This window comes from Dasypus novemcinctus, chromosome 4 (genome assembly GCF_030445035.2).
Source record: "Dasypus novemcinctus isolate mDasNov1 chromosome 4, mDasNov1.1.hap2, whole genome shotgun sequence".
NCBI lineage: Eukaryota > Metazoa > Chordata > Mammalia > Cingulata > Dasypodidae > Dasypus > Dasypus novemcinctus.
In genome coordinates this window covers 147988807-148124265 of record NC_080676.1, presented here as the reverse complement: position 1 = coordinate 148124265, position 135459 = coordinate 147988807, and the positions used below count along the sequence as shown (strand labels likewise).

Genomic DNA, 135459 nt, shown 5'->3' with positions numbered 1-135459 from the left:
TACAGTGCTACAATGACTAGCCTTGCTCACTTTAGAGTTAAATGTATAGATTTACAATGTGAATTTTTCCTTCCCAAAACCTATTTTTCCTTTCCATTTTTAAAACAAGTTTTCTTGGTACACTCAATAATGTCAAGAGGATATTTTATCTTTTTTCCTTTATGTTTAACTCACATGAAAATGTGCACTAGTAAAAACTGAATATCATTTCAATATTTTCATAAGAAGTGCATGACAGGGGAATTTGTTTCTATTCCTGATATTACATTTGCTAGCAGCCTGGTTATTTTTTAAATATATGTCTTTATTAGAGAAGTTGTGAGCTTACAAAATATTCATGCATAATGTGCAGAATTCCCCTACATCACCCCTCCACCAACACCTTGCATTGTTTTGGTGCATTTGTTACAGATTGTGAAAGAACATCATCAGACTATTACCACTAATTATGGTCCATAGCATACATTTGGTATAATTTTTCCATACACCCCCTGTTATTAACATCATGTACTACTATTTGTACATATAGTTCATGAGAGCATACTGTCACATTTGCACTGTTAACTACAGTCCATCTTCTACCACATGGTTCACTGTGTTATACAGTCCCATGCCTTGTACAATCTATCCAAAGTGCACACTCAGTGGCTTGCACTTGCATCACAGAGTTGTGTAATCGTCGCCCAATAAACCTTTGAACATTTTCTTTATTCCAAAAGAAAAAATTCCATACACTTTATTATTGACCCTTTGTGTTGATATAGTACCCTCGTTGTCATTGATGCAAGAATATTACAATAGTGCTGTTAACTATAGTCCACAAGTTACATTAATTGTATTTTTCCCATGCAAGGATATTTTATCTTGATCTTCTTTCCAGTAATTAATTCCTGAATATAATTCATAAAATCAGCAATTCATTGATTGTAAAGACATTTACTGATCACCTACTATGTGCTATCATTTTGCTAGCTGCTGGAGAAAATGCTGTGAACAAGCCAGACGTGATTCCTTCCCCCATGAAGTTTATCATCTAGTGGAGGAGAAAGAAAAAACAATTACAATTGTGGTGAGTTATGACTGATATAAGATCAAACTATTCTTCTTATGCATTTTTTTCATATTGTTACTGAACTATCTCGTATGTTCAGTTGACTCTTTTAGGTTATCCAGTTGACAAATACTTAGACAGTTCTATGGCTACCTAAATAAGTAAGAGATTTGCTTAAAAAAAAAAATAGGACTTCATGTCAGTTGGAGGTAATGTATCACCAACCTTGGTAAAAATGAATTTTTATCTGTTTCTTATGAAAGTCACTTGATTTTACTATATATACATATATTTTTATCTTAGCAAATTATATCTAAAAGTAGAACAATGGGGAAAGTCTGTGATTTAATTCGGTAATCAAATACCATCTTCTCCAGTAGCCATATTTCTATCTCATTGTGGATTAAGTTTTCTTATCTTTGCCTCCTTAGAAACTTGTGAATTATCACAGAATGAGTGAGATAGAGCAAGTGGAGGCCCAGCTCTCTGAGTTAGACCTGCTGGTCACTATGTTTCCCGGTGAGAACGAGTTCATTGTGAATGACCATCTGGCTTTAGAAGAACTGAAGGATTGTATTGAAAAGAGTACGATGGAGTTGCAATCTTCAAAAGTTTACTTTACTGTGAATATAAGCCTGCAGATATCAAATGAAGCTATGGTACTCTGTTTTCAGTTTTAAAAATAAACAAAGATATTTTGGATAGAAAGAAAAATCTTAAAGGTACTCTGCTTTAATTTCAGGTGATATTTTCTCTGGCTTGTATCTTCCCTTTTAAATATCTTGAAGTTCTACCTGAAATCACTGTCAGGTATGTTACAGAAATTCCGTGCTCAATCTTACATCTCTTTTTTTGTGTTTAAAATGGCTTGCCTGTGATTTTTATGGACCTAATGAAGTAATATTTTCTCATCAGGTCAGAGGTCTTAAAACGATCCCAGCAGACTCTGCTGAATGCAGACTTGATCGCGTACTTGCAGAGCAATTGTTGTGGAGAAGTCTGTATACTGAATGCTACAGAGTGGGTTAGAGAACATGCCTCAGAATATGTCAGCAAGGATCCCCCAACTTCTACCTCCAAAGAAAGTCCAGCACAACCCATGGATTTCATCCTCACTTGCCTGTGGATCTATAGCCATCATTTAGTCAACAGACATAAAAGACTTTTAGGGATATTGTTGAGTTAGCCAAGGAGCTTTCCCTGTCTGGGTTTAGCATGCCTGGGAAGCCTGGTGTCATTTGTGTGGAAGGCCCACAGAGCACATGTGAACAATTCTGAATAAGGTTTTTTTTTTTAAGATTTATTTTTTTATTTCTTTCTTTCCCCTTCCCCTGCTCCAGTTATCTGCTAGTCTGTGTCCATTCGCTGTGTGTTCTTCTGTGTCCGCTTGTATTCTTGTCAGCTGCACCAGGAATCTGTGTCTCTTTCTGTTGCGTCATCTTGTTGCGTCAGCTCTCTGTGTGTGTGGCGCCACTCCTGGGCAGGCTGCACTTTTTGTGCGCGGGGCAGCTCTCCTTATGGGGTGCACTCCTTGCGCATGGGGCTCCCCTACGTGGGGGACACCCCTGCGTGGTATGGCACTCCTTGTGCGCATCAGCACTGCACATGGGCCAACTCACCACACAGGTCAGGAGGTCCTGGGTTTGAACCCTGAACCTCCTATGTGGTAGGCAGACGCTCTGTCAGTTGAGCCAAATCTGCTTCCCAAGGTTTGTTTTTCTTTCCTTTTCTGAGTCTGTGCTATTCTGGTCCATTTAGTACTAACCGAGGTTGGAGCTAATTGGGGAGTCAAGGATTATTCACTCAGTCCTGTAAGCCAAAACTGTACTTTTCTATGATAAAGAGGAGAACAATGGAGTAAGCGCCAATGCCTTCTGGGTCTAGGACTGTTGTAGAGCTTTGGCCAGTTGCTTGGTCATTTCCAAAAGTCTTTACAGGCCAGGAGTGTGATAAACATTTGATAAATATGTTACCTTTATTTATAGAGCTACTGAACTAGATAATTTCCAAGACATAGTTTGATTCCAAAATAAGACTCCTTATCCTAGCTTGTAATGTTTTAAGTTTTGTACCTAAGAAAAGGGTGCATTTATAGGAGTCTTGTGGTTGACTCAGAGACATGGCCAGAGGGATAAACTGGTCTTTATAAAGTTGCAGTCCCATATTTTCCTGAAACTGACCACTCCTCTTAACTTCTGGGAAGGGAAAGTGAGAACAAGACTAGGTGTGCTCTGGAATGGGATTATGAATTAGGTAATATTGGGTAATAAAAATGCAATTGTATGACATATGAATACATTTCTATTGGTACTGGTGGATAAATGCTGAGCTATTTTTAATACTTCTGAATGCACCTTAATTTTAAGATACCTACTCTGAAAATGTATTTTCAGACTTAGAATAACCTGGAAGAAAATTTTAATTCACCATCAAGGAGACATTCCTTTTGGTGGCACTCATGATGAGACGGAAGAACAAAGAAAATATTCAGATTTCGAGGAAAAAAGATTTGATGTGAATGGACTCAGAGGAAGTCATGTGAATTTTGGTCAGCTCTATCACTTTCTAAATGCCATAGGATGTGGTGATGTTTTTCAAATGTACTTTGGTGTAGAAGGTCAGTAACTAAATAAAGTGGTATGTGGAAATATATTTGTAAGTACTTTATGTCAGATTTTCCCACTCAGAAGTTAGTTTGAATGAGTAAGTTTATTCTAACATGAGATTTTTTCTGTCAGGCATGTCCAATGTTTTCTTAGGGAGAAAAAGCTATAATTCTGATGTATACCTGTTAATTTGTGAAAATAAGAGATTATAACAATTATGAGTCAGGATGACAGAGTTTCAAATTCTGACCTTAAGTGTATTACCTGAAATTTTTTTACCTAAAAAATTTACAGTTTAGCAAAAATTTAAAATTATTTTTAGCATTTCTGTCTATAAACCTTCGCTGCCTTTCTATTACCTACTGTATTGATATAAATAACTCTTTTCTGATTTCTGAAATCTTGTATACATTTAGTAAAGCAAAGTTTTTAGATCCACTTTGGTAGGCACTGTTTAGATTATAATGGTTTAAGACAGTCTCACCATCAAAGGATATGCAATCTTGATGAAAAAGACGAGCACAAGGAACTGTTAAATAACCTAGACTATCTATATTCAAGTGCCCAAACCATTTTTCTGGGAAAATTGGAGATCTGTGTGGCCTGGTGTGGTTGAGTGACTAAATCAAGAGAAGAAACATGGACCCAAGTCTTGAAATGTGGGCATGCCATAGGAAATAAGGAATGGTATCATGAGATATTTCAAAGTGAGAATGGGCAGTGTTTAGGAAACAATTTGTAAACAGGGGCACAGATAATCACCCCTGCTCTTTTCCTTCTAGTTGCTTTTCCCAGATATATGTTGTCCTTCCATAGGCGATGCTAATCTTTAACACACTGCCTCTTTCCCTCTCTAGAACTTGTTTGGAGTATTCTCCCCTACATTCCACTTTTCCTAATTTTGCCCAAGTTTCGTGCTGAAGTTGTCATCCATGAAGCTGTTCTGACTACTTTGGCACATGTTGATCTCCCTTTCCTGTAGCATTTTTGATATGTGACACCCAGTTATCAGTGAATTGCATGATATCTAGTATTGTTTCCTAATTGTTTCCCTTGTGTGGAACTGTTTTCTGACTATATCATCTAACTTTTGAGAATGAGGGCACTATGATTTACGTAACTGATGGTGTAAAATATTTTATACAGACTCCAGTAAATATTCATTTTATTTTTAATTAGACAATTGATATGTGAATATATTCTCCTTGTAAAAAATAAAGTCTTACAGACGAGGCTTAATTTCCTTTGACCACCACTCTTAAGCCTACTCTCTTTCCTTGCTACCCCCTTCCCCAAAATGTAACTGTAATGATCAGATTGGTATGTAACCTTGCAGACTTTTTTCCTGTGTGTTTACATAATATATATGAACTCATATAAAACATATAATGTTGTTCTGTGGATTTTTAAAAAACACAAATGGTGTCATACTGTACATATTATCCTATTTGCTTTTTTAGCAAATTAATTGTATTGATATATAATAAAGCATAAATTCATAGAAAATATACAATAATTGGTATTTGGTGTAATCACATATTTGTACATTCATCACTTCAGTCATTCTTAGAGCACTTTCATCATTCCAATAACAATAATAAAAAACAAAAACAAAACAAACAACTCTTCACTTCTCAATCTCTCTGTGCTCCCCTGCTGCACATAGCTGCTATACTGTTTCCTTCTCACTAATATAAGTATTTATACTTAGTAAAAACAGTCTTTTATATGCAATATCACCCATATTCATGTTTTACATGAGGTTTTACTGTCTTTTACAGTTCCATGTTACAGTTTTTAGCTTTCCTTCTAGTAATAGTGGACCTTTCACTTTCCCTTTCAACCTCTGTCATACCCATATTAGCTCTGCTAGTTACAAATACCATGATATGTAGTCACCATTCCTATTCATTTCTAAAGATTTACAAACAGCCTTTCTACCAATTCTGCACAGATTAACCCACAGTTTTTCATTCTCTACCTTCATTCTATTTTCTGGTTACCTATATTCTAAATATTAACTCCATGAGTTTATACAATATATTTAGTTCATAATAGCACAATCATACAGTATTTGTCCTTTTGTGTCTGGCTTGATTCACTTAACATAATGTTCTCCACTTTCATCCATGTTGTCACATGTTTTACAACTTCATTTTTTCTTACCGCTGCATTATATTCCATAATGTGTATATGCCACAATTTGCTCATCCATTCATCAGGTGATGGACACCTGAGTTGTTTCCAACTTTGGACAGTCTTGAATAATGCCTATGAGGATTGGTGTGCAGATGTCTGCTCATGTCTCTGCTCTCACTTCTTCTGGAATATACCTAGTAATGGTGTTTCTGGGTCACACGGCAAGTCTATATTCAACTTCCTTAGGAACTGCCAAGCAGTCCTCCACAGTGGCTGTACCATTTAACATCTCCACCAACAGTGAACAAGTGTCCTTCTCTGTCCATATCCTCTCCAACATTTATAGTTTTCTGACTTTTTAATAGCAGCCAGTCTAATCTATTTGCTTTTCATTTAAGAACATATCTTAGAATTCTTTCCATGTATCTTTTTAAAAAAGATTTATTTATTTATTTTATTTATTTTTCTACCCTTCCCCACCTTCCCCCCCACCAGTTGTCTGCTCTCTGTGTCCATTCACTGTGTGTTCTTCTGTGTTTGCTTATATTCTTGTCAGCGGCATTGGGAAACTTTTTGTCACGTCATCCTGCTGCATCAGCTGTGTGTGTAGTGCCGCTCCTGGGCAGGCTGCACTTTTTTCGTACGGGGCAGCTCTCCTTACAGGGTGCACTACTTGGGCGTAGGGCTCCCCTACATGGGGGATACCCTGCGTGGCATTGCACTCCTTGCGTGCATCAGCACTGTGTGTGGGCCAGCTCATCACACAGGTCAGGAGGGCCTGGGTTTGAACCATGGACCTCCCATGTGGTAGGTGGACACTCTATCCATTGAGCCAAATCCACTTTCCTTTCCCATGTATCTTAACATAAACCTTATCCTTTCAGCTGCTGCTGTGGTTGTTTGAAGCTGTATGTACCCCAGAAAAAAACACGTTCTTAAATGTAATCCTTTCCTGTGCATGTGAACTCATTGTAAGTAGAACCTTTTGATGAGGTTATTTCCATTAAGGTGTTGCTCATGTCAATCAGAATGGGGCTTAATTCTATTACTGGAGTTCTTTTATAAGCAGAATGAAATTGAGACAGAGAGGAAAAACACAGGAAGCAGTCAGAAGCTGAAACTCAAGGAAACCTGGAAGAGAACAGAGGCCAGGGGAGGCTGCCGTGGGCGTTGCCATCTCACAGATGAGTGAAGGACCAAAGACCACCAGATGCTATCCCCAGAATGCCAGTCTTCAGGAAGAAAGCATTTCTTCAATGACAATTGATTTAGACTTTCTTTTAGCCTCAAACCATGAGTTAATAAATCCCCGTTGTTTACACCAACCCATTGCATGGTATTTGCTTCAGCAGCCAAGGAAACGAAGACAGCTGCTTAATAGAATAAGCTATAATTTATTTAGCCATTCTCCAATAGATGGATATGAGGTTGTTCCTTTATCTTGCTATTACAATGTTTTAGTGAATATTCTACAATATGTCTCAAACTTCCACATGGACAAAAGAGTCTTTAAATGAAAAAAAGTTATACGAGAGGCAAAAGGCCATTATATATTAATAAAAGGGACAATCCACCAGGAGGAAGTAGCAGTCATAAATATCTATGCATCTAACCAGAGTGCACCAAAATAATGAGGTGAACTCTGGCAAAATTGAAAGGAGAAATAGATATCTCTACAATTATAGTTGGAGACTTCAATACACTACTCGCACCATTAGACAGAACAACTAGACAGAATATCAACAAGGAAACAAAGAATCTGAACAAAATGATAAATGAGCTAGACCTAACAGATATACCGAATGTTGCATCCCAAAACAGTGGATTATATATTCTTTTCAAGTGCTCATGGATCTTTCTCCAGGATAGACAACATGTTGGGTCTCAAAGCAGGTCTCAATAAATATTAAAAAAATGAAATTATGCAAAGCACCTTCTCAGATCATAATGGAATGAAGGTAGAAATCAATAGTAAACAGGAAAGGGAGAAAATTCACAACTGTTTCGAGGCTAAATAACATACTCTTAATCCAGTGGGTCAAAGAAGAAATTGTAAGAGAAATTAGTAAATATCTTAATATGAATGAAAATGAGAACACAACTTATCAAAACTTATGGCATACAGAAAATATAGTGCTGAGAGGGAAATTTATAGTCCTAAATGTACATATTAAAAAAGAAAAAAGCTCTAAAAACAAAGACCTAACTGAACACCTAGAAGTAATAAAAAAGAACAGTAAACCATTCCCAAAGAAGGAAGAAATAATAAAGATTAGAGCTGAAATAAATGAAATTGAGAACAACAACAACAAAAAACAATTGAGAAAATCAATAAAACCAAAAGCTGGTTATTTGAGAAGATCAATAAATTGACAAACCCTTAGCTAGACTAACAAAGAAATAAAGATTGAAGATGCGATTAAATAAAACCAGAGAAGGAAAAGGGGATGTTATGACTGACCCCAGAGATAAAAAGGATCATAGAGAATATTAAGAGAAATGTATGCCAACAAATTAGACAACCTAGATGAAATGGACAAATTCCTAGAAATGCACAAACAACCTAATTGACTCTACAAGAACTACAAGAAGTCAACAAACAAAAAAATATTTAAAGAGTTTGAATCAGTCTCTTTGAATGTTGGAAATGAGAAATCTCCCAACAACGAAAAGCCCAGGACCAGATGACTTTGCAGGTGAATTCTACCAAACATTTCAAAAAGAATTAACACCATTCCTGTTCCAATTCTTCCAAAACATTTAAGAGGAGAGAAAATTACCCAACACATTTTATGAAGCCATCACCTTAATTCCAAAGCCAGATAAAGATTCTATAAGAAAAGAAAATTACAGCCCAATCTCTAAGGAACATAGATGCAAAAATTCTCAACAAAATACTTGCAAATAGATTCCAACATCATTTCAAAATTATACACCACAACCAAGTGTGTTATTCCTGGTATGCAAGGGTGGATCAACATAAGAATATAAGAAAATCTATTGATTTGTTAACATCACATTAACAAGTTGAAGGGGAAAAAAACCCATGTGATCATCTTGATTGATGCAGAAAAGGCATTTGACAAAATCAGCATCCTTTCTTGACAAAAACACTTCAAGATATACAAATAGAAGGAAAGTTCCTCAATATGATAAAGGGCATATAAGAAAAGCCCACAGTCAACATCGTACTCAATGAGGAAAGGCTGAAAGCTTTCCCTCTAAGATTGGGAACAAGGCATGGATGCCCACTGTCACCACCATTACTCAACATTGTACTAGAGTTCTAGCTAGAGCAATTACACAAGGGAAAAAAGGCATCCAAATAGGAAAAGGGGAAGTAAAACTCTCAGTATTCTCAGATAACGTGATACTATATTTAGAAAATTCTGAAATGTTTACAACAAAGTTACTTGAGCTAGTAAATGAGTTCAGCAAAGTGGCAGGGTACACGGTCAACACACATGGGAAACGGACTTTGGCCCAGTGGTTAGGGCGTCCGTCTACCACATGGGAGGTCCGCGGTTCAAACCCCGGGCCTCCTTGACCCGTGTGGAGCTGGCCATGCGCAGTGCTGATGCGCGCAAGGAGTGCCGTGCCACGCAAGGGTGTCCCCCGCGTAGGGGAGTCCCACGCGAAAGGAGTGCGCCCGTGAGGAAAGCCGCCCAGCATGAAAAGAAAGAGCAGCCTGCCCAGGAATGGCGCCGCCCACACTTCCCGTGCCGCTGACGACAACAGAAGCGGACAAAGAAACAAGACGCAGCAAATAGACACCAAGAACAGACAACCAAGGGAGGGGGGGAATTAAATAAATAAATAAATCTTTAAAAAAAAAACAAAAAAAAAAACAAGGTCAACAAACAAAAATTAGTAATGTTTTTGTACACTAGTACTGAACAATCTGAGGAGGAAATCAGGGAAAAAATTTCATTTACAATAGCAACAAAAATACTCAAATTCCTAGGAATCAATTTATCCAATGATGGACAGGAACTCTATTCAGAAAACTACAAAACACCGCTTGAAGAAACCAAAGAAAACCTAAACAAACAGATAGAAATTCTGTGTTCATGGGTTGGAATACTAAATTTCGCTTAGATGTCAATCCTACCCAAACTGATCTGTTGATTCAATTCAATACAGTTCTAACAGCCTACTTTACAGAAATAAAAAAGGCAATTACCTAATTTATTTGGAAGGGAAAGTGCACCCAAATAGCCAGAGACATCTTTAGCAGTTTGAGATGGTTATGAATTCCAAAAATAGATATTGGATTATGTTTGTAATCTGATCTGTACCTGGGCCTGATTGAGCTATGATTGGGGCTTTAATTGGGCCACTTCATTAGGACATTGAGTCCCCGCCTCTTGGTGGGTGGGGATTCACAGATAAAAGGCATAGCAAAGGACAGAGTTGTGGGTTTCTGATGTTGGAGTTTTGATGTTGGAGTTTGATGCTGATGTCTTAAGCTGGAGCCCCAGGGAAAGAGACAGAGCCATTTGCCTGATAGTCTACAGCTGACCTGGTGGAGCCAGGCAAAGCCTAGAGAGCCTCATAGTCTACAGCTGACCTTGTGGAGGAACCAAAGGAGCTGAGCCCAGAGGAACGCAGGAAGCCTGAACCCTCACAGACGTCAGCAGCCATCTTGCTCCAACATATGGAAATAGACTTTGGTGAGGGAAGTAACTTATGCTTTATGGCCTGGTAACTAAAAGCTCCTACCCCAAAAAGATAACCTTTATAATGCCCAGCAGATTTCTGGTGTTTTGCATCAGCACCCCTTTGGCTGACTAATACAACATCCTAAAAAAGAAGAGCAATGTGGGAGGTCTTTCACTGCCCGAACGTGAAATATATTACAAAGCTTCAGTGGTTAAAACAGCATGATATTGGCATAAAGATAGACACAAGATCAATGGAATGAAATTGAGAGTCCAGAAATAGGCCCTCACTTTTATGGCCAGCTGGTTTTTGTCAAATCTATGGAGTCCATGTTACTGGGACATAACAGTCTGTTCAACAATTGGTGCTGGGAGAACTGAATATCCATACCCAAAAGAATGAAAGAGGACCCCTATTTCATTCCCTATACAAGAATCAACTCAAAATGGATCAAAGACCTAAATATAACAGCCAGGACCATTAAACTACTAGAAATAAATGTAGGGAAACGGCTTCAAGATCTTGTGGTAGGCGGTAGTTTCTTGGACCTTATATCCAAAGCATGAGCAACAAAAGGTAAAATAGATAAATCGGAACTCCTCAAAATTAAACACTTTTGCAACCTCAAAGGATTTTATCAAAATGGTGAAAGTATTTGGAAGTCACAAATCTGAAAAGGGTTTAATATCCATGTTATAAAAAGAGATGCTACAATTGAACAATAAAAGGACGAATGACCTGACTGAAAAATGGGCAAAAGACTTGAATAGACATTTGTCCAAAGAAGAAATACAAATTGAGAAAAAACACATGAAAAAATGTTTAACATCACTAGCAATTAGGGAAACACAAATCAAAGCTACAATGAGGTATCATTTCACACCTATTAGAATGGCCTCTATTAAAAAGAAAGAAAACTACATGTGTAGGAGAGGATGTGGAGAGATAGAACACTTACTCACTGTTGGTTGGAATGTAGAATGGTACAGTCACTGGGGAAGACTGTTTTGCAATTTCTAAGCAAGTTGAATATAGATTTGCCATGTGACCCGGCAAAACCACTAATAGGTATATACCCAGAAGAACTGGGAACAGTGACACAAACAGACATCTGCACACCGATGTTCATAGCAGTGTTATTCACAATTGCAGAATGATGGAAACAATCCAATTAACTGACGAATGGATAAACAAACTTTGGTGTATACATTTGATGGAATATTTTGCAGCTGTAAGAAGAAATGAAGTTGTGAAGCATATGACAACACTGATGACCCTGGAGGTATTAAGTTGAATGAAACAAGCCAGATACAAAAGGATGAATACTGTCTGATTGCACTACTATGAGCTAAATATATTGTGTAAACTCATGGAGTTTATAACTAGAATATAGGTCACCAGAAAATAGAATGAGTTTAGAGAAGGAAAGCCGGGGGTTAATTTGTGCAGATTTGGTAAAACGGTTGATCGTAAATCTTTGGAAATGAATAGAAATGGTGAAAGCACAACGTAGTGTTTGTAACAAACAGTGCTAACATATGTGTATAACAGTGGTTGAGGAGAGTCTAAGGCAGGGGTTCTTAAACTTTTTTGTTCCATGGACCCCTTTGCCAGTCAGATGAAAACCACAGACCCTTTACTAAGTCCACACTATTCTCTATATTATTTAATAAATATTTCACATCTGCACCAACACGTCCCCACTAGAATGTTATTTTAAATTTAAATTCAAGCTCATGGACCCCTTGTTAAGAACCCCTGGTCTAAGGCATGCACTTACTAGAAGGAAAGTTCGAGAATGTAACATGTGACTGTATAGCATAGCAAAACCTCATGTGAGATATAAATACGGGTAATAATGCATATCTAAGACTGTTTTTATTTAAAACTGAGTAAATGTATGTTAATGCTATAAGATGTTAGTATCAGGCAAAAATATAGCCAAAACAAAATATAGACAGTAGTATGTAATAATATGGTAATAATTTTCCATTAAGGGTAATAGAAAACGAAATACTTTAAGTGAAAGAAACTAGACAAAAGGTACTATGTATTGCTTGATTCCATTTATACAAAATACAAACACAAATAAATTAGAAAGTCAGAACCAGAATAGCAGCTATGTACGGGAGGGAAAGCATAGAGATATTGAGGTTATTATTAGGGGTAGAGCTTTTTTTGTTTGTCTGTTTTTTGCTTATTCTTATTATTGGAATAATAAAAATACTGTAATAATGACTGAAGTGATGAATGCACAACTATTTGATTATACCAGATAGCATTGATTGCATGCTTTGGACGGATTGTATGCTTTCTTTATATGTATCAATAAAATTGATTTAAAAAAAGAGCATCATTTTCTGGGGTTCACAAAAGACTCAAACCAGCACAGTGAAGTTCCCAAATTTGTACCATGACCATTATTGCAATTAAAAAGGATTCTTATGGCTTTCTGGTGTCTAAAAAAAGGCATAACTCATTACTCCTTTTAAACTCCTGATGAAACAATAGTGGCACCACATTGCCCAGAAATTGAAATCATGCATCCAAAAATTGACCCCAAACCAGCCTACAGTAGTTAATAAAGACCCATATAAAAATGTTTGACTCCATGCACATGTTAGAAATCATTACAGCAAAATTAATTGGGCTGTGAAATTTGCGGCCATGCTTACTAGACCTATTTCCAACCCTAATAGATTCTTTCTATGAAATTTGTTTCATTCTTCAAACAAGCAACAATTAGAGGATTTGAGTACTTTAAACAGTCTTAAAATGCTATATTTTTATAAAAATGGAACACATCATTTAAGGTCCAACTGAAATAACATTATTATCCTAAATGGGAAATTTTTGATCAAATAACACTTTAAAAGAAATCCCAATGCTCTCATTTTGACATACAAAAATGGCAATTTCATATCATAAAATCCAGTATTGACCATGCAAAACCTAACATTTATCAGCTAAAATTCCCAAAAGTTTGCCAATAATTGTCTATAAAACAGTTCTGAATGGAGGAACCTAATAAAAAATTATTTACTTTTTAAATTCCTCAATCCATTGAATCCCCAATATATATGAAATCAACTTTCTTGATTTTTATCCAATCCTCCCTTTCCCACAATTGTATTGCTGGTTTCTCAATCTATTACTTGACTAGATGAGATCATTTCTTACTCAGAAAATGGTCTTTGATTCCATAAATAGGTGAGATTAATGGACCAACGGTTATCATGGTGATCTAGATCTCAGGCTATTATTGTATTTGCAAAACCTTTACCTCCTATCTATCGTCCTCAATTCCTATATGCATTCAGTAGGCGGGGAAGAGGGGGAGGATTTTTAGAGATGAACTTTCATGTTTTCTTATTTAGACAATGAGCAGCAACCCCCAAATTTTCCTCTAAATTGTCAGGAAGCTCATAGTTAAATCCAGCATCTAACTGCATTTAACAACTGTTTTCTAGCACCGAAATCTAGTTTTCTAATGTAGAATTTGAGAGAGGTTCAATTATTTGTGTATAGAGAGGCCAGGACTCAGGAATGATTTTGAGAAGGAAAAATGGTTTATTGATGGCCAACCGGACTCGGGAGCTTTCTGTTTGAATCCCTAGCCCCGAACAAGATTTTCAAATTTCTTTTATACAGAGAGGAAAGGCCAAATGGTCCCTTTGCTTCAGTTCTCAATAGGCTTGAATTAGCATATATATCTTCCACATCTTAGGTAAGCTTTTAGCATGGACTCCAGACATTCTAGATAAGCCTTTAGCATATTTTGTTTGCATTTCCCCTAAATACTTAAAAGTTTATAGACCTTGCATTGTTAAACTGTTTCCTGGGACTGGAGTCCCAGCCATTGTCACTAAGGGCAGGACTGTAGCCTCTTACCGTTCCACACCCACAAGTCAAACAGCTTAGGTTATCTCTGAAGAGACAAAGAGCCTCCCACCCATAGCCCACATCACTAATATTGCTTTTACTTAATTCCATTTGTATTTTAACTTTTTGTCTGCGTGGCTTAATTCAATAAGTTGTCACAAATTAGGACAAATACTCAAATATTGAGTATTTTTGCAGTCATGACAACCTCTAAAAGGGTTAGGCTCTCAGTTTCTAATAAATGTTTACTGATTGATGACCCAGCTCAGTTGCAGAAGTAACTAGGTATCATCTTAATGTCGGATAATCAGCAATTAAGGGTGTTCAACTCTTTACAGCTCTTACCTTTTGAACAGGTGTCATGGGAGCATTTATTCAATGACTCCCTCTTTGTCCACTAGTGATACTTCTGCCGCTCTGCCTCATTTTCCACCCAAAGGCCATTTGCCTACTTACTCCTCATCTGTTCCTGAGGCTCCCCACATTTAGCATGGACTACATGGCCTTTCGGGAGTTTTCTTTCCAGCCTTCCTAAACTACTCATTTCATAAATCGGCCACTCTACCAGGCTTTGAGTCAGCTCAGCGCTGGCCTGGGTCCCTTCTTCTCTGCTCTACTAGTCCTTCCGCGATTCAGCGATTCTCTTCCTAATATATTCCTCTGTCTGCATCTCTAGACTGGACTACCAGCACGCAGAGCCCACGTGTGTCATTCAAGGCTGGATACACGAAGCCTGGAACAGTGCCCAGCACATAGTGGGTACTTCATTCAGTTATCCCTCCAACATGTAGTGCTTGAGCCCACTTTGCAGTTTCCTTTCGAGGTGCTGAGATGCAGCGGTGAACGAAATGAAGCCCCAGACTTTTTTTTTTTCCTTCCATATGGCCAAGTTTATGAAAAGGTTCTCAGCTTCATATTAGCCATTAGGAAAACGCAAAACGAACCCACTGTGCAACAGAATCCCACTCCCGCCATAATGACTAACATGGCACAGAAGTCCCACGCCAAGTGTGGGTGCTAATGTGGAGTGACTTCACATGCTACTGGTGGAAGAGTAACAGGCACGATAATTTTGGGGAAATGTTTGGTCCCAGCCTTCTTAATAAGGGAGATATACAAGAGAAGGAAAAAATACCCAAATTAATTTTAAGTGGAAGTCAGTGCTGTGCAGAAAAACTGGGTAAATTAAGGTTTAAAGAACACAGAATAGGTAAGGAATTACTCTGGACACAGCTAACCGTCCCGAATCTCGAACATCCTGCACTACACTTCGCAAGACAGTTAGGAAGGAAACAAATCCCGTTTCCGGAAAGCGCGGAAGTCAGGATTTGGCGCCACGGGTCCGAGGTTTGGCTTTCTATTGGATAACATAAACGTCACTCAGGAGGGCGTGGCTTTCCCTGTGACGATTCTTGCGGTAGTTAAGGACGCCGCGGGAGGCGGGCACAGGAAGTGGGGTGTGGGTGGGCGGGGGTGGGTGGTGGAAGGGGCGCGTCCGGGGAAGTTGTTCCAGGGGACGGTCTTCCGGCTCAAGCTAAGGGCCGGAAGTTGTGGTGCGGCAGCGTCAACCTGGGACTGCGGGGTGTGAGTGCGGCTGCAACTGCAACCATGGGCGGGAAGAACAAGCAGCGGACCAAGGGGAACTTAAGGGTGAGTGCGGGGTGTGGCTCTGCCCCACGCTCCGAGAAAGGATGTGTGGAGCGCGGCTGCGGGGAAGCGTGTGCTTGCGTTTCGAGTGTGACCTCTTGAGTTGTGCGTCCTCGCGGGCGGAGTGGGTTATCTCTGAACAGATTGGAGAGTTGTGAGGGAAGAGGTGTCTGTGCCAGAGCTGTCCCCACCCGAGTACACAGTTTTCATCAAGAAAAGGTTTCGTGTCAGCTTACCTGGCCGGGAGAGCGAGGGGTGGCGCTAGGAACCGAGAGTCGGGTGGGAGTGAGTTAAAAAATGAGCTGAGTGTGCAAACTAAATAGGGTCTTGTCACTCCATTCCTCAGAAACCTGCAGTGGCTCCCCCATACCTCGGCATAAAGGCCAAAGCCCTTACCGATGATATGCAAGGTGTGTGGTCTGTCTCTTGCTCCTCTCCGTCTCCGGCCAGCTAATTCCATCCAGCTACACTGCCTATGCCTAGACTGCCCGACATGCTCCGCAGAGCTTTTCTCAGGTGGCATAAAGTTTTACTCTAGACACCCCATTGGGTCCCTGTGATCGCCCTATTTTATTTAAATTGTAACCCTTTCCCACTCCGTCTTCCTGCTTTGATTTTTCTCCGTTGCTCTTATGACCTGCAGTTTACGATCTTTACTAGGATTTAAGTCCAATGAAGGCAGATATTTTTATCTGCTGCTGTGTACTCGGAGTCTAGAAGACGGACCGGCATATAGTAGAAGCTTAGTAAATACTTGTTTAAAGAGAAACCTAAAGGGTATTAAAACTACATGGTTAGGGATGTTATAAAGGCATTTGTGAGTGTGTGTGTGTGTGTGTGTGTGGGTGGTGGTACCAGATTTGTCCAATTTTATAAGAATTCTTTTTTCCTGATTCAGATTGAATTAATCCTAGTAATTTTAGTACTGCTTTTCTTAGCTCTGTTTTGGAGATAATATCAACTATAATAGTCATGTTCTATGCTAAATGCTTTACTTGCATTCACATTTAATCTTTTATTTTAAGATTTTTATCATTTATTTTAAAATTAAATTTATTAAAGATTATCATCCATACATGAACATACATAAACTGTAAGTGTATAGTAAAAGTTGTGAACTTAACAAAACAAGCATGCATGTCATCATCCAGGGCTTCCATACATCATCCCACCACCAAAACCTTGCATTGTTCTGAAACATTTGTTACAAATATGAAAGAGCATCATCAAAGTATTTCTGATATAGCCTGTAGCTTACATTTGGTGTTTTTTTCCCCCAACCCAATTACTGACATCTTTATTAATATTATACATTTATTATAGTTCATAAGAGAATGTTCCCATATTTGTCCTGTTAACCACAGTCCATCTTCCACCACTGTTATACAGCCCCATGTTATTGTTTATTTTTGAAAAATTCCAAATAGGAAAAGTTGCAAGAATATTAGAGTGACAATCCATATATTCTTTACCTAGACTCACCGATTGTTAGTATTTGGCTACATTTATTTTATCTTTCTAAAAATTTGGTTTTTGCTGAACCATATGAAAGTAAAGTACAGACATTATGACAGTTATTAAATACTTCAGCATTTGCCTTCTGTAAACAGTACCATTTTCTTATATAGCCATGAGCAGTTAAAACACCCAGAAAATTTAACTTTGGTATAATATTATCTAATACACTGCCTTGTATTCCGACTTCTACAGTCATCTCAATTATGTTTTCTATAACTTTTTAAAAAACATATTGCTTAAAACAATGAAACAGACTTCTGAGATCCAATCAAGTATCACTCATTCCATTTGGTTCTTATTTAGACCCCTTTGATGTAGACAGTTCTCTCCCCTTTCCCACTGCGTTCCCCCTGTTCCCCCTTTTTGGGTCTTTTATGGTATGGGCTATTTTGAAAGAAGAGTCTATCCCACTTGTTTTACTTAATTTAGATTTGCCTATTTCCTTATGACTAAATTCAGATTAAACAGTTTTTTGACAGAAATTCTGCATAAATGATGGGTCTTTTGCAGCACATCATACCAGGGAGGTCTTGATATTCATTTATCCATTATTGGTGATATTTATTTAATCATTTGGGTAAGGTGGTATCTCTTGTAAAGGTTTATTTTTCTATTGGCTATTAACACCTACTGTGTGGAATAGTAGTTTAACACTGTAAATATCCTTTTTTTGGATAAACTTACACTCAATGGTCTTAGCACCCTTTGATGATTCTTGCTTGTATGAGTTATTACTATGATGATTTAACAACTCTATTTTAATAACGACATCAACTGTAGAAGTAAGTTATGTTACTGTTATCTCATTTAAAAAATGATGGAACCTAGGCTAAGAGAAATTAACTTGTCTAAGCTCTTGGAGCAAGGTGGTTGCAAGGTTAGGATTTGAACTTGAGAGTGGCAGTCATTCATTCAACAGAAGACTCTGAATACTGGACACCACATATTCAAAGGTGATAGACAAATGCTTACTGTTTTCCATGAACTGTTAGTTTGATGATAAAGACAAGTAAGCACACAATTATAGGGCATTGAAGAATTATGATAAAGGTATGGGCAGCAAGAATGTGGGAGAACAGAAAAGAGTGGGATTGACCTGAGATGGGCAAATTTCGTAAATCTGAGTGTATTTTGAAGGATCAGTAGGAGTTCCTCAGGCAGTGAAGGAAAGAAGGGTTTTCAGGCAGAGAGAAAAGATTATACAAAGGCCAAATTGTGAAAGGACATAACATAACATATTCAAGGGACCTTGAATTCAATTCGGGACTGAATATGAATGGCGGCAGCAAAATTGGGAGATGGGAGGGGAATATTGGGCAAAGGAAGGAAAGAGTAGTAGCTGGTAAGACTGAGGAAATTGAGGCCAGATTGTGAAAGATCTTTTCAGGTCTTCCAGAGTTTGCTCTATAGACTGGTGTTTGCCACTTCATATACCTCTAGAAGTCAGGCACAAAAGATTGAAGTAGGTGGAGTATAAGAAAAAAATAGCTTCCAGAAATTGTACACGTTTCTTAATTTTTATTGAACTGTGGGGTTAAATGTCTAAGTACCAAGATTATAATAGTAACTTTTAAATCAAAGTAGACATTAAGTAAAAGATACAATGAGTACATTATTCATAACTTGTTACTTTTAAAATTTGAAACTTGAAATCTGATACCTTTCCTTCTGCACCTAGTTACCACTTTCAATTGTGGTACTTCAGGTCAGTTCAGAATTCAGCCTTGACTTGTTTAGCTTTTAGCAATAATTTTTTATTCTGTTTCATAATAAAACTTGCTACAATGAGATTATTGGTAAAATTCTGGTATCCTAATGTTAAATTTAGTTTTCAAAATTGTAATTTGCTAGCTTCTTTGTAGCTCTCTACTAATATTGAGGAAGGCAAACTTCATGATGTTAGTTCATTTTAATAAGTTTTAAAAATAGAGAACCTTTTTCTGGAATTTGTCTTAAATGCTACAATTTGAAAAAATAAAATCCAGGCCATCTTCATTTTGGTCACTCATTTCAGTTTAGAAAATAGGCCAAATGATTCCTTTCCAAATGGGTTTCCTAAACACATTTTTGCCAGGTATGAGCACACACATTTGGAGAACCCCTTGTGGGTATCTTTGTAGAGAACTAAGAAATAGATGCATTTAGATAGGTTGTAGTGTCATCTTGTTGGTCAAGCTGAGGCATGCCCTCCCTCTTTAGGTGACAATGAATAAGATAGTTTCTTTTAAAAATTCAAATATTTTCTTTCTTCATCACAATTAACTCCCTAACTTTAAGTAGTAGGAGATTACTAGGTTGTGCATCAGTCAAGCAAACCACTGTCCGTGATTCAAAACAAAAGAATGTATCTTATATCTTGACGACTGTATTGATATTTATGTCTATAGTAATGTAATTTGTAACCTTTTTAGTCCAAAAAGATTGGGCTAGGCTTTGGGAATGTGGAAATGATAAGATAGGTGGCTGCCCTCAAGGAATGCCTAATGTAGAATCAGCTGTCCTTGGATCTGCTGCACAGTGGTTGCTTAATTAATATTTACTGAATGAATGAATGAAAAGATATGATCATTATAAGTTAATTTTACATCATTATACAGTGCATATGTGTATATACATGCTAATTATATGAAAGATGGAAATGAAAATTTCATAAAATAGTACTTAGCACGTGTGATATTTTCTGATTTTTAAAAAATTTATTTCCTTAAAATACTGGTCATGGCCTATTAAATTGCTATCCTAAGCCACCAACAGGTTGTAACTGCAGTTTTAAAAAGCATTATTCTTGACACCAAAAGAATGAGCAACAAAATTAAAAAAATAGGTAAATGAGACTTCATCAAAATAAAAAACTTTTGTGCATTAAAGGTATTATCAAGAAAGTAAAAAAGCAACCTACGGAAGGGAGAAAATATTTGAAAATCATATATTTGATAGGGGTTCATATGCAGAATATGTAAAGAACGCCTAGAGCTCAACCACAAAAGACAACTCAATTAAAAAAAGGGCAAAGTACTTGAATACACATTTCTCAAAAAGAAGATACAAAGTTAGCCAATAATCACATGAAAAGAAGCTAGACATCACTAGCCATTAGGGAAATGCAAATCAAAGCCACAGTGAGCTACTACTTATTATATTAAATGGATATTATCAAAATAATGGGAAATAACAAAGTGTTGGTAAAAGGATGCAGAGAAACCGGAATCCTAATGCATTGTGGGTGGGAATCTAAAATAGTACAGCTGCTGTGGAAAACAGTCTGGCAGTGTCTTAGAAAGTTATATGTAGGATTACCATATATCCTGGCAATCCCACTTTGAGGTATTTGTCCAAAAAAACTAAAAGCAGGAATTCAAACAGATACTTGTACAGCAAAGTTCAAAGCAGAATTAGTCACAATAGGCTAAAGGTGGAAGTCGTCCAAGTGTCTATCAACAGATGAATGGATGAACAAAATGTGGTATATGCCAAGAGTGGAATATTACTCAGTCATAAATGGAATGAGGTTCTGATACATGCGACAATGTGGATGAACCTGGAAGACTTCATGTTGAGTGAAAATGACAAAGTATTGTGTGATCTCACATATATGAAATCAATAGAATATATAAATTCATAGAGTTAGAAATAAGAATATAGGTTATCAGGAACCAGAGTAGTGATGGGAAATGAGGAGTTAATGCTTAATTGATAGAGTTTCTGGTACATAGGATAGAAAAGTTTTGGTAATGAACAATGCTGATGGTAGCACAGCCCTGAATAATACAACTGAATTGTATGCTTGAATGTAGTTAAAATGGTAAATTTTATATTGTTATTGCTATACAAATAAAAATTAAGTATGGAAATAGCTTCTAAGACCATTATTAATAGATTTTTGGTGACAATGACTTAATCTTTGGGAGGATGGGGCATAGCATTAGATGAAATCTTAGGCTAGAAAAATAAAAGTTTGTTCTGACCATGCTAACAGGCAAGGAATTGCTCTAAAGAAAAAAGCTAAATTTTGAAATCTCCCTGAACTCTTCTTGTCCTTTTTCTCCCTCCCCATTTTATCAGCCTTCAAACAGTGGTCGAGCTGCAGAACTCCTTGCCAAGGAACAGGGAACGGTGCCTGGATTTATTGGTTTTGGAACAACTCAAAGTGACCTAGGTTATGTTCCTGCTATTCAAGGAGCTGAAGAAATAGACAATCTTGTAGATTCTGATTTCCGAATGGTGCTGCGGAAACTTTCCAAGAAAGATGTCACAACAAAATTAAAAGCAAGTTTTTAATTATGATCAAGAAAATCCCATTGTTAAAATGTCATTTCCCTTCTTTTGTGTATTATGCGAAGGAAAATTAGTAATGATTTTTCACTAAGTTCTTTTACAATTGTACTTTTTTGATATGTAGATTTAAGCATTGTTGACACTTAGCTCTTAGGTTATAAATTTGTTGCTCTACTTTTTTTTTTTTTAAGATTTATTTATTTATTTCTCTTCCCTTCCCCCTCCCCACCCCTGTTGTCTGTTCTCCGTGTCTGTTTGCTGCGTCTTCTTTGTCTGCTTCTGTTGTCAGCAGCACAGGAATCTGTGTTTCTTTTTGCTGCGTCATCTTGTGTCATTTCTCCGTGTGGGTGGCGCCATTCCTGGGCAGGCTACACTTTCTTTGGCGCTGGGTGGCTCTCCTTATGGGGTGCACTCCTTGAGCGTGGGACTCCCCTACGCGGGGACACCCCTGCATGGGGGGGCACTCCTTGCACGCATCACCACTGCGCATGGGCCAGGTCCATATGGGTCAAGGAGGCCGGGGGTCTGAACCGCGGACGCCCTAACCACTGGGCCAAGTCCGCCGCCTGCTCTGTACTTTTTGAAACACTTTGGCATTTTGGTTGAACAGTTACTTTTCTATTAGGAAAATGTAAATTTTGTCCCTATAATTTTAAACAGGGTGTTTTTTTTTCCTTTATACTTTTAATTTTTTAAAAATTCAACTGAAAAGTTTCTACTATAATAGCCTGTGAAAGAGCACTTCCAATTGGTCCCACATGGCACAAACAGAAATAATCTATTTTCCTGTTATGTAAAGTAGACTAAGCTTCCAGAGCAGAATTAAATAATTAGTAGCAAATATTATGGCTGTTAATCCCTAACAATGTTAATAATTTACTTTTAGGCAATGCAGGAGTTTGGAACCATGTGTACAGAGAGAGAGACAGAAATTGTAAAAGGAGTTCTTCCATATTGGCCAAGAATTTTCTGCAAAATTTCACTTGTATGTATTAAGGCGTTATAGTTTATTTTTATTGTATATTTTTTTTGGTTACCATGATACTATCAAATTTATGTGATTTATTTTTGGTGAGGAATAGGCATATTGGATTATTTTGGGTTGCATAGCATGTTTAGGGAGTCTTTGTTTTTAGATGTTAAGTCATTACTGAAAAATTACCCTGACGCTTTCCAGCCATAAAACTTTTTTCCCATTTCTTTTCTTTTTTCTTCTTGCATATTTGTTATAGAAGAATGAGAGTGAATTACTTAATTATTCGATTACAAGTCTTTAATCCAATATAATATTTTTGTCTCAGTGTTTGTGGGGTGTGTGTGAAATTAATTATTTGACATTTTTTAATTTAAAAAACTAAACTCTTGATATTTTAAAAAATTGATATTAATTGAGCTCTATCCATAAGTGAATTCACAGCAATGAGTCAATTATAGCATATCCAGAATTGCTTGTATTCGTTTTTATGGACTAGAGTTATATTAAATCAGATTTATATTTTCAATAGGATCATGATCGCCGGGTTCGTGAAGCTACACAGCAAGCTTTTGAGAAACTTATCCTTAAAGTAAAGAAACACTTGGCTCCCTATTTAAAAAGTTTAATGGGGTATTGGCTAATGGCTCAGTGTGATACTTACACGCCAGCTGCATCTGCAGCAAAAGATGCATTTGAAGCTGCTTTTCCTCCAAGCAAGCAACCTGAAGCCATAGCCTTTTGTAAGGATGAAATTATAAGTGTAAGTTCTTTGAAGCATTCTGTATCTGTTTTTATTTTTAAATAGTTAAGGGATATAAGGTATATCACAATGATAATTCTTTTATCTCACATTGTTGAAGAAAGAGTAAGTGAACTATTTCCAAATAATGGAACGTTGCCTTTTTAAAATGGTGTTTAACCAAAATTAACCATTTTTTGATTTTTAACAAATTATTATTTTGGATGGACTATTTTTAAAATATTTAAAATTTTCCATCTTTAGCATATGTTATCTAAAATTATTGGATACATGCTTTATAATATATATTCTAAAAAATTAATAAATCTAAAAAATATTTATTTCCCCCCTTTATTATGTATCAGTACATGCATAGAAATCTACCTCATTATTATTGTTGGCTCTCTGGTATTCCTTTGTGTGAATGTACAATAGTTTATTCATCTCCTTTTACATATATACTATACACACACAGGATTTTTCCAATTTTTACTTTAATCTTACTTTAATGCACAGTCTTTAATAGAAATCTTTATACCCTTGCGGGAATGATAGTTACTGGAAGTTACTGGATGTTGGTATAGTTAAAGGATAAGAACACAACATTTTTATAGATACTGATAAATTACCCTTCAATAGGTCATAAGAATTTATACTGTACCCTGTACATAATCCTACCCAAACATATTCCTTCCGGCTTTCCTGCCTCCTTTGAGTTCATCAACTCTCCTGTGGCTTCCCATTGTACTTGTGAGTCCAGATTCCTTATCTTGACCTATAGGACTCTAAATGATTTGCCCTTGTCTACCTATCTCATCTCCTCACCCTACATTTTCCTCCACCCCTCTACCCCAACCCCATGCATTCTCCTTAGTTCCCTAGATTCTTGGTTCTTCCATTATTTATTCTTCAAGTATGCCACAGTTGTTTTTCTAGGGAGAGGGTTTGTAGCTTTAATCTTAATCTCAAAGAGAATTCTCTACTTAATCTGCAAATTTGGAATCATTGGTTTATTTAAAAACATCAAGTGATAATTGTAATTAAAGTGTCCTTGATTTGGTCACTAAGAGATTTAGAAAATGGACTTTGAGATAACTAATTTGACTGGTTAGAGGTTGTATTTTTTGTTGTTGTTTTTCTCTTGTTTATTTTTGGCTTTGTTATGGGTGGATAACCGATAGTTGGGCACAGCGATTATTTCATCTATTTAATTTCTCTTTAGCTGGCTCTGTTGCAGATTTGTAATAACTTTTGAGTTTGAGTTTTCCCACGTTCAAAACCAAATGATCAGATAGGAGTCAGCTAGGTGAAGATCAAAATATCAACTTTATAGACCGTATATTATTACTGAGTATAAGAACATGGGCTTTGGGTCATACGTTTGACTCTAAACCCTCTCTACCATTAATGAGGTTTGTAATCTTGAGCAAGTTCCTTAAACTTTCTGTCTCCATTTTTTCATCCATGAAGTGGCAATTAATTGTACTTCATAGAGTTGTTGTAAGGATTAATTTAGTTAATCCAATTAAGTGTGCTCAAAGCAATGCCTGGCACATGGAAAAGCTCAAATATTGCTATTATTATTGCTGATAATGTTGGTATTGGAACAATGAACTCTATTATTACACCCCAGAAGTAGGTTGACTTATCCAACATTTGAAAACCTTAGGCTTTGCTTAATGATGGTGCAAGCACAATGTATATTCTCCATAGGCAAGAGGCTTTCTAAAAGAGGAGAGAGAAAAGCAGAGTCTAATTTCTGTCCAATTATCACTAATTGGAAATTCCGCTTCACCTCTGTGCAAGAGGCCAGAAGTGTTTAGAAGAAAATTCTTCTTGATGGAAACTGGAAGTGTGGAGAAGTACTTCTGTCCTTCTTACCCTAATAGCAAATACTGGGGACTGATAGGGGAACAAAAACAGGTAAAATTCAAACTTTAGTAGTAATTCTGGAATTATTTTATGGGTAAGGGGGTAAAAACTATTAGGTAAGATGAAGTTGATGAGGATTTTAAAGATGGATTTTACTTATCTGTTCTGTTTACCATTGACAGTTCAATAAAATCTCAAGGCTTTGGAATTTCCCCCTATCTCTCCTGTAGGTGCTGCAGGATCATCTCATAAAAGAAACACCTAATACCCTCAGTGACCCACAGTAAGTTGTATTGTTACTATGTAACTGATGCTAAGGATTTGTTTCACTCATAGGTAATCAATGATAAATTTCAGTGTGACTTTTTTTTTTTAAGTAGGGATTCGAAACATCAAGATGAAAATAACTAATTTAATGCTATGTATGAGGTGCTGTTTTAAGTACCTTTACATGCAAGTTTTCATGTGATTTAACTTGAATTATGTGGAAGCAACATACTTGGTTCTTTTAGAAAGAGACTTTTAGTGTTTCCCCACATGTACTTTTTCACAGTCATAGCAGGTAGCATTTTAAGGTCTGGTTGAAAAGAGTAGAAGAACCATGACTATTTCATGTTTCTTTTGGAAGGACAGTAAAATGTTCTGTTTACTTTTACTCTTATGTTCTAATTAAGCTTTTAGGAGTTGATAAGGGAAAGTAATCTTAGGTATCCATTCCCTAGAATCACCTTGTTACCTGCTAATGAGAGCAGAATGCTTACATATTTATTTTAATCCATGGCTTTCTGTCTACTTCCACTTTGTGTTAGAAGTAAAATATATGATTAAAATACTGTGTGTTTGTGTTTTGAGGGAGGTTAGCATGGAGAATAGAAGATAGAAATAAAGCAGCGTGTTAATATTAAAAATTGTCTTGTGATATTAAAGGAACTTGGTAGGTATTTAATAATAAAACTTTAAAAATAGGAATACAAAATATGTAGTTTGGTTTATTCTCAATCCTTATATATGTTTGTTTTCTTTTTACATCAAGAACTGTTCCAGAGGAAGAAAGAGAAGCTAAATTCTATCGAGTTGTAACTTGTTCCTTATTGGCATTAAAGAAATTGCTTTGTCTCTTGCCTGATAATGAAATTGATTCTCTGGAGGAGAAGTTTAAGTCTCTCTTATCACAGAATAAATTTTGGAAGTATGGAAAACATAGTATACCTCAGGTAACTTAATTTTTTTTTGTTTTAAGATATTTCTCTGATCCCCCTCTCCCTCCCCCCCCCCCCCCGCCCAATATTGTTAGTCTAACATTATGTTTAAAACTCTGCAAGCACATCTTTGTGATGGATTCTTCAGGAGTGAATTAGTTAATTATTATTGGTTGTGCTTTGGGTATAAAGTCTAAGAAAACATTGCCTAACACAAGGTTCTGAAGATGCTTCCCTTTGTTTTATTCAAGGAGTTTGGTAGTTGTGGCTCTTATATTTAGGTCTTTGATCCATTTTCTGTTGATTTTTATATAAGGTGTGATGTAGGAATCCTTTATTCTGTATATGGAAGTTCCAGTTTACCCAGCACCAGTTGTTGAAGGGACTATCCTTTCCTAATTTAGTGATCTTTGCCACCTTGTCAAAAATCAGTTGGTCATATATATGAGACTTGATATCTGAGGTTTTAGTTCAATTCCATTGGTCTGTCCTTGTGCCAGTACAATACTATTTTAATTACTCAGACTTTGTAATCAGTTTTAAGATTGGAAAGTCTGAGTCCTCTGACTTCATTCTTTTTCAAGTTGGCTTGGCTATTCATGGCTCCTTACCCTTCCACATAAATTTGAAAATGATTTGCTTTTCTTTTTGTGCAAAGAAGGTTGTTGGAATTTTCACTGGGATTAAGTTGAATCTATGAATGGTTTTGAATAATGACATCTTCACAATATTTCGTCTTTTAATCCATGAACACAGAATGCTCTTCTATTTATTTAGGTCTTCTTTTATTAGTTTTAGCTATGTTTCGTTGTTTTCTGTGTACAAGTCTTTTACATCCTTGGCTAGATTTATTTCTAGATACTTGGTTCTTTAGTTGCTATTGTAAATGGAATTTTTTTCTCGATTCCTTCATTTGATTGTGCATTTCTTATGTATAGAAACACTACTGATTTTTAGGTATTGACATTGTAACTCACTATTTTGCTGAATTTATTTATTAGCTCTGGGAGCTTTATTGTGGGTTCTACCAGATCTTAATTTACTTTTTTAAAAATTTATTTCTCCCCACCCACTCGTTATTTGCATTTCTCTGTCTGTCTTCCTTGTTTCCTTAGGAGGAAATGGGAAGGGACGTGCTTAATCACTTGAGCCACCTCCACTCCCTGCTTTGTTGTATCTTTCATTATGTTTTTCTTGTGTCTCTTGTTGCATCATCTTGTTGTGGCCTGTCCCACCAGCTCTCTGTCTTCTTTAGGAGGCACCAGGATCCAAACCAGGGACTTCTAATGTGGTAGGCAAGAGCCCAATAGTAGGCAAGAGCCCAATAGCTTGAGTCACATCTGCTTCCCTTAATTTACTTTAGTTTTCTATTTCTTCTTTTAGATCCGCTCAGCTTATTTTGAGTTAGTTTCTGCCTTGTGCCAGCATATTCCACAGTTAATGAATGAAGAAGCATCCAGAGTGAGCCCATCTGTTCTACTTAGCATTGATGACAGTGATCCTATTGTGTGTCCAGCTCTCTGGGAAGCTGTACTTTATACACTTACAACTATTGAGGTATGTAAGAGAGGTACAGTTGAGAATTCTGTTTTCTTAAGTTACGTTTTTAGAATCCTTAGATATCATGTGAGGGTCTATGAGATTAAAATATCTAATACTTACTGGAAAAGTTATTTCTTGGAAATAAAAATAGTTTAATCTAGAAATTGGTATAAACCTTAAATTGATTATAAAATGACATGAAATTTTTCTTTTTCTGTTTAGGCAGTAATTAGTCCTTAATCATATGTGGCCCGATTCAGTCACCATATCTGAATCTTATATTTAAGGTTAAATATTGCTGACCCATTTAAAACGCGCTTTCCTGTAAATGTTTTAAGTCAAATTATTTCTAATCGATAGTGTCCCACAAGCATATGGAATATATGATTACTATATGTGTTACATTTCTTAAAATTCCAGATTTTTAGTTTTTAATGGTGGTTAGAAACTGTAGGCTTTTAAAGTAAAATAATTTATTTTTAATTTTGAGAGCCCGTAAGTCTTTTTTCTTAATTGGGAAAAGTATCTTTTACAATTTCTAAGTATTGTTATACTCTTTTCTTTGGCTAGGACTGTTGGCTTCATGTAAATGCAAAAAAAAGTGTGTTTCCCAAGCTGTCTGCTGTGGTTCGTGAAGGTGGTCGGGGTCTGGCTTCTGTTATATATCCTTATCTCCTGCCATTTATCAGCAAACTCCCACAGTCCATTACAGTTCCAAAGTTGGATTTCTTCAAAAATTTCCTCAATTCTCTAGTTGCAGGGTAAGGGATTTAAATTCTTGTTTTTTAAAGCAAAAGGATTTTCTTGTTGCCATAAATGGGTAGGATGGCATCCTAATTATTATCTTATTTAAATTTCCCCAAGTTCTTTGGCTATTCATTTTAAAACTTTCTAAGTTTTCAGAGAAGTACAATTGGAGTTTATTTTTCTTGTCTACCTTCAAAGCTTCAGTGGTGTAGTACACAACAGAAAGTTAGATAAATGTAGTAAGGCCCTTAGGTGGAAATAGGCCATTTTTCTAATGACCCCTTTGTTTTTGTATGTCAGTGAATACTAATGCCCAAATGCAGAAAATGAGCTAATGAAGTTTTTAAAATTTTCACAAAGTTAAATAATATAGCTGTTTGACATTTTGTTGGAATTAATATATACTTAATTTTATTAATGATTTACAAATTTTTTTTTCATATTACTATTTTTATTTGATTAAGTTTTGTTTTACAGATGGATTGGTTCATGAATAGAAAATATCTCTTTTATTTTGCTTTGTGGAAACATTTTTGAAAATGTGCTTCCTTTCACAGTTTCATATTCCATTCAAGCTGTATATAAATTATTTGCTTTTATGTTAGAAAATATGTAAAAACTATATGTCTTATTTTAGTATAATGTCTTTTTAATGACTTTATTTCAGTGACTCTGGGTTGCTTATTTTCTTAATTGAAGAATAAACCACAGTTATTAATTATTTCTTAGACTCTCAACAGAAAGGATCAAAACCAGCTTTTCAGAATGCTCAGCAGTAATAGCTGCCTTTTTTGAATGTTTACGTTTTATAATGCAGCAAAACTTAGGTGAAGAAGAGATTGAAGAAATGCTTGTCAATGATCAGGTATTTATAATGTAAAATTCAGCAGTGCCTTATTGTGTCTTATTGCTGTTTTTATTTAGTATTCTTTGCAAAGATTTCATTTTTATAATTTGCAAATTCAGTAACGAGTATTTCTGAACAGATAAATAAAAATTCTGTACAGTCATTTGCTAATGTAATATAGTGCCTGAGGACTAATCAGTATCTGGATATAATAACCCTGGATCTTCTATAGAGAGATGCAATTAAAGTAGAATTTGGATGATCTTATTTGGGTTTGTCTGTATTAAGTTGAAGTTATACAATAAACGTATTACTTCTAAAATACTCAAGTGCAATAATCCTTTTGTGGATAATCAAACTTGACTTTCAGAACCAATGATAAGAGCAGATTCTGAAATATGATTCCTTACAGTGGGAGATTGAGATTATAGAAGCCCATACCCTGGTTGATGCCACAGATGGTTAACTTTTCTTAACTTTGTAATTTAAGAAAAAGGGCACTGAATTCTGTGGTTTGTAGGTGTCTTTCATATTGGCTTATATATCTTAGATTTTCCTCTAATTAAAGCAAAAAGGCAAAAAAACCCAAAAACCCAAAAACCTGAATAAATTCAGAAGATGTGAAGAAACTGGATAATTTGTTAATGACCAGAAACCTTGGTCCTTTATTTCATTAAAAAAAAAAAAAGCAATTCAAGTGGAACGCAATTAAATCATTAAGTTTTTTGTATGATAATAAAAATGATTTTCAAGTTAACTATTTTTTAGTTCAGGGGAAAATATTCATGTTTTCCAGTTATTAAATAGTAAGAAATGGTTTAGATTTTTTTTTTTAACAAATACCTTTATTTATTCTAATAAATGAACTTTTGTATTTCTTACCTTCTCTTTCAGTTGATCCCTTTTATTGATGCAGTTCTCAAAGACCCAAGATTGCAAGATGGGCAGCTATTTAATCATTTAGCAGAAACTTTAAGTTCCTGGGAAACCAAGGCAGACATGGAGAGAGATGATAAAACAGCTCATAACTTGGAGAAAGTGCTACTAAATTTCTGGGAAGGACTGTCAGAGATCTGTGTTGAGAAAATTAATGAATCAGAAGCTGATGTTAAGTCTGTTTTGAGTGTATCTAGCCTATTACAGGTCCTTCAGAAGCCAAAAAGCTCATTAAAGTCAAATAAAAAAAAAGATTGTAAGGTTAGATTTGCTGATGAGATATCTGAAAGTAATAAAGAAAATGAAAGCTGTTTGTCCTCAGAAGGAGAGAGCAGTGAAGGCTCTGAATTAACGACTGATCCTTATCTCACTCATAATCCTTCAGGCCTTTTATCTCCTTTAAGGAAAAAACCTTTGGAAGACTTAGTCTGTAAACTAGCAAAGATGAGTATTAATTATGTCAATGAACAAAAGTCAGAGCAACATCTAAGGTTTCTTTCTACTCTGCTTAACTCCTTCTCTTCAGGCCAGGTATTTAAAATGCTACTAGGTGATGAAAAAGAGAGTATTGTCAAAGCTAAACCTCTTGAAATAACTAAACTTGCACAAAAAAATCCTGCAGTGCAGTTTTTATACCAGAAGCTACTAGGTTGGCTAAATGATGATCAAAGAAAGGATGCTGGTTTCCTGGTGGACATTTTGTACAGTGCGCTTCATTGCTGTGATGATAATGTGGAAAGAAAAGATGTCTTGGATCATTTAACTGAGGTATGGTATATCTTTTAAAACTAGAATGGTTTGTACTGACACAGCTATTTTAATAATAGATGAGTAGGCTGAGACCTTCATGGGGGTAATTTTTGGGTGTTCTTGACTAAGATGTCAATTTAAAGGTAAGTAGTATATTCTTGCTTGTGATTTGGGAAGTGTTTGAGAGTGCTGGGTAGATAGTCAATAAGTATATTAAGATGACAGAAGCTTGGTAATGAAAGAGTTCTTTTATCCATACTTTTTAAGTGTAGTACCTAGCTAAAAAAATAGTTTTCTTTTGGTTACATGGTGACTTCAGTTACTTTTTAGAAGTCTTGCTCTTCCTTCTAGCAGATTATATCTCTTTTTCCTCTTTCAGGTGGATCTGAAATGGAATTCTCTTCTTCAGATTATTGAAAAGGTATCTTAGGAATTTAATTTTATTTTTTTCTTTATTTATAGATATAGATAATTTAAAATTCCAGTCATAATCACACAATAACCTACTTGTCAGTTGTCTACATTAGACAACTTTCTTATTGTAACTTCTGATAATTTGCAAAGACATTTGGCATTTGCCAAATACTGGGTGTTCTGTTCCTTCCCTAGCAGATAACATATAGAAAGTTAAACATTTTAAACTGAGGTCACAGGTTTCTACTCTTATCCTACCTTTGGCTAGAGTACTTTATTAAGTTTGCTCTACTCTGCAATACTTTGCAGGCAGATTAGAATCTTCTGGCCTTTGTATAATTACCAATTGACCAAATAAGAAGATTAGTGATAAGAATAATGAAAAATCAAGACAATTTAGATATTTTAAAAATGGTTTTAGAGTTCTTAATGAAGATTTAAATGATATCACTAACACCTTTTTAACTGTAGAAATATTATGACTAGCTACCTAAATTTCTTCCTTTTAGCATTTTTAATTATTTTTATGTTTTACATAGTAAGATAACTTTTTAATTTACAAATTTATTTTTACAAAATAAATACATAATACTAATTTGTTAATTTTTAATGAGCAATATAACTATCAGGCATACCATTTGTATTAGTTTATCTAGTGCCTTCTCCCCCTGTTGGCAAGCCACATGAAAAGTCATATTATCAGAAGGCTGCTTGGTAAGCCTGGAATCAGATCAAGGGTAATTAATAATTCGAGAAGAGTAGACTGATGTTTCCATCTCCAACTTCTGAATATACTTGTCAGGTGGTCCAGATATTCTCATCTACTTGAAAAGAATATCTTCTTCCTGGGTGGTGTTTGGCATTTCGCAGCTAGTGTTTTTATCCTTCCATGACAAATTATTCTCCCCGTCCTTTTACAGCTAAACATTCTTTCTTTAGGTATGTTAATACATTGCGAAGTTGAACTTCATGTTATGCTAACATGAGAAATACTGTTTTCAGTTTATTTTCTCTACCAGGGTTCTATGGAATAGGTTGGTTTGCATTTGCTCAGCCATATTAGAGAATAAGCCAGTATTATAACCATCTAAACTGTAAAGTAGTTTTTCTGTTGTTTTTTTTTTTTTAATGCAAGCTAATAGTTTATGAGCAGAGTCTTAAAGTCAGCTTTTTAAAAACAAAGCTTAATTTTTGAACCAGAAAAAGACCTTAGACATTTTCTTGGCTAAGTTTTTCATTTTTCAAGTTAGAAAATAGGCCCAGGTTGGTTAAGATACCTGACCAAGGTCACAGCCTAGATTAGTGGTAAAGCTTGGCTTTAAATATAAGCTCTGGTTACCTACAATTTTTAAAAATAAAGTTGAGTAATTTTTCAGGCACTAGCCAATCCTTGCTTGGATTTTTTTTTTTCCAGATTGCTTTGAAATGAACCAAGTTGCAAATTCCTTTCTTCTCATCCCTTAAAACAAAAGAAGCTCTGGAATATGGATCAGCATGCTTTTGAGGGCGGATTTACAGTTTTTTTTTTCCCCTTGCTTTCTCACCTCATGAAAATAAACCAGTTGCAGTCAGATATCTGGCCCCATTAACTTTATTTCAGAGAATTTAAGGAAATAATAATGTCCATTGTTCATGTTGAAGTAACTTATCATTATTATACCTTAATTTTTCTTTAGTTTTACCAAAGTTAATGAACAAAAATGCTCTATAGAGTATTTATAAATCTCTCTTCAAAGTTCATCCATTCATTATTTATTGAGCATACCTGCAGTGTCGATAGCAGGTATCAAAAAAGTTTAAGATAATCTCTGCCCTCAAGGAACTTACAGTCTCACTGGAAAGGCAAGACATACACAGATGAAACATTTAAATAATAACATAATCCAGTAAGTGCTTTAGAAATTTAGAAGAAAGCAGCAGTTAGTGTGGGCTAGAGTGGATGGGGAGACTTCATGAAAAAGGTGGGATTTATACTGATTTTCGAAGAATGGATGGGATTTTGATAAGTAAAGAGGAGGGGAAGTATTTGTGGTAGCAAAGATAGCATGAGCAAAGCATGGAATTGGATATAAGCAAGGCTTCCAGGGGACAGGAATAATACCAGTCCTATAATTTGAGGAGGAGGAAGAGTGGAGGATAGTGTTTGGGGGGCCATGGTGGTGATGTGAGATAATATGGCACAAATAAAATAATAATATTTAAGTAAAATAATAAACGTTTGGTCTTGTCCCTGATGTTTGCTTTAATTTTATGGTTTTAGGCATGTTATAGTCCGGAAAAACATGCTTTAGTGACTCTTTGGCTAAAAGGAGATATCCTTGGAGAGAAATTGGTATCCTTGGCAGATCACCTATGTAATAAGGTCTTGGAATCCACAGTATCTTCAGAATCTTATTACTCAGAAAAATGGACACTTCTAAGTTTGGTATTATCCCAACACATTAACAATGGTAGGCAAAAATATGGCTTTTGTTTTCTAGTAGGGGATAATCCTGTTTACCTTTGGGGGGATACTATAATAAGACTTAGTCAATTTAGATATCTTAATTTTGTAAGCACCATAAATGTTTATTAATTTTTGTAGCATGACTTGGAAGACATTTAATATTTTAAATTCTGTATTCTAGCAAAGTTGCTCACTCTCATTTTATAGAGCTTTGTTGTTTTTTACTTAATTTAAAACCGGAGACTTTTATGTGTGAGAGAACAGACTCATTTGTTGATATGATTTTCTTTTGTCTGTTACATTAACACCTTTTTTTCTATTTTCTTTTATTTTTAGTACATGGAAAACCCAAATACTTAACCCTATTAGTTAGGTATTCAAAAATACACTATTAGTATTTTTTTACTTTTTGTCTGTTTGAACTTTTTTTCTCTAGGTTACTTGATTAGAGAAGTATATGTTGAAAGAATCATTGTTAAACTTCATGAAACTTTATCCAAAACAAAGAAATTGTCAGAAGCGGAAAATAATGAGTCATCAGTGTCTTTTATCTGTGATGTGGCCTATAACTATTTCAGCTCAGCAAAAGGATGCTTGCTAATGCCATCATCTGAAGATTTGTTATTAACTCTCTTTCAGTTGTGTGCTCAGAGCAAAGAAAAAACACATTTGCCAGGTAATAGTCTACTGCTCAAATATTTTCTTGGGAAACTCCAGCTTTGACCTTCATAGTGTAAGTGCCCAGGCTTTATCTGTTGAATCATAATTTGTTTGAAAGTTTAAAGCATTTTAGAAAGGACTACAAATCCTATACACTTTCTGCGTTAGAAATCAATTTAAAGATGTATGTAGACATTATGTCTAAAATTTTTAGTTGATGTCAAGGTCATAATTTTGGAAGGTGCCAAGATAGTAGAGTTGGAATCTTAGCCCCTCCACTTAGAGCTGTGGCAAATTGTTGAATTTGATGCTTCAGTTTCTTCATTCATAGAAAAGGCATAATATATATGTTTTTCTCTTGACTTGTTAAAAACATTAAATCTTGGTAAATCTCAGTGAAATTGAGATTGCCTTTTTAAGGACTATGTTCAATTAATTCATAATTATTTATGAAATAATAGGAAAAAAGTATTAATAGTGAATTGTCCCCCCTCACCCCTTTAATGCTAACTCCATTTGGAAAAGATAATTTTTCACATCTCCAAAAGGACAGCTCTTTTGTAAATAAGCTCAGAGCAGAAAGAAACTACCTTTTAAAATCTTGTGGTATAAGCCAGCTTATCTTGTTGCATATTATGACACAGTTACTTTGTTTGGGCAATTGAAATATTAACTTTTTGTTTTCTTTTTTAAATGGTATCTTACAAATCTCAGAACTACAATGACTTCTTTCAGACATTTTGTACTGAATAGATTTAATTTGTTGGAATTACAAATTCCTGTTAACATCTTGATTTTAGACTTTCTTATCTGTAAAATGAAAAACACTTGGCTCTCTGGTGTAAATTTATTGGTCCATCAAATTGACAATGCATATAAACAGAGTACCTTCCTACGTTTGTCTGCTCTGTGGCTCAAGAACCAAGTTCGGTCTTCATCTTTGGATATCAAAAGGTAACCTTTTCTTGTACTCAGTTGTGTAATGTCTCTTTTATACTTGATCATTGTCCTTAAGTAATATTTCATGATTTGTATGAGTGCTTATGAAAAGTGATTGTTATGTAAGAAATTTAGGATTCCAAGAGAAGATCAAAATAGCCATATTTTTCCAAAAGGATTTTATTTTAATGATCATCCATTTAAACTATCCCTTAATTGAAGAATGATTTGTGGTAACACACCCTGCTGGACTGCTAATTTGTGGTCAGTGATGTGATGATGATGCTATCCTCTGTCATAAGCTCGTATGGATTGCAGCCATGAGCTCTCTGGCCACCACACATAGTGCTTGTTCTTGGTAATTTTATTTTTGGGGATCAGGTATTCACTTTTTAAGACATTGAATAGCAATGTATTTCACATCTCATATCTAAATCGCTATAAAAAAAGGTAAAATTGAGAATGCATTAGAAGCCATTGGTGTTAGATCAAATCTTTTGATCATCATGCTCTTTTCTTGGAGTGAGGTAACTATATCCAGAAATATCTGATCTGAAATAATTCAGTTCCTCTTCATTCTGAGAGAGAAGCAACTTTGGGTTTCAAATCATAAATGTTGGCTTAAGCTCTAGTTTTACTATGTTTGTGGGGGAAGTGGAGTCACTTACTTCCATTTTTACCTGTCTTTTTGTTTAGGTGGGCTGTTATCTGCCATAAGGTATTTAGTGTGTGCTAGGGTTCTCATTAGTCATAGTAAAACTACAGCAGTAAGTTCTTTGCATTATTTTCAGTCTTCAAGTCCTCTTGTCTACTGTTGATGATTTACTGAATACATTTATAGAGCGTGAAGATACTTATCTTCTGGAAGTTTATGTTGAAAGTGTAATGCCAAACAACAGTGAATGGGAAGAGATGAGACACTCTCTTCCTATGGAGGTATGTTTGAGATTGGAGAGTACATAGCTCATTCTAAAGTTTGTGCTCATGCAAGTATGAATATTTTTTATTTTATTCTGGGGAAGAAAAAAGTAAATGAAATGAGAGTAGAGTCTAACTTTGCCTTTACATTCCTGGTCATTCATATATTGGTTTTGCTATTTGCAGAACACTATTAGACATTGGCAAGATCCATGGTAAAAAAGGATCCGTGGTACAAAGATGAATAAGACATAGATCTGTCCTTAAGAAATCTTAAAGAAATACACATTTTGATAATTACCTGTAGTGAAAAACCAAACTGCTAGGTTTCTGTGGTTTTACTAATAAACTAGATACTTTAATAGAATAACTTTATTTTTGTTCCCAGCATGAGTAGTGTATATAGTAAATAATTTAGACTGTCTAATGATGTGTAATATGTAATGTCTTCTTTTTTAGTGGTTGCATAGACCTCTTTTAGAAGGAAGATTGAGTTTGAATTATGAGTGCTTTAAAGGAGATTTAAAGGAACAAGATACAAAGAAACTTCCCAGCCATTTGTGTACTTCAGCATTGTTGAGCAAAATGATGTTAGTTGCACTGAAAAAGGAAATAGTTTTAGAAAATAATGAGCTAGAGAAAATAAGTAAGTATATATGAACATTCATATATAATATATAATATGTAAGTAAGCATAATTTTGAAGTAATTTTTGTCACACTACAGTTTTTAAATCTTCAAATAATTCAGGAATCTTCAGCTTTCCTGTAATTACCTGAGAGATGGGAAATTTGAGGTCACTTAAGTGATGAATGTTAAATTGCAGATGGAAACATTGAAATCTTAAAATTCTGGTTAGCTGTAGAGCATAATTTGGCCTAAGATCAGTTAATTAAGGTGGAACCATGTCAGTATAAGCAGGTTGTATGGCACATACACTAAAGAAAATTGATCGAGTGAGGCTCCAGAGTTTGATCAAGGTTTCTGAATTATCAATTGATTTTTAACCACTATACCTTTATATAGTGGTGGGTATAAGGCTGCAATTTTTTTCCTGGTAAATATAGAGATTATAATGTTGAAATCAAAAGAGGATTTAGGCTTTCAGAAAATTTCCCCTGTTCTAGGAAAGGCTTAGAGTTGTAGGTAGTGGTGTAACTTTTACAAGGTGTTATTAAAAGTAGACAAGTTGCATAAATCCTGTGTCACTGTTGTTTTTAAGTCATCAGCTCTAACAGGGTCATTGGTAGGGAAGAATATATGTCCTGTGGAAGAAAGTAAGGCTAAAACACTGAAACTCCTCTTTTGGTCAGCCAGTTTCACATTCAGTAAAGAGCAGGAGACAAGCTCGCAGAGTGAATCTCTCCAGACACAAAAATGGAAATTAAAGTTTCTGTAATTAATTCATTACTGTTAATTGCATTACTAATTACAAACTGACAACATTATTTATTTACTCTTCTTATCCATCCTACAAATCAGATATATTATTGTCTTTGTTATCTTTTTTTTTTAAAGATTTATTTACTTATTTCTCTCCCCTTCCCCCCCTTCCCCCGCCCCAGTTGTCTGTTCTCTTTGTCTAATCACTTCGTGTTCTTCTTTGTCCGCTTCTGTTGTTGTCAGTGGCACGGGAATGTGTGTTTCTTTTTGTTGCGTCATTTTGTTGTGTCAGCTCTCCGTGTGTGCCGCGCCATTTCTGGGCAGGCTGCACTTTCTCTTGCACTGGGCGGCTCTCCTTACGGGGCGTACTCCTTGTGCGTGGGGCTCCCCTACGCGGGGACACCCCTGCTTGGCAGGGCACTACTTGCAGGCATCAGCACTGCGCGTGGGCCAGCTGCACCACGGGTCAAGGAGGCCTGGGGTTTGAACCGTGGACCTCCCATGTGGTAGACAGACGCCCTAACCACTGGGCCAAGTCCACTTCCCTGTTACCTTAACTTGGTCAAAGTTGCTTGGTTTGTAAGAGATAGGATTAGATTTTGAACCAAATGCAATAAATGTGCCAGAATGATGAAAGAGGTTGTTGATGTGGGAGGAGTGAGGGTGGGATGGGGTGTGGGGTATATGGGAATCTCTTATATTTTTTAATGTAACATTTTTTGTGATCTATGTATCTTTAAAAAAAAAGAATGAAAAAACTGGAAAAAAAACAACCCATACTTAACTTTATAAAAGGGTATTGTGACTACTTCTGTCTTAAAAACTTGTATATTCCAGTTTTGTGATAGAAACTTAGTCATTTAATTTTCACAACAGTCCTATAAGTAGGTTATAGCATCTTAGTTGATACCTGTGTGTCTGGCAACAATAGAATGCAGATTTGAATCGACCCCATTTCACCAAGGCCCATGCTGTTTTTACTGTATCATGTTGTTTCCCATTTCCTGCCACATTTAGATGAGTTGCTTATTTCAGATCTTGAGTCCTTTAGTTGTTTATCTTATACAAACCTACACCAGTTGTGGCAGAAATAATAGGAAGATTCTCCTAGTATCGTCAGTAACTTAGGTACCTGTCACATTCTTCACTAGTCAGTAAAAGGATCAGGTAAGATTGGGAGAAGGTAGTATTTTGTATGAGACAAATATTCTCAGTTTTCATTACCATTGAACAACTCAAGGCTGGTTTGAAAATCAGTTCATAGATTTTTTGAGATGAGTGGGGGATAGCAGTGTTAGAAATTGGGGAAATGATTAAAGGGTTTGTTCACAAATACACCTGATAATCTGGTGCTATTCATTCTATTAGTTGCAGAATTGCTTTATTCACTGCAGTGGTGTGAAGAATTAGACAATACTCCTATTTTTCTAACTGGATTTAGTGAAATGCTACAGAAAATGAGTATTACATATGATAATTTATGTGTACTTAGTGATACTTCTGTCTTCTTGCAGCTGTTATTTAATAGGTAAGAATCCCTTTCAATTTTTTTTTTTTGAGTATTTTACTTGTTTATGGCCTTGTCTCCTGTAAAATATAAGCACAGTCCTATGCTAAACTTTCACTCAAAAAGTCAATCTAAATTCATTTTTATTTTTTAGTGATAGACACTTGATTTACTCTTCAGGGGAGATTTTGGGCTTTGCTTATCTTATTGAATCCAGAAATATATTCAAGGGACAAATGAAGATGAAAGAAACAGAAACCTGTAGAAGTTGTTTTAATTTGTTACCTGTAACCTATCCTCATACTACTTTCAAATTGCACCTTTTACCTTACATGTTGTTACTGATGCGTCTTAATATAAAAAATGACAAAACCTACTCCCCTGGATGAAAAAGTATAGGTTTATAATCAGAGTCCTTATGAAGAGTTTAGCAGTTAGCTTGTTGAAATTACTGTGTTGAACTGCTTACTTTTTAAGAGTTTGTCACTTGCCTGTACAATTTTGACCATGCTTTGTAGTATCAGAGGACCTAGGCTAAACATGTCCTACCCCCACATACCTGAACTCTCAAAATTTCAGTGGATATTAGTGCCTTCTTGATTCTTCAACTTCACTTAGCCTAGATGTCTTTTTTCTCAACCTCAGCTAGCATAAGTGTCTTCTGAGAGATTTTCTTTTTCCCATTTGTAGCTACTAGTCCTCAAGCCCAGTCCATATGATCATCTCTCTTATTAGGAATTGCCTTGGAATGAGAGGTCAGCACCATTTGTGAAGGACTGTCTAAAACCTAAACTCCTAATCTTTGGGTAATGGCAGGTGCTTTGTTGGAAAAGTCTAGGGTGAATTATGCCCTGACAAGGTGATATTTTTAATTTTGTAAAAGGGTGACCAGTGTTCAGAAATTTTGTTAAGTTCACTTTTAAAAGGGAATATATTATTTTGTTTTGTTTTGTTTTCCTTTTCAGATCGAGGGAAAATGGTGCACTTTGGTCTCTTATTATCGCTAAGTTGATCCTTTCTCGAAGCATTTCATCTGATGAAGTCAAACGACATTATAAGAGACAAGAAGGGTATTTCTATTTAAAATGTTTTTACTTTGTAGATTTTTAAAATTGTGCACTCTGGCAACCCCTGACTGAAGAACAATCACTAATGAATCAAGAAAACAAGGTTTAGGAAATGAGAAAGTTAAATTGAAGGAAATGAGGACAAAATTAGAAAATGAGAAAGACTTGAAAGCGATTTATTTTAAGTTAGAGATAACTTTTTAAAAATAAGTATTTTTAACATTTGTTGTAGAATTTTGTAAACAGCATTTCATGAGCGTATTTTCTTTTCCCTGAAAACTTTTCTGGTAGAAGTTTCTCTTTCCCCCTTCCTAATACCCCACCTTCATTGCTTCATTTGCTGTATGGAAGTGGTAAGGAAAGTTACTTTTTCTTCTTTTCTCTTCAATAAGGATCATCTTATCTATTGAATTCTATGAATATTCATAAACGAAGTAGTAGATTGTGAGAATGGACATGCTAGTGAAGTCAAGCAATCAAATTAAATAGTTAACTGCATTTTACAAAGAGGCATTTTGAATTTACTTATTTATCCAGAAAAACTGAATGTTATGTATATTTTCTGGTAGAGTAGCATCTAAGCTATATTTAAAAATTTTTATTTTAATTGTTTATCATTCATATATGAACATATATAAACAAGTGTATAGTTAAAGTTCTGAACTTACAGAATAAACATGCATAATATCATACAGGGGTCCCATACATCACCCTACCACCAACACCTTACATTGTTGTGAAACATTTGTTACAAACTGTGCAAGAGTACTATCAAAATATTACTAACTATAGTCCATATCCTTCATTCTAAACTAAATTTTGGTTTTTTAAATTTGTTTTTAGTTTGTACCTTCTTCTTTTGAAGTAATTGTAGATTCATATGCAGTGGTAAGAAATAATACAGAAAGACCTGTATATCTTTCCTTCATTTTACCCCAGTGGTACCATTTTACTTAACTGTAATATGGTATCACAACCAGGAAGTTGACATTAGTATATCCCTTGACCTTATTCAAATCTCATCAGTTTTACGTGTGCTCATTTGTGTGTGTGTATATCTAGTATATTTAGTTATATGCAGTTTCATCTCATGTGTTGATCTGTATGACAACCAGCACAGTCAAGATAGAGTCAAGGACAGGTTCACCACAAGGATCCTTTGTGCTACCCTTTATAGCCATAGCCATCTCACTTCTTCCCACTCTACCTAATCCCTGGCAACCAATAATCTGTTCTCCATCTCTATAATTGTTATTTTAAGGATCTTATATAAATGGAGTATTATGTACAGAAATGGTTATATATATAAAACATAACCTTTTGGTATTGACTTTCACTCAGTGTAATTTTTTTACACTTTTTAAATTAAAGTTAATAGATCACAAAGAACATTACATTAAAAAACATAAAAAAAATAAAAAATATGAGGTTCCCATATACCCCACTCCCCACCCCCGCACCCCATCATTTTTATAAATTGTATTTTTTTGAAGATACATACATCACAAAAAATAATGTTCCATTAAAAAATTTAAGAGGTTCCCATATATCCCCCACCCCCCCACCCCAATCCTCCCACACCTCCTCCCAACAACCTCCTCCATCATTGTGGCACACTCATTGCACTCAGTGAACACTTTTTGGAGCAGTGCTGCACTACATAGATAATAATTTACCCAGTAGTTCACACTCTCCCCCAGTACATTCAGTGGGTTATGGCAGGATCTATAAAGTCCAGCATCTGACCCTGCAATATCATTTAAGACAACTCAGAGTCCCAAAATGCCCCCACATCACATCTCTTCTTCCCTCTGTTAATTTTTCTGATTATAAAAGTAATGTGGTCTTTCTAGAAAACTTAATGGAATTAACTAAAGAACTATTAGAACTAATTACTAATGAGATCAATATACACTTGACATACAGATGTCAAAATAAATCAGTAGTAATCAATTAAAAATGGTATGGGAAAAAAGAGTTTCCGTTCACAGTGATAACTATTAAGTACCTAGAAATAAATTCGACAAAATTAGAAGCTAATAAAAGGTAACAAAAGAAGATAAGATAAAATGTAAGGATGATTATGTCAGTCTTTTAAGTTCAGTGCAGTGGTAGTCAGAATTTTAGCTACTGTTTAGAAAATCTTCTTTAACTGATTCTAAAAAGTATGCATTTGAAGAGAAATAGCTAGGAAATATTTGCTAAGGAAAATGAAAGAGACTTGCCCTATCAAATATAAAATTTACTATTAAGTTACTATAAACACTATGAAGTTGGTGTGTAGACAAATTAGTGGTTCAAAATATAGGGTATTGAAACTAGTCCACACTTATATATGTGAATTTAGTTTTTGATACAGGTGGAGTTACAAATCATTGAGGTCAGTCAGTAATAAATGATGATGTGAAAATTGGATGTATTTGAAAAAAAATATTCTTCTGTTACATTATACATAAACAGTAAAGTACAATTAAGAGCCAAATGTGAAGCACAGATCTATGAAAACATTAAAGGAAAATAAGGGACTGTATAATCATGAGTGTCTCTTACTAAAGCAAGATACGAACCCCAGAAAACGCAAAGAGATAGATATTTGATTTTGTAAAAGTGAAAACTTCTGTATGACAAAAACAATAAAAAAGGCGAGAATCAAATGACAAAATGGAAGAAATATCCAAATAGAAAAATGTGTCAAGAATATAAACAGGCAATTCATAGATGAAATGGTCAGAGGATATGAAAGGGTATTTCTGTTATGAAATGTGAAATATGAATGGGTTTTCCAAAACTAATAATAACAGAAGTACAAATTAAAACAAGCACTATTTTTCCACTATGTTGCCAGGAATTAAAAAGATTCATAAAGTGTACAGTGAAACTGGCATAATTGTTCAGTTTTGGTGAAAGTGTAAATTGATTACACTTTTTCGGAAAGACTTTGAAATCACCAAAATATAATAGTTTCAAATCCTTTGATTTAGCAATTCCACTTCTAGAAATTCAGCCTGAAAAGGTATTTGTACATATGCAGAATGATCTCTTTAAGGACATTAATTGCAGCATTATTAAGAGCAAACTTGTTGAAAAAACCTAAGTGTCCACTAATTAGGTTAATTTAGCTAATTAGGGAATTATATATCTGTACTATGAATTGTTATGTAGGGTTTTTTTTTTTTTGGTAGCTTTAAAATGGAATGATACATATATGCATCTATATGTTTTGACTTGGAAAGATCTACAAAGTATTTTATTAGGTGGGAAAAAATACAGCAATATGGATTAGTGTGATGCCATCCATCTATGTAAATATAACCCAAGTATACATATGTACCTATGCAAACATCAATGCATGGAAAGCACAACAGTACTGTTTAAACTGAATCATTTGACTCTTAAAGATAGCATGATAGGATATTATGTGATTTAAAAAAGCATACATGGAGGCAAAGTATATTGCTCATTTTAGAAATTAGAAACATACGGAAAAAAGAAAGAAGCAGGGGGAAAGTTACCTGCAATTTCATCATCCAGAAACAGTGATTGTTAATCTATTGTTATGATTCCTTTTATTTTTTTTCTATGTAGGTATTTACATAGTGGAATTTATGTCTTTTGAGCAGTCTGAGTAAGAGGAGTTTTAAAAAATAACTGCATATTTAGAATAAATATATTTCATATTTTTTCTTTAAACAGTTTTTTCCCACTAACAGAAGGTAATTTGCATACCATTCAAAGTCTCTGTCCATTTTTGTCAAAAGAAGAAAAGAAAGACTTAATTGCTCAGTGTGTACCTGCACTTTTGACCTGGACTAAGAAAGATCTTCGCAGTATTGATGGTTGGTTGCTTTATAATAAGTAACTTAATTAATTTAATTACTCATTTGGATGAAAGAAATATTTCTTAATATCTAAAGTCAACTCTAGTGGAGAAGGGTTGAATTATAGCTGATTTGTTCCTAGTTACACTTTTGTTACATAACAAGTTGACAGTCGTGAAGGTGAGTATCATTGGAGAGTGTTTGCAATATAGAAATGATATAACTTTAGGGGAAAATTTACACCTACAAATATCCTCTAATCATTTCTTTCCCATGCAGAGCTTTTTTAGCTAAGCCTATTTCTGTCTAGTAAACCAACGATGGAGCAACTAAAGAGGGACTATAGCTTTTGTGATATTTGAAACCTCTTTAACAGTCTGTACTTTCTACTAGTTCATTTATTAATTTAGTAACCACTTTTTTTTTCTGTTTACAAGTTTATTTCTGAGTTGCAAAGTTTATTTCCCATTCCCCATACTTTAAGAATTTCCTATATTCTCCCGTTCAGTCTTGGCTGCCACAACCAGACAGAAAGTGCAAGGACCTTCTTTTTCTTGCGTCTGTAGTAGAAACCATAGCAGCAGACATTAATTGCTCCAAGTTTGTCAGAGATGCATTTAGTAACCACTTTTTGAGCACCTGCCAGGTGGCACTTCCTGTACAAATCTGCTATAGAAGATACAATAAAATTATGTCGTGTGTTGACTCACGTATGTACTATGTATGGAATTAGCATAAAGGAAGGAGTTTTCACTCTGCTTTGGAGTGTGAAGGAGGTTTCATAAAGAATAATTCTTTAACTGGGTCTCGAAGGGTAAATAGGTTTCCATGTGGATAGAGTTGCATTTGGGCACACAGAAACATACAAGGTGCAAATAGTTTGTTTGGCTGGCATTTAAGGTAGAAGGTTGGGGACAGAAGCTGTTGGGGTGTACCAGTGGTGGATTTTGAGGCATGTAGGGAACATCATGAAGACCTCATTTTGCAGGTTGAGTGTGAACTTTAAGCTGTAGGCAGTAAGGAGCCATTTTCTCAAATGAAGGAGGAAGGTAGTAGGATAATCACATTTATATTTAGAAGGATTATTTCAAAGGCCATGTGAAGGGTATATATTAGAAAGGACAAATTGGGGGTAGGGAGATCAGATAAAGAGCTGTTGGAACAGTCTATGTGAGATAAAGAGAGTTAAATTAAGGCATAGATCGAAGAGAGGGAATGGGAATTAAAGAGATTAAGGAAATAGAATTGACAGGGCTTTATGATTCTATTTCTGGATTGGGTAATGGTAGTACCCGTGTACTGTATAATGGAGATTATACAGAGGGTTACTGTAACAGATATTAGATTAAGATGGTAAATATAAGTAAATATTCTTATGGAAATTTGCAATAAGCTATAGGCTGTACTAATTGTGTAGAGATAATGTTTTCAAAGTCTACAGTATCTTTGTTGTAGAGCTTGTCCAGGAAGAGTGAAAATTACAGCAAGGGAAAAGCAGCATTCAGATTTAAGAGCTATGTGGAAGGAAGGAAACTTGAGAAGAAGGGGTTAAAGAAATAGGAGGAAAGAGAGAGAGAGAAAAAGTTATATTTAACACATCTATCACCTGTGTTACGTGCCACAGAAGGTCAAATAACAACATAAGGGACTGAAAATTATCCATTGGGTTTGGCATTGTTGGAATAAATAGTGGTGGCAAGGGGAGGCAGCTAGTTTGTGCTTCTAAATGTTTGGCTGAAAGGGATGTAGAAAAGATGAAACTTGGAGAGAACTACAAGGTCAAATTAGAGTCTTTGTATGTTGAGAAGAAGCAGCAGCCAGGGAGGGACTGAGGATAGTAGAGACAGGCAGTAAAGATGAAGAAAGTTCCCACTGAGAAGGTGAGAGGGAGGGCAAAGAAGATGGGATTTAGAGCACCTTTAGAAAAAAATTACCTTAAATAGGAGGAGGGAGTTTCCTCTGAAACAGCTTTAAAGATGGATACATACATATATGTGGAGGAGATTGGGGAGTTTAGGTGTTCCCAGATAATGAGCTTCATTTCCACTTTGAAAGAGGCTAGGTCATTTAATAGTGGAATCTGGACTGTGGGTTTTAAGAAGGTAAAAGTCTGAAACAGTGGAAAAAGAATTGATAAATGACACGGAAGGCCTAGCCACTGTTAGAGATGATAACGTTTTGTGGCATTATGCTTCACTGTTAAGTTTGCCTACAGAGATAGACTGCAGGATTAAGTTGCAGTTTAGGGTTCCAGAGTGGGGATTGATCTGAACTGACTATGCATGGAGGAGAGGAGAGCCTAATGAGCATGTAGTTGATTTCTCTAGTGTAGGTTTTAACCAAAAGATGGCAGAGAAGGAGAAAGGGGCAAGAGACGGGGCTGTGGCATCACACAACTCCACAAGGTGATGTTCACACAGACTAGGATGTACACAGCTGCTAGAAGGCCAATAGGAGGAAGCCCCAAAGGGGGACAAAATGTTTTTAAAATTTGACAACCAACTTTGACCTTACAGCCAAAGAAGTGAAACAGTTAGCTAAACAAATACTGTTTAGTTGTTAGAAAATCAATGGTTTCTATTACACCTGAGTCCCTCTTCTATTTTGCAATGAGGATTATTTTTCTTTTAAAAAATTCTTTTACTTCTTTTTTGGTTCCCTTTTGCATACAGGATAAAATCCAAAGTCCTTAGTTTGGTGTTTAAGACATTTTTACAATCCTATCATAACTGATTTCTCCAGTTTTATCTTCTGTCTCTTCCACCCTGTACCCTGGCCATACTAAGTTCTTAGGATTTTTGAACATACCTTTTTACAGTTTTGTGCCTTGGCACTTCCCAGAGTGTCCTTTGCTAGTCTTGCAGTCTCTTGCTTATCTTACCATAAATCCCAGTTCAAATGCAAACTTCGGGAAATCTTTCCTGACTCACCTAGATGGAGATAGTTGCTTCCTGTTCTGGACTTCTGGACTTCAGTCTATATCCATGTTGTATTCTAATTTATTTTCACGTCTGCCAATACTGAAAGACAGGTGCCTTCAGGTCAGACTGGATTTTATTCATCTTTCTCTCCCCAGAGTCTAACTGGGGTACTTGATATTCATTCATTTGTTCATATTCTTCATTTGGTCAGTCAGTATTCTATCTCTATATCTCAGGCCTTGTGCTAGGAGAATACTCTGATGAATATAACATCCCTACCCTCATGGAGCTTACTTTCTAGTTGAGATAATTAATAAACAAATAAAAGTGATTTTACATTGTAATTAGTGCCTTAAAAGCAATAAACAAGTGGCATAAAATTCAAAACTTAAATTCAGTAAACAAGTGGGGAAGGCCATGTTATGAGAGGAGATAATATATAAGCTGAGAGTTGAAGGATGTAAAGGAACCATACATTTTTAAGAGTGGAGGCCCCAATAAGAGCTTACCAGACATAGCTTATTCCAGAAGTTTATTTGCAAGGTGGGTCTGCTGAGTAAGTTGAATACTTAAGAAACAAAGACAAAAAACATAGGTTAGTATAAACACAATATCATTCATTTTTCAAAAAAAAAAAAAAAAGTTCCCTATTCTGTGCTAGGTGCTAGGTATGCATGCAGGGTTTCTACGCTGTGGAATTTACAGGCTTGTTTATTGACTTTCATATCAGCCCCTTTTAGGGTTCCTTTTGGGGTACTTCTAAGAAAGTTTTTGATCTCTAAGTTAAAAGTACTATTCTTTTTTAAAGTAGCAATATAGTTAAAGAAAAATTGAGTTCATAATTTATGCTTTGAATTTTACTTTAGGAGGTTTTGGATATCTTGCTATTTTCAATTCTTGTCTGCAAACCAGAAGCATTGATGATGGAGAGCTATTGCATGGTATATTAAAAATGATAATATCCTGGAAGAAAGAGCATGAAGATATTTTTCTTTTCAGTTGGTAGGTGAGACTTTATACTTTTTTTTTTTTTTTTGCTGTTAAAAAAACTTTCTTGCTTTTGTTTTCCCTATATACAAAGCGACCCAATTTGTGTATCCTGCATTCACAGTTTTATAGAATAATGTCATGGTAGATATCTAAGTCAGTCATTTATAAGTTTTAAAGTAGAATCTTTTAAATTGAATATCAATGTAATTTTTTCATGCTTTCTGCTCCTTTTTTTGTTATTTTGCTTTTGTTTTTATCATAGTAATCTGTCAGAAGCAAGTTCAGAGATACTGGGTATAAATATAGAAATAATCCGCTTCCTGTCACTATTTCTGAAATATGGCTCAGCTCCTTTGGCAGAGAGTGAATGGGACTTCATCATGTGTTCCATGTTGGCATGGCTGGAGGTAAATTAACCTCTTGGGTCTTTGTACATACCTGTGCATCAGAACTATTTAGTAATCCTATTCTGTTCTTAAGTGATAGTTATATGTACCTGGATCCTTTGAAAACACATAAAACCATGTTCTCCTCATCAGATAATATTTGACCAAGCAGTGGAATGATAGGTTTAATGACTGTCAGCATCATTCCTCCTAACTGCTATTAAAATGTTTTCTCCGTTAGCTTGTTTTAGTATACTTCGAGCACAATCCTTTGAGGTTTTAGCTTATCGTTGGGTGACAAATTTAAAAAAAGATTCTTTCTTGGTTCTAATTAAATTATTCCTAAAACTGACTGCAGTATTGCCAGAATAATATGTTAATGATAAACAGATTCAGAAATTTTCTTTTTGTAATCCAAAGCAACTAGATGTGTAATACATTTGGGCTCTAAGGCAGTATGTTAGTCAGGATTTGAATTGGTTTGAATGTCTGCCTTGCCTTCTATAAGCTTTGAGACTTAGGGTTTTAAATTTAACCTATTTGAGCCTCAGTTTCCTTATTTTAAAATGAACTTAATGCCCAACTGAGAGTATTAGAAATGTGTTCTAAAATGTATCGACTTGTATTTTATTCCATAGTTTTAGAAATAAAAAATGACTTTTCAGAATAAATTGTTCATTAATGATTCTAATTCTTAGAATTTAATTTTGAAAAAAAAAATGTTATTTTGATTTAAAATACAGAATTTCCCCTGGGATTTTATACCTCAACTGCTCTTTATTTTAAGATTTAGAGAAACGAAAGAGGAACCCTTTCTATTACCTTGGTTTGTGAGGTTCTTTTTCTGGTAGAAGTCTGCTTAGCTAATACTTGATTTGTCTTGTTTCTTCAGACAACAAGTGAGAATCATGAATTGTATTCAGTTCCACTTATACAGCTGTTCGCCTATGTCAGCTGTGATTTGGCCTGTGATCTCAGTGCTTTTTTTGATTCTGCATCTCTGGATACTATTGGCAATCTTCCTGTAAATCTAATCAGTGAATGGAAAGAATTTTTTTCCCAAGGGATCCACAGTTTGCTTTTACCTCTTTTGGTGACTGTTACAGGCAAGTAAAAAAGGGAAAAATAAGTGAAATTCTTGGAAAATAACTTGTTGAAAAATTCAAAACTAAAACATTGGATGCTTAATTAAACAATATTGGATCTTAAAAGAACCAGAGAGAAAGCTTGGCCTTTCAAAAGCATTGTATTAATATTATGCTTCAGCTTTATAAACAAGAATTGAAAAATGTCAAGATATCTAAACACCTTTGCAAATAAAAGTAATACTGAATTACTTTAAACATGAATAAATTATTCATAATTTGAACCTTTGTATTGAACTTTTGCTTTCTTTTTAAGGGTGAGATAGAAGTCATTAAACAGTTAAGATTAACTGAAATTTGTATTTCATGTCTTTAGTTATTACTGTTCTAATGTTTATGTTTAGTTTTTATTTCCTTTTTTTAAGTGACATTTGATTGTGAATCAGTCAAGCTGAATTACTCACTTTCCTTTGGAATGTACATGTTTCTTTTTGTCGTCAGGAGAAAGCAAAGATACATCTGAAACATCCTTTCGGAATGCAATGCTGAAGCCTATGTGTGAAACATTAACATATATCCCAAAGGATCAACTCTTGAGTCACAAACTCCCTGCAAGATTTGTTGCTGGTCAAAAAACAAACTTTCCAGACCATCTCCAGACTTTGTTGAATACATTGGCCCCATTACTTCTCTTCAAAGCTAGACCTGTGCAAATTGCTGTTTATCACATGCTATATAAGTAAGAATTCTTCCAAATGAATCAGTGTTACGGTGGTCTAAAAAAAAAGGACATTTTTTTAGCTTTTTAACTTTTAGTCATTAAAAGTCAAACTATGAAAAAAATACATACATACTGTATGCTTCAATAACAGCAATGTCAAGTTATTTGATCTTCAGGTCACTGTTTGTCCATATCTAGTTTACATTTAAATAGCGCATAGGTGGTTGTTTCAGAAAAAAACTTTTAAAAATATACTCATTACAAATAAATACTGGCCTTTCTGCTCTTAAACATGATTTAGCAGTGGACAGTTTAATATAAAATATCTTTAAATGTTTTAATTTTCAGATTGATGCCTGAATTACCACAATATGATCAGGATAATCTAAAGTCATATGGAGATGAAGAAGAAGAACCAGCTCTGTAAGTTTTAAAATAATAATTTGTTTTATTAAATTCTTATAATCCTTCTCACTTGAATTTAGAAGACTCAGGCAACACACAAGTGCTAAAATTGTAATTGTATATTCGTTCAACAGATAGATACTTTTAAAGTTACTTGTATAATATAAATGAAATTCAAAGTTCATCCAAAAGATTGTTTCTTTTTCTTCTTAATTATTCCTTAATTACATTTTCAGTTTGCTACTATTTAGTAAAACTTTCTTTGGCCCTATGGTAAGCCATAGAAAGATTGTATTGATTTAGATATTGAACACCCACTTTTTGAAGGTATTAAATAAAGGCTGAAGGGGGGGAATATAGTGTTTAGTAAGGTAAGTCCTTGTTCTTAAGGAGCTTATAATCTAATAGAGACAGTGTTACCCTTTAATAGCATATGAAGTGCTAAGAAAAAGTATATATAGCATGCATGTTATAAGGGCACAATTAAATATGCACCAGGGAAGGGAGAGATATATGGGAACTCTATACTTTGTGAATGATTTTCTGTAAACGTAAAAGTGTTCCAGTCCTTAAAAAAATTGTTTAATGCTAAAAAAAAAAAAAAAACAAAGCTGAATGTAAGTTGTCAAGATCTTAAATTTATAGATAAAAATGACAAGAGCTGTAAAACAGGAAAATCCATAAGCATTTTAGTTGTAATTAAGTCTTCAGTTTAGCTCTATTAATTCAGTACACACAAGTCTGAAAATGTCCTTTATAGCTTCAGATGGATGGCTAACCTTGCTTGTTATCAAAACAAAACAATTGATCTTGAAACATATTACAAAGCTGCAGTGGTCAAAACAGCATGGTACTGGCATAAAGATAGACACCTCAATCAGTGGAATAGAATTGAGAACCCAGAAATAAACCCTCCCTCACACAGTCAACTGGTTTTTGACAAACCCGACCAAGTTAATGTTAATGGGACAAAACAGTTTCTTCAACAAATGGTACTGGGATGTCTGGAAATCTATAACCAAAAGAATGAAAGAGGACCTTTACCTCACTCCCTATACAAGAAGCAACTCAACATGGATCAAAGACCTAAATATAAAAGCCAGGACCATAAAACTACAGAAGAAAATAGAGGGAAACATCTTTAAGACCTTGTAGTAGGTGGTGGCCACTTGGACCTTCTACTCAAAGCACTTGCAACAAAAGAAAAAATAGATAAATGGGACCTTCTCAAAATTAAACACTTTTGCACCTCACAGGACTTTGTGAAAAAGGTGAAAAGGCAATCAACTCAATGGGAGAAAATATTTGGAAATCACATATCCAATAAGGGTTTAATATCCAGGTTATATAAAAAAAGTTATAACTCAACAATAAAAAGACAATGCAATTAAAAAATGGGCAAAAGACTTGAATAGACATTTGTCCAAAGAAGAAATACAACTGGCTAAAAATGAAGACATGCTCAACATCTCTCTTAATTAGGGAAATGCAAATCAAAACTACAATGAGGTATTACTTTATATCTATCAGAAAGGCCACTATTAAAAAGACAGAGAACTACAAGTGTTGGAGAGTATGTGGAGAGAGAGGAATACTTATTTATTGTTGGTGGAAATGCGGAATGGTATAGCCACTGTGGAGAACTGTTGGTAGTTCTTAAAGGAGTTGAGTAGATTTGCCACATGACCCTGCAATACCACTATGGGGTATATACCCAGAAGAACTGAGAGCAGTGACATGAACAGACTTCTGCACGTTGATGTTCACAGCAGCATTATTCATGATCACCAAAAGTTGAAAACAACCTAGGAGTCCATCAACAGATGAATGGATAAACAAACCGTGGTATATTCACACAATGGAATATTATGCAGCTCTAAGAAGAAATGAAGTCGTAAAGCATATGACAACATGGATGAACCTGGAGGACATTATGTTTAGTGAAGCAAGTCAGACACAAAAGGACAAGTACTATATGATTGCATTACTATGAAGCAAATATATTGTGTAACATTTTGTACGATTAAAAAAAAAATTGTAGGTATCCAGTACATTTAATTGAATGGAAAAAAAGACGACGCAATGAGGAGACAGAACAAGAGATACAACAAGCAGGGAGTGGAGGTGGTTCAAGTGATTGGCGCCTCCCTCCCACATGGGAGGTCCTGGGTTTGGTTCCCAGTGTCTCCTAAAAAGAAGACAAACAGAGAGCAGTGAATGCAAACAACGGGGGGTGGAGTAGGGAAATAAATAAAAAGAAATCTTTAAAAACAAAAAACAAAAAAATTATGCTCCTGGGAGGGAAGACTTTTTCTTGAGAAAGAGACATTTAGGCTGGACCTGTAAGGGTAGGTAGCATTTTAGCAGGACAGGGAATACAGTGTAAGTTAAATAGCATATGCAAGGAATGTTCAGGATGTGCTCTGGAAATGTTGAGTAGATGGCATTTAATTTGTTTGCTTATTGTAAGTATCTTCTTCCACTAGATAAAAGCACTTTGAAGGCATGAATTTTTGTCTTTTGTACCTGAGTGTATCCATATACACTATATGGTGCCTGGCATATAGCTTACTCATGAGTCGTGTTCATTTGTTGAGTGAAAGAACAAGTGAACATGTATGTGTGAAATAGGCAGGGTATAGTGGAAGATGAAAGTGGAAGGGTTGGAAAGCGGACGTGGCTCAACTGGTAGAGAGTCCATCTACCATATGGAGGGTCCAGGGTTTGATCCCCAGGGCCTCCTGACCCGCATGGTAAACTGGCTCACGTGCAGTGCTGCCGCACGCAAGGAGTGCCATGCCACGCAGGGGTGTCCCCATGTAGGGGTGACCCACTCACAAGGAGTATGCCCTGCAAGGAGATCTGCCCTGTGTGAAAAAAGTGCAACCTGCCCAGGAGTGGCACCACACACACACAGCTGACGCAGCAAGATGACACAACAAAAAAGACGTGGTTTCCCAGTGCCGCCAGAAAATGCAAGTGGGTGCAGAAGAACACACAGCGAATGGACACAGAGAGCAGACAATGGCGGGGGGTGGGGAGGAAGGAAATTAAAAAATCTTAAAAAAAACACCAAAACATGGAAGGATTAAGGGCTGAATAATAAAGGACCTTAAAATGGTTTTTTTTTTTTTTAGAAGTTAGGACATTATTTGGTAGGGGATAGGGCACTCTCAGCTGATGCTGGCAATAATGTGAAGCATGAATTGTGCAAAGCCAGCAGAGGTGCTATTCCAGAGGTTATTATCAGTGCTTGGTGGACAGTGTGGAAAGAAGAGATTTTAGAACTGGTATTTGTAGGATTTAGTGACCATTTGGTATGGAATAGAGAAGGGTTGGTACATGAGATGGAATTGTTGACGGTAAAGACTTCACAGCAGAAGTTTGGAGGATGCCAGTTGTCTTAGTTTCCAGGTAATTAAGAAAAGTGTCATACAGTGGGTTAGCTTATGTGGGAATTGATTGTGTCTTGGGTTTTGGAGGCTGAAAGTCTTGCTTCTTCTCAGGGCCACTGGCATTCTGGCTGGCTGGCAGTCCTTGGATTCCTTGACTTTCATGTCACATAGGAATGTCCTCTTCCTTTTTCTTCCAGATTGTTGACTTCAGCTTTTTCTCCTTCACCTGGCTTTCTCTTTATAAGGTCTTTAATAATAGGAGTAAGACCTATCCTGATTCAGTTGGTTACACTTTAACTAAAATGGGTGTAACATGGGGGCATTGGAATTGTCTAGCATGACATTGCAATGACGGATACAAGGCATTTGTCAAAGCCTATAAAATTAAGCAGTGCAAAGTGTAAACTATAAAGTGAAGGCCATGGTTAGTAGCAGTGTTTCATTATGTGTTCACCAATTGTAACAAATGTATCATCCCTAATGAAAGATGTTGTTAATGGGGGGAAAGTGTGGGAGGGGAATCTCCTGTATTTCCGATATAATCTAAAACTTCTTTTAAAAAAGAACAACAGAAAAATGACATCTTTAAAAAGTTCCTATTTAAATAGGTTCACACCCACAGGAGGGTATAAAGATTAAGAACATGTTTTTGTTTTTCTGGGTTACATGTTTATGGATTGGGAAAAGAATGCCACAAGGGAAGGTAGAAGGAAAGAACTGAGCTAGAGGGTCATAGAGAAGAAAGTTTGAAGTTAGGGTTTGGTTAGCCAGTAGAATTAGGTGTTACAGAAAGTATGTGGAAAATGAATGTGAAAAGATAATTGTTGATTAAGAAGCTGGCAGCTGTCTTGCAGTACAGTGTTTTCCTAGGGCCTGTGTTAATTTACAGGATGGTGGGGGCAGGACAGAGTGGACAATGATTTGAGGAGTAGCAGGTGCTTGGATTGGATTGGATTGAATTTTATTAGTGTTGGCTTGATGCTAAAGAAACTGGAATACAAAGAATAAGCATTTAGAAAATGCTTATTTTATCATGTTGGTGCTAATCCTCACCACAAATATGCAATGTTGTTCCTTTTTGTTTTATAGGTAAGACAGGACTTAGAAGGGCAGAAATAATTTAGCTAAATTCACTTTTTAAGTAGTAGAATTTGGTTGTGGTTTCAGGCCTCTCTGATTCCAGAGCCCACCCACTTTCTCCTGCATCACAAAAAGATTTAGTTACTTGTTCTTAAAGAAGAAAGGGGGGGAAAAGGTACTTGTGAAGATAACAATGTAAAGATAAATAACAATGCAAGATTAATTAAGAGGTGCAGCCAAAGGCATTGTTATGTTAAACTGCCTATAGCTTTGAAGAGGGACAAATGTTGCTGGTAGATTGATCAGAGGAGGATAGGGGAATGGGGAGCTTTGAATGGTAGGCTAAAGGAGTTTTTTTGTTATGTTTTGTGTGTTTTTTTTTTGTTTGCTTGAGCAAGAGTGACAGGATCTCAGTTATTTCAAAACTTAATCTGGGCGGCGGACTTGACCCAGTGGTTAGGGCATCCTTCTACCACATGGGAGGTCCGCGGTTCAAACTCCTGGCCTCCTTGACCCGTGTGGAGCTGGCCCATGTGCAGTGCTGACAAGCGCAAGGATTGCCGTGCCATGCAGGGGTATCCCCTGTGGAAGGGAGACCCATGCGCAAGGAATGTGCCCCGTAAGGAGAGCTGCCCCACGTGAAAAAAGCTCAGCCTGCCCAGGAGTGGTGCCACACCACAGAGAGCTGATGCAGCAAGATGACGCAACAAAAAGAGACACAGATTCCAGCACCGCTGACAAGAATGCAAGCAGACAAAGAAGAACAGACAGTGAATGGACTCAGAGAGCAGACATTGGGGGGGGGGGGGGTGGAGGAATAAATAAAAAATAAATATTTAAAAAACAAAACTATTCCATGTGAATCAGACAGCCAACATACAGTGAAAAAACATACACAGGTATTTCATTCTTTGAGAATTTCATAAGTTTACCCAAAAGTCTTAATGAGTACAGTAGTTCAATAAAGAAGAAATTAACTTGCATTGTCATGAATTAATGATTCTGTGAATGAATGTTAAATTTACTTTCCTGAAAAGAGATAGTCTTTTCATAAAAAGTACATAATTGTTTTCAGTGTCTTCTATTAATGGTAAGGATTGTGATCTCTTGACTTAGTATTGCTAAGTAAATAAACAATATGAAATAGGAACTAAAATGAAGTAGCAAGTTCTTAATCCTTTCTTTCCTTTTGTAGGATGCTAAAGGACCTGGTAGGACTTGGTAGCCCTAATAGTTCCCTACTGACTAAGCTGAGGGACTTTGGACTAATCATGTAGCCTTTCTGGGTGTGTGATTTTTTTCATCTCTAAAACTGAAAATTGGAATAGGTGTTTTCTAAAGGTGTTTTTCCTTCTTTTTGATAGCATTATCTTCAGATTTTACATTTGTCTTTAATGTGGAATTAGGAGTTAAATTGAATCTAAAAAGGGGGACTTTTTAAAAGGCTTTAGTTCTTTCTTTAATTTATTCCTAAAATGCTTGATGTTTATAAATACTGTTTATTAGTTAAGGGACAGGGTTGTGAAAACAGTTGTGTTTTAATTTATGATTGATTTCCTAGGTCACCACCAGCAGCTCTGATGTCTCTTCTTTGCACTCAAGAGGACTTACTAGAAAATGTGTTAGGATGTATTCCTGTTGGTCAGATAGTAACCATTAGGCCACTGAGTGAAGACTTCTGTTACGTTCTGGGATATCTCCTCACGTGGAAATTAATACTTACTTTCTTCAAAGCTGCTTCATCTCAGGTAAATATGTGACAGGTTTTAAAAGTTCTTACCTATATATATTTCTCTATTCCTGTCCTAAACCCCTTCTTTCCCCTCCTTTTGGAAAAAAAAATAGGAAAAACGCCTTACATTATCATCTAATCTTACGTCTCAAACTTCATACACTCTGCCAAGTCTGGTTTATTCTTGCCCCCACTTCCTTACCCCTTGCTCACACCCATACATTGTTACATATGTGCACATGTATGGTTTTATAAAAATAATTTCTCTCTGGAATGTCACCACATCAATTTTTTTCCTAATCGAATATAGCCACCAAGTCCTTTTTATTGCCGGAAACAAGATTTATATAATTTAATTTTATATGGCTGTAATAATTACTAAAGAATTGGAACTTGCTATTTTTTTCTTTTGTCAGCTTCTAACTCTCTTGTGGAGAGTTCAACTGACATATCTTTGGAAATTTACCTTATTGAAAGTGTTAAGAAAAAGGTCTATGAACAGTTGCCTATGTAATTCAAGCCGTTAGCCCTAAATGGTGAAAATATTCTATTACAAATAAGGGTTCTTGTTCAGATTATTCTAACAGCCACTAGATGTCTCTCTTGTCTCATGTTTAGGACAAAAGAACTCATTGTCCAGGAAGGAAACTGGAACATCTACCCTTTTTTTTTCTTTTAGGCAGATTCCCACTTAAAGAATACTCATACTTTGACTTAGTCACCTAATAACGTATATGGCTTCTTTAACTGGTCAACATAAAAATAAATCATTTATCATCACCATTTTAAAGTGTGACTAAATACTTGTAGCATTAATTATCCCATGTAATCTTTCAGAATTTTTAAATGATAATTTGTTGTTCTCTTAACTTGTACTTGCATCTTTACATTTGTTTATCTAAGGGAAGATCAAATCACGGGCCACATTGATCTGCTTGTTCAATAGATTATCATGTAAGTTTGTGACTTGAGCTTGTTTTATTTGCTGATTATGTATTTCAAAAGCTCTTTGTTGGGCTTTTACTTTTACACATGCTTTTTAAAATATTCCTGGGAAGCAGATATGGTTCAAAGGATTGAGCACCTGTATCTCAATGGGACGTCCTGGGTTCAGTTCCTGATGCCTCCTAAGAACAAAAAACTAAATAACAAGCAAACAAAATAGAGAAAAAAAAAAAACAAAACTCGGGAGCCAGTGTGGCTCAGTGGTTTAGTGCCAGCTTCCTCATATGAGGTCCTGGTTTCAGTCACCCTACCCTGGTACCACACACAAAAAAATTCCTGATCCTTAAAAACTTGCAGTAGGTTTGAGGGTTCTATATGTAAGAATTTTGTTCTTGCCACTTATATTAAAAAATTAGGAAAATGGCTATGCAGTATCTTTTTTATTAAGCCAGGGTGGTAGATGTATGGGTGCAAAGAGTTATACAACAGCATTTATTGAGCCTGGAACTTGAACTGATTTGCGGACAGATAAACCAGAATAATCTAGGAAATAATACTACATTAGGTGAATCCTGGAACAAACTGAGAATTAAAAAAAAACAACCAAAACTTTAATCTACCCTAAATCATGATTTGTTGTTTAATTTTCAGAAAAATTCCTAGTGAATCAGATTAAACTAGAATCAAAGATGTATGTATGCATAAATGTGTGCGTGTAGGGGTGTGTGTTTTACAGCTTTATGGAGATATATTTCACATTACCATAAAATTCACCCATTTAAAGTGTAAATTTTGGTGTCTTTAGTATATGCACGAGAAGTGCACCCATCACCACTATCTAATTTTAGAACAATGTCCATACCCCATAAACTCAGTTCCCATTAACAGTCATGTCCCATTTCTTTCCAATCCCTCCAGGCTCTGGCAACCACAAACTTTGGTTGTCTCTGTGGATTTGCCTATTGTGGACATTTCACATGTGATCTTTTGTATTGGGTTTCTTTCACTTAGCATAAGGTTGTAGCATGTATCAGTACTTCATTCCTTTTCATGGCTATATTCCATTGTATTGATAGACATATTTTGTTTATCCATTCATCAGATGATGGACATTTGGATTGTTTCCACTCCTAGGCTATTATGAATAAAGCTGCCAAGAACATTCATTTAAAAGTTTTGGCATATATATATTTTTTCACTTCTCTTGGGTATACACCTAGAAGTGGAATTGTTGGGTCAAATATATGTATTTTTTTAAAGCCCTTTGATAAAGATGACTAATTTTTTAAAAATTCTAATTTCCTTCCAGATTTCATTTTGAAAATATTCTAATTTACAGAGCAGTTGAAAGAATAGTTCGTTGAAAATCCACATACTCTTAAGATTCACCAATTGTTAACATTGTGCTACATTTGCATGTGCTTTCTCTTTTTACTTTTTTCTCCTGAACTACTTAACAGTAAATTGCAGATATGATGCTTTACATTTAAGCATATATCTCCTAAGAACATGAACATATTTCTTCATAAGTGTAACTTAATTTTCACTCAAATTTAATTTTGATGCTATGATATTATCTAATTTTGTATTCAGATTTCCCTAGTTGTCCCAGTATACTTCTTTATAGATTTTTTTTCCTCTCCTGTGTTTAGGATTCAATCAAGAGTCATGTTTGCCTTTATTTGTCATGTCTCTGACCTATAATTTCCCTATTTTTTTTTTCTTTCTTTCTTACTGGCCATTGACCAGGCCAGTTGTTTTTTAGCCTGTCATACAATTTAGATTTGTCTGATTGTTTCCTCATGACTAGATTCTCGTTAAACATATTTGGTAAGAGTACTGACTACACAGATGGCGGTATGACCTCAATGTATCCCTTAAGAGGTACATCATGTCAGTGTCACTTTTTTGGTGACATTAAGTTTTATTATTTGGTAAAGGTGGTAGTCCCCAGATTTCTTTACTATAAAGTTAGTTTCATCAACATATTTAAAAAATCAATTCTAAATCTTTTTTTTTTTTTTAAGATTTTATTTATTTTTATTTAATTCCTCCCCCTCCCCCGGTTGTCTGTTCTCTATGTCTATTTGCTGTATTTTGTTTCTTTGTCCGCTTCTGTTGTCAGCGGCACAGGAAGTGTGGGCGGCACCATTCCTGGGCAGGCTGCACTTTCTTTCGCGCTGGGCAGCTCTCCTTACGGGTGCACTCCTTGCGCGTGGGGCTCCCCTACGTGGGGGACACCCCTGCGTGGCAGGGCACTCCTTGCGCGCATCAGCACTGCGCATGGGCCAGCTCCACACGGGTCAAGGAGGCCCGGGGTTTGAACCACGGACCTCCCATGTGGTAGATGGACGCCCTAACTACTGTGCCAAGCCCGTTTCCCCAATTCTAAATCTTATGCTTGATGCTTGTATTTGAGCATTCATATTGTTCAGAAAACCATGTCTTTGTACTGTGAGAAAATACAAAAGAGTCTTAATCTCCAAGAATTTATGGTATAACAGAAGAAATAACTTTAAAATAGGTACAAAGACCAACTAACTACAAAATAAACATGAACAAATGCAAAATGTATCTTTCTGAGGGACAAAGAATTCCAAGGTGCTGGCCCCACACAAATGCCTATAGTGTACCCATCCAGTGGCAGCAGATTTTCCTATCTTTAAAGGAAAATGCAGAAATTCATGCTTTAATGTGACATTTCCTGATTTATAAAACACTATGAGAAGTGTCCTAAAGGCATGCTAGAGTGTTTGATGTAGGGTGAGGTCAGCCATGAAAATGGGATTCATTTTAAAAAAGAATTTGAAAGTGTAAGGTATGTCCTGTGGAGGGAATATATGGAAGACTTGGGTGGAGAGTGAGCAAATCATCTGTGGTGAATAGTGAATAGGTTTTCTTGGCTCAAGCAGAGACTCCAAGCTGAGGTGAACTTATAAATAGGGAGGTAGTTTGAGAAAGATGTTAGAAGCTTATGTGTAAGGTTTATGAAAATATCCGCTGGTTCATCAGGAAAGGGAGCAAACAGTGCCATCACATGGCACATTTGGGAAGTAAGACTGTGGTGTATATTTTGTAGGAGTTTTCCATGTAATTCTAAGTATTCAAATTCTTGCATTAGTTCATTAAGTGTTCTTATATAACCTGTTATACCTTGATTTGTTTTTATCTATTGCTTGTCTTGGTTTAATTGGGTTAATTAACAAATTCCTTGCTCTTCAACAGCTTCGGGCTCTGTATTCAATGTACCTTCGAAAAACAAAGAGTTTGAATAAATTGCTGTATCACCTGTTCAGGCTTATGCCAGAAAATCCGACCTATGCGGAGTCAGTTCTTGACGTCCCAAATAAGGACCCTAAAACATTCTTTACTGAGGAGCTCCAGTTAAATATTAGAGGTCAGTAAGATGTGTGTTTGTTTTCTTTCCGACAGTCTCAGTTTAGACTCGGTTATAGTATGCTCTACTCTGAGGTGGTGGAGAATAACTCCAAACATGGTTCCTGGCTTGTGGATAAGATTGTGAAGAATTGAATAAAATTTTCAAACTTTGTGTGTTGAAGCTGTTATCTTTCCCTTTGTAAATAAATATGTGATAATGTTTTGTAGGCATGTAAATAAGTAGTTTTTATTTGAAGAAACAAAGAGGAGTAAAATTTATATCCTCCCTTCTGAGAGCTCAAATTTTAACTGAAGAGACAGATATACATTCATCAAGCTTTACGCCATTGTTTTAAGTGATTTGCTAAGAATAGGAATTTTTTAAATGTCTTGGTCATCTGTGGATGGGACTGCAATTTGTGAGTATTGAGGAGGATGTTCTAAAATTTCTGCATAGCTGTTCAGTGAATTCTGGGAAAATAAGGAAGCCAAACTCCTTTTTGAAATTTTTATCAAAGACAAGCTTTTTTTCCTTCCCTTCCTCCCTTCCTCTCTTTTTTTCATATTTGTAGTCTTTTGTGTGAAATATAAAATGTTGTTTCTAGGTGGTTTCTGAGTGTCAGTTTTGATTTTCACTCTTTTTACTTTTGCCAATCTTATGATTCATTTTGAATGTGTCAAAGGAAGCTAGTATGCTTTCTTTGATATGCTTGTTTTTTGGACTATCTATAGCTCTATCATTAAGGAATTAAAGATGATTTTCTAAGGAAAATACTGATAGTATTTTATGTGAAAATTATGTTACTAACAAAGAATTTGTTTTTTCTCAGAAACAACAACTCTTCCATACCATATTCCACACTTGGCTTGTTCAGTCTATCATATGACATTAAAAGACTTGCCCGCCATGGTTAGGCTGTGGTGGAATAGCAGCGAGAAGCGTGTTTTCAATATAGTAGATAGATTTACAAGCAAGTATGTCAGCAGTGTGCTTTCTTTTCAAGAAATATCTTCTGTGCAAACAAGTACGCAGCTGTTCAATGGCATGACGGTTAGTATTGACTTGACTTTCTCTAGAAAAGTTGTTTGAGTATAGGTTATATTTGTCACTTTAGTGAATATCACAAAATTGGTAGCCCGTGGTTCAGAATTTATAGAAATTGACCGCCCCACTTTCTGATTTTTGTGTGTCACATTTCAGAATTACTTAAAGCATGGATTGAAACAATAGTATAATTTTATGGATTCATTTTCCCACCAAGTAGTTTTTGAGCATGCATTAGTTCAGTCAAAACTTACGTTGCAGTATTTATTAAATGTTAGGCACTGTGTACCAGTTACCTGGGAAATGAACAGTTTAGTTTCATTAGGTTTAGATTCCTAACCTGTAATAGCATGCAGTCTAATTAGAAACTGGAATATGTCACATTATGAGCAAGAGTGTTATGGGATCAGAGAGTGGGGGAAGGTTACATTTGGCTTAGAGGATTAGGTGAGACTTTATGGAGACTTTTTTTAGGTGGACAAGATTTTGTTCCATGGAAAATATGGGGAAAAACTTTTAATATAGAGAAAATAGTATGGCAGATGAAAAAGTCATGGAGGCAAGGATGTAACTTCTGTGATTGCCCAAGAAATGATAAATAACCCACTCTTCATGTAGAGTAGGGTTCCTGAAAGGGAATAGTCAGGCAGCAGACTACTTAAACAATGAGTTAGGGCCATATTGGGAAAGGCCGTGAGTAACAGTCTAAAATTCTCCCCTCAGCCACTGAAGATTGTTCTTTCAGGCATTGGCACAGTGAGAGTTATCTGTGACTGCAGCATTTAGTTGCTGTTAATGTAGAGGTTGTATTCAAATGAATGGTTTGGGATTACTACTGGTTAAGACAGCATGAGCCGTGAGGAGAGCCTGAGTGAGGCAGTATTAGTGGAAATATAAAAAGGAAAAAGATGAGAGATTTTGTGGAGATTTAGTCAAATTTGCAACTAGAGTTAGAAGAAGGAATTTAAGATCATGTTGTGTTTTTAGTCTGGAAATAAGAAAGTTAAAGTTTGTAAAGGATGGTAATTTGCGTTTTAATTATGTTGAGTTTGCAATGCTAGCAGGAAAACCAAACGAGGTAGAAATGTTCTTCTCGCAGTCAATGGTTGGCTCTAAAACCCAGAAGAATTCTCTGATAGAGATAGATTTTGGGGGACATCTAAGTAGACATGATAGCTGATACCCTGGGTATGGCAGAAAAGGGATAATTTAATAGCACATTCTGTCATTTGTCTATTCAAGAACTATTTATTAAGTGCCAAGCCTAATGAAATAAAATATACTTTTTGATGAGCATTGTATTTCCTTTAAAACAGACTTTGCATGTCATAAATCACAGTAAAATATGCCAGGTACTTAAACCTATTTATTAAGTATCTCTTGACAAATAAATGAATATGTCTACCTGTATTTTCCTTGAATGAAGACTTTGGCTGCTATTAGTCAACCTATCAAGGTGCTTTTTGAATGAAGGAAAATAAAGACATTTGGCAAAAAATATTATCTTTCATGTATTATAGGTTAAAGCTCGAGCTACTACTCGAGAAGTAATGGCTACTTATACTATTGAGGACATAGTTATTGAACTTATAATACAACTGCCTTCAAATTATCCACTGGGTTCAATAACGGTGGAAAGTGGGAAAAGAGTCGGTGTGGCTGTTCAGCAGTGGCGGAACTGGATGCTGCAGTTAAGCACTTACCTCACCCATCAAGTAAGTTTCTGCTTTACATATTTGGCTTTTCAAACTAGAGAGAGAGATGAATGATATACTACTTAAAAGGACTGTAAAATCTAAGATATATGTCTCCTGCTTAAAGTAAAAATAAAGATATTATGTTTCCTTGGCTAAACACAGATATATGCCTAAATGACTTGGACTTGTCAGCTCTACTTTAATTTTTAAGACTCTACAATTTGTTCTCTGTTGTTTAAGAGGGATTGACTTTACTTCATTAACCTTGTAGAAGATGTAAAACAATGTATAATGCTAAGGAAGTTGTATAGCAGGAAGTATTTGTAATATACATTACAATTGATGCCTTCTGGGCTACTTTTACTGTCACATTTCAACCCTCCTTCTGTGGTTGGAGAAGTACCAGTACTTTCAAATGTAAAGGATTTGGTTTTTAAACAAATTATGCATTTTTTCCAGTTATGCATGCATATTGTGATGTGTCTCAGAAATTCTGCAGTAAAGAAAAATTATTTTAAAACAAATGAGTCCACCAATATTATTGGAACAGATCAGGAGTTGAAATGGTGAGATAATCAATTTCATCATTTTCAGTTAATAATTAGGAGAAGTAAACTTAATGATTTAATTATTGAAAGAGTTTCATCAAACAACAAGCTGAGACTATAAGATTTAAAGTATTGGTGCAGAAGCCTTTCAAGTCTGCCTTTACCTGAGAAAAATTAAGCCTGGTTTCTAAATCTTAGAAGGCCACTTTCATAACCAACATCCATAAACTTAGAGTCAGATAGGAGTATAGCCAGGCAGGTTTTCTTTTCTCAGAATTGTAATTCCAGCTTGAAAATTTGTGAAATTTAACAAAAATAACTTTGATGATGGTCTACAGTGTATATTTACCCTTTTTTTTCTCCCTTGTTAACAGAATGGCAGTATTATGGAAGGCTTAGCATTGTGGAAGAATAATGTGGACAAACGTTTTGAGGGTGTTGAAGATTGCATGATCTGTTTCTCAGTCATTCATGGTTTCAACTATTCTCTTCCCAAAAAAGCATGTCGAACATGCAAGAAAAAGTTCCATTCAGCCTGTTTGGTAAGTCTAAAAAGAAATTAATTTATATTTTATGTATATATTATATGTATGTTATCTATATTTGGAAAAGAAAACAATGAATGTCAAAAATCTAACTAGTTAATAGACACATACTGGAAAATGATTTCTTGCAATCTGCCAAAGATATTTCATTGTTTACTAAGACTGGTAACATTATAGCACTTTAGTAAATGAATGTTTCTAATGTAGCTCTCAGCATTCAAGAACTAGATGGTTTTATGAGATTTAGACCATACAGGAGACTAAAAGAATTGACCTTTGGAAAGGAGGTCTATTTTTTAAAGGCACCATAGAAATTGGAAATTAAGTGGGAAGGGAAGGAAACAAAACTTAATTTTATATATTTTTTTAAATATTTGCATGACATATATCAAACTTCATATTAGGCCCTGTTCTCTATAGAGATGGGCCTTGTCAAAGTACAAAGTAGAATATGGTCTTATTCCTAGTGTGTAGATGAGAAAACAGGCTTCAGAAGGTTAAGTCAGATGCTGAGCATTTTATCCCTAGGAAGTGGTGGAGCCATTTGGCAAAACAGCCCTTTGCTCTTTTGAAACATCGTATTGAAAGTAAAGTTGCCCTGTGTTTAGTTGCTTCCCAGGAGGTCTCCCTTAGGTATCTTTGTGGTTGTGTATACAAGCCTGGATAGAAAGAATTATTCATAGTGTAGCCTTTGGAAGTAATATTCAGTTGTGTTGCTTTTGGAGATAAATGGGGAGACAAAAATTTTAGAATTCTTTTTTTCCTTTATCATTCTTAGGTTACTTTAGATATATGTATGTGTAAGATTACAGCTTTAAAAAGTTTTTAATGTTTAAACGTTTTTCTTTTTCAGTACAAATGGTTTACATCTAGCAACAAATCCACTTGTCCACTTTGTCGTGAGACCTTTTTCTGAGATACTTTCTTTTGTTGGAAGTGTGATCCCTGAAGTAAATCAAGCAAAAGCATTGGATTTGCATCCATCTTAAAGTATTGATGTGAGGAAGCCAGTGAGCATTACTTTTAAATAGGATCTTCTCTGGAAATTATTTTGGTTAATGTAATGATTGTAAAATCAGGTTTACTTATCTTTAGATTGCTTTGTAAATGTTGGAAACCTTTTCTTTTACATAAGAAGAGTACATATTTGAGAGGAAATATTTATATTAATAGTTTAATCTATTTGTATATTTAAAAATAAATATGAAAATCCTAAATTACCAGAATTGAAATTTGTGAAAGCATTGTACAACTATAACTGTATTATACTGATAACGCTGTTCAGTTTGCTGATCTGTGTTGTAGAACAGTCCAAATGAAACAAAATGAATTGAAGTTAGCGATTTACACCTACAAATATTTTGAGATTTGTTATTTATTAGTTATGACAACAAAAATAATTAAAAATATTCTGATATTTGTAGATTTTTTTAAATGATAAAAATGACACGAAACTCTTTAGTATAGCTTATCTTAAGATATTTGAAGCATGCCCTGAAATCCTGTATAAAAGTGTAAGCTGAATTTTAAGGCGCCTCCATTTATCAAGGGTTATGAAATTCAGAAAGTTAAATTCATGACACTGACACTTTGTAAAAGAAGAATTTCCATGTTATTAGTGAAAAATGAATTGTAGAATTGCTAGTGAATTTATTATCCAGTTTGAGCAAGTCTCTGGAGCATGAGAATTTGAAGGAAATAGGATTAGATTATTTTATTTATGAAGCAGAGTGGAGGGAAGAAGTAAACAAAGTATTTCTGAAACAAAAAGTCTGGCAGGAAAACAAAAAAATTTAAAAGTGCTGTAGGTAGGAGGCTTTCAATTTTGTAAGCAAATTTTTGCTATTATTGGCCAAAGTTATACTAAACAAAGGATTTGGGGGAGCTAATTTTTTTCAGATCAGAAATGGAAGTTAACAACTTTAATGTTAAGTAAAATTGAGTGTAACAGACTGAAGTGGAGTAGTTAAAAACCTGCCTTTTGCCATAGCACTTTTACCCTTAAAAATTGTACCCAAAATATAAAAGTTTGGAAATTTGAAACTTGGGTTAATTTTATTGCAGTCTTTTACATGGAAAATATTAGTATTTATTGAATGACTAGGTTACCTGAGGTCAGCTAATCACCTCTGTTGCAAATGTTTAATTGGCAAAAAGTAACATGTTAAATAAAATTGCTTTCCACCAACTGGGTACAGTGGCTATTATTGAAATAGTATGAATGTGGTTAGAGACTTAGAGTGAAGTATTACGAATGAGTTACAGATCTCTTGACATTTGTAGATGTAGTGTCCTATCCACTGCTGTCTCCTAACCTTTTTTTTTTTTAATTTTCTTTTCCTAACCTTTTTTGTGAAGTACTTATCTTCTAGCCTTGAGGCTCAAGAAGTCAGTAAGTAAAGTGCAGATAGCAAAATTCTACTACCTCGTCTTAATCCCTTTCTTAAATATTCTATGTCTGTCTTCAACATAGAAATCCCAAAGGATTGTGTTACTCTTTTATGAAAGTTACACACTTTTCCCTTAAAAATGGTTTTATAATAAGGCTTTGTTTATAACTTTTCCAGTACTGATATTTCTTGGCTTCTGTCCCAAACCCCGAGTAGACAAGGAAATGGAAGAATGGAACATTGTTTTTCCACATTAGTATTAGGGTATCAGGTTCTTGGTGAAACACTATAATTAAGAGGGGTGCCTATTCTTCATACTTAGAACTCAAGACATGTAAGTGTAATGTAATACATTTCTTTAAGACTTGTAAGTGTAAAGCTTGTTACTATTTATATGCTAAAGAAAAAACTTTCCAAAACTAGACTGAAATTCAGAATAACACATTAGTTAAATGTATTTATACTACTAAATAGTGTTGACAACTTTAACAAAAACAATTGTATCCATTAAAACTAGCATAAGGACATTTAAAAATTGCATGAGAAGCCCATTAGCAAAATTATTAATTTAAAACCCCAAAATGAATTGCAAATTTTAAAATTTAGTTTTGACTCCTTATTTATCATGTGTTCTAATGTATGTACATAAGTTTTTGTGGCTTAAATAACATGTTTCTGATAAGTTTTTGTGATGTGAATTTATTTTATTGTTATACCATATGTGCCCATTAAAATTCTTTTTAATGATAAAATATTTCAAATATACAAACAGTAATAATATAATGCCCTTAAATTCTTCATAAACTATTTTGCCATATTTGCTTCTGATTTTTAAAGAAATAAAATATTACTCTTTTGTACTCTGCACTGATGCCATTTTCCTCCTTTTCTTCCTAGAGCCAAGCTACTATTCTGAACATGGTGTGAATCCTTCCAATTTTAGATTTTATACTTTACCACCTGTATTTGTACCTGTAAATGATACATAGCAGTTCCTGAAAATTTATGTTCAGGAGGCACTACTATATGTAACATTTGTAACTTGCTTTTTTACTCAGCATAACTCCTGTTTATGTCATATTATATGCTTATCTGCCAACTCTGTCACTGATATTTATTTCAGTTGTTATTTTTTGCCATTTTGAACATGCTGTACATATACATTCTTGATCATGTTTCCTTATGCAAATGTGCTAGATGGATAGTCTGTACATATGCCTAAATAAGGGATTTTAGGTAGTGGGATATATATACTGTATGACTTTAGATGTTGTCAGACCGCTTTCCCAAATGGTGTGCACATTTGTACTCTCAACAGCAGTGTAAGAGAGTTCTGATTTTTCTACCTCGTCATCAACCCTTAGTGTTAGGAAACTTAAAGTTTTCCAGTCTGCGAGCTGTGAGATGGTATCTTTTTGTTTTAATTTATATTTCCCTGACTACCAAGAATCTTCATTTCATTTCATATGTTTATTGGCCATTATTTTGTGAATTTGTTTTCTGTAACCTATACTTATTTTTCTATTGGATTACTTGCCTTACTGATCATAATGCGTTTTTCTTACAGAGATTCCTGTAGTATGTGGCTTGTCTTTAATATGATCTGTGGTTGTCTTTAATTATATAAAATTTTTCAGTTACATATAGTTACATTAATTATTCTTTTCCTTTATGATTGAGCTCTTTGGTTTCGATTTAAAATTCTTTTCTTTCCCTGTCGTTTAAAAAAATTTGATTGTATTTTGTCTTTAGAGTTCTAAATTTCACAATGTGCCTAATTCACCTGGAATTAATTTTTGTTAATTCTTGTGAGGTAGAAATCTTACACCCATATTGGTAGCCTTTTCTCACAACATAACTTATTAAATAGTACACCCTTTCCCCATTGACTTTATAGGGCCTCCTCTTATATTACCAAGTCCCCTTTCTGTGTGAGATGGTTTCTGAGCTCTGTATTGTATTCCATTGGTCTATTTGTCTCTCTGTGCTATTTCTACACAAACTTTTTTTCTTTGAAAAATAGCTTTATAATTAATCTTGTAGGGTAAGTGAGTAGGGTAATCCTCTAATCTTCAAAATTTTCTCGGCTGTTCTCAGCTTTCCTTTTTTATATTGATGTTTTAGGATCAGCTGCTTGTTTCACAAATAAACCATATTGAGAATTTCACTAGAATTGCTCCAAATTTTTGTCATATTCTCCACAAAACTTTGTATATCTTTTAAAAATGTATTCCTGAGTACTTTTTAGTATTGCTGCTATGTGTGGGATCTTGTTCTTTATTACATTTTTATGTTTGTTCCTAATTTTTTGGAATATAGCTAAAATTTATTATTCTAATAATATGTAGATGCTCTCATTTTCTATATGGACAGTCATCTCATAAGGCCAATTTTGTATCTCACATTTTATTCCTTTTATCTTTTTTTTAAAGATTTATTTATTCCCCTCCCCTTGCTGCTTGCTTGCTGTCTGCTCTCTCTGTCCATTTGCTGCGCGTTCTTCTCTGTCTGCTTGTCTCTCTCTTTTTGCTGCATCTTGCTGCGCCAGCTCTCCACGGATACGGGCTGTCAGCTCTCTGTGGGTGTGGGCCAGCTTGCCTTCACGAGGAGGCCCTGGGAAGTGAACCTGGGGTCTCCCATATGGTAGACGGGAGCCCACTCAATTGAGTCACATTCGCTTCCCTCCTTGTATCTTTTTGAAAGAAACAAGAGGTTTGTTTTTGGATTCAGTCTTCAAGAGGTGGTTTTGCTAGCATTCTAGCAGTTATTGGACAAAACATATACACTGAATCTCTATGCAGTAAGAAGGCTCTTTCTCTCCTAGTAGCAGGACTGACAGTTTTTATAAAATGAAAGGTTATATCTTAGCAAAAGAAGGAAAATTATATATATTTTTAGAAAAGGGTGTGATTAATATCACAAGTGTTTAAAGCAGCAACCTTTCTCAGAAAGCTGTTAAATTATAAAACCCATTCCTTCCCAGTATGTTTAGCCCAGGCTTTATCATAGTCTTGCCTACTGTACTGAATTCCACATTCTTGCCTTTGATACCCTTTTAGCATCAGCTTGCCTCAAACTTGAGTTGACTAGATTTCCACTATTTCCTTGAATTTTGATTGTTACTATTTTTAGTTCTCCTTTTACATATTTGCTCTTAGCTTTTTAGAACTCCCTTTTCACATATATGCTCTATCCAATTTGTCTTCTCTGTGAGTCAGTTTTTTATTAGCACGGCTCAAGCAATTTTTTATTAGCTAAGATTTACTTAAGCGTACTACCCTTTCAAGCATTATCAAAATAACCTCGACTATTCCATCTGTTTTAAGACACAAGATAGTCCTTGGCAGTGGCCATAAATCCAGCAATCCAGCAGTCTAAATATTTTAAATATTTTCCTAAATAAGTAAATAAGTAGCAAACACTATGAATCCACCCCCTCCCCGCTTTCCCTGAAGAAAAAGTCAGGGTAAAAAGTGTTAATGGAAGAAGGGACCATTTTGAACCATGGTAAAGAAAAAATCTTTTACTCTAGCCTTTTAGGTAAGAGTAGGGGGGCAGAGGGAAGACTAGTTTGTGTTTCTTGGTTTCTGTTCTTGTCCTCAAGGACTCTCAGGATACTCAGCACTGCAGTAACTAGCAACATTACTACTAAATTCATCAGCCAGCAAATAAATAAAAACAGGAAGAGTAATCCCACAAATATTTGCTTCATTTGAAAGACAACATTTCTTCTGCTCCAGGGCTTCATATTACAAGGCCCAAGTATGATATCAGTAGAATCAGTAGAGGCAGTGGTTGACTGCAAAACCGGAATATCTGACTCTTCATGAACTAATAATTTTTAGTGATTCCCCTTTCATTGGACCTGATTTCATTGATAGAGATTTGAGTATTATCACTGCATTCAGGAGTTGCAACCTGCACACTCATTTACCAGGTAGGTGAGATAGGTTAGATGTGGAGATGTTTATGTTTGAGTAAAAGTGGCAAAGTAGTTATAGTTAGCATTTTGGAAGAATAGCTGGAGTGACTTCAAAAGGCAAACAATTTGGGATTCAAAGACTAAGTCCAACAAACAGTAGACCTTGCAGTTTGGATAAAACAAAATATCTTTAATGCAAGAAATCTATTTTATTTGTTGCATAAGATAATCTTTGGTGGTAGATGGATTTTTCACTGTTCTATGTTACCATATAAAAGTTTTTGCATTGGGAAATTGAAGGCCCAAGATGGAATGTCTTATGAGAAGGACTTGGTATGGACTTTTCCCAGCAGTTTAAAGGCCACTTTCTCTGTGAACTTTGATGTTGACTCTAATCTTCAGGTTGTAGGCATTGCCTGTTTGTCAGAATCAGCTTGAAAAGTTGTAATGAAGCTCCATAACATACTTTGTTAGCCTTTGCAGTAATTTAGCAGATTGCCATCTATTACATGATTGTCTTATCAGTGGCTGCTGCAAACTGGTCCATTAATGTTTGTAGGGAGAGAGTCCAGGTATTTTTTATTGTAGGTATGCTATTGAGCACTGTGGATATTTGAGCCAGTCTTGTTTTTTTTCTTCCATTTTAAAAAAAATTGATTGAAGTATATCACCTATACATAAACATACATAAACAATATAGTAATAATTGTCAACTTCAAAACAAACACAATTCACCCTACCACCAATACCTTGCATTGTTAAACATTTTAAACTAATGATTAAAGAGCATTGTCAAAATATTACTACAAATGAAAGTATTTTCCCCCCAACCCACCCTATTATCTTTATATCATTTATATATGAACATACATAAACAAGTGTATAGTAAAAGTTGTGAACTTACAAAGCAAACAGGCATAACATCATACAGGAGACCCATACATCAACCCTTCACCAACACCTTGCATTGTCATGAGATATGTGTTGCAAATTATGAAAGAATATTGTCAAAATCTTACTAATTTAAGTCCTTATCTTAAATTTGGTGTATTTTCTCCCCAACCTACCCTATTATTATTTTTTCAATATATTTTTTATGACAGAAGTTGTAAAATTAGAAAACAATCATGCACATGTGCAGAATTCCCAAACAACACTGTCTATCAAAATACCACACTGTGGTGGAACATTCGTTACAGATAAGATAATATCATCTGATTGTTACCACATCCATAGTGTACATTTGGCACACATTTTCCATACTGCCCCATTATCAACACAGTACATCTTTGGCATAGATGCAAGAATATTATATTATTACTGCTAACCACAGTCCATAGCTCACTCCAGCTGTATTTTTCCCTTCTCCACATTCCCACCACCCTCCAGTAGTGATATACATTGGCTCTAGCTCACAAAGGACACTTGCATCTGTACCATCAACCACAGTTCTCGTCCACCTCTTGATTTACTGTGCTATTCAGTTCCTAGATTATTCTTTAGCATTCTGTCAATTGGCATTTACATACCTTGACTATCATTTTCATCCACATCCCCATTTATAAACTAGGTGTTACTATTTTTACCATCCACTCTGTACATTTCCACACTTTCACAGTAAAGCTAATTGAAACTTTTACATATATTAAACATCAATAGTCCATCTTAGTCCTCTTATCTCCTTTAAGAATCCCCCATTGACCATCAGGTCTTGAAGATATTTTCCTACAATTTCTTCTAGAAGCTTTATGGTTCTTGCTTTTATTTTTAATTTTTTAAAAATGAATTTTGAGTTAATTTTTGGATAAGGAGGGAGATAGGGGTCCTTTTTTCTTATTTTGGGTATGGATATCCACTTCTCTCAGCACCATTTGTTGAATGGACTGTTCTGCCCAAGCTGGGTGGGTTTGACAGGCTAGTCAAAAATCACTTGACCATACAAGTGAACCATCCGTTTTGTTCCATTGGTCTAGGTGTCTGTCTTTATGCCAATACCATGCTGTTTTGACTACTATAGCAAGGTAATATTATTTGAAGTCTAGAGATGAGGGTTTGCTTTTCTTTTTAAGATGTTTCTGGCTATTCAGGACCCCTTACCCTTCCAAATAAATTTGATAATTGTGTTGTCAATTTTTTTAATTTAAAAAAATGTTGGTGGAATTTTAATCATGATTGCATTGAGTCTGTGTATCAGTTTAAGTAGAATTGACATTTTAGTCAATTTTAGTGATATTTAGTCTTCCAATCTGTGAGTATGGAATGTTCTTCCAGTTATTTAGGCCTTTTAAAATTTCTTTTAACATTAAGTTGCAGTTTTCTGAATAAAAGTGCTTTACATTGTTGGTTAAGTTTATTCCTGACTATTTGAGTCTTATCGGTCATATTTTATTTTCAACCCTCTTTTGACACTTTTAGATACTTTTTATTGATATAATCTTCATTTCTAGACTCTCTTCCAGGCCCCTCTCTCCTGTCCCCTCCCTCCAAGCTCCAGCACACCCTTTAGTATTTCCTGAAAATCTGGTCTCTTGGTTAGAAATTCTCTCAGTTTCTGTATATCTGTGAATATTCTAATCTTGCCTTCATTTTTGAAGGTCAGCCCTGCGGGACATGAGGTTCTTGGCTGGAAGTTTTTCTCTTGTAGTATCTTAAATACTCCATGGTTTCATGGTTTCATGGTTTCTGGTGAGAAATCAGCACTTAATCTTATTGGGTATACCTTATATGTTATGCATGGCTTTTCTCTTGCTGTTTTTAGAATTCTCTCTTTGTCTTTGGCATTTGACATTCTGATTGGTAGGTGTCTCGGAGTTGGTCTATTTGGATTTTTTTGTGCATCTTGGACATGGATATTGTCTACGTCCTTCAATAGGGTTGGGAAATTTTCTATCATTATATCTTCAAATATTCCTTCTGCCCCTTTTCCCTCCTCTTCTCCTTCTGGGACACCCATGACATATATGTTTGCATGCCTTTTGCTGTCATTTAGTTCCCTGAGACCTTGTTCAATTTTTTCCATTCTTCATCTCTTCTTTTGTATGTTCACATTCATAGGCCATTTCTTCAAGCTCACCAATCCTTTCTTCTGCCTTCTCAAATCTGCTATTATATGATTCCAGTGTTCTTAAAATTTCATTTTTGTACCTTTTATTCCCATAAGATCTGTTTTTCTTCTTTTTTTTGTCTTTATTTTTTTAATATTACATTAAAAAAATAGGAGGTCCCCATATACCCCCCACCCCCCTTACCCCACTCCTCCCCCCATAACAACAATCTCCTCCAAGATTTGTTTTTCTATGTATGCTTTCAAATTCTTCTTTGTGCTCATCCATTGTCTTCTTAATATCCTTAATCTCTTTAGTCATCTCATTGAATTTATTAAGGAGATTTGTTTGAACATACATGATTAGTTGTCTCAACTCCTTTATGTCATCTGGAGGCTTATCTTGTTCCTTTAACTGGGCCATATCTTCCTCTGTCTTGGTGTGGATTGTAATTTTCTGTTGGTGTCTTGGCATCTGGCTTACTAGAGTATTTATTCTGGGTGCAGTTTTTCTCTTTAGTTTAGGGCTTCCTGCCCTTTCTCCCTTGCTGGTTGTGCAGTAGGAGCCAAGGAAATAGTTGGTACTATAAGCCGTGGAGGCTTAAGCTGCCCTCACTGCCGATGAAGCTTCTCCCAACTTTCCACTTTGCCAGGGGTAGGGACAGAGTCACAGCTGTGTGGAATAATCCAAGTTGTGCAGGCCTAGACAGTAGTTGCCCAGAGACTGATGAAGCTCCATGCCCCTTTCTCCCCTACCTGGGGCGGGGATGGTGCTGCAGGTGTGGGCGGCAGTCTATGTAGTGTGGGTCCATGATGACTGCAGTTGTCCTGGTAGACTTCCAATTATTCATCTGTGCCAGCCAAAGGTACCTGCCATTTCCTGGATAGGCTGGTGCAGGGCCCGCAGCCTCCTCCCTGCCAGAGGTGGAGCTGAAGCCTAGGCTAGGGCTGTAGGCCTATCTGGGTGAAAGAAATGGGTTCCTACCATAACTGATTTTTGGTCAGCCCAGTTTCCCCTCATGCTGGGGGCAGAGTCAAAATGGTGACTACTGGCCTCTTTCTCACTTGGACAGGTTCAACCTTTAGCTGTACCTTAGCCATCTATGTCTACTGATCAGTAGCTGAAATTGGTGGCCAACTGTCTCCTCCTCTCCAGTTTTTGGGAAATGGAGTTTCCAATTCCATCCACAGAATAGCTTCTGGGGCAGATTGCGCTGCCAAAGTAGGATAATCACCAGGCTCCTTGGCTTGGCCAGTAATTTCCTGGAGAGGCTGGCGCAGGTCCCCCCAGCTTCCTCTGTGCCAGAGGAGGGGCTGGGTTCATGTCAGAGTTGCAATCTGACCTGGATGGAAAGAATCTGGTCCCCACCAGTACTGTGACTTTCAGTCTGCCCCACTTCCCCTCATGCCAGGTGTGGAGTTCAGATGGCAGCTACTGGCTTCTTTCTAACTTGGACAGCAAACTTTAGCTGTTTTTAGGATTATACTTTAGCCTGCTGAATTGACTCATCAATAGCTGAAGTTGGTGGCCAACTGTCTCTTCCTTCCCCATATTTTGGGAAGTGGAGCTTCCAATTCCAGCAATGGAATAGCTCCCGAGGTGGCTTGTGCTTCCTTTGGAGGATGGCACCGGCCTCCATGGTGTGGAGCACTCTACTTATGAGTCTTCTCTGCAGATAGGCAGTTTCCTCCTTCCATTTCTTCAAGGATGTGGCAGGATGCTCTTCTGGTCTCCTGGAGCCCCAAAACAGGTGCTTCAGTTAGCTCCATGAGGTTCTGGGTGTTTACTAACTGCCCTGTGGCAGGAGCTGACTCTAGGAGCTCCTTACTCCGCTGCTATCTTGCTGGTTGTTTGACGCCAGTCTTTTTACAAATCGTAGTTCACTTATTTTTTTGTATTACATTATGCTATTTTATGAGTGGTTAGTGAAAATGTTTAATTTGTAAATTTTTGTATGTGGCTTTTACAATTTGATCCATAATGTGGGTTCCCTGTCATTATTAGGGACAAGTATATCTCAATCCTGGGATAATAATTTAATAGTTTTTAAAAACTGGCTTTATCAGCTTTCATACCTAGGTTTGTTTTTACACTCTGAAAAATACAATATCTAAAACATGATTACATGACATAACGATTCTTCCTCTGGATGAAATCAATCTGAATATGCTGTTCTACCCACTGTCCCCAATCTGCCTCCTATCCCTTCTCCCCCACCCCAGGATCACTGCCCTTAGTGCTGTGAAAATATAGACTTGCCTACATCATAGATTTAATAAATAGGGCAAATATATCAATACTCTATATTAGAAAAATCTGGAGCACACCAATCTAACTTTCTGTCACCCTTATTTCTTCATGGATTATACAAGCAAGATGAGGCGGAGAGGATCTTTGGGAGCCAAATATCACCAAAGATTATTTGGGGTATAAAAATCATCCTCCCTGTCTCCTTAAGTCATTTTCTGTATTTGGACCTGATGTTGGAGCCATGCTACATTGAAAAGTTACCAGTGGAGGAGGCTGGTTAGTGTATGAAGGTAAAAAAGAAAGGTGTGACCTGGGGAAGGGGAAATGTCTGTTCCTTTTACTGCAGGAATAGTTGGGAGATTTTCAGGAAGTATGAATCGTGAGCAACCTTGGGGATTGTGTGGTGGGTGCGTTATGTTTTTGAATTGGTTTTAGAAGACATGGATCCAGATGAGTTGCAGGTAGAGTAAAAGTTACTTGAAAGAAAAATAATTTTTTTCAGAAGGCCTCTGAAATATGACCTATTTCCTTTCTTTTCTAACTTTGTCTTTGAGTAATACTTGCCCTTTTTAATTTTTGTTTTCTCTACTTTTTTTACAAATTCCAACAGAATTATAAAACTTTTCTGAATGCTATTTTCCATCTAAATGCATCAGGAATTTTGTTTTATGTTTTCCTCGAGTCATTCTTCTTAGAGCAATCTGTTTTATGCTAAATAATCTGGTTGCTCCCTGGTGCCTGTTGAACAGTTGTCACTCTGGGACTTCCTTTCACCTCTCTCCTGATTTGGATCCCCTGGCTTCTGAATTTCATAGTTGGCAAACTATGGTCTACAGGCCAAATTGGGCTCACTACCAGTTTTTATAACCAAAATTTTGTTGTAACACAGCCACATCCATTTGTTTACATTTTTTCTGTGGCTATTTCCACACAACAACGGCAGAGCAGTCACAACAGAGACCATATGATCCACAAAGTCTAAAATATTTACAATGTGGCCCTTTACAGAAAACATTTGGTGATCCCTAGTTTATGCAATTGTTCTGATAAAACACTTCTTCAGTTGCTTCTGGTGAAAAGGATGCATGGGAAGTAAGTTTTTTGAGATCATGTCTATCTGGAACTATTTTTACCTTCACCCATAATTATGAGAATTCTGGGTTTAAAATCATTTTCCCTCAGAATTTTGAAACTTTATTCCATTGTCGTTTAGCTTTAAGTAGTGCCATTGAGAAGTCTAATACCATTCCTATTCCTGATCCCCTGTGTGTGATCTGTGTTTGTTTTCTCTGAGGTTGTAGGAGCTTCTCTTTTTCTGTGGTATTCTTTATATATTCATTGTACATCCACTAAGAAAAGTCTACGAACGTGGAAACAAAATATCTTTCAGACCTGAGATACTGTCTTGATTATTCCTTGGATAGCTGTCTGCTCTTCATTTTTGTGTTCCCCACTTTTTCTGGAAATCCTAAGAGATTTTAATCCTTTAATGTTATCTCACCTTTATTATCGTTGTTCTCTCCATCTGTTCTCTGTGTAATTTTGGATTACTTTCTGGAAGAGTATCTCAATTTAGTTCTCTAACCTTTTTATTGAATTTTCTCAAGTGCTTGCTCCTATTCTCTGACTCTTCCCTCTCTGTAGTGTTGTTTTGTGGATGTACTCTCTTCTTATATCTCCATACATTGTCTGTTTCCTCCAGTTGCTCTGGAGACTTTGTTCAGTTGTTTGTAACCATTGGCTATCTAAATAAGACGCTGTGTGTACTTGGGTAGCCTAGTCACATGTGGGCTTCAAAGAGCCTAAGTTAGGCCAGATTTCTAGACTCCCTTTCTTTGAGGCTGTTCAGTTTCTCCAGATGCATATCCTCAGAATCTCCTGGCTTTAGCAGAGATATGGTTGGCTACCATTGTTCTCAGAGCTGAGCTCTATTAAATACGTAGAATTTTGCTTGCAGTATGGCACCTCTCCCTAGTCCTCTGATGCACTTAATGTTCCCAGTTTGGAGTCTTTGGTTCAGGTTCTCCTGTAAACATCCAATCTTCTGCTGTGATGGAGATGGGGACGTGGAGAGTTCTAACTGCCCCTAACAATCATTCTGGCCATTTTTTGGACCCCCATTCCTCCCTCTTCTTGCCACAACCCTTCCCCGGTAACTCGTCTCCATGATTTTGTGGCAGAAATTGACTTCTTATTGACATTTCCTGCTACAGGCATGGGGCATACGGTTTCAGCTCAGTCATTTCTGTCTTCCAAAACTTTATTGTTGTTTCTCCATTTCATTTGTCCTTTTTTTTTTTTATTAAATTATTATCTCTTATTCCATTCTCAATTTAGGGGTTTAGGGATTGAACTTAAGTTTGGTCTTACATGCTTAAATATGAATGACCCAAAGTCACTTTTAAAGAATTAAAACTTATCTCAAAAGAAATTTAAAACAAAAAATAATTATCAGCAATATTATATATTACTGTTCTACATATTTTATCTTTTAAACAAAATATTTAATATAAAAGTCCCTAAATTTGAAAACAATGCAACTCTTAAGCACTGTTTTATTAAAGAAGTGGGAAACTCTGCAGCCTGTTTTCTCAGCTTCACATTCCCAAAGGGGGACCATAAAACCACAATTAATGTAATCTAGAAAGGGAAAAAGTTTGTTTTGTAAGATTTTTAATTTTTAAAAATGTGCTTTATAGCCATTGTTTTGGAGCATAGTATTATTTTCTTCTTTTATGTCAGCTCCAATCTAGTAAACTGGTTTAGAAAAGAAAATAGATCTGAACATCCACCCATCCCCTCAAAATTAGTGCTTTATACACATGTGTTTTAATGCTGTATGAGTTTAGGGTCTTACTCTGTTTCTTCATTGCTGAATTCCCAGCACCTACACAGTTAGGCATTTAACTAATACTTTTTAAATGACTATATTAATTGAGTGGTCTCAAACCATTTTAATTTGGTGTACTGACTGCTATTTATCATAGAAATGATACAATATACAAACTTTTAGATGCTCTACATATTTAGACCAAACATTCAAACATTTATCCTAGCCACTAATTATGTTGGTTACAGAAGTAGCATGAACTAGCTATATTCTCTGTTATCCAAGAAAAATTTCCCCATCCTTGCTTGTTTAATTTGGTGGATTTGTCCTTAATGTAATTCCTTAATGTAATGGGTTGCTTTATGGAAGATTTTGACAAGTATTCATAGGTTTTATCTGATGCTACCAGATAATTGTTATGCTTTTAGCAGATCTTATCTTGGTTTTATAACCAATTATTCTGTGTGTTCTGTTCTTTTCAAAATTGGAGGCAAAAATTTTATATATCTATGAAGGAATACTTGAACCTCACATGGATTTGTCTTTCTGTTTTATAAAAGTTCTTCACAAAAGGACTTTAGGGCAAGGTGTTTCATATGGGGATCTCCTTCCTATAGCTTCAATAATCTTTTTTTTTTTTTACTCCCCCTCCCCCGCTGCCTTTGTGGCTTTTTGCATGCTGTATGTTCTCTGTGTTCTTTGTATTTATTTTCCCTTCCCGCTTGCAGCTTGCTTGCTGTCTGCTCTCTGTGCCCATTTGCTGTGCACTCTTCTGTGTTTTTTGCTTGTCTCCCTTTTTTGTTGCATCAGCTTGCTGAGTAAGCTCTCTGTGGTGCTTGTGGGCTAGGTAGCTCTCTGCAGCGTGCAGGCGAGCCTGCCTTCACAAGGAGGCCCCAGGACGCAAACCCAGGGCCTCCCACATGGTAGACGGGAGCCCAACTGTTGAACCACCGCCGCATCCCCTCAATAATCTTTGTTTACTATGAATATCTTGTGGATAACACCAAGACATCAAATATTTGTATATTTAGTGAACATGTTTTAGAGGGGTACCTGAGGAGATTAAGACACCTCTTTGTTTTTATGGCATTCCAAGTTCATAAGCTACTTCAAAAACATATTGGCTGTCAGTATATTGAATACTCTTCCATTTTTAACAATGTGACGTGCTTTTTAGACAGTCCCAAGTTTGGCCACTTAAACCCGTTTGTGTTCTGGTAAGGTACTGGATCCTGAAAGGGTCTGGTGAGGTTACTGCAAATCCAGCTGGTTTTGTTCCTTTCCATTTCTTAAAGATAAAACCCATTAACAAGCAATAATTGTAAAAATTTGGTAGTGGAGTTTTTATATTGAAATGGACCCTTTCTCAAACTTCAGAACCATAATCATGAGATTCTCCATCAGGTAAGAAGTAATAGAGTTTATGGATGAAGAAGGTTACACCAGTAGATGGTAAAACAAGAAGGAAAAAGTAATCTTTTACTTTATGTGGTACCATCAGGTTTATTTTTGTGTATCAATCTTGTACTCTGTAACATTACTGAACTTGTTTATTATTTCCAATAGTTTCTTTGTGGCTTCATTAGGATTTTCTAGATACAAGATCATTTTCTTCATTTATTGTCTATGTCTTTTTTTTTTCTTAATTGTCCTTGCTAGAAACTGCAGTATAACATTGAATAGAAGTAATGGAAGCAGACATTCTTGTTTTATTCCTAATCTTAGGGGGAAAGCTTTCAGTCTTCAACATTAAGTATGAAGTTAGTTGTGGGTACTACCATCAGATTTAAACTTGAACTTGGTATAATATCTGAAGAAGCTTCAACTAATTAACCAAGGCTGCATTTTCTCTGATGCAAGGGATATAAGCCACAGGATAGGTGATAAGAAGCCATGGATTTTAGATGTGTGCTATACTGTTGAGAAACCTCGACATTGTTGGCATGTCAGGCTGCATAATTCTGGGGACTGAACTGTATGTTGTAGGATTTTAGCAGCACCCCTGGCCTCTATTAATTGCCAGGTGCACCTCTCCATTTGTGACAGTTGGAAATGTTTCCTGATATTGCCCATGTGCCCTGTGGGGCAAAATCTCCCTCTGTTGAGGACCATTGCCTTAGATCATGGACTAATCCAGCACCATTCAGTAGAAATATATTCTAAACTACATATGTTATTTTAAATTTTGCTAGTAGCCACATTAAAAATATAAGAACAGGGGAGCAGAAGTGGCTCAAGCAGTTGGGTGCCCACCTCCTACATGGGAGGTCCCAGGTTCAGTTCCCGGTGCCTCCTAAAGAAGATGAGCTGACACAGTGAGCAGTGAGAAGATGTTGCTCAAGTAGTTGGGCACCTGCCTCCCACATGGGAAGTCTTAGGTTCAGTTCCCAGTGCCTACTAAAGAAGATGAGCATACAGCAAGCAAAGACAATAAGCAATGAGCAGACAGACAAGAGAGCCATCTGGAGGGAAGATAAATAAATATTTTTAAAAATTAATAAGAAATAGATGACAAACTTTTTTAAAATAAGAAGACAATTGGCTTTTATTTTTTAAGATTTATTCTCTCCCCTTGTTTCTGCCCCCTCCCCCATTGTCTGTTCTCTGTGTCCATTCGCTGTGTGTTCTTCTTTGTCCCCGTGCATTCTTGTCAGCAGCACCGGGAATCTGTGTCTCTTTTTGCTGCATCATCTTGCTACATCAGCTCTCCAAGGGTGTGGTGCCAATCCTGGGCAGGCTGTGCTTTTTTCACATGGGGCAGCTCTCCTTGCGGGGTGCACTCCTTGTGCATGGGGCTCTCCTATGTGGGGGACATCCCTGTGTGGCATGGCACTCCTTGTGCACATCAGCACTATGCATGGGCCAGCTCACCACATGGGTCAGGAGGCCCTGGGTTTGAACCCTGGACCTCCCATATGGTGGGTGGATGCTCTATCAGTTGAGCCAAATCCGCTTCCCAGACATAAACTTTTAATAATAGATTTTGTTTAACTTAATATATCCAAAGTATTATCATTTCAACATGTAATCAATAAAAAAATTAAATATTTTGCATTCTTTCATTAAATTTTTAGATCTGGATGTATTTTATTCCTATTGCATGTTTTAATTTGGATATGAAATTTTCATTAGAAATACTTTGGTCTGTATTTAGATTTCAGAAAATTTACAGTTGAAAAAGTAGATTCATATACCCACTAGGTCCAAACTTAAAAGCTTTCCAATAACTGAATTGAGTGTATGTTTTAAATTTTAAATTAATATTAAATAAAACTTTAAATTTAGTTCCTCAGTCACACATGTCATATTTCAAGTTCTCAGTAGCCACATGTGGCTGGTAGCTAATTGGACAGTGTAGGCCAAATCTTGCATGTACATACAAAAAGAAAGGTTTATAATAATCTTGGAGAAATCAATGTGGACTCTCTTGAACTCAGCTGCAAATATTTCACTAATGTCCGGAAAGCTTGCTGATAAGAATTCTGCAATCATAGCTCATTTTTTGGTTATTTTTTGAATCACACATAGTTTGAAGTGTATGTCCAGATTATCTATACTTTGATCCTATGTAGGAGAAATACCCAATAATTTTTAAATTATTTGAAAAATAATCCTTCAGTAAATTTTACCTGGCAGTTTCATTTGTTAAATAAATCCTTGTCTACCTATTAAATTTGCAGTGGTTGTGTCATGGAGAAAAAAAAATTGATCATGGTCCCCAAATAGTTACAAGTTGTTAGAATTTCCACTATTTGGGTGGTTTTAGTACTCTGAGGGATGTTATGTCCTTGGTAGTGGAATTATTGGTACATATATTGACAAATATCTATATTTTGTTGTCCATCTATAGCTGTTGTAAACTGTTCTCCCTGGGAATTTAGAAGAAGAAGGTCAGGGAATTGTTTACTCTTAATGTATCCTGGAGTGGCATTACTACAAAGATTTTGTACAGTTGTCCTGTTTTTTATCCAATATAGAACATTAATTCTTCCCATAATCCTGCTTGCAGATGCCTTTAGCCATAGCTTCCTGATTTTGTTAGTCTTATTTTTAATTTGTATTTAAGTTGTTTTATTTGGAGGGCTAGAAATTTGTTTTGATTTCTAGCTTTATGAAATATTCAGTTACATTTGGAGATCTAAATTGGCAATTTTCCTGTCCACTTCTTTTGGATCTGATGCTTCCCTATTTCAGCTCTGTTCCATTTTTAAATGGAGAGGACAGGTCTGTTTCTCCTTACATTTTCTATTGGGGATAACCCAGAATATTGTTTGAAAATTTTCCTGGGTACATTTAAAAATATATATATATATTTTGACTTTTTAAAAATATACTTAGATTACACAAAATGTTACACAAAAAAATATTAGGGATTCCAATATGCCCCACTCCCCACACCTCCCACACTTCCCCACAATAACAACTTCTTTCATTAGTGTGGTACAGTCTTTGCAAATGATAAACACATTTGGATCATTGCCACTAAGTGTGGATTATAGTTTACATTGTAGTTTACACTCTCCCCTACTCAATTATGTAGGTTATGGCAGGATATATTGTGGCCTGTATCTGTCTTTGCAATGTCATTCAGAACAATTTCCAACTCCCAAAAATGCTCCTATATTACACTTGTTTTTCCCTCTCCCTACCCCAGAACCTCCAGTGGCCACTGCCTCCACATCAATGATATAATTTCTTCCATTGCTAGAATCACAATAAGTCTATAGTAGAATACCAGTAAATCCATTCTAGTCCATATTTTATTCCCTAAGCCTGAGGATTCTTAGATGGTGATGCCCACTCCACCTCTAATTGAGAGGGGGCCTTGATGACACATGGCTGATGGATGGAACTTTTGTGCTTGCAATTGTAGACTCTCTCACTTCCTTAGTATGGTGGTTGTCCATCCTCACCTCCTTGTTAGTTGTTCTGGGTGAGTCCAATGATTTGGAGAGTAGGTGTTGCAAATCTGCTGAGGCTCAGGGCCCAGCTGACATTCAAGTCTCTTAGATGTAAAACTACCAACTCCAGCACCAAATATAAGTTCAAATAGAAGAGACAAAGAGGCATGTGTAGAGAAGTCACAACTGAGTCCAACTCTGTCACACTTGGGGCCACAAACTCCAAAGAAGGGCCCATTGGCAAGGTGCCAAACTCTGGAGCTATCTGCCATGACCATAGGACCTGGGTGTCTCCAGAGCCCTCAGGAGCCCACTATTTGGTATAGTATCTACTTTGGCTCTCTGTGAGATCCTGCTGAGACGTGCATAAGCATTACCTTTGGGATGACCTCCTGGTTCATCACTTTAAAGTCTCTTAGCCATATTAACTCATTTGTCTTTACCTTTTTCCCCTTTTATTCAAGGTCTTTTTCCAGTTGCATTGCTAGTTGGTGCCAGGAAGGCTCATCCCTAGGAGTCATGTCCCATGCTGGGGGAAGGTAATGCATTTATGTGCTGAGTTTGGCTTAGAGAGAGGCCACATTTGAGCAACATGGAGGCTCTCAGAAGGTAACTCTTAGGGACCCCACAACACTAGCTAAGTTGCAATTTCAAAAGCAAAGGCTCATAACCAGAGTCATCAATATTAAGGGCCCATCAATGGATCATCCTTCACTAGTCATTGTCCCTGCACTTGGGGGATTGTTCCTGTTCCACTGGAGAATGTGGTGGAGCTCTCCTGGGTACATTTTAGAAGTCTGATTTATTCATTGTAGTTTACAATTTAGAAATTTTGCTCAATTTGTCCCTAAGGGAAAGGCTTTTGAGATGGCTGTATGTACTACATTTCCCATTTACTTATCCTTGCAAGATCATTTCTTGAATTATGAACAGCTGTGTTATTTAAACCACCTGTTAGTATTTCTTGCTGCTTTTAATCATTTTCCTCCTATCTGAGCAACTAATAATTAAGTGAACTAGTTGGTACAGATTAGTGGTCCTGGAAGATAAGTATTTTACAAAATCTGAATCAGCAGCAAATTTGTCTTCTAAGGTTTAAAAAATCCTTAATTATAGTCCTCAACTTGCCTCTAGAACAGTTTCTAAAGATAGGCTTTTTGGTCTAATTTTGAAGGGATATTTTAAAATGTAATTTTTCTGTCCATAGAAAAAACTTGAGGAAAGGACTGCTTATTTATAATGTAAAAGAAGGTACAGTAGGAATAGAATAGATGTAAATGGATCATAAAGATAAAGCAGAGTTTAGAGAGAGGTGCAAGGATGGTGGACTTTCAAAGGTTTGAATGGGAATGAACAAGAGTTCATTGTGAACTTGACAATGACTTAAAAAAATTTTTTTAATATTCACATATCATAAAATTTACCATTTTAAGGTATACAGTTCATTGGACTTTGGTATATTCAAAAGGTTGTGCAATCATCATGACTATCTAATTACAGAACATATGCATCACTCCAAAAAGAAATCTATTCATTAGCAGTCACTTTCCAACCCTTCCTTCCCCCAGCCCATGGCAACATCTGGTCTACTTTATGTCTCTATTAGATTTGCCTATTATGGACATTTCATATAAATGGAATCATATAATTTGGGGGTTTTTATGTCTAACTTCTTTCATTTAGCATAATATTTCAAGGTTCACCCATTTTGTAGCATGTACCAGTATTTCATTCTTTTTTATGTCTGAATAATATTCCATTGTATGGATAATACCACACTTTGTTTATCTGCAGACTGTTGATGGATATTTGGGTTGGTTCTACTTTTTGACTATTCTGAATAATGCTGCTATGAACATATGTGTGCAAATTTTTGTGTGGACATGTGTTTTCAGTTCTCCTGGGCATATACCTAAGAGTAGAATTTCTGGATTATATGGTAATTATATGTTCAATTTTTAAAGGAGCTGCCAATCTGTTTTTCAAAGCAGATGTGCCATTTATATTCCCACTTGCCTCACTTTTTGTCCATTTTTACATTACAGCCATCCTACTGGATATGAAGTGGTATCTTATTGTGATTTTGATTTGCATTTCACTAATGACAACTGATGTTGAACATATTTTCATATGCTTATTGACCCTTTGGAGAATGTTAACTGCTTTGCCCATTTTTAAATTGGGTTGTCTTTTTATTGTTGAGTTGGAGCATTCTTTCTATATTCAGGATAATAGACCCTTACAGCCCCTTCACTTCCTTGATAGCATCCTTTGAAGCATGAAAGTTTTGAATTTTGATGAAGTCCAATTTATCTATTTTTTTCCTTTGATAGTTTGTGTTTATTTATTTTAAAACATTTATTTTATTTATTTATCCCCCTCCTCATTGTTTGTGCTCACTATCTTCTCTGTGTCCATTCACTGTGTGCTCTCTCTTCTTCTTTTCAGGAGGCACCAGGAACTGAACCTGGGACCTCCCATGTGGGAGAGGGGTGCTCAATCACTTGAGTCACCTCCACTCCCTGCTTTGTTGTATCTCTTACTGTGTTTCCTCTTTATGTCTCCTTGTTGCATCATCTTGTTGTGTCAGCTCATTGAGCCAACTTGTGCCAGCTTGCTGTCTTGCTCATCTTCTCCAGGAGGCACCGGGAACTGAACCCAGGACCTCCCATGTGGTGGGAAGGTCGTAATCACTTGAGCCATGTCCACATCCCATTTGTGTTTATTTAAAAGCAATTTTATTGACATATATCCACATACCATACAATCCATCCAACCTGTACAATCATTGGCTTTTAGTATAATGACAGAGTTGTGCTTTCATCATTGCAAGCAATTTTAGAACATTTTCATTACTCAAAAAACCACAAAAAACTTACATCCCTTAGCAGTCACCTCTCAATCCCGCTATCATTCCCCAGTCCTACATAACCACTAATCTATTTCTGTCTCTATTGATTTATTTATATTTACATTTTATATAAATGGTATCATACTGTATGTAGTACTTTGTATCTGGTTTCTTTCACTTAACAAAATGGTTTTTGAAAAATTATTTTTGAATTGGAGAAGTTGTAGGTTTGTAGAAAAATCATATAAAAAATACAATGGTCCCATTCCCCCCCTCCACTATCCACACCTTGTACTAATGTGGTACCCTTCCTACAACCAATGAAAAAAAAATTAAAATAGACTATTAACTATAGTCCATAGCCTACATCAGGTGTATTTTTTCAAATTTACCACTTTATTACTAATTTGCTATAATTCATAAAAGAACATTCTTATACTCATACTATTAACCCCAGTCTGTCATCCACAACAGGGTTCACTATGTTATACAGTCCCATGTTTATTTTCTTTCATTTTAGCAACATGCATGAGCCAATACTTCCCCTTTCTAGCACATTCACATACATAATTCAGTGCTGTTAATTATACTAACAAGAATGTGCTACCATCACCATCTTTTTCTAAACTTTTATAATCAACCTAAATAGATTTTCTGCACATCATATGTATATACCACATTTTCTTTATCCAATCATCAGTTGATGGACACTTGGGTTGCTTCCATCTTTTGGCAGTTGTGAATAATGCTATGAACATCAGTGTGCAAATACCTGTTTAAGTCCCTGATTTCAGTTCTGGGTATATACCTAGTAGCGGGATTGCCAGGTTGTATGGTAATTCTATACTTAACTTCGTGAGGAACTGCCAAACTGTTTTCTACAGCAGCTGCACCATTTTATATTCCCACCAGCAATGAATGAGTGAGCATTCTTATTTCTCCACATCCTCTCCAATACTTGTAATATTGTTTGTTTTTTGTAGTAGTCATTCTAGTAGGTGTGAAATATTTCATTGTGGATTTCACTTGCATTTCCCTAATAGCTAGTGATATTAAACATCTTTTCATATGTGTTTTAGCTGTTTGCATATCCTTTTTGGAGAAATGTCTATTCATAAGTCTTTTGCCTATTTTTTAATTGGGTTGTTTGTCTTTTTATTGTTGAGTTGTAGGATTTCTTTGTATATCCTGGATATTAAACCCTTATTGGATATGTCATTTCCAAATATTTTCTCCCATTGTATAGGTTGTCCCTTCACTTTTGTGACAAAAGTCCTTTGATGCTCAAAAGTTTTAAATTTTGAGGTCCCATTTATCTATTTTTACTTTTGTTGCATATGCTTTAGGTGTAAAGGGTAATAAATCATTACCTAACACAAGAAGCTTCCCTACATTTTCTTCTAGGAGTTTTATAATCCTGGCTCTTGTAATTAGGTTGGTCCATGTTGAGTTAATTTTTATATATGGTGTGAGACAGGTGTCCTCTTTCATTCTTTTGCATATGGATAATCACTTCTCCCAGCATCATTTGTTCAAGGTACTCTTCTATCCCAGTTGAGTGGACTTGGCAACCTTGTCAAAAATCAATTGGCCATAGATGTGAGGATCTATTTCTTCACTGTGATTTTAATTTCATTGATTAGTTTATCTCTCTTTATGCCAGTGCCATGCTGTTTTGACCATGGTTGCTTTGTAATATGCTTTAAAATCAGGAAATGTGAATCCTCCAACTTCATTCTTCTTTCTCAAGATGTTTTTAGCTATTTGGGGCCCCTCACCCTTCCAAATAAATTTGATAATTGCCTTTTCCATTTCTGCAAACTAGGCTGTTCTGGAATTTTGATTGGGATTGTGTCGAATCTGTAAATCATTATGGATAGAATTGATATTTTAATGAGATTTAGTCTTCTAATCCATGAACACAAATGTCCTTCCATTTATTTAGGTCTTTGACTTCTTTTAGCAATGTTTTGTAGTTTTCTGTGCATAAGTCCTTTGTATCTTTGGTTAAATATATTCCTAGATATTTGATTCTTTTAGTTGCTATTGTATATGGAATTTTTTTCTTCTTGATTTCTCCCACAACTTGCTCATGACTAGTATATAGAAACACTACTGATATTTGCATGTTGATCTTGTATATTGTCACTTTGCTAAATTCCTTTATTAGATCTAGTTTTGTTGTTAATTTTTGGGACCTCCTAAATATGGGATCATGTCATATGCAAATAAAGAAAGTTGTACTTATTCCTTTCCAATTTGGGTACCTTTTACTGCCTTTTCTTGCCTAATTACTCTGGTTAGAACTTTCAGTTCAATGTTGAATGACAGTGGTGACATTGGTATTCTTGTCCTGTTCCAGATCTTAGAGAGAAAGCTTTCAGTCTTTCACCAAAGAGTATGATGTTAGCTGTGGGTTTTCCACATATATACCCTTCATCATGCTGATGAAGTTTCTTTCTATTCCTATTTTTCTAAGTATTTTTGTCAAGAAAGGATGTTGAATTTTGTCAAATGCCTTTTCTGGACCAGTTGAGATGATTAAGTCATTTTTTCCCCTTCATTTTGTTGCCATGATATATTACAATAATTGATTTCCTTATGTTGAACCAAACTTGCATACCTGGGATAAAACCCACTTGGTCATGGTATATAATTCTTTTAATGTGCTGTTGGATTTGATTTGCAAATATTTTTAAAGTTTTTTTTTTTTTTCTCCATCTATACTTATAAGAGAAATTGGTCTGTAATTCTCTTTTCTTGTGGTATCTTTATCTGTCTTTGGTCTTAGGTTGATATTGGCCTCATTAGAATGAGTTAGGTAGTTTTTCCTCCTGTTCAATTTTTGGAAGAGTTTGATCAGGATTGGTATTAATTTTTCTTGGAATGATTGGTGGAAATTGCCTGTGAAGCCATCCAGTCCTGGGCTTTTCTTTGTTGGGAGGTTTTTGATAACTGATTCAATCTCTTTGCTTGTAATTGGTCTGTTGAGTTCTTCTGTATCCTGTCGAGTGAGTAAAGGTTGTTTGTGTGTTTCTAGGAATTTGTCCATTTTTTCTAAGTAGTCAAATTTGTTGGCATAGAGTTGTTCATAGTATCCCATTATGACCCTTTTCATTTCTGTGTGGTTAGTAGTAATGTCCCCTCTCACATTTCTGATTTTTAAATTTGCATCTTCTTTCTCTCTCCCTGTTAATCTAGCTAAGGGTGTTGATTTTATTGATCTTTTTTTCAAAGAACTAAATTTTGGTTTTGTTAAATTGTTTTTTATTCTCAATTTCCTCTATTTCTGCTCTAATCTTTGTTATTTCTTTTTTTAAAAAAGATTTATTTTTTATTTATTTCTCTCCCCTTCCCCCGCCCATTTGTCTGCTCTCTGTGTTGATTCGCAGTGTGTTCTGTGTCCGCTTGCATTCTTGTCAGGCGGCACCAGGAATCTGTGTCTCCTTCTGTTGTGTCGTCTTGCTGCGTTAGCTTTCTGTGTGTGCGGCGCCACTCCTGGGCAAGCTGTGCTTTTCATGCGGGGCGGCTCTCTTTGCAAGGTGCACTCCTTGCACGTGGGGCACCCCTGCATGGGAGGCATCTCTGCGTGGCATGGCACTCCTTGCATGTGGCAGCACTGTGTGTGGGCCAGCTCACCACATGGGCCAGGAGGCCCTGGGTATCAAACCCTGGACCTCCTATATGGTAGGCAGATGCTCTATCAGTTGAGCCACATCTGCTTCCCATGTTATTTCTTTCCTTCTTCTTGCCTTGGGAATAGTTTCTGTTCTTTTTTTTTTAGTTACCCAGGTGTTCAGTTAGGTCTTTGCTTTTAGCTTTTTCTTATTTTATTAATGTATTTGTTTAGGGCTGTCAGTTTCCCTCTCAGCACTGCCTTCACTGCATCCCATAAGTTGTGTTCTTGTTTTCATTTGACTCAATATATTTACTGATTTCTCTTGTAATTTCTTCTTTGACCCATGATTGTTTGAGAGTGTTGCTTAACTTCCATATATTTGTGGATTTTCCAGTCCTCTGCCTATTCCTCTTTCCTGTCTCATGCCATTATGGTCAGAGGAGATACTTTGTGTGATTTCAGTCTTTCTAAGTTTATTGAAACTTCTTTTGTGACCCAACATGTGGTCTCTCCAGCAGAATGATCCATATGCAATGGAGAAGAATGTATATACTGCTGTTCTGGGGTACAATGTTAGTGTATCTCAGTTAGGTCTAGTTCATTTATCATTATTCAAGTTTCTGTTTCCCTGTTTATCTTCTGTCTAGATGTTCTCTTGATGAGACTGGTGTATTGACATCTCCAACTACTATTGTAGAGTTGTCTATTTTTTTCCTTCGGTTTTGCCAATGTTTGCCTCATATATTTTAGGGTACTTTGGTTAGGTACATAAATATTTATGATTATTTCTTCTTGGTGAATTGCCCCTTTTATTAATATATAGTGTCCTTTGTCTCTTATAACAGCTTTTGACAAAAAGTTTAATCTGTCCAAAGTGAGTACAGCTACCCCATCTCTTTTTTGGTTACAGTTTGCATAGAATCCTTTCCCCATCCTTTCACTTTCAACCTTTTTGTGTCTTTGGGTCTAAGGTGAATCTTTTGTAAAGAGCACATAGTTGGATCATGCTTTTTCAAAATCCATTCTGCCAATTGGAGGGTTTAATCTATTAATATTCAGTATTATTACTGTAAAGGCAGTACTTACTTTATAGCCATTTCGTCTTTTGATTTTTATGTCATATCTATTTTTGTTGTTTCTATTTTCCTTTATTGCAACCTTCTTTTCTGTATAGTTGACCTTGTATGATGTATGTGAATTACCCCTTTCTCATTTCTGGTTCTGTAAATATGTATTTTTTATATATATTAATTTTAATTTTTAATTATAAGGAGCTTTATTTTTTTAAATTATTATTATTTTTAGGAGGCCTGGATGAACCCAGGACCTCCCATGTGGTAGGTAGGCACCCACATGGTTGAGCCACATCCACTTCCATAGAGAAGCTTTATATTGTGTTTACCCTGGAGTTTCAATTTTGAGACCTGTCCTATCTTACAGCAGTTCATTTTAATACCCACTCACCTTCCCCAGAGATTTTTTTTCTGTGAAGCTTTTCTGTCTGCAGTTTATTCTTGGTTAGGTATCCTGCTCCTGGGAGGCAGATGGGGCCAATTTAGAAAGGTCTGTTTTAACTTTAGGTGGTGCAGCTGACTGAAACTGTTCTGATGAGGACACAACAGTTCTTACCAGTCTTTTTACCTTGGTCCCTCTTCGTTTCCCCTGACCTCACTCCCAAGGGAACCCTTTGATATGCAGCACTCCTTAGCCTCTTGTGTTCCACCCTGGGTCTCTGAGGACCTGGGTCCCTGTGCCTGGATATGTGTGGAGTTCTAACTCGCTGTTGTGAGTCACTCTACAGTCTGTCTGCAGTGTGAGGGACCTAGGCTCTAACTGCCTCTGTGTGGCTCCCCAGTTGTATGGGACTAAGCGAGGGAGAGGGGAAGGAGAACCAACCAGGTGGAATTTTCCTACCTGAGATTTTTCTGTTTCTTGGATATAGCGTTTGTGGAGTCCTCCTGTCTCTACCATCCTCCAGAGTTGTGAGTAGGAATTGTCCTCTTATTTGCTAACTCTCTGGGGAGGCTTTTCCAGGGATGGCTTACGTAGCCATGTTGATGATGTCACCATTGGAGAGAGGCTTTCTTGGAATCAGCATTTCGAGGCCTCGGCAAACGAATCAGTGAAGCTAATTATTAAAATGCTTCAACTTACAAAACATTTTCTAGAGCTCCATTGAAAGGTATTAATCTTGATATGCCAGAAGTTTTTTAAATAATATAATTCCAAGTCATTTTTTCCCAGACAAAATGTAACTTTGTATGAGACTTCAGGTTTTGAATTTCCAAGTCATTTTTAGCAAAATTTTGCGATTTATCAAAGTAAGCAAAAGAGTTAGGATTGTAAAAAAAATTCTGGCAGAAGGAGGTTAAGTTTTGATGTAGGCAAATCCATACAAGCAAGAAAGAGATCACTATAGTTGTCAAAAGTGTGTTTGTTAATGGTAGATGAGGTTCTCTAATCAAACAGAGGCTAGAAAGGAGCCATATGATCAATGACCCTCAAAATTAGTGACTCTGAAACAGGAAATAAAGTGGTCCTCTTTCATTAATTGAAAGGCCTCAGGGACTCCAAGGAAAGTTTTACCAATCATTTTAACAGCCAGTTGTCATTGGTTTAAGACCATTATTAGTCTTTAAGGCCAATTTGGATTGGTTTGGAGACTTATCAGCCTATACCTCCATCTGTTTCTTATGAAGTACTACCTTAAACATTCATCAGTCACAAGATAATAAGGGACAAAACAAAAACACATAAGAAGTTGTAAAACTAGATGAACAAAAAGTTAAAGCAAACTGTAGTAGTCTGGCAAAGGGATGCTGATGTAAAGTACCAGATCTGTTGGCTTTTATAAAGAGTATTTATTTGGGGTAAAGGTTTATAGTCTAGGCTGGGGAAAGTCCAACTCAAGATAACATAAGAGGGGAGAGGATGTGGCTCAGGCTGTTGGGCACTTGCTTCCCATGTGGGAGGTCCTAGGTTCAGTTCCCTGTGCCTCCTGGAGAAGGGGAAGGCAAACAATGAGCAGGGAGAGGAGAGAACCATCTGGGGCATGGGTATGGATAAGTTTAAAAAAATTTTTTTTTTAAAAAGGTAGCATAAGAGGTACCTTCTCACCAAAGTCAGCTGCCACATAGTGAAGCAAGATGGTTACTGATCTCTGCCTGGTCTCTCAGGGCATCTTATATCAATCTCTGGCATAGGGCTTATTTCCTTCTGGGTGTTCTCAGCTGCCAGTTCTCTTCAGCTACAAACTATCAGGTGAATGGCTCATTTCTTCTCGGGGCCCCAGGATCCAGCATGACTGAGCTTGCTCTCTCTCTTTCTCTTTTCATGTGTCTCCTTGAGTAAGTGTCCATTTATATGGGCCCACCAAGGGGGCAGGGACTCAACCTGAGTCACAACTTACTGATATGGTCAAATCAAAAGCCCTAAATTGTTTTTGTCAAGTAAACTTGAATCCTTTGAATTTAGTACAATCAAAGGGTAGTATACCCAGAAGAAGAGATTAGTTTACAAACATAATCTTTCTCTTTTTTGGATTCAGAAATAATCTCAAACTGCCACATAAACCAAGCAGTAGATGAATAGATAGTTCAATAGCAAAAATATTTACCAAATGGCTCACCTCTCAATCAGAAGTTCTGATTACCTTAAATAAAGACCAAATTAGGGAAGCGGATTTGACTCAATGGATAGAGTGTCTGCCTACCACATGGAAGGTCCAGGGTTCAAACCCAGGTCTGCTGACCTGTGTGATGAGCTGGCCCACACGCAGTGCTGATGCGTGCAAGGAGTGCTGTGCCACGCAGGGGTATCCCCTGCGTAGGGGAGCCCCATGTGCAAGGAGTGCACCCCATAAGGAGAGCTGCCCAGTGCAAAAAGTGCAGCCTGCCCAGGAGTGGCACCGCACACATGGAGAGCTGACTCAGCAAGATGACACAACAAAAAAAGAAACAGTTTCCCATGCCACTGACAGCAGCAAAAGTAGACAAGAAGAACACCCAGCAAATGGACACAGAGAACAGACAACTGGGGCGGGGGGTGGAGGGAAGGGGAGAGAAAAAAATAAAACTTAAAAAAAAAAAATTAAACTGAAGCAAGGTACCACTGATTGTTCAAATAAGTTTCAAATTGGTTCTAATGGTTATTTGTTACTATGACAGTAGAAGTATTTTCTTAATACTATAGGGGAGGAGCTTTTTATTAGTAGTAGGTTTCCTGGTTATATTGTGTGTTTTTGCTAGATCTACTATTTAAAAAATTGAAGTGAAATTCACATGACATAAAAGTAATAAAGTGTATAATTCAGTGGTATATATTATAGTCACAGTGATGTTCAATGACCATCTCTACCTAGTTCTAAAATATTTTCATCACCAAAAAAGAAAACTCTGTACCCATTAAGCAGTCACTTTCCATTCCCTCTTCTTTTCAGCCCCTGGCAAACATCAATCTGTTTTCTGTCTCTGTGGATTTACCAATTCTGGATATTTCATATAAATAGAATTCTATATGTGACCTTTTGTGTATGGGATCTTTCACTTAGCATAATGTTTTTTTTAGTTTCATCCACATCGCAGAATATACCAGTACTTCATTCCTCTTTAAGATTTAATAATATTCCATTTTATATATATACCACACATTCACCCATTAGTGTATGTTTGGGTTGTAGCTATATTTTGATTGTGAATAATGCTGCTATGAACATTCATATACAAGTATTTGTTTTAGTACCTGTTTTCAATTCATTTGGGTATATACCTAAGAGTGGAATTGCTGGATCATATGGTAATTCTATTTTTTACTTTTTCACTAAGGATGAAACTGTTTTTCACAGGGGCTGCACCATTTTACATTCCCACCAGCTATGTAAAAGGATTCCAGTTTCTCCACATTCTTGACAACACTTATTTTCCATTTTTAAAATGATAGCCATCCACCTGTGTGTGATGTGGTATCTTATTGTGGTTTTGATTTGCATTTCCCTAAAGATTAATGATCTTGATCCTCTTTTCTTGTGGTTGTTGACCATTTGCATATTTTTTGAGAAATGTCTATTCGAGTTCTTTGCCCATGTTTTAATTGGACTGTTAGTCTTCTTGTTATTGAATTGTAAGAGGTCTTTATATATTCTGTTGTATCAGTCTGGATCCTCCAGATCAGAGAACCCACAGGGTGGATTAAAGAGATTTATTATAAAGAATTGGCTCATGTGATTTTCAGGGATTGCAAGTTCAAATTTCATATAGGAGGTCAGAGGTTGGGAATTTCAAGAAGTGTAATAATGAAGTCTTTAGTCAGAGTCTGTAGAGAAGGCCAGGGTATAGTCTGGAGGCAGAATTCCTTCTCATCCTTGAAACTTCTGCTTCTGGATTTTAAGACCTTCGATTGATTAGTTGAGGCCCACCCACAATGCTGAGTGTGATCTCCTTTACTGAAAGTCAACTGATTGTAGATAGTAATTCCATTTATGAAACTCCTCTAGGTTTACCTCTACTAGGCCAGTGTTTGAAAAAAAACTGGACACCATAACCTAGCCAAGTTGGTATATAAAATTAACCATGACATCTGTATACTAGACGAAGATCCACTTTTTAGAAGGTTGTTAATATTCATTACTTTTGGGAGACATTCTTGGGAATTCAGTATTAGCTAGGATAAGGTTTGACTCTGAGTGACAAAAGTCCAAAATAAATGGGGTTAACAAGATAAAAATTTATTCTCTTTTTTGTAAATGAACCCCAGATGTAAACAGTTTAGGGCTATTTCTTCAAGGACCTAGGTTCCTTCTGTCCTATTGCTTCACTATTATCAATGTGTGAATTCTTCCAAGAGGACTGTTCAAGATCAAGCCATTTTGTCCACTTTATAGTCAGCACAAAGGACTGCTTTGGGGCCCACCTCTGAAGTCACACATATATTTTTACTTTATTCCATTGGACAGAATTTATTCTCATGTCCATACCCAGCTGGAAGGAAAGCTGGAACATATAGTATTTACTCCAAGCAGCCATATGCCCTGCTAAAAATCAGGAATTCTATTGCTGAGGAAGATGGGAAGAACAGATATGAAGGGGGGGGGGGGCGGGGCAACTAACATATCTTTCAGCTACTTATCTGGTATTCATGCAAGCATGGTTGTCTTTGTGAAATTAGTCTATAGTTGCAAATCTTGGGTGTCACAATAGGCTATGAGTATTCTATTAAAATGTACAGTCTTTTATGTGCAGTTTAACAATCTTTTAACAATTGTAATGATTCATTCATTTGCAGAATATAATTACTGATGTATTTTATAATTAGTTTTCTAATTGTACCTCCTGTATTGTGTCCTTTCCCTCCATCCTTACCTTTTTTTGGTTTAATTAAGCAATTTTTATTATTTTCATTTTCCCTTTTATTATCATTATAAATAGAATGTTAGTTTATTATTTAACAGTTATCCTAGAGATTACACTATTCATACTTGACTTATTAAAGTCTCATGTAAATTATGGAGAAATTACCACTTCATGGACAATTTAAGGATCTTAGACTATTAATTTCAGGGCTATTGTTTTGTGCCATTGTTTTCAGGTATTTTAAGTATATATATATTTAAAAAAAAACCAAAACATTATTGTTTTATAACAGTCTCATTAACATTTGCCCTCATAATCTTTGTATTGCTCTTCATTTCTTTCTGCTTATTTGGCAGTTATTTTCTTTCAGCACCTTGACAATATTGTTCCATTGTCTCTTGGAGTTACATTGTTTCTGTTGAACAGTTATATGTGAGTCTTGCAATTCCTTTGAAGGAAAGTTCCCCTGCCCCACCCTACCTCCAGGTGCTTTTAAGATTTTCTCTTTGTTTTTGTTTTAACTATTATGTGTCTAGGTGAGGATTTATTTTTCTCAAATTTGTAAAACTACTTGATTCTGTGTTTATTACTTTATTTTTTGACATTTTTTGGAAAATTCTCAGGTATGATGTCTTCACTTTTGCTCCATTTCCTCTCTATTTCTGTCTCTCCTACCAATTGGGCCTTTACACCACAACTCATGTATATCTTAAATTCTTTTCTGTTTTGTTGTTATTGTTGTTTTTTCTTGCTTCTCTTCATGTTCAGGCTGGATATTTTCTATTGACTAATCTTCCAATTCACTGATCCATATTTAACTGTGTCTAATCTGTTTTTTCATTCACCTACTGAGCTCTTAATTTCAGTTACACATTGTTTCATTTATATAATTTTTATTTTATTATTTTTATTCTTTCAAATTCTCTGCTAAAATTCTTCATCTTGAGGTATATTTTCTTGAATGTATTAATTTAGTAATTTGGAAGTCTGTGTCCAATAGTTCATAATACCTTCATCTCTAGTGGGTCAGTTTCTCTTTTCTCATGATTTCACATCATTTTGTCTTGTCACCTAGTATGGTACATAATTTTTGTATGAATGCCTGACATTGTGTATAAACATGTTTAAAGATGATGTTAACTCTTCATGATGCTATCCTCCTTCAGGATGATTTACTTTTTGCTTCTATCAGGCAGTCAGGATAAGGGCAGATAAACATGGGAATGAGCTCATTCAAAGCCTAGCTTTAGTAGTTTTGAGGCCTTGTGTATTTACATTTCTTCTATGGCCCCCCAACCTTGACTGATCTTGAACTCCAATTTTTGTATTCCCAGACCTGAAACTACTCACTATTTCAACCTCTGGTCTACCATCTTCTGCTCAGTTTTCCAATCTCTTAGCTTCTCATCCCTGCTACTGGTTATGAATTGACAGTGGTCCCAATGGGACAAGGGGTGCTAAATATTAGTCTCACTTTTGCACTTCCCTTATGGGCATGGCCCTTATTAGTCCTCAAGAGAGCCTTGGTGGCTCTCTGATCCATTCAGGTAGATATCACCTTCTCTATTTCTATAACTATATCTAATTTTTGGCAGGTATAGTTTTTTTGAAAATGTATAACATTTATAGCAATAATATATACACGTACAGTATTTTGGTATCTCTGCTTGAGCACTTGTTGATACCTTTTACCCCCCTGTCTGAATTCATGTGGGCTTTCATATACATGTGCCAGATCATATTTAGTTGGATAGAGGCTGGAATGTAAAAGCACTGGTCAAATTGGCTACAGCTCAACACACTAGAATCCCATCTATCTTGGTCCAGAAACTTTGACTATAACTCTCAGTTTGAAGTTAATTTTGTCTTTTTATCTTAGATATTCTGTAGACTTTATATAATTTTAGTTTACAAACGGGCCTCCCTCTAAGAGACTTCAGAATATTCAACTTGTTGCAGGGGAAGAATACATATAACAAATCAATCCTTGGGTTAAAACTGCTTCTGGCCAAGTTCTCAGCAATGTCTTCATTGTTAAGACCAGGACCTCTTTCAGAAGAGTTTCTTGACAAAGAGATGGGCACCTTTCACTATCCTCCCTCCACTTTCCTTCATATAAATTTATCAATTTATCCTTGGCCTATATGCATAAGTGGATTTACCCTAAAATAGAGTTTAGCACAGTAGACCACACCTAGACTTTTAAAGAGGTATTTGTGCATGTAGAAATTTAAGTGAATCAATTTTCATTTCCATGTTTCTCCAAAAATTGATCATCCTATTAATATACTCATCTTTGATTTGTTCTTTCTTCTCCTGCTCTTTCACTTTTTTCCTTTATACAAAAGAAAGTCTTGGGGAGCAGAAGGGGCTCAAGCAGTTGGGCGCCCTCCTCCCACATGGGAGGTCCCAGGTTCCATTCCTGGTGCCTCCTAAAGAAGATGAGCAGATGCGATGAACTGACACAACAAGCTGATGAACTAGCAGACACAATGAGCAGGGAGCAGATGTGGCTCTAGTGGTTGGTTACCCGTCTCTCACATGGGAGACCCTGGGCTCAGTACCTGGTGCCTCCTAAAGAAGACAAGCAGACAATGAGTGGACACAATGATCAGACAATGAGCAGATACAATGAATAGACTGCTCATTGTCTTGTTCATTGTTTTTGTTTAATGTCTGCTCATTGCCTGCTCATTGTTTGCTTGTCTTCTTTAGAAGGCACTGGGAACCTCCCATGTAGGAGGTGGGTGCTTGACTGCTTAAGCCACATCTGCTCCCAGGTTTTAAATATTTTATGTTTAATAATTACCTATACAAATTTTAATGTTTAGTTTTTATTATGTTATAAAAGTTATTGAAAATTATTTTTAATACCTACAGTCTTTGGTCACAGAAAATCTTAATAAATTTATCTTTTTATTACAGAGTAGTATAGGGTGATAAATAAAATATTTTAAGTGTAAAAACATTTCATTAGTTTAAAACTGTGATGGAGGTAGAATAAAAATACAGATCCTAGGAGAAAAATGATGTTAAATGTCTGCCTATTCATGTATTGTTGTATTGACAGTGGTGGATATCAAACTGCTATGGTATACAGATTCTATTAGTTACATTTAAAAGAGTGATATATAATAGTATTTAATTTTTAAAATGTAAGTATTTATAGTATTCCACTGGAAATTATCTTATTTGCAACTTATTTTGTACTTGATAGCCGTGAAATTGCAATTCAGGAGTTAAATTTCTTAGAAAACATTCTCTCAATTTAACACCTCCTTAGCTCAACACACACACCTTCTCATGCCTGTTTGCAGAAGCTTTTTCATAGTCTGCTTGACAGAAGTTCTGAGGGCTATGCCTATAGATTTTCACATTGTGTTCTTCTCATCTAACTGTGCTGTCAAGACTGCTGAGTAAGCAGTCACCCTTGTCTTCTTCATGACTTTAAAATGGAATATTTAAGTCACTAAGTGTGATATATATTTATAGGTTTGGGGTATATACTCTATATTAGATTAGGACACTTCTTTCTATTCTTTGCTTACTCATATTTTTAAGTCCTGAATTGACAGTGCATTTTATCAAATGTTTTGTTGGCGCTGGGAGTTTCCACCAAGAAGGACAACTCATCTAAAGAGAAGAGAAATCTTGCCATAACCTACAGAATTGTGCGGGAGAGAGTGTAAACCACAATGTAAACTATAATCCATGCTTAGTGGCAATGCTCCAAAATGTATTCATCAATTGCAATGAAGGTATCACAATAATGAAGCATGTTGTTAATGTGGGAAAATGTGGGAGGTATGGGGAGTGGGGTATATGGGAATTCCCTATATTTTTGTGAAACATTTCTGTAATCTAAGTGTATTTTAAAAAATATGTTTTAAAAAAGATAAGAGAATTACATTCCAGGGGAGACCAGAGATGCTGATGCTGGCACATATGTGCACTTTCAACGGTCAAGCCTTCACATGACAATAGTGTATATTATTCATGGTTGTTTTGTAAACTGATAACTTCTCTAATAAAAAAAAAGGAGATGCTACTATTAACAAAAAAGCAAAAGGCCCAGTGGTTAGGGCGTCCGTCTACCATATGGGAGGTCCGCGGTTCAAACCCCGGGCCTCCTTGACCCGTGTGGAGCTGGCCATGCGCAGCGCTGATGGGCGCAAGGAGTGCCGTGCCACGCAAGGGTGTCCCCCGCGTGCGGGAGCCCCACGCGCAAGGAGTGCGCCCGTGAGGAAAGCCGCCCAGCGTGAAAAGAAAGTGCAGCCTGCCCAGGAATGGCGCCGCCCACACTTCCCGTGCCGCTGACGACAACAGAAGCGGACAAAGAAACAAGACGCAGCAAATAGACACAGAGAACAGACAACCAGGGGAGGGGGGGAAAATAAATAAATAAATAAATAAATCTTTAAAAAAAAAAAAAGAAGAATTACTGTTGTAAAAATAACCTGTATTTATAAACACAGGTGATAGGCTGGATTTGACTTGTGGGCTGTAGTTTGTCAACACCTGAATTAGATCAGTGCAATATAAATGGCTTCCATGGAAGCTGCAATGGAAGGCTTGGTCAGGGCCACCAAGCTGCAAGATTCTCAATAGTGTCTACTGAATTCTGGCAAAGGTAGATGGTTGTATTTGCCTAGTCTTTATCCATTTGAGGGAAACTGCTTGGCATATGCTTGTCTTAAAGAATGGAATTTGACCGGGAAAGGCCATTACCAATAGGATCTACCCTTCTACCAAAGTCCTTACTTTTACCCTATTGTGGCAGGGTCATGGAGAGGAAACTATCCTCTGAGCCAGAAGACCCTGCTTCTGGGACTCTTGGCACACAGCTGTGATATTCACTGTAAGGATTCAGCAGGAGGCTCTGATCATATACAGTCACTTCTTCTAATCCTTGGTGCCTTTCCCCTTAACTGGCTAAAGGTGCTTGTTTGGGGACAATTTTGCATGAGTCGCTCACATTTCTGCATGTCTTGCAAATTCTCCTTTGTGTTGAACTATATTTTCAAGGATGTTTTTATAGTGAACATCATTGGAAGACAGGGATGGTGACTCTCTCCAGAGCAAGACATGTCACCTCTAGATTAAAAAATAGGCATTCTTACTGCTCAGACTAATAAAGATAATGTCTCTCCTGAGAGCAAAGGGAATGCATGCTTAAAAGGTTAGGGTTCCCTAACTTCAGGGTTTCTCCCCTATAGTGCAATCCACTTATGAGGCAGATATCCTTCCTGACCCATCTGTCTTACCCCCTTGGGACTTGGGAACAAGGGGTAACAATTCTAAGTCTCATCAAAATCAGTTATAGGTATAGGCAGTCCTGGGACAAAATTCCTCTCTTCTTTGGACCCATAAAACCTAGAAAACAAGCTCTCTGCTTTCAACATACAGTGGTGGGACAGGCATTGAAAAAACATTTCCATTCTAGAAGGGGGGGATATTAGAAGCAAAACAGGAATCACTGTTCCTAAACATGTATGAAACCCAGCAGGTCAAACTTCTTTAGGTTTCAAGATCTGAGAATCATCTATGGATCAGTGTTTTGTCCTCACGCCTGATGGAGTGGCAGCCCCATTCCTTCCAAGCACTTGTACAGCAGTCATGCTCTCCTCAAACACTGGGGTAAAGGCCTACCCTATCTAAGTATTGGGGTGGCAGCATGCACCTTGAACAATGAGGCAAGGCCCACCTCCTCCAGAGCAGGGAAGACTTGCCCATTCCATACATGAGTGGGTCTACTGTCTTTGCCTGAGGAGAACTTTTTGGTCCACATTTGCTTCCATGACTCTGCCCTTGAAATCATTCCCTCAATTTGTGCCTTCTCTGTTCCTTTCAATTGAGGCTGGCAGTGGTTCTGCTCATACCAATTTTGCATTAAACCTCATTGGCTTTGCATGCAGTTTAAGCAGGTCCAAACTATCAGAAAATAGAATTTTCCACAGATCCTTCCTGGATTTCTAATCCTGACTTCCACTAAAATGGCTGACTGAATCCACGTTTAGACACACCCTCTTTAGCCCAGGGTTGTTCAGTTGAACCTTCACGAGGAGTCCTGTCCTCTGAGGACACTCTTTTTGAAAGTTCAGGAAGATTCCTGATAAAGCCACTTCGGGCCCTAGTCTCAGAACACAGTATCTAGAAAGCTAAGAATTTTCCAAACTATCAATTTCTGGTTTCTTTTTGCTTAAGAGTTTAGTTCTCAGCTTATCTCTTTCCTCTTGTATTTTATTATAAGCTTCAAGGAGAAGCCAGGCTGCACCTTCCCCACTTATCTTGGATACTTCTTTAGCGGAGTATCCAAATTCATTGCTACAAGTTTCACTTTCAATGTGATATCAGAAAACAACTTGGTTAAATTCTCTGCCACTTTATAACAAGGATAGTCCTTTTTACAATTTCCAAAAACACATGCATCATTTACTTCTGAAGCCTCATCAGAAGTACTTTTAATGTCCATATTTCTGCTAACAGTCTCCTCAAAGTAATCTAGGCTTTTCCTATCAAGCACCACACAATTCTTCCAGCTTCTGCCCATTACCCAATTCTAAAGTTATTTCTACATTTTTAGATATTTGTCATGTGGCTACCCCACTTTCAAGTACCAAAAACTGTCTTAGTTTCCTGGTTGCTAAAACAAATACCATACATTGTGTTGGCTTAAATAATGGGAATTTATTGGCTCACAGTTTTGAGGCTAGAAGATGTTCCAAATCTAGGTGTCAGCAAGGTGATGCTTTCTCTCAGAAGACTGGTGTTCGGGGCAGGCTGCTTAGAATCCTTGGTCCTTGCTTTTTCTGTCACCTGACAATGCACATGGCAGCATCTTCTCCTTTCTCTTCTGCGTACTCTTGACTTCCACCTTCTAGTTGCTCCTATAGCTTCTCTCTGTCTGACTTTCATTCTGCCGTAAAGGATTCCAGTAAATCAGATTAAAGCCCAACTCATTCAGTGGGGTCAGCCTTTAACTGAAGTAACATCTGGAAGAAATTTTATTTACAAAGGGTCCAAGAAAATGGACCAAGATCAAGAACATGTCCAAACTGGGGCATACAATTCAATCCACCATACATAGGAACACAATTTCTTTTTTTCCTATACATAGTCACTTGAACCAGTAGCAATTATAGGATATTCCAGTTAACCTGCAATGCCATCTCACCATCTCTTTCATGTAAGTTTATATATATGTGTGTATGTATACACATTTCTTTCTGGACTTTCTATTATTTTAATTTGACTATTATTAATATTTCGTCTGTAGATTGTTTTGGATTTTCTTGGTAAATATTCATACCATCTATGAATATCAGTTTTGCTCAATCTTTCCTTTCACTTCTCTTTCTTTTTTTATTTTGCTGGCTAAGACTTCCAGTGGAAATGTTGAATAGGAGTGGTAATAGGTGACATCTTTGTCTTATTTCTGATTTTAAAGTGAATGCTTCCAGAATTTCTCCTTTAAGAATATTTTCCTGCATTTTTGGTATATAGACCATATTAGGTTAAGAAAGTTCCTTCTATTCTAGTTTGCTAAATATACTGAATTTTATCAAATGTTTTTCCATATCTGCTGAGGTAAAATGTGTGTTCTTTCCTTTAATCTATTAAATTAATACATGGAATTTATATATTTTCTTTTAAATCGTATTTGCATTCCTGGAATAAACTCAACCTTGTCATGGTGTATCATCTGTTTTATATACTCTGCTAGCTTTAGTGTGTTGAAATTTTATGATTTTTTTCCCTCTGTTGATGTATTTTCCTGTATTTTCCTTTTTTATACAAATCCTTATCTGGTTTTGCTATTAAGGTTATACTTGGCTCATACAAGTATTTGGGGAATCTCCTCTCATTTTTGGGCATACGGTTCATCTATAGTGTTAACATCTGACTAAATTCTTGCCATTGGAATGTGAAATGACTTATGCCACGTCCAGGACCAGTCCATAAAAATCTCGTGTGCATAATCCTCCATCCATTTTTTTTTTTTTTCCACTTTCCATGGTGACAGAGATTACAGCTGGATGTGATGGTGGTACAAAACAGAAGGATCCTACATTTCTGAAAGATTGAATAGAGCACCTCCACTTCCTGGATAATCACATTGGACTATAAATGAGTACGCAATAAACTTCTAATGTGTCTCACTAATAAAGAACTTGGTTCATTGAAGAGAAATGCTGCTGTGATAAAATCCTAAAATATGTGGTATTGGCTTAGTCATCAGGAGAGGGAGAGGGAGGTGAGAAAACTGATTTCAGAAACTGCCTATGTTACCCATTGGCAAGACAATTGGTAAAATTATGACCTGCAGTGTCTAAGTACCAACTGCACTTTAGAGAAAGGCTGGAAAACAGTGTTGGTAGTTTGTTATTGACTGAATTTGGCAAGGTGTTGTAGGAAAAAACTGACCGGTTTGTTAGAAGTAATACAAAATCATAGAAAGTCCACAAATATGTGATGTGGAATAATTGGAAAATCTGGCAGCTTCCAGATCCCAAACAGTAAGAATAAAAAAGTCAGATTAAGGTCAGACTAAGAGTGCTATTTTCCAACTCAAATCCACCCTTTTAATTGAAAGAGAAAGGCCTGGGCATGAGGAAGTAATAAAAAGCAGGTTTGAGAACTATGTCTACAACAAAAAAATAATTGGATGTAGTGACTGGCATATGGAACTAACTGACAACAAATGGAGCAAAAGCCAATTAAGTTTTTGAGGGAAATACATTGTCAAAGAAACCCAGAGACTATTTAAAAAAAAATAAAAGCTTCTGACTCTTGAATGTACCCTAAATAATCCTTGGGCAGAATGCAAACTCAAAAATTTCCCATTCCCCAAAGAATTCTGTCCACACTGGAATGTGGACAGAAGTGCTGTATCCTACTTCCAGGACTGGCCCATAAAAATCTCTCATGCAAGAGTCACCTTTTTTTTTTTTCCCTTTTCCATTGTGATTTAGCAGTTACATGCTGAATGTGATGGTAGTACAAGAGAACACCCCTCTCAAATGCGGTTCAAGGGAAGAATAGACAAGGCAGAACATCCCAAAAGGCCGAGTTGGAATACAGAGAACAATGGCTAGGATAGTTCCTCCTAGAAAGAAACACTGCTAGTGCTCTATGATACCATTTTTCTTTTTTTTTATGGTACCAGGGTGGGGGAATGAGCCTGGAACCTCGTATGTGGGAAACCAGAGCTCAACCATGGAGCCACAGTGGCTCCCCTGAGTTGTTTTTTTCATTTGTTTTGCTTGTTGTTTGTTTTTGCTTTTTTTGCTTTTAGGAGGCACCAGGGACAAACCGGGACCTCCCATGTGGGAAGCAGGCGTTCAACCGCTTGAGCCACATACTCTCCCCTCTGTGATATCCTTTTATTTCCTCTTCTTCCTGAGATGGCTGAATTAATTTTTGCAGACCTTTGCAATTATGTTGGGGCCATGAGTCAGGATTCTGGCCAAAGTAATTATAGACAGAATTGATGGAGCCATTTCTAGAGCCAGCCCATAAAAATCTCCCCACGTGTGAGCCTCCATCCTTGGATACTAACCGTGGGCAATGGCAGCATCACAAGATGGAAGGATCCTAGGTTCCTGCATAACTGCATGACGTGCAGTCACTCCTATCCATATCCCTCTTACAAACACTCAGGACTGTGACGCAGTAAGCGACAGCTTTTTATTGTGGCGATCTGGGGGCTGTTACAGCAGTTATCTTACCTGAAATACAGCAGCAACAGCATCATCTGACGTATTAGTTTCCTGTGGCTTCTGAAACAAATTCCTACAAACATGGTGGCTTAAAACAACAGAAATGTTTTCTCTCACATTTCTGGAGGCCAAAGTCTGAAATCAGATTCACTGGGTCAAAGTCAAGGTGTCAGCAGGGCTGTCCTTCCTCCAGAGGCTCTAGGGCAACGTTCCTGGGTCCTATCACTCCAAACTCTGCCCCCACAGTCGCATCACCTTCTCTTCTGTGGTAGCATCTCCGTCTGCTTCCCCCTTAGGAGGATACATGTGATCGCATTTAGGGGCCAACTGCATAAGAGAGGATGCGCTCCCTGTCCCAAGAGCCTTAATTTAATCGGTCTTTTGCCAGATAACATTTATAGGGGCCAGGGATTAGGACCTGGTAGCTTTAAGGAAATTTATTCAATTTACCACACCTAAGAATCTGTTAGAAATGCAAGTTCTCAAGTCCCACCTCAGACCTGCTGAAGGGGACCTTTGGAGGTGGGGCCCAGCAATCTGTGTTTTGAGAATACTATCTCCCAGTTGATTCTGAGGAACCACTGCTCTAGGAAGTTGCCAATTTTCATCTCCACTTCAAAATTATTGGCGCTGAAGTGTTCATGTCTTTTCATTTGTGCTTTCTTTCTCCTTTTTCTCTATTAATACAATCAGAAGTTTATCATCTTTCAAATATTCATCGTTTGACCTTTTTTTTTGGTATTTTTATTTAAAATTGATTTCTACTCTTTATTATATTTCTCATTTTTTCTGACTCTGAATTTATTCTGATTTCTCAAAATGAACACTGAGTATATTAGCTCTGAGCCTTCTTTTCTAGTATAAGTCTGTAAGGGTATAAATTTCTAAGTTTTACTTTTGCTGCATTCCTAAAGTTCTGATATGACTATTACTCAATAATTTTAAAAAATATCTTATTTCTCCTTCAACTTATGAATTCTTTAGAAGCATGTTTTATATTTTCCAAGTGTATGGGGAGTTTTAAAATCTATCTTTTTCTTACTAATTTATATCGAAATTGCATTATAGTGAGAATCTGGGCTCTATAGGAACTGATTCTTTGAAATTCGTATAAACTTGCATTTCGGCTTAATGTGTAATGTTTTGTAAATATTCCATATGTGCTTAAGAAAGAATATATATTATCTGATTGTTGGTTTTATAGTTTTTGTAAGTCTATTAGCTCAAACTTGGCATATCAGTCTCCTTGATAGAGCAGTAATTGAAAGAGGTGACTTGAAATCTTCCTGTATTTGTGGTAATAGGATTGTAAACTTATCTTTGTATTTCTATTTTTATTCATATAGTATGAGGCTGTTTCACTGGTTGCATTCAAGTTGAGAATTGTGAATATCTGTCTGGTGAAGTATAAACATTTTATCATTTTTTAGTGCCTATTTCTATCCCTAATATTGCTTTGTTTTATAGTCAGCTGTTAATTTAGCTATCTCAGCTGTGTTGATTTGCCTAATTTATCCTTTCCATCCTTTTATTTGCAATGTTAAAAAGTACTTATGTTTTAAGTGGGTCTCTAATATCATTATACAGCTGAAATTAATAAAAAAAAAGAATTCATGCTAACATTTGTTTTTTAATCTAGTGAGTGTAATTCAATTATTTGAGATTACTGAGATATTCTAAATTATTTATGTCATCTTAACTTTTGAATTGTCCCCCTTTCCTACGCTTTTTTCCCTGGTCATTTTGTTTCCTAATTCGCTGTTTCCCTCTCCTGTTTCTGTTATTTTAGTGGTTACTCAAGCTTTACCACTATTGTATTAGTTTCCTGTAGCTGCTGTAACAAATTACCACAAACCTGGTGACTTAAAACAACAGAAATTTATTCTCTTGGAGATTACAAGACTGAAATGGGTTTCCCTGGGCTGAAACCTAGGTATTGGCAAAGCCACACTCCTTTAGAAGGCTCTGAAAGAGACAGTTTCCTTGCATTTTCTAGCTTCTAGAGCTCATTCCTTTCATTCCTTGTTTCATTGCCCCTTCTTCCATCTTCAAAATCAGAATGATCATAATGCTTTCTCTTCTATAGTAAAATTTCCCTCTGCCTCTCTCTTATAAGACACTCATGATTACATTTAGGGTCCAATTAGATGATCCCAGATAATCTACCCATCTCAAGAGACTTAACTTAATCTGTTGAATAAGGTAATATTTATAGCTTCCAGGCATTAGGATATGGATAATTTTGGGGGCTATCATTCAGCCTACCACACATACATATTTATCTTAAATAATATCTTTCTTCTACCTCCTGAATAATACAAAGATCTCAGAAGACTTCCACTCTACTAATTATAAATTAGTCCCCAATTAATTTATATGCTATTGTTTCATATTTTAGTGATTCTTATTTTTAAATTGCATAAAAGAGGAACTATTATTATTGCTGTTTTATATGTTTCTTTGTATTTACATTCATACTTCCCATTTTATGTGCTCATCAGTCATTCTTCCATTGTAGACATTCCTTCCAGGATGCTTTTCCTTTTTGGTAGCACAACCTCTAAAATTTTTTTTAGTGTAGACTTCCTGGTGGTAAACTTACTCATTTTTATTTGTAAAAGTTCCTTTTTTACCTCATTTGTGAGAGGTTTGCTGGGAACTCAATAGGCAGACAGTAACTTCCTCTCAACACTTCACTGATGCTATTCCAATGGCTTCTGTCTTCCATTATTACAAACGAGAAGTCTAATCTAATTATTATTTCTTTATAGCAGGGGTTGGCAAACATAATACAGGGACAACTGGTAAATATTTGGGGTTTGGGAGGTCATATGGTTTCTGTTGCAACTACTCAACTCCGGCATTGTCATGTCAAAGTGGCGATAGTCCATACATAAATGAACGGGCAGGTCTGGATTTCAATACAACTTTATTTACAAAAATGGTTTACTGACACTGTTCTATAGTAATTTGTACTTTCCCTTTATATTTTAAGAGCTCTTTGTTTTTGGTGCTTTGTAATATCAATACTATATGTTTGGGTTTAGATTTAACTTATTTATACTGTTAGTGCTCCCAGAATCTGTCTACTTCTTTTAAAAATGTCAATTCTGAGTGAGTGAATGTAGCTAAAGTGTTTGAGTGCTTGCTTCTCACATATAAGGTTCTGGATCCAATCCCTGATCCCTCCTAAAAACAAACATGAAAAAACCAACTCTCAGGTTGAGAGCAGGTTGAGGGCCTGCTTCCCATGTATGAGGTCCTAGGCTTGATCTCCAGTACCTCCTAAAAAAATAAAAGTCAATTCTGTAAAGCATTAGCTGTTGTGTTTTCAAATATTGCCTGTTTTACATTCTTTTTGGAACTCTAAGCTTTTTCATTCTATCCTCCATAATCATTATTTTTTTCTTATTTTCTTTTTGACTCTAGGTTGCATTCTGTGAATTTCTTTTGGTTTATTGATTTTCTTTTCATGTGTTTACGCTGCCCATTGTGGTTTTTAATTTCAGGAATTCTATTTCTCATTTATAAAAATTCTTTTTTTTGAGGTACCAGAGCCAGGAATTGATCCCTCGACCTTGTATGTGGGAAGCGCAACCACTGAGCCACATAGGCTCCTCTGAGATGGTTTCTTCGTTTTTTAATTTTTTTTAGGAGGTACTGGGACCCAAACCCTGAACATCCCATGTGGGAAGCAGGCACTCAAGTGCTCGAGCCACATCTACTTCCCTAAGTTCCATTTTTTTCCCCCTTGAAATCTGCTTTTCCTAAATAGTATCTTGTGTTTTTGTTGATTGTTAATCCTTTAAATACTTTAAACATTCTATTATGTAAATATAATTCCGCTATTGCTATTTCTTGGGTATTCAGTTTTGATTCTGCCCTCTCACATGATAGCTTTTCTTGTTGTGAGCTCAGAGCAGTCACCCACAATAATGGAAGAATTGTAGTTATTTTAAATCAATTTATTTATTGATTTATCAATATTCCATTCAGATTTTTGTCATTTCCAGTTCTCAGGGGTGCCAGTTGTGCTTTCAGTGTCCACTGACTGCCCAATGTGTATATACTCTTTAGGTGTTTTTGTTTTTGATGAGTCCAGTACACCCTGGTTTGAGAAAATCCTACCTAAATGGTGGGTTCAAATTTATTTCTTCTGTATTGATGGTGGTTTCAATAGTTTATCTAGACATTGGTTTTCTCATATTAATGTTGCTGACTCACAGACAGCATAAATTAAGTACCACACTGGAGTATAGCACAGACCTGGGTTTGATTTCTCAAGGGTTATTATTTTTTTCAAGGTCCAGAAAAAAAATAACTTTCCTTGTGGCTTCCCTGGACAAGATGATGCAGTTTTCCTAATTCTCTTTTTTTTTCCAATTTGAAAAGGGAGCTAGACTGCAGGTCTCCTTCAGCGGGCTCTGAGCCACAGTTCTCACTGAGTAGGATATTGGGTCTCACTTTCCCACTAGCTTTTTGTGTGCAGAATATAGGTATTTCTCTTTCTTTGGCAATGTCTGTAAAGTTTTGGTATCCTTTATGTATATTTCTTTTTTAAAAAATCTTCCACATTGGCAGATGTTCTTTATGGTAATTTTAAAGTGTTGCAAATATTACAAAAATTCAAGATGCTGTTCCCCAAAATTAAGACTAACAAAAGCCTGCAATAAATCCGAAAAAGGTTTTTATGGTCCATAACTCCCCAAACCCCCAGATACCTAAGAGGTTATTTATTATAAAGTTTCAGATGGCACTTTTACTGGGAAGAATCTATTTACAGATATTTGACTCAAAAAATACTAATTTTGACATTTTTGCTACTGAAGACAGCACAGTCAAATGGAAAGAGAGCTTTTGATGTGAGATCTGTGTCTGAATGCAGCCCTTTACCACTGTTTCCTTGAGCAAGTTATTTAACCTTTTTGAACATCACAGGAGGATAATTCCATGCTTTCTGTTTATTGTCCTAAGGATTAAATATGTTATGTAATGTTATGTAAAGCAGTGATTCCAAAATCTGGCAAGCTACCTTAAGGAATAATGGAAAGTACATTTAAAAAAATACATTGTTTAGGCCTGATCAGTATAAGAGGATTCCATGGATCTACGGTAGAAAGCTTCTCCAGGTGATTCTGACTCAGCCAAATTAAAAATAAATTCTAGATTCTTCCCACTCTAGCCCTATGCAGCCCTGCTTGTTACTTTCGTTAAATATGTTTTAAATGATGTGGCGGTATAAGAGAAGAGTAAATTTAGGTAAAGGCAATTTGACATTTCTTAAAAGACAAATGTCAGTTTTTAAAAATGTGATTAACTTAAGAGTGTTGAGCTTATTTACATAGAACTCTCTATGATCTAAAAAACCTGTATATAGGTTTATAATATACATGTTAGAAGAAAACAGAAATATGTGAAAGGAAAAAAGTAGAAAAAGTCGATCATGGAAAAGACAGGAGGAAGGCATTCTAAATATTAGAGATAGAATGGAGATAAAAAGAGTAATCACTTTTATTTTTCTTAAATTTTTATATTTTATTTTTTGTTCATTTTTAAGTAACATTTATTTTATTTTTTAAAAAAGATTTTATTTATTTATTTATTTAATTCCCCTCCCCTCCCCCGGTTGTCTGTTTTCTGTGTCTTTTTGCTGCGTCTTGTTTCTTTGTCCGCTTCTGTTGTCGTCAGCGGCAGGGGAAGTGTGGGCGGTGCCATTCCTCGGCAGGCTGCTCCCTCCTTCACGCTGGGCGGCTCTCCTTATGGGTGCACTCCTTGCGCGTGGGGCTCCCCTACGCGGGGGACACCCCTGTGTAGCACGGCACTCCTTGTGCGCATCAGCACTGCGCATGGGCCAGCTCCACACGGGTCAAGGAGGCCCGGGGCTTGAACCGCGGGCCTCCCATTTGGTAGACCGATGCCCTAACCACTGGGCAAAGTCCGTTTCCCTTTAAGTAACATTTAAATTATAAAAGTAATACATTATCATTGTATAAATGCAAATACAAAAGAGTGAAAGTTCCTCCATTCCCACTTGTTATTATTTATGCTCTGAGATCTTAATATATACATACAAACATACTGTTAGTTTTTCAAAAATATACATATAGTATAATACTGTTTTACAACTTACTTTTTTTCATGCAGTAGTACATTATGGACCTCTTCAGGTACAGTATATATAGATCTGACTCAATATTTTAAAACAGCTGCATGTTCAGTAACAAGGATATACTGTAATTCATTTAATATATAAAATGCAAATTTATTTACAATATACATATTTACTTGTACTTGTACAAATATTCCTGTAGGCCTAATTGCTGAGTGAAAAAGAATGTCCCCACCTGTCTACCTTTTTCATTATGACAAATTTCAAACAAATTTCCAGTAGATCAAGGAATGACTTCAGTTTAAAAATATGCTAAATGCATTCCACTTTCAGTAACTCTCAGGACACATTGTATATTAGGACTTGGTGAACTTGAGGACTGAAAGAATTTCTTGGCCTGCTTGCCTAGAAAGGACAGTGGTGCCTTGTAGACCTTTTTTCTTCATTGTTTTCAAAATTTCTTCTAAAATGAAAATTGAAACAAATGTAAAGTCCAATTAAATCATTTGGTGAAGTCACTAAACAAAGTTTAATAAGATAGTAAATACAGACTACTTAGGAATTATTTCATCCTAGAAAGCAATACACATCCTAGAAAACAATACATCCTAGAAAACAACACACACCAACTTGGGCTTTAGATGGGAGCACTTTGTATTTTCAAGGTGTTCCTGAGGATTTTAATCAGATTAAATGACCTGCTTTGCAGTTTTACCCTACTCTGGACTCAACAGAAACATTAATTAGACTTGTTATTTCAGCAAGTGATCATTTTTTAAATTGCTTGGTTCTAATCTCTGTCCAAATTTTTTTTTTTTTTTTTAGTTAAAAATGTCAGTTACGATGTGGGCAAATTGAACAATTGAACTATTTTCTATTGTATAGTATTAGTAACTGAAGTAGGTTTTTTTTTTTCAGGAACATTTTAAAAAGCAAAACCTTTCTTTTATAAATAAATACAACTAAAAAAAACTGAACTAAGAAAATGGAGTTACCAAAAAAAATAAAGAAAACTAGTAATCATGATGTGATTTGGGAGCTGAGGATATAAGGTATAAGATAAAAATCAAACTTGAGGTGTACAGAAAATGATAAGAAAGATTATGGTCAATTTACTTAAGAAAGCAACTTGAAAATGAAGCTATAAAAACCCATAACATGAGGCAGGTTTCATAAAACTTCAGATGAACTAAAGAGAATACAGCAGAATTGTCAAGGGTGTGGAGACTAGAAAGTGGAGAAAAAATCTACAATATTGAAGATGAGGTGTTCAGAAGAAGAAATTAGAATGGATTATGTATTTGAATATTAGTTTATAAAATTAGGGAAACACTGTGTTTTATGAAAGACTACTTTATAAGACCAGAAAAATCTACTTCTTACAAATCTCTCTCTACTTTCAACATGAAGTTATATCTGCTATTAGCTATTGCCAGTGATTAAATTCATTAAAAGCCCAGATTCCTTTATGAATTTCTAAATAGTCTACTAGATTATTAACTTTGTTTTAACAAAGTAAATGGCTAAAAGATGGGCCAAACTGTATTACCTGGATTGTTTTCTTTAATTGTAACTAAATAGAATAATCCTCTTGGTGAAAGTAGATCTGAAACTAGCGGAAAGAATCTGTCCATGACTTCTCGACCACTTCTGCCACCAGCCCAAGCTGCCTCTATTCCGTGACTTCCTACCTGTGAGCAATCAGAAATACTTATTTCTTTGAACTGAAGTCAAGTTACATTTAGAATCACACACTGAGTTTTTCTGACAAGTAACATTCACCAAGTGGGATATAGTTTGTATTTTACTGATGATGAAAGTAATTAGAATGCAAGCATGGATTCTGACTACAGAGGCTGAATCTAAGTACCGTCTTTGCTAGCCTGTCTGACCTTGGGTAATTAGCAAACTTCTTTATAAGTTTCCTCCTTCATCTGTGAAATTAGAAAAGAAAAAGGATAGTAAAAGTTTTTAGAACAGTGCTCTGCACATAAGGGCATAATTATAGTTATTATTACAATGTTAAATTGAGACATCAGTAATCCTTAAATTTAACAGAATTAGAAAGAAATTAGAAGTGAGAGCTTTATTACAAGAGATCTGTTTTATAGAAACAAAGTTTCAAAATGTCCTACTGCATTATGTTCTCTTCTGGATTATTTAAAGTATGAATCCCAGATGTTTCTTAAGAACCCATCTATTATATAAAGGTGTACTGAAACATTTTTTCCTATAGCAATCTAATAATATTCTAGAAATGAAACTCATGAATTTATACAGTATTAAACATCTTTAGACCCTTACTATTGCATACTATTTTTGAAATGGAATATTTTGAAGAAATCACTCAAAAATTACTTTAACCCTAACACAATTATATTCTATTTCCTTTTTTGGTCTTTGTCCATATTTTTAAAGTTTAAATTACTTTATATAAAATCATGCCTCTAGTTCTATTCATTTAATGTGAGATATATTTCTCCATTTAAAAATAATTTTTCTTTATACCGAAAATCATATGCATATATAATTTTACAAAGATACGTGGTCATACACATACTTTTAAAGAGCTGTACTTTTTCTGTTTAATGTTTTACTTGTCTGCCCCTTCTCTATCTTCTGCACACACACACACACATACCCACACACACACACAGTTTTTCTGTTCTGTCAGTGTTTTACAAAGATGGGATTATATTCTACTTTTACTTGCCCTTGCTTTCCTCACTTAACAAAGCCTTATAGAAATCTCTTCACATGACCTTGCATAGATCTAATTCATTCTTTTAATGGCTGCAAATAATATTTAATGGTGGCAAGTACCATATCTTATTCAGCTATTGATGGGAATTCACTGTGTCCGTTTGCTTAATTTTCTTTGTATCTCTGTCATTATTCCCATACCTATCATAAGCTTCTCAGTGTAGTTTTCCACAAAGTTAATTATCTTAGAATATTTATCAGTTCTTCTGATTTTCTTCCAAACTTTCCTCCTGGAGACTTCCCTTTCGGGGCATTCTTAGAATTCCCATTGCTTTTTTCCTGGGCTGAATTCCTCTTTTCCTGTGTTTCATGTCCTCTTTCTTCTTTTACTCCCTTGCTTTGGTGGAGCTTATTCCCTAGATGTTTCATCAGATAAAATGGTCTGTTCACAGCATGCCTGGTGATGACAGCCTATGGCAAGACTGTCTCTTGTCACTCTGCTCCAATCTGGACTCAACGCCCTCTGTCCTGGACCTGTCTATATGCCTCCCCAGGGATGCTCAGCCATGTTTATCTGCTTAACACCAGAGACAACCTTCCAGGAAAATCGCCTGGCGCCAGTCACATTCTTAAGGGCAACAGATGGGAGGTTTCAGTCTTTGTGAGGGAGGCTCACTGAACTCCACCACCATCCCATGCCAAGAGTCATGTTGGGGTGGTCTTCTGTTTGCCTGCTACTTGGGTCTACTGCTGCACCTACTCCTGAGCCCTCAAGAGACCATAGGCATAAGCCAAGAGTACTGTGTACTAAGTCTGAGCATATTTTCACATGAACAAACTTCTATTATTTGTACATTGTATCTTCTGGCTCTAACCTTCTTATATTTTACCTCTGGGATTTTCTCCCTCTATTTATCTTCATCTCTGTGCACTGAAATATTTTTCATCTGGTTTCCAGATCACTGATTCAGTTCATGATAGTGACTACATTCTCTTTCAATTCATTTCCTAAAGTTTTATTTTGTAAAACATGCTTGTAGCTTCAGGAAATCTTTGCTGAGCTGTGCTTTGATCCTGGTCTCCAGCTAATTGCTCAGTTTATGGGAGAGGAATTACACTAGCTCTCTGCTAGGAACACAACAGACTCCAAGGCATTGCCTACAGGCATTCATCTGTGCTTGGCCCAGCAGGCTCCAGCAAGGCTCAGGAGAAGCACGTAGCATAGTGCTAAGAAACAGAAGGAAGCCCATGTGGGTCACCACATACCCAGACTCCTCTTTTCATTCACCAGCCTTCCCAGCATTTCACAGACCTGATATAGCATGATTTACTTGTTTCTCCTTTGTTACATATATAGGTCCACATTATTTGTATCATAAAGATGATGCAATGAACATATTTTTGTGAATTTTAATTTTTCTATTGTTGAATGATTTTTTCATTAGGATTTCAAGGACTGAGATTACTGGGCGGAAAAAATTTATCCCTCTTGATATTTATTCCCATAGTGCTTTCAGTTTTATCAGGTTGTTTTCCCTTCAATAGCTGTTCACCTTATGACAATGACTTCCTTTCTTCTCATATGCTGTTCATATGTCAGCAGGGCCACAGGTTCTTATTTAATTGCCACTAGCAGTGACAGCAGCTGCATGGATCTTTTCCATCTTGGTAGAGGCGAATGTATTATTTGATTGCCTTGACAGAGAATAAGCATCAAGGAATAACAAAGGCACAATAATTCAAAGTAAAGCTAGCCTTAATTCATTATTTAACTTTGTCTGCCTTGACCATTTTCTTTTTTATATTGGGAAATTGTTAATGTTTTACCTTTTCATTATTGAGGTTTTCTAAACCTTGTCTTCAAGATTATTTCTTTTCCCTATCTGAACTGAATAATGGGCTCCCTCCCCTACTTTCTGTTAATACCTGTGAAAGGAGGAAACCTGTTTTATGGTGAAATGGGAGTGGGAGACTTTCAGAAAGAATTCCTATGTGAATTTCACCTTAATTAAGAATATTTTTCTTGGTCAAATTTGTCATTCATAATACACACACTCACAACCATTTAAACACCAATGCCCTGGTTTGGATGTGATTTCTAAGGATAGACATGGCTCACAGTTTGTATTTCCATTAGCTTTAGGTTTCTTTCCTATGTCTACCAATAGACCTGATTATTGATAATCAGGAGTAAAATCTGAGCAGTTTATGTTAACAGCATCTGACTGATTCCATTTGATGAAATTCATTTCATTTTAGAATCAACAGCCCAAAATGTTAAAATTAAATTTTGTTATGTCTTACCTCTTCAGGTGGAGTCACTACATAGGGGGGATTAAACACTAGAAGGTCAACTTTTTCCTTCAACCTTGGTAGCAAGCCTTTGACCTAAATGTATTCAATAATAATCAGAATTTTAAAGCAGACTCTGAGTAAAATAAATATAAAACATGTATCTTTAAAAATACTCTCCCAGGATTCAAGAAAAAGTGTTAAAAGACCATACTTCTTATAGACAGAAGGGGAGACATATTTTTACCTTTTCATTCAGATAAAGATTTTTACATTCTCACTTAATTAAAAATGAGGAAATTAAACTATTTGTCAGCATGAACATAAAATGCTGAGCCAAGTCTTTGTTCTTCAACAGCCCTTATGATCATTCTGGGCTCAATTTTAGAAACTTAAATAATAAGGAAGCCAGTTCTAATTCTTTGCAATGTTCTGCACAGGTTTAGAAACAACTTTAAAGCTTTAACTGCTAATTTAAACATTTATTTTCTATAATCAAGAGAAATTTCTATGATATTACAGAAAACCTCTGAGTGACAGTAAACATCAGAAGGTGGATTTTTTTCTTGCGTTCTCCTTTACTGTAATTGTACTGGCTAAAACAATTACATATTAAAGAGAAACAACTGAAAATCCTGGGAAAAGACACTAAAAATAGCAGTTTGACATTTTATCAATCTTTAAATTGGTATAATTTTCTATGGAAGAAGAAAAATATATTTTTAAAGGAAGTACATTTAGGGAAAAATGCATTTAAACTATTCCTCTGAATTAAATAACTAAATGCCTTCACAGGCATGTAAAGTAAAAGCACTGCATCTGGAAGAATTCTCACCCCTAAAACCATTTCTTTCAATGGTCACTTCGAATTGATTCTTACCTGCAAATTATGAGCCTGCTTCTTGAGGTGAACTTTTAAGTATCTCAAGGCAGTGTTTCCAAAACTTTATAATTATTTGATTACCATTTTCAAGATGTTTCCCATATCTGCATAGGTACCAACCATTATTTACTTGGTATTTTTCTTTAAACAGACCTTTTCTTGTTACTTAAATAATTTTTCTGTAAAAGGAGATTTTACATTACTGTTGAAAATGGGAAGCCAGTATTACTTTTTGGAAATAGAAATGACTATAAGAATAAATGTAAAGTAAACCAAAAAATGTATTAAGTTTAGTTGCTGTTGCCACCCTCAAAGTGACCCAGGCCTGCTCTCTTTGTTAAAAGGACATTTGTATGTGTTAAAAAGGTGTTAAAGAATAGCACCATCGCAGTCATCGAGAAGACAGTCTGGTCCTCAGAAAACCACCGTTTTAGTTTGCTAGGCTGCCGAATATAATATACCAAAAATAGGTTGGCTTTCATAATGGGGATGCATTAGCTTAAAGCTTACATTTCCGAGGCTGTGAAAATTTCCAAATCAAGGCATCATCAGGTACTGCTTTCTCCCTGATGACCAGCTCCTAGTGATACTGGACTACTCTGTCATATGGCAAGGCACATGGCGGCATCTGCTGGTCTCCCTTCTCTTCTGGGTTTTGTTGCTTCAGCTTCTGGCCTCCTCTGGCCTTCTCTCTCTCTGCCCGTATTCATCCCCGTTTGTAAAGGACTCCAGTAAAAGGATTAAGACCCACCCCAGGCCACATCTTAACTGAAGTAACTTAATTAAAAAGTCCCACCCATGATAGGTTTACACCCATAGGAATGGATTAACTCTAAGAACATAATTTTCGAGGGTCTATCCAGCTTCAAACTGTCCTACCCACTACTAGGTATATACCCTAAATTGAAAGCAGGGACTCAGATATTAGCACACCAATGTTCATAGCAGCATTATACATAATTGCCAAAAGATGGAAGGAATTCACTTGTCCATTAACCAATGAGTGGGTAAATAAAATGGGATATAGACATACAATGTAGTATTATTCAGCTGTAAAAATTAATGAAGTCCTGATACATGCAACATCATGGATGAACCATGAAGGCATCATGTTGAGTGAAATAAGCCAGACACAAAAGGACAAATATTGTATGATTTCACTGATTTGAAACAATTAGAATAAGCAAACTCAGAGTCAGAATCTAGACTACAGGTTACCAGGGGATGGGGTAGGGATAGGGAATGGGAAGTTAAGGCTTAAAATGTACAGTGTTCTTATTTGGTAATGCATAGTGGTGTTGGAAGCACAAAACTGTGGAACACAATTAACAGCACTAAAGTATATATCTGAATATGATTAAAGGGGAACTGCTAAAACTGTATGAATGGTAGAAAAATAAAAATTACAAAAAAATAAAATCCATGGAACTATACTATACAAACATTGAACCCTAAGTTAAACCATGGACTTTAATTAACAGTACAATTATAAAAATGTGCTATCATTAATTCTAACAAATGTTCCAATCACTGACTACAAATCTGGATTCACCAAGGCATGTGTTAGTATATGGGAACCCTGTATTTTATTCATGATTGTTCTGTAAACCACCACTTCTCTAGTAGGGGGGAAAAAAAAAGACTAGTACCAACTGAGATCTGCTGATTTAGTCAGAATAGTTTAAAGAATTAAAGAAGGAAAAGCTTCCACACTATGTGATTCAAAATGATTTAAAACCCAGTCATACCAATGGACATGTCAATGGCTATCTGCATATATTATGAATCACTGCCTTCAAATATTTATTTGATCCAGGCTTCTAAAAGCAATCCTGTTCTTATCTTTTTTTCCCATTTTTATTTATTTATTTATTTATTTAATTTCTCCTCACCCCTTGTTGTTTGTACTTGCTGTGTCTGTTGTCTTCCTTGTTTCTTTAGGAGGCGCCAAGAACTGAACCTGGGCCCTCCGCTCTGGGAGGGAGGAACCTAATCACTTGAGTCACCTCTGTACCCTGCTTTGTTGGCTCTTTCATTGTTTTTTCTTCTTGTGTCTCTTGTTGCATCAGCGTGCCATACTTGCCTGTCACGTTAGCTCACTGTCTTTGTTAGTCTTCCTTAGGAGGCACCGGGAACTGAACCATGGACCTCCCATGTGGTACTCAGGAGCTCAATCGCGTAAGCCACATCTGCTTCCCTCTTATCATCTTAATAAATTTGTTAACTATGCAGTTCTAAGAGGACCCTTAAGTAGTACCCTACAGGAGATGTTTACAGAAGTAACTTTTTCTTCAGTTTAGAAAGAGAAAAGATAACTTTTTGGAAGTTAATTCAGTTGGAACCTTGTTTCCAAGTTGTAAGAGCACTAGTTAATCTGCAGTCCTCTCTAATAACACTGTAGCATAAGGAAATACATTAAAAATAACCAAAAGCTTTCTTTTCAATTCCATAAAGAAATTAAGTCTCTCAAACTGCAAAAATGAATGCCAATATATAATTTTCCAGAAATGCTGAGTAAGGAACTAGAAAAGAATTTGCTTTGTAATTCTTTGTAAATGTTTATGATGATCCCTGAGGTATTACATAGTAATAATCACTGCAGTACTAGACTTTAAAGGGAAAATTGAGTTAGGTCTTAGTCATCACTGTGTATAGCACCGAATAATAACTGATATTCCTATTAATGACCCTGAGGCAATAAAAAGTAGAAGTATGTTCGGCTTGTTCTAAGAATTTAAGGTAATGTAACACAAATTTAAAAACTTTCTTCTAAGCCTAAAAATGAAATATGATGAAAGTCTTATTTTTTTCTGAGGACAATAATGGAAATTTCTATTTGTCTACAGAGTTCTGTTTCCCTCTGTTGTATGTGATGGTTGTCATAATCTATGCACAGTGTTCTAAATATAAGTGAATGCGAATATTTTGGTTAACTGACCAGAATACCTATGCTCATGACTGTCTCTTGCTTATTTATTTGGTATGAGTCAATACTAGGCCTGGACAACCACCGGTCATGTCCTAAAACAGCTGTGGGGCCTCTAGATTTGGATTCAGTAGCCTTAGGTTTAAATTCTGAATTTACACCTTATTAGCTATGGGATCTTCAAAAAGATACCTCACCTCAGTTTCCACATCTATTAAAAAAATAGGCATTCTGAATTTCTTCTACCCCTAAAGTTTACTGTTCTATCAGAACTACATATTTCAATACTAATTAATTATGGACACAAAGAAATAAATACAAAAATTTAAAATTCAAAATCACCATGCTGATTTCATGTACCTTTCTTAATAATTTAGTTTTTAATGGCTGTAGCTACTTTTACTAATATATCAAGAGTTTCTTGCACCTTTGATTTAATTCTAAGCTAGAATCATTTGAATTTTAAGAAGCAGGAAAGCTACCTACTCTCATGAGTGTAAGACTAATATAGGTCAAGAAAAACAAGAAAATATATTTCTTATTCCCATCTGGTACATGCTATTATATTTTTCCTTACAAAAAGGCATTTCATAATAACTAAAATAATTTAAAATTACCCAAGTCTTACTAATGTAATTTAAAATATTAGGAAAAACCCTACAGCTTAAAAATACATGAGATGTATTAGGGATTTAATCATGCCCCAACAAAAGGCATGTTCAGGTTCCCCTCGTCCTGTGGGTGTAACCCATTTGTAAATAGGACTTTTAAAGATGGTATTAGTGAAGATGTGCCCACACTGAATGAGGGTGGGTCTTAATCCAGTATAGTTGAAGTCTTTATAAGCAAGGAAACTGGATACAGAAGAGGAAGCCACAGGGAGCAGCCAAAAGCTGGAAGTAAAAAGAACCAGGAAGAGAAAGAAGATGTTGCCCTGTGCATTGCCATGTGATGGAAAAGCCAAGGGACCACAAATATTGCTGGCCAGGAGAAAGCCAGCCTTTTAGCCTCTGAAACCAGGAGCCAATAAATTTAACTGGTTAAACCAACCCATTGTATGATTTGTTTGAACAGCCAGGAAACGAAAACAAGTTATAAAATGATGGCTCTGTAGTTGTCATTTACTTTTTCACCAGGACCTATACTCCTTTTCTCCTAGTTATAATCTCCTTGACTTTCACTGACGAAGCTTTAGCTTCTCTCATTCTCAATCCATGTGTTATCTAGGATTTATCTCATCCCAGTTCCCAGGGTAGGAGTATGACCCAGGCCAAGTCAATTATGTTCATTTTCCATCCCAATTCGCCACAATGATAGAATGAGAGATAGGCACATGACACAAGTCGATCCAACATTTAAATACTCATTCTAGGGCTTTTGTTAGAGTAACCGAGTAGAAATGGTTTCTTTCCTTGGGTGTTGCTAAGAAATAAGATATAGATATGCAAGCATCTTGCAACCATGAAGGGAAAGGCTGAGAGCTAAGGAAAAGTTGCCTGTAACATAATTTGAGTTCCTGGAGCTTGCTGTGCCTAAAGCCAGCAAATCTTGGAACTCCCAGAGAGACAGAAACCAAATATATTCTTCTTTCTATATTTAAGTCATTTTGAACTGAGATGTCACTTCTGACCAAAAGAAGCCTGACCTACACAAGTCAATATAAGTTTCTTTTGACTTGTAGAGGAAATGGATCATATCAATCAACAATTTATTTTTTATGGGGTATACTGTCTACTGGGCTAAAAGTTAATTAGTCAAAGTTCTTTGACCCAAATCATCTTGATCTTGACTTATCTGAAAAGGATATTATTATTATTGGACATGGATTCACAGCTCACCAAATCTGTAATTACTGGCTGTATGTGGACTTTGTTACAGTGTGCTGTCTCCAGGGTACAAGCTGCTGCGTTAGGATTAATATCAGTGCACCTGTAAGTAGAAAAGGAAGAAAAAAAAATCTCCGATATCCATGAGGCAAATCTGCTACTGAAAAATTCAAGGAACCTTCCATTTCTTCTACACAGAGCAATTTTAGAAAACAATCAGAATGTTTAATATAGGCCAAGAGAAAAGAACAAAGATTTGTTATAATGATGAAAAAGACTGTTATAGTGATAGTGATATAATGTCCAAGAGTAGAAGACACACACATCTGAAGGAAATGATTAAATTATGATATATCCAATGAAGGAATATTAAGGAGCCACCAAAAAGGAAATTTAAAAGATTCTTTTATAGGGAAATACCCATAATATATTACCTAGTTACATAGGAAATGAAAAACAAAACAAACATGACAAACAACAAACTGGATGGAAACACACTTTGGCCATGTGCGGTAAAACTTACAGATGATTTTCATTTTGTTCTTTATACTTTTCTATATTCCCAAATTCTCTATAAAGATATTTTAGTAATTTTCAATTTTTTTTCTGATAATGAAATTATTTATCTAAAAATAGATTCAACTTTAAAATGTCCAAAATGTATGCTGATTTGATAATTATTTAATATAATGGAACAGTTGTGCATATGCAGATACAATTTCTGGGAAAGCATATTTTATAATCTGGGTCCTTGATATCTTTAAATAAACACTATAGGATGCATATTATCTACCTACAGAATTACTTCATTTAAACAATCAGACTCAATGAATTCCCTCAGTGGAAGATCAGGATGAATTTGATATACACACACTTACATGTACAATGCCTGAGGACCTATCATTGAGGCTAGGAATACAGACACCACACCAGACCCTGATCCTACTTCAAGACATATTTCCACTCTAAAAATTAAAAAAAAACACAAACAAATATTAGTACAGCAGGATCAAAATACACTTCACAGAAGATAACTCATGTTAGTTTTAATGTATATATTTCTCCAGCTTCAGCTGCTAATATACAGAAAAATAAATTTTAAAATAATTTACTTCTTTGTGCTCAAGCTTAATATCGCATAATGCACAATTGTTAAAATTGTGTGTATAATTTATTATCTCAAGTCCACAAAATAGCACTATATTATGTGGCTTTCAACTAATTTCAACATGACATTCCATAAGAATTATGGAATTAGTTAATTTAGGCTAGAAAGAATAGGAAAGAGTGACTTCCCATCAGCTGCTCATAGTTTAGTATTTCCTAACATGATACGATTGGTAGTATTACAAAAATTTGTGAAATGTTTTTTCTACCATGTTTTAAGTATATAACATTCATAAAGCCAGCAGCACACCAACAAAGAAAAGGTCCACCATTCTACTGATAATAGATTTATAGCAGCAAATGAATCCCGTATTTGGACATCTACATGTTGAACTTGGGAATATCTCATCTTAGAATGTCATTAATAATAATCTTGGAATGCTATTAAAAATAAAATCCGCAATCTACTGTATTTTATTCTTCAAATACATTTATTTCCTTGTTTACAATCTCATATATGCATCAAAAGCACCATTTATCTCTTTTACAGAGATAGAATGATAGAATTCAGGGGTCTCTCTTAGCAGTCTTTCTTCCACCTAACCCCCCCTAAACAACTACCCAACATTAACAAATACTAGCAATTTCTAATTTTCGGAACCAGTCCACACATTTGACAAGGCTTTAGTATGCTACAGTAAGGTTGTGAATCTTACAATGCAGCTTCTTTTTGAAAATAACTACTATGGACTCATAAATAATTAGAATTCCAAAACCCGAAATATTCGAGATTTTATAACAAAATCAGTTCCTTTTACAGCATACTTTGTAATAGAATTTATGCTTGTAAAGCTTTAGGGCTACCTTGAGAATAAAAGACAAGTTATAAAGCAATACTGTTCCACTTTTATTCCAGTAAATCCCAAAGTTCCATCTTTTACAATGAAAAACCAATCTAATAGGAGTTGGGCATTTTACACATGGAAAAACTGGACTAAATTCAAGAGGGATAAATGAACACAATATAGATCTTGAAACGTGCCTAATGTTTGTTTCATCCTGAGAAAACGCAGGTCAAATCTTGATCTTTAAGTAAGTAGAAATACCCAAATTCCTTTCATTAAGAAAAAAAAATTACAATGTAGATACTAATTATTTTTATGCTACTAATTCAAAATTTATAGGGAGCACTTGTTCAACAAGTCAATGTTAATATTTATAAGGTGCTGGCGGATTCCATAGGCTGTGCTGGCCAATCAGGTAGCCACTAGCTACAATTTAAATTGTTTACAATTAAATGAAAAAATCAGTACTTTATTCGAATTAGTCATATTTCACGTGCTCAGTTAGCCACATACGGCTAGTGGTTACCGTTTGGCGCAGCGCTGCTACAGAACACAATGTAACTGATCAGGTAGGGCCTTTATTAAATATTCCCCAATTCCAGTTATCTCACAACCTTATTTCATTTTTTTGCTCCTCCGTTGCGAAAGAATGATTTTATATGTACTGAGTAAATAAAATGCCACGTGACTTGTAATATTTACTAAATTTTTAGTACTACGGAGAAGCAATGTTTTCGGCATGTTTTATGTTTATGAACGAGTGTTATGATACCGCTCCTCAAGGGCAAGGGTTCTTCAGATTAACCGTTGAAAGGATACATCACGGCGCGGTAAGGGGGAATTAAGCTCCTGACACCAAGGCAACACCTTGGCAAAGGGCGCTCGCTCCCTGGTACGCTCATTAAGCGTATCTCCAGGAAAAGCCTCATTTCGGGAGCTCAGGTGTCAATCATCGGCAAGTGTGCCGGCACCGCCTCCCGGGCTGAGGGCTGCGACAGATCTTTCCCCCACCGGCCGCCGCCGATCAGCCGGGCGATGCCGGCCTTCCCCCCACGGGGCCCCCTGCTCTCCTCGCACCCCGTGAGCTCCGCCGCCGCAGCCTCAAGCGCGTCCAGTAGCAGGAAAGTGTCCTCCGCGGGCTCGTACACTTCGCTGAAAACTCCGCGGCCCACGTGCCCGTACAGGGGAGTGGGGAGGGTCGGGGCCGCCATCTTCCGCCTTTTGATCCCGCGCGCATGCGTCGAGAACGTGCACACGCGCGCACGTTCGGTGGCCCGGGCGTGGGGGCGGGGCTCCGGCGATGCGGAGTCGCCTGGGGTTTTATCAATTCTAGGCTCTCAAGTAGATCCTCTAGGAATTTTAAGCTGACGATTGTACGATCTTCATCTATTGGCATTTACTTCTTTAGAATAGTTTTAATTATTTCGTTGTAAGGGCTAGAACCTGTTAGTGGGCATTTTTTGTGACGTTAATGGGAATGTTTCTAATATTTCTTCATTCTAGTAACTCTTGGAAGTTTTCTTCTAGTCTTAATTTAAAAATCCATAATGATTACTAAGTTTTACTACATCCTTCATTTACATATTTGAAAGGTGAAAATTTAAATTTAAGGTTGAAATTTTTATTTTTTATTTTTTTTTTTTACTGTGGACTATTATGTCTATTGCCTTTTTAATGTTGAATCATGAATGCACTCTATTTATAAACCTTAAACTGATGCACTGTTCTTTTAGTATGCTGTTGAATTTGGCATGCTAATCTAGCTCTATTTTGTATGAGGATTATCTGATGTCACAGGATGAAATAGGATAACCTTCCTGAATGTTTGGTAGAATTCACCCATAATAGTAGTTGGGCTTGGTGTCTTTTTAAATGGTTCTATCTCTTACTTTTTGGGGTTATCTTCTATAGTTTGTTAGCCTCTTGAGGTATTTTCATTCTTTTTGTGTCAGTTTTTGAAATTTATTTCCTAATAAAACATTTTTACATCTAATTTTTTTTCATTTTTCTTTATTTTTCTTTTTTTGTTATGTCTACTTTTTTAAATTTGAGAAATAAAAACAGAAAAGTACTTGGATTACATTTTTACAAATCCAGAATTTTACAAATCCAGAATTGGTAATTATTTATATTTTCTCACATTTGCTTAAAATATTTTTTAAATACAGGAACTAAAATATTGCAAATGATACGGATGTTCTTTTTATCCCTCCCCTCAGTTCCATTTCTTTTACTCCTAGGTAATGTCTCTCGTGGATTTTGTGTGTATCTGTCTAACCCATTTTATTTTGTTTTATTTTAAAAGATTTATTTCATTTCTCTCCACTCCACCTCCTCTCCCCCCTGTTGTCTGCTCTCTGTGTTTGTCTGTGTCTACTTTTCACATTCTTATCAGGCAGCAATGGGAATCCGTGACTCTTTTTCTTGGGTCATCTTGCTGTGTCAGCTTTCTGGGTGTGCAGCGCCACTCCTGGGCAGGCTGCGTTTTTCGCATGGGGCAACTCTCCTTGCAGGGTGCCTTTCTTGAGCATGGGGCACCCCTACGTGGTGGGAACCTCTGCATGGCACTGCACTCCTTACGCGCATAAGCACTAAGCGTGGGCCAGCTCACCATACAGGCCAGGAGGCCCGGGTATCAAACCCTAGACTTCCTATATGGTAGGCAGACGCTCTCTCAGTTGAGCCACATCTGCTTTTCTCTAATCCGTTTTTTATACTTCTACATTCATATATTTATCCATAAAACTATACGACACTGGTTTATGTGTTTAAAATTTGCATAAATGTAATAGGCTGGACATGTTTTTCAAATTGCTTACAACATGATGTGAGCTTTATTTGTTTTGGTATATAGAGTGAATTTATTCCTTTTAACTTTATGGTATTTTATTGTATGAAAATATTACTGTTTTAAATCTGTTCCATTATTGATTGACATCAAATTCTTTCCAGATTTTCACCATTATGTAAAACACTGTAATTAATATTTTTGGAAACGTTTTCTTCTGGTCATGTACAAAAGTTTCTCTAGGATTTGACTCAGAAGTGGGTCAGCTGAGTTGTAGTACATGCGCAGTTTCAATTATACTAGATGTGAAATTTCTTTCCCAACAAATGGTACTTATTTATACTTCTGCCACCTCTTGGCTACCATTTAATTACCATTAGTCTTATTTTTAAATTTTAAGATGAATTGTTCTGATCATTAATTTAGGTTAGGCATGTTTTTATATTTTGTCATTTTAGTTTCTTTTTGAGTTGTTCATTTTGCTTGCTTTTCTTTTTAAAATTTTGTTTTGATTTTCATCAGTATTGATACATGCATAGTTTAATAGGCCAACTGGCTCTTCCTGACTTATGAGAAAAGCAGTCCCCCTTAGCGTCCCCACACTGATGAGTATGTCTCATTCTCCAGAGGAAACAACTTTCAACTTTTCATTGTTTATTTTGGCATTTGCTTCCATATCTTTATATACCAAGCATGTAATGATATTACTTGATTTTTGAAATTTAAGCCTTACCTGTTATCTTATCCCAAGATAGAAAATAAGGACTTAGTTCTCCTTGATTTCTGTATTTAATAAATGAATGTAACTGCTGGTCCCCCATCTTTGCGATATAGTTACATCATTGTTTTTTTTTTAGATCATTCTGACTATTGCTATGTTATGTATCAATACTAATTATTTCTTTTCTTGCACTGTGCTTTGCTTTTCCTGGAAGTCAAAAATTATCTAGTAATAACTACTTTTTCATTTGCTTAGTTTTCTATATGTCTCTAATTTAGCCTCAAAATCTCTCAGTTGTTTAATTATCCCTCAATATATTTAAAGAGAATTCTGATTATTTTTGTCTAATCTGTTAGGCTCCAAATGTCTGAGTTTCATCTCTTGGTTTTGCCTCTTTTTTCCAGCTTCCTCCTCAGGCTGGCCTACCTTGTGACAGCAAGATGGCTGCATCAGCTCCAAACTTCACAGCCACACACCATCAACTTAGTGGAAGAGTTTACGTTGCTTATACACAGTCCTGTCATTCATTCCTTTTCATTGGCCCTGAATGGGTCATGTGCTCATACTTGTTTAAATTAAGTATGGGAGATTAAATGGTTGCCTTAAGTCTATGTCATGTGTCCCATCCATGGGACTGAAGTTGAACCTCACCCCACCAGCCTATCCCTAGTGTAAAATTGTGCTGGTGTGGATGCTGGGCAACACAAACAAAAATGTCTACTATATATATGGAAATTTCTCATATATGTTAGGCAAATTTCCTCCCAGTTTGTTGTATTTATTTTGGTGGCAACTGTTTACTTTCTCTTTAGGGGTCATTTCTCTCTTCAATGTTAGCAAAATATACAAATATTTATAGCTGATTATCAGCTGTTACATTATGTTCATATGCTATTAATACTATATAAAGGATAATAAAAATATTTTATGTTTTTTCAATAAAATTTGATTTGTTATTAATACATAAATACATGTATATAAAAACCTAAATACAAAAATATGAGAAGTCAAATTCCAGAATGAAAAATTATATCATTGAACATAATCCTAAATCAGTTCTTTTAGTAAGAACTATTGAAATAAAATTTTATACCACAAAAAGTAAGCATTCCCTTGAGTCTTTGATCATATGCACTGAATGATTCCTGTTAATAAAGTAGATGACTATCACTGGCATTCTTTTGGATAAGCATGCATTACTGAGAAAGACATAACACGTCTTATATTGGACACATTCTAGGAGGAAGTTGGAAGAGGACCTCAAATGTCTCAAACTTTCTTACTCTTCTAATTCTTACACATAAGATTCCCTCCTTATGTTGTTGTGATAGTTAAGTCCCTGTTATTTCCCAGCGCCATATTCCTTTGAGACTTTCCAGCTCTCACTTTCCACCAGGTCAGTTAAACTGCTCAGAATGGTTAGGGATGGTTCCTCACTCAAGCCACTGATTCTGTGTAATCTACCACTTCCTTTTCGTTTTTAAAAAAATTAACTATTTTGTACATTTAATAGTTGAAAATAGAAACAATTGAAAACTAAAAAGAAAACACAGTTGAATAAAAACATACATTTCTCATTTAAATGGATACATATAAATTTTTTTTGAATCATACAATATTTTTGGTTCATAGTAATGCAATCATATAGTATTTGTCCTTTTAGTGTGACTTGCTTTGTTCAACATAATGTCCTCCAGGTTCATCCATGTTGTTGTATGTTTTATGACTTAATTTCTTCTTAGAACTGTGTAATATTCCTTTCAGGTGAATAAACCAGTTTTTTTATTCATTCATCTGTTGATGGACACCTGGATGGTTTCCAGCTTTTGGCAATCGTGAATAAGGTTGCTATGAACATCGATGTGCAGATGTCTGTTCATGTCACAGCTCTCAGTTCTTCTGGGTATATACTCAGTAGTGGTATTGCAGGGTCACGTGGCAAGTCCATATTCAACTTCTATAGGAACTGCTAAACAGTCCTCCACAGTGGCTATACCAGCCTATATTCCCAACAACAGTAAGTAAGTGTTCCTATCTCTCCATAGCCTCTCCAACACTTGTAGTTCTCTGTCTTTTAATAGTGGCTATTCTGATAGGTTTGAAATGATAATATAGTTTTGATTTGCATTTCCCTAATCATGAGTGACATTGAGCATTTCTTCATGTGTTTTTTTTTTTTTTTTTTTTGCCATTCTTTCTTTGGACAAATGTCTATTCAAGTCTTTCACCCACTTTTTAACTCGGTCATTTGTCTTTTTATTGTTGAGTTGTAACATCTCTTTATATATCCTGTATATTAAACCCTTATTTGACATGTGATTTCCAGTTACTTTCTCCCATTGAGTGGGCTGCCTTTTCACTCTTCTGACAAAGTCCTGTGAGGTGCAAAAGTGTATAATTTTGAGGAGGTCCCAGTTATCTGTGTGTATGTGTGTGTGTGCTTGGGTGCAAGGTTGAAGAAACAACCACCTACCATATGGTCTTGAAGATGTTTCCCTATATTTTCTTCTAGTAGTTTTATGGTCCTGGGTTTTATATTTAGGTCTTTGATCCATTTTGAATTGATTTCTCCTATAGGGAGTGAGATATAGGGATCCTCTTTCATTCTTTTGGTGCAGTTGTCCCAATACCATTTGCTGAAAAAACTGTTTTGTCCCATTAACTTTGACTTGGTAGGTTTGTCAAAAAACAATTGACTGTATAGGTGAGGGTTTATTTCTGGTATCTCAATTCTGTTCCACTAATTGATGTGTCTGTGTTTATGCCAGTACCAAGCTGTTTTGACCACTTTGGCTTTGTAATATGTTTCAAGGTCAGGCAGTGAATTCGTCCTACTTCGCTCTTCTTTTTTTAAAATGCTAAAAGGCTATTTGGGTGCACTTTCCCTTGCAAATGAATTTGGTAATTGCCTTTTCTAATTCTGTAAAGTAAGCTGTTGGGATATTGATTGGTATTGAATTGAATCTTATAAATCAGTTTGGGTATGATTGACACTTTCATGATACTTATTCTTCCAATCCATGAGAATGGAATGTCTTTCTATTTGTTTAGGTCTTTATTAACTTCTTTTAATTTGTTTTGTAGTTCTCTGCATATAGGTCCTGTAGTTCTTTGGTTAAATTAATTCCTAGGTATTTGAGTCGTTTTGTTGCTGTTGAAAATGGAATTCCCCCCCCTGATTTCCTCCTCAGATTTTTCAGTACTACTATATAAAAACTTTACTGATTTTTGTGTGTTGATCTTGTTTCCAGCCATTTTGCAGAACTCATTTCTTAGCTCAAGTAACTTTTTTGAGGATATGCTAGGATTTTCAAAGTATAGGATCACATCATTCATAGTGAGAGTTTTACTTCCTCTTTTCCTATTTGGATGCCTTTAATTTTCTTTTTCTTGTCTAATTGCCCTAGCTAGAACGTCTAGTACAAGGTAGGAAAAATTGGGGGAAATTCCACTCCCCTCTTCATCCTCAACATTCAGTCCCAGTTAGTAGAGAAGAAGATTGGGGAGGTCATATCTTTTTAGCCCCTTGCTGGCTCCCAAGGCAAACAAGGGCACAGCCCAACCCAGACTGGAATGGCTCCTGGGACACAGCAGGCCAAATTTGTGGGTCAAAAGCTGAGTCAGCCTTAGGCTGTATCCCTCTCTCTGTTCTTTCCCAGGGTGGTGGCTCCCTGGAGCCCCCTTCATCTGTAGCTGGCTCAGAGGTTTGAGAATTCTAAAGTTTCTATAGTGTGGGGGAGAGTGCAGCAGTATCAACCACTGGTTTCAACTCACAGTTTTGCCATCATTGTGATTCCCCTCCTTTGTTCCTCTCTTTTCTGGGCAGTGTCCAACTTTCTCTTGGTGTCCTAAACCCTAGAAAATCTTTTTCCAGGTCATTTCAGCCTATCCTCTAGCTATTTTTTCTGGTGGAGAAGAGAGTCCCATGTCTTTCTAGTCTGCCATCTTCCTGGAAGTCCCATTAATTGTCTTTTGATTTTGTTTCAATACTTTTTGCTTGGAAGACATTAAAACATTTGATAGGAATATTTATTAAATTTATTTTTTATTTGGCTTCTGGTTCTTGTGCTTAGAAATGTTTTTCTTGCTCTCTGCTTTTGAAAAGAAAGTTTATTTTCTGGTTTCAAAATATAAACTTCACTATAACTACCTTATTAGTTTAGTTAGTTAGATTAGTGTGACAGTTTGTGAAAAGATTGTTTTTTAACTAATCCCTTCCTGTGGGTGTGAGACCCTTTGATTTTGTTAGAGTCTGTTAAGGGACCTTAACTAGATTACTTGATTAGATTGCTTTGATTGAACTACATCAGTGAGATGTAGCTCAGTTTGGGTTTCCGCCCTCTTGCTGGGTTCTTATATAAACTGAGAACTGAAAGCAGAAATACACACAGAGAAAAGAGAACTGTCATTTTGACCCTGCCTTGTGAGAGAGGACTGGAGGATTGCTAGTGCTGAAGCTGAAGTACAAAACTCCCAAGAGCATGGGTCCATGGTGCAGCTCAAGGCTGAAGAGACAAGCCATGTGCCTCATCACCCACAGCTGGACTTAGGGAGAAAGTGAAGTGGACAAGGCTGAGAAAGGAGGCCCTGTAAGAGACAAACTCTATTCTTGATTGCCCACAGCTGAGCTTAGGGAACTGATGAGCCTTGAGAGGAAAGCAGAGATCACCTACCATCTTGCCTCACCACATGGCAGGATGCCAGGATCATCAGTAGCTGACTTTGGTGAGAAGGCATCTCTGATGTTTCCTGGATTTGGGCATTTCACAGCCTAGGAACTGTAAGCTTTTACTCCAAATAAATCTCCTATATATAAGCCAATGCATTTTTGGTATTTTTGCATTGGTAGCCTTTGTCAAACTAAGAGAATTAATTAGTTCTATACTCTTACTTATTTTATGTCTAGTTGATCTTTATGGCTTGAATGAGGCTAATTAAAGTCTTTTATTGTGAGATATTTCTTGGCAGGTTTTGCTTTTTGAGTTTTGATACTATATAAATTGGAGCATTGGTATTTATGAGTGATACAACTTCATTGAGGATTATACCTATTATAAAGTTCCTGTCTTTGTCTTGCTTAAAGCTTTATATTGTAAATCTAAACTTGTCTGAAATTAAGAACACAACTCTGCTTTCCTTTTGTTTCCATTTTCCTATTATGCCTTTGTCCTTTTACTGTCAGTCTTTTACTCCTACACTTTGAATTACACACACACATACACACATATACACTCTTCTTCCTCCAATATATTCTCACAATTTTCCCATTGTTCAGTGTCATATCCTTGTTTATAAAAATTTTAGCAAGCTTTCACTTCCCTTTTTTTCAGTGTATCCCCACCCCCACCTCCTTCATTGAGATCATCTGTGATTTTAGATGATTCTTTTTTTTTTTTGCACATCTTTTATAAGATTTATTCCTAATCGTTTCATATTTTTTTATTTTTATTTTTTATATCTTACATTTGGTGGACTTTTCTCCCAATCCACCCTATTATTTTTTATGTAATTTTAGATGATTCTTTATGATTTAAAAAAAACAGCTGTTTTAGTTTGCTAGGACTTCCATAGCAAAGTACCATAAATTGGGTGGCTTATTACATTAGAAATTTATTGCCTCACAATTCTGGAGGCTAGAAATCTGAACTCAAGGTGTTGGAAGGGGAATGCTCCCTCTGAAATCTGTAGAGAGGAATCTGACCCATATCTCTCTCCTGGCTTCAGGTGGTGACCATCGACCTTTACCTTCAGTGGCTTGTGGCATAACTCAATGTATGCCTCCCTTGTCAAATGTCCATCAGCTCTCTCTGTGTCTGCCTCTTCTTATAAGGACACCAGTCATATTGATTTAAGGGTGCACTTAATTCAGAATGACCTCATATTAATCTAAATCCCATTTGCAATAACGCTATTTCCAAATAAGTTTGCATTCATAGGTACTCAGTTAAGCATGCAACACAACTTTTGGGAGGA

General features: G+C 36.0%; 2 protein-coding genes across 3 annotated transcripts; one reads left to right on the top strand and one right to left on the bottom strand.

The window, feature by feature from the left end:
- Nucleotides 1–15807: 15807 nt before the first annotated feature.
- On the top strand, nt 15808–68668 carry LTN1 (listerin E3 ubiquitin protein ligase 1). Its single transcript, XM_058296141.2, has 30 exons — nt 15808–15990; nt 21568–21771; nt 22667–22765; nt 23286–23516; nt 25598–25650; nt 26401–26581; nt 27950–28123; nt 28679–28869; nt 29585–29720; nt 30597–31406; nt 31768–31809; nt 34063–34252; nt 34685–34924; nt 35709–35862; nt 36639–36783; nt 37225–37411; nt 39517–39676; nt 40621–40725; nt 44416–44558; nt 48328–48463; nt 48714–48858; nt 49730–49943; nt 50424–50661; nt 50992–51066; nt 57085–57271; nt 61426–61597; nt 62409–62629; nt 64144–64338; nt 65243–65410; nt 66267–68668. Exons 1-30 carry the CDS (start codon nt 15949–15951, stop codon nt 66327–66329), a joined length of 5301 nt encoding a protein of 1766 aa, XP_058152124.1. The 5' UTR covers nt 15808–15948; the 3' UTR covers nt 66330–68668.
- A 44118-nt stretch (nt 68669–112786) lies between these two features.
- N6AMT1 (N-6 adenine-specific DNA methyltransferase 1) lies at nt 112787–127225 on the bottom strand. 2 transcript variants are annotated; one of them, XM_023591769.3, is made up of 6 exons: nt 127055–127225; nt 124904–124990; nt 124038–124128; nt 118403–118486; nt 114945–115086; nt 112787–113858 (listed from the first exon to the last, which is right to left on the bottom strand). In XM_023591769.3, exons 1-6 carry the CDS (start codon nt 127186–127188, stop codon nt 113752–113754), a joined length of 645 nt encoding a protein of 214 aa, XP_023447537.1. In that variant the 5' UTR covers nt 127189–127225; the 3' UTR covers nt 112787–113751. The 2 variants fall into 2 exon arrangements, with proteins under 2 accessions (XP_023447537.1, XP_023447539.1); XM_023591771.3 differs by lacking the exon at nt 118403–118486.
- Nucleotides 127226–135459: the final 8234 nt, after the last annotated feature.

What these genes read in the sequence shown, in the direction of transcription:
- LTN1 (XM_058296141.2), top strand. Translation starts at nt 15,949, where the DNA reads ATGGGCGGGAAGAACAAGCAGCGGACCAAGGGGAACTTAAGG. An exon ending in TCTTGGATCATTTAACTGAG is followed by an intron (nt 31,407 to 31,767) that starts GTATGGTATATC and finishes TTCCTCTTTCAG; the next exon opens with GTGGATCTGAAATGGAATTC. An exon ending in GATATTTTTCTTTTCAGTTG is followed by an intron (nt 48,464 to 48,713) that starts GTAGGTGAGACT and finishes TTTTTATCATAG; the next exon opens with TAATCTGTCAGAAGCAAGTT.
- N6AMT1 (XM_023591769.3), bottom strand. Translation starts at nt 127,188, where the DNA reads ATGGCGGCCCCGACCCTCCCCACTCCCCTGTACGGGCACGTGGGCCGC. An exon ending in GGTCCTCAGGCATTGTACAT is followed by an intron (nt 124,129 to 124,903) that starts GTAAGTGTGTGT and finishes TTCTACTTACAG; the next exon opens with GTGCACTGATATTAATCCTA. An exon ending in TAGTGACTCCACCTGAAGAG is followed by an intron (nt 115,087 to 118,402) that starts GTAAGACATAAC and finishes GATTGCTCACAG; the next exon opens with GTAGGAAGTCACGGAATAGA.